The sequence below is a fragment of the Acartia tonsa genome, chromosome 12, assembly GCF_053477335.1.
Source record: "Acartia tonsa isolate MP-2025a chromosome 12, ASM5347733v1, whole genome shotgun sequence".
NCBI classification, from domain to species: Eukaryota; Metazoa; Arthropoda; class Copepoda; order Calanoida; family Acartiidae; genus Acartia; species Acartia tonsa.
The window spans coordinates 30,711,246-30,855,424 of record NC_137271.1 but is presented as its reverse complement, the minus strand read 5'-3'; the positions used below and the strand labels follow the sequence as shown (position 1 = coordinate 30,855,424).

At 34.5% G+C, this 144,179-nt stretch overlaps 4 protein-coding genes across 5 annotated transcripts; 2 read left to right on the top strand and 2 right to left on the bottom strand.

The window, feature by feature from the left end:
- Positions 1 to 46,827: 46,827 nt before the first annotated feature.
- Positions 46,828 to 50,937, bottom strand: LOC145333760 (uncharacterized). The gene is made up of 3 exons (XM_080178986.1): positions 50,763 to 50,937; positions 49,900 to 50,042; positions 46,828 to 49,530 (listed from the first exon to the last, which is right to left on the bottom strand). Exons 2-3 carry the CDS (start codon positions 49,966 to 49,968, stop codon positions 48,484 to 48,486), a joined length of 1,116 nt encoding a protein of 371 aa, XP_080035112.1. The 5' UTR covers positions 49,969 to 50,042; positions 50,763 to 50,937; the 3' UTR covers positions 46,828 to 48,483.
- Positions 50,938 to 73,367: 22,430 nt separating this feature from the next.
- LOC145334651 (uncharacterized) lies at positions 73,368 to 83,070 on the bottom strand. Of its 2 annotated transcripts, XR_013884898.1 has the most exons (10): positions 82,824 to 83,070; positions 82,152 to 82,295; positions 81,500 to 81,595; positions 80,527 to 80,618; positions 79,670 to 79,741; positions 78,889 to 78,948; positions 78,042 to 78,128; positions 76,237 to 76,293; positions 74,638 to 74,703; positions 73,368 to 73,732 (listed from the first exon to the last, which is right to left on the bottom strand). XR_013884898.1 is itself a non-coding variant. In XM_080180193.1 (6 exons), the coding sequence occupies exons 2-6, from the start codon at positions 82,200 to 82,202 to the stop codon at positions 78,903 to 78,905; spliced, it is 357 nt and encodes a 118-aa protein (XP_080036319.1). In that variant the 5' UTR covers positions 82,203 to 82,295; positions 82,824 to 83,070; the 3' UTR covers positions 76,736 to 78,902. The 2 variants fall into 2 exon arrangements, 1 of the variants encoding a protein (XP_080036319.1); XM_080180193.1 differs by lacking the exons at positions 73,368 to 73,732; positions 74,638 to 74,703; positions 76,237 to 76,293 and having other exon boundaries at positions 76,736 to 78,948.
- Positions 83,071 to 96,906: 13,836 nt separating this feature from the next.
- Positions 96,907 to 110,350, top strand: LOC145334147 (uncharacterized). The gene is made up of 18 exons (XM_080179450.1): positions 96,907 to 97,002; positions 97,536 to 97,594; positions 98,171 to 98,252; positions 98,637 to 98,754; positions 99,115 to 99,195; positions 99,521 to 99,609; positions 100,225 to 100,294; positions 101,604 to 101,653; positions 105,193 to 105,283; positions 105,827 to 105,895; positions 106,569 to 106,622; positions 107,206 to 107,249; positions 107,750 to 107,807; positions 108,152 to 108,243; positions 108,572 to 108,639; positions 108,904 to 108,955; positions 109,561 to 109,657; positions 110,142 to 110,350. The coding sequence occupies exons 1-18, from the start codon at positions 96,918 to 96,920 to the stop codon at positions 110,296 to 110,298; spliced, it is 1,416 nt and encodes a 471-aa protein (XP_080035576.1). The 5' UTR covers positions 96,907 to 96,917; the 3' UTR covers positions 110,299 to 110,350.
- Positions 110,351 to 111,541: 1,191 nt separating this feature from the next.
- On the top strand, positions 111,542 to 143,564 carry LOC145333850 (solute carrier family 22 member 4-like). Its single transcript, XM_080179108.1, has 25 exons — positions 111,542 to 111,615; positions 112,295 to 112,335; positions 112,974 to 113,010; positions 113,705 to 113,764; positions 114,286 to 114,317; positions 121,861 to 121,896; positions 122,026 to 122,108; positions 124,759 to 124,876; positions 126,095 to 126,184; positions 126,520 to 126,605; positions 126,943 to 127,021; positions 128,483 to 128,539; positions 129,955 to 130,007; positions 130,124 to 130,172; positions 130,363 to 130,473; positions 131,958 to 132,009; positions 132,287 to 132,338; positions 133,947 to 134,008; positions 135,951 to 136,037; positions 136,757 to 136,814; positions 136,884 to 136,946; positions 137,458 to 137,550; positions 139,305 to 139,392; positions 142,441 to 142,489; positions 143,257 to 143,564. Exons 1-24 carry the CDS (start codon positions 111,594 to 111,596, stop codon positions 142,468 to 142,470), a joined length of 1,539 nt encoding a protein of 512 aa, XP_080035234.1. The 5' UTR covers positions 111,542 to 111,593; the 3' UTR covers positions 142,471 to 142,489; positions 143,257 to 143,564.
- The last annotated feature ends 615 nt before the right edge of the window (positions 143,565 to 144,179 follow it).

Below are 144,179 nucleotides of genomic sequence, written 5' to 3'. Positions count from 1 at the left end.
TGTTTTTATATAATTTATTTCGAGTTAAACATGAAACATACTATGAATTTATGTATTTTTAAATGTTTATAATAGATAAATTACGAATTACGGAATATAAATCATGTACATTTGAAGTATGAGATATTATTTTTTTGTTTTAATAGAAACTCAAGAAAATCATTAAGAAAATCAGAATTTAGACCCATATTATTTAAAATTGATAAAGCAGATTTTACAACGAACAATGATTGAGAGAAACAGTTTAAAATGGTCCATCTTGATAAACATTCATGTTTACTAATTTTTAATGAGCTATCTTTGGCAATTAGAATTAGCAATGATAGTTGAAAAAATATTTCATTTTTAGCAAATATAGGGTACCAAACATTAAAAAGATAAAAATTTTCTTTGAGATAAATGAATTCAGGGGTGTCATTATTAAAATAATAGTCTAAATATAAAGCAAGTGCATGTATAAAGAATTTTGGGTAAAGGCAAAAAAATAATGAATGTTCTATACTACTTTCTACATTACATAGATTACATTTGGTAGAGTCACTATGACCAAAAAGACCTAGTTTTCGTTTTGATACAAGAGTGCGGCATATTTGTTCAAAAAAGAAACTTTTTATCATTTCAATTGGTGGCATGTTTAGGGTTTTGCCAGGGGGGAGCCTGAAGAGTCCCCGAAAATTTTTACACCATCCCTTATTTTGCCAATGGGGTGATTACATCCCACTACACTTCTCTTCTGTACTCCACTAATTTCAATTAAAGCTTAGTTGTTATTATAAGACATATTTTCTGAAACACCTTAACCCATTAGTGCCAAACCGGGCATTAAAACCTGGTTCCTAAAAATGGAAAAAAAAACGGTTTCCGGCTTCATAATTACATCATTCTCAGTATGAATCCCCCCTCTACTACCATGGCTTTCATTTCCCCCTGGAGCAGGCAGTTTAGCTTACTTCCGTTTGCTGGTATAGCTCAACAAAATTTGGAAATCATGAAAATTCAAAATACCCCTTCTAACTTTTTTGTTTTTAAAGTAAAGTCGCTGATTTTTTTCGTGAAATCTAATGTTTATTGACAAGTACATCTATTTGTGAATTCGTTTTATTCAAATTATTATTTTTTATATGATTTTTTTATTGTTTTTTTACGCCCTATTATGACCCGGTTCGGCTTGGCCATAAATACCCGACAGTTTTAAAACCCGGCTCGGTTTCGGTTTTTATTACCCGGTTTTAACTTTTCAACCAATAAAAATAACAGTTTACGTCATTAGTAAGGGTTTGAGCCACCCTAATAACCCTAGTAATCTCTATAGGTGTCACCCAATAGTTTTATGCTCGTTTTCTGATATGTAACACCCAAATTTTATATGTTCTTTTTTTGTAGTGTGTGTCTTTTAAAACTTCGAGCAACGGGTTTTTTTACCCGAAAACAGCGGCACCTATAGCCGAAACACTAAATTTGAAATAAATCGCTTCGTATATTACTTGTAGCTCTATAGATTACATGAGGTTGTGTAGTTTTCAATTACGGATCGTATCAAAGTTCTAAAAAGTGTTCATCTCACTTTGGGCGTTCAAAAATTACATTTTTCGATTTTTGGTCAAAAAAACGGGGTTTTTACTACAAAACCGGGTTTTAATGCCCAGGGAAACCACCCAAAACGGGTCATAATGCCTGGTTGGTATTTATGGCCAGGCTGAACCGGTTTTTTTTGCAACTTTCCTGTGCACGCCACTAGAGCAAAACAAAAAAATTGAAATTCCGTTTTTACCATTATAAAGCTTCCCTGAGATTTTCAGCTCGATCGGCCCATAAAAGTGGCGCTCGGCACTAATGGGTTAATACAAAAGAAAAGTTATGTTGTTTTTGTGTAACTTACTATGACTGAAGGACAAACATACTTCAGCTATAGATTACTTTCACTTCTAAACAAATGGAGATTTTTTTGGCAAAAAGTATATATTGATTAATCAAAGAGTAATTTGTCTAATACTTGCTACTCTAAATGTGATTTTAGCAGGAGTGCAAGAATAGGTAATTAACAGACAGAAAAAAATAATATTCTTTTCAATTTTTTCAAGATAAATCAAGTAATTTAACCTAACCTAACCTCGCATTTTTACGTTTTTAGTGGTAGATTGAAAAAAATTATTTTTGTCAAGTAGCATAAATTAACAATCAGCTTTCAAATTGTAAGCTAACAAAGACAGTAATTTCATTTTCTCTTGGTAATTCCTAAATCCATGAAAATTAGGTAAAAAAGGGTTAAGATAATTGGAAGGGGGGGGGGGTAGTAGAATTATAGGCCTTATTTAACAAATGACACAAGATATTATCATTTTGGACAAGGACATCTATATTACAAAACAACTTTTTTTATAGCTCTGTCACCTTGTTATTGCTGTGCTTCTTACGGATATCAATAACATTATTTTAAACAGGGCTTGCCAGCCGCGAATTTAATCTCTTACAATTTTAAAAATCAGGAAAGTCTTAACCTGACCCAAATATAGCAATCGCCCTTTTCAAAAAAAATTCAAAACATCGAAACGGGGCTTTGAGGCTTCGGCACGGCTAACGCAAGACTGCCAAGGCCTGGTTTTTAAGCCATAACCTTAAAATTTGATAATTTTCATTGTTTTATTGTCAAAATTCTGTTTTTCTCAATTTAAATCATTGTCTGTGTTTTAACCAACAAATTTATCATTACCTAATAATTACAGATACAAATTATTCTTTGGTTTCGTTACAATTGCAATTATAGAATTGTTATTTTAAATAAGATTTTAAAAAAAATGAAATCAATAATATCTATTTTTTCCTTGTATGTTTAGAAAACCATTGTATTAGTCGTGTAATGAAAGTTATCTATAATACAAAGTAGCTTGATGTCTGTCCGTCCGTCTGAAGCTTAAGATCTCGGTAACCACTGAACCGATCGGATTCTACTCATCAGGGAATATACCTGCCGTTCCTGTGGTGGTATTAGGCTATTTTCTTGAGGGGTGAGACACCCCCAACCCCCCCTTTTTTTGTAGAAGATTTCCTTGGTCCTTTTTATTTTTATTTTTTTTACGAATTTCACCTTAACTTTTTTTTATCACCTCTTTGGGTAAAAAGCCCCTAGAGGCTAGGGGCGAAGCCGCTAGTTTATTTGAAAACAGCTTAACAAGTTAGCCGATAAACATACAGACTCAAAATGTAGAACAACGATGAATAAGGATGACAACGTCCATTAAAGCTCGATAAATCTAACGAATGCAACATAATTTATGCTGCAAAGTTGCAAAAAATCTTAAATCGCTCAAAAACCCAATTCTAAAAATCAAGTTCATAGGATATAAACCTGTTTAAAATTACTCTCTGGAAATGATTATAGAGTTCCTATGGAAAAAAAAATTAAGTAGTAAAATAAGTGTAAAAAATATAACATTATTAAAACTATTGGCAAAAAGATTTAGTTTGGAACCAACCAGTCAAAATTCAATAAATGTACCCAAACTTTTTTAGCCGACAAACAAGATTGTGTACTGTGTAGTCATACACCTTTTGGTACCAGTGTAATTTACAGTCCAATGTCTCTTTCCTGTCTTAATGTGAATGGCACCTGTCCTTTCAAAATTTAACCTAGATAAAACATAAAAGCTCTGACAAAAGGATATTTTTAAAGACAAATCTTTAATATAATTAGGGTCCGTCCGTTTGTAATGAATAGCTTCTTTCGTTATGTATTCATGTTAGAATGGTTCCATTGATTTTAAACTTTGCGTGATGATTCTTATAACAATTAGGTATGTTGTCATCCTTGTTTCTTAATGGCCTCGTAGCTACTCATTAGTTTATTCTTGTAAGTATGTTATATCTTTTAAAAATATAGTTGTATGGCACAATCTTTTCAATCCTTTCATAGGGTTTACTAAGGAAGGGACAAACGACTGAGAATTGTACTGGTTCCCAAAGTTTCATCAAAAAGTTCCATCATTAGACTAAAACACTATAGGCAGAAAGGGTTAAATAACTGTATTTCCCTATCGCAACCGTCTTGTGCAACCTTTCTATTGGGTCATTAAAAATCAACCAATGGTATCGCTTAAATTACACAGCCAAGTAGCAGAAAATAATTTAGAAGCAGACGAAAGAGGTCTTTGAAAAATGAACGGAGATAGTTGTCTCCATAAACCTAGCTTTTCTATTTAAGAGTCGTCTATCCTTTCAAAGAGAGAAAATGACATTTTTACTCTTGCAACGTCACTTAAGCAAAAAGGTAACACATTTAGAATATTGAATCTTTTTACTTATACTTGACATATGTCCAAAATTGCCACTAAACGGATATTTAGCAAAAACGATGTACCATTAATACTGTAAAATTTGTCTTATTTAGAACGATATTATTACAGCCTACATTTCTCTTTATTTTCTACTAGCGGATACGCCTCTAGAGGCGATTTATCTTCGGAGGGTGTTATGGCCCTTCCCAAAAATGTTTATACACCTTCCAAGGACCTATGTGAAGCTACAATATAAAGGAGAACCACATCAGTTCAGCAGTTAGCGAGATTCTTTGCTACAGATTTACACGCAGACAGACATCCTGTTGCTTTTATACATCAAAGACGTTTAGCTATACATACATATACCAAGGCTTCCTAAAATTAACATCTTAATCGGTTCAGTGGTTTGTAGGATTAAAAAAGATGCGGAAGTGATGGAACAAAAGCAAAAAAGATTTAATATATTTGAAGGAATTGAAATTTTATCCTTGAATAGTTTAATTTCCTCCATATCATATGAGCAAAACACTTTTTAAAAGCGAAGCTTTTCTATAATAGAGTCGGTTCTTATGCCCATCCGTAACTGATAGCTCTTATCATTAAGTTAAAATTGTCCTATCGAATTCCATGATGACGGTAATTATGGATGTATAATTACTTGGATCTTACACCAGATCTTCATGTTCTTTAATAAAGTGAACTCTGTAGCGGGCTATAATAACTATCTCCCACAACCTCCTACTTTACCCCATCCTCTTTCCTACTACTGGATAAACGGCCCGAACAATAAATGCGGGGTAAATTGCAATTTTTTTCTGATGTTATATCACGTACAATTTACATCCATTGAGGTAAGGTACAATTTTGAATCATTATAAAAAAAGTCTATTTATAGCGTATTGGTTTTTAAAATTATCAACCTTTAAAACAGTACATTGCCACAATCTGTTACCGATATTCGGGTGGCTGCCGATCCATTAAAAAAGTTATAAAATTAAATTTGTTTTATACATTAACTTTTATTTCAAAAGACGTTAGATTTAAGACTTTTTACGGAAATATTATATTAAATTTCAATATCCGAACATATGCCAAATTTATATTTTATTATTATTTTTACACGATTTTGATTATTTTAAGTATTCCATTAAAATGAGGGAAAATTACCCTTTTTTGCAGTTAAGATAAATTTAATTTATAATCAAGGGACTTTAGGGGCACAGCTACTTAATAATTATGTTAAATAATAACATCTAGAATCTATAGCATCTATGCACAGGGATTTAAAAGGGATAAGACAATGGCTAATCAAGTTTATCCTCAATGATGAAACACAAAATTATCCCTTTTGTAGATTAAAATTAGTGGTTGAAACATTTGAACGCTCAACTTAATAAATAAACCTATCAAAATTCAGTAGAAGTCCCCAAAGTTGTTAAGCCAACGAATAAGAAAACGTTATGATAGAACTTTGGGGACTAGTGTAATAAACAGTCCATGGTTCCCCTCTCTGTCTTATCTGGGCATTCTAGTCCTATAATGTATAAGGTTGCTATATTTTCTAGACCAGATATAAATGTTTTTCATTAGAACAAACTACTTCATATTTCATAGGGTTATAGGAATTACTGATAAGATTTAACTCCACGGCTAGCCTTCTGAAATGGATGTTGTCATCCTTGTCCATTTCATAAAACAAAAAGATTAAAGAAAATGTTAAAATTTCAATATTAAAAAGGCTTTGTGTATTTATGAGCATTAATCAAACAGCAGAAAATAATTTGTAGGAAAATGATTATTATTTTAATCAAGATTTGCTTAAAGATAATAATTTTTAAAAGAAGAAACTGATTAAAAAGAATAATAGACAATAACTTTTCTTTAAAAATCAAAGTGTAGTTGTACACAGAATAAAAATTATTGGTTAAAAAGATTGTACACAATAAGTTTGAACAAACCTATTAATCAAGATTTAAAACTAATAACCCAAAGTTTTGATCCAACCAATTATTTTTTTATATAAAACTTTGAGTACCAGTAAAATTTATAATCCACAATGTCCAATCCCTCACTTAATATGCGCAATGAGAAGAATTATAAAATTAATCAAAAATAATATGAAAAGAAAAAGAGAAAGAAATTCGTATAAATGAGAATAACAAGGGTAAACAAATTTCAGTAAGCGAAGTTTTTAAAACAATTCGCTTAAGTTTGTTTTGGGAATGTTACCATCTTCTTACCAAGAACAATCACCACTAGAAAAATAATGCCATTCTCGTATTTTTTTTCATTTTTAACCTTTAAAGTGGTGGGTGATTTTCACTCTCCATAGACACCCCTTAACCCTTAACAGTCGGGCCCCTTGCCGCACCTTAAACGGTCCGGGGGGGGGGGGCGTTCAATGTGTGTATAAGGTCGTATTACAGACTATTTTCCACGAATATTGAGATAAAAATTAAAACCAGTTTTGTTAGACCGGGCCTTCGGTTTGGGTTATAAACTTATAAGTTTTTTATTTTAATATCCGCGGAAAGCTGTCAGTGTCTATAGTAAGATGTGATAAATAACTATTACAAAACTAGTAGCAGGATGTGTGTAAATAAATGTTATGGTATGGTAGGTGTATTCAAATCAGACTTAAACAACTAACAGACTGTCATAACTTGTAGAGAAATTCCGCTTCAAAAAATTAATTAATGTTCTAAAGAAATCTTATTTGAAAAAGGATTATAAATTTTGCAGTGTTTTAATACTTTTGAATAGAGCAAATATAAAAAAGTATGAATTTACGTTTAAAACTCAAACAAAATTTTGATAAATTAGTTTTCTAAATTAATATTTTAAATTGGTTTAAACTTTATGAAAGTTTAAAACACACTTTAAAGGAAAAGCAATGAAAAATTTAGATGGAAGAGAGCAAAAAGTAAAAAAAGGTTAAAATAGTTATTTCTCGCATTATAAGTCGAAGAGTCGAAGTCAAATTGTAAGTAAATTAGTTGAAAAACTGCTTGATACAGGATAATGTTTATGGGCATACTTACATACTTAGGACTTGATTATAGGGTTGCTTCGCTTATAACATTATACTTTGTTGTTCCAGGAATCAACATACCAATAATCAGATAATTCGGATGATTAGATCACATACAAATTTGTTGTTATAAAAGTAAAAAATCAACATGTTTAAAAATGTACGGACAATCTTGTAATGATTATAGAGTTGCTACGCTTTCTAAATCGTACCTAACTACTAAAGGAATCACCATGCAAAGTTTAAAGAAAGAAAAAGACAAGCATAAAATAAGACAAAAAAAGGGTGAAATTGATAGGCTAGAAATGAGGTAGGAAAACACACACGAGAACAAATTAGAGCATCGTAAAAAATATTTTACAAGGTTAAAATAATACGTAATTTTACATAAACCTATGTATATACTGTAGCTTATACTATACTGGGACATAATAGTTAAAATAATACATAATTTTATATAAACCTAGATGAACTGCAATTTAGTTATGACCAGAAAAAGTTATTTTCTCTAAAAATGCACACGAACCACCAGAAAAAATGTATGTCTCTATCTGTAACAGGAGCCAATCTAATTATTTAGAAATTGGGGCCCGATCTGTAAGGGTTAAACTAAAAACGTATAGAAAAAGAAAAAAGTTATACTTAAAATATCAATTATTAAATTTTTAGCTATATAATTATAAAAATCTACTGACTTTAATTCTCTGGAAAATTAGTTTTTTGTTGTTAGTCTCTTAAAATTAACAAGTCTCAAAATACCCAGAATTTACGGTACCCATTCTATTTTTGAACAGATTTGAACTAAATATTTGATTTATTTCGACACCAAGTACATATGTAAAAATCTGGAATAGTCGGATACTTAAATAAAATGAGAAAAAATGTAAAACTTGGAACTAGCTTTAAAAATACAATGATTCTCTTACATCATCATGCAATTTATTCATTATACTTTGTATTATAGTTTGCGTCGTTTCCATCTTGGTGGAAAAATTGCCTAAAGGTCTTTGTATACCTTCCCTAAAATTAAAAACTAAATCAGTTTATTATAGTTAGCGAGATCTTCATGGAGAGCAAAGAGAAAACATTATCGTGGTTTTATTTTGTTTATTAGTGTATAAAGGAAGATCTACCTAACCGCTGAACCGATATAGTTTTCCTTATAGGCTTCTTATAGGTCCTGGAAAGTTTTGTAACTAAGTTTGGGAAGAGTACCACAACCATCCCAAGACAAATCCCTCAAAGAAAAAATTACCACCTCTACTCCCCCCCCCCATAAAAAAATATATGTTGTCTATTCCTAAATCCCTGGATGGTAAAATATCTGCCTATAACGAGTGGAAAATTTAATGGGGTAAGATAGTTAGAATAACAATAGACTTAAGTTAGAAGATTTGTAAGTAACCAATAGTAGATTTTGGAATCAACAGAGAAAAAGGTTTTTATTTGCTTTATGCAAGCTTCATTATGTAATGAATAAAATTTAAAGTGTAATATAACAAAAGGAACTAATTCATGTTCAAAATATCTTTTACAGTAATATATTCCATTTTTTTCAGAAAAGCTCTACATTGATTTAATGGATATAAATTTTTATTATTAGTTCTTACACCAGAATTTTATGTTCTCTAATAAAGTGAAACTCGCAGCGGGCTAAATAACGATTCCCCCTTTACCCCATCCCCTTCCCTCTTCATGGATGAACGAACTGACCAATAAGGGAGAACCATATGAGCAACCTAAATTGCCGGCAATTTCCCCTCTATCATAATATCCACGTATATTGTACATCCATTATTGCTTCCAACCAGGGTATTTCTTCATCTAACTGTGACGTCAACTTTTTCAAGAGCCTCTCCTACACCCCTTAAAATAATTTTAGTGAAAATCTCCAACTCCCCTTATAATGTTGCAAGTTCAATATACAGTCCTACTTAGTTTTTTTTTCTGCAGATATTCACTCTAAAACTCTTAGGTCTTATATAGATACATAAGAGAAGCATAATTGGACATATATTTGAATTATATTCATCTTTTACACCTTTTTTCTATTTCACAGAATTCCAGTGCGTCTCGCATGCATATAAGTGTTAGCATCCCTTATTACTGCCTTCTTTTATGGATTACAAATCAAAACTATTCAGTGATCTATAAAAAAGCTACTTTGTACATAATTTAATTGGTAAACAAGGCCTTTCTTTACAGACAGGCAGACATAAATCCTTTAATCGGTTGTAAAAATAGACCTTAAAACTAGATTCAGGTTAGGATAGGTTGACTACAATTTTGGAGAGCCCTGGAGGTTATTGAGCTTCATAGGGGGGTTTGGTTGGGCTTCACTTAAAAAAAGAGCATACCAAATCTTTGAATAATTATATTTTTGTTAATTAGGAAAAATTTTACAATATTACATAAATGAACATAAAGAGTTCTATTGTATTAGGTTTAATTATAATTGCAACTCTTTATTCTATATTCAAATTAACATGCGACTTCGCCCAAACAATAAAGTAAAGGAATCGACCAGACCAAATTTTGTATTGGGTCTTTAAAATCAGCTAACGCCGTCGTAAATATAAACACAGCCGAGTCCCTACAAAGGAATAGAAAGTAATTTGCTAGCAGATGAGAGTGGTCTCCACCACTTTGGCCAGGATAATAAATAATCTACACATTTATTGCCAAAACCTCCTTGCAAAATCAAAAACTGAAAGCTGTCGATAGAATTTGAGCTTCTTTTATTAAATGCCATAAACTTTTATCTATATAATATTACAACAGTATGCATCTAGAAACTCTACTAGGGATAAAGGGGAAATTGGTACTTTTTGGGGTTTTAAACTTATGGCTTTTTATTTCATTCTTATTTTTTTTTGGTAACCAGCAGTGCAATAGTAATATAGAGAATGGGTAATTTTGTTTAACATAATTGCGGTTGTACATCAATTTTTAATCCAGTGCCTGATCCCTTAAGATCCCTAACTCTGAAGTGAGATATAAAGTTGCTTTAATATTTATTGACATATTTCTAGGTTCCCCTTTTCTATTATTTTGCAGGCAGGGAAGGGACATTTGGCTGTTTAATACTATAGTTCCCAAAGTCTTATGATAATGTTTCTCGTATTCATTCGAATCCGGTGGATAGGTTCTCATCCATACGAAAAAACTATGGTTAGCATCGTATTATATCCAGCTTTTTACAAATATAAAAATATACAATCATAAGATTAAAACCAGTTTTTTAGCCCGTGCCTTCGGTACCTCGGGGCTAAAAAAACTGGTTTTAATCTTATAATTGTACATTCTATATCCGCAGAAAGCTGTTTATTATACGATGCGAGAAATAACTATTCCTTTTTTGTTCGCGTAACAATCTTGGGGATTTATTATTAAATTTTGATTGGTTGAATCGTTTTGTTTAATGCCTTAATGTTTCAACCACTGTAATCTACAGAAGGAGTAATTTTGTGCATCGTCATTGGAGGTGTACATCAATTTAGATTATTGTCTTATCCCTTAGAATCCCTGATTATTCTGTCTCATAAACTAAAATTTAAGTTGTTATTTTTGAAGTAAAACAGAACATTTTAGGATTTGGTTTATAAGTCTGACTCTAAGGTGCTTGCAGGGATTTGACAATAGAAGGTAAATCAATCTTATCCCATTTTCTTATCAGATGAATATGATAATTATCTCATTTAAAAAGTTGTTAGCAAAAAATTGAAAATTTGCATATTTTAAATGGACGTACGGACTTTCTGGCAACGATTATAAAGTTGCTACGATTTCTAAATCATAACTGACTGTTATATAAATCATAATGCAAAGTTTCAAATCGATAGGACACTTCTAACATGTCTGAAGTAATAAAAAAGCTAACAGCTACAGACAGACGGACGGAAGGTTGGACGGGCATACTTACCCAATTGTAGGAAAGCTTCGCTTTGCACCTACATTTATACATATGTGGATCTAATGTAGAGTTGCTACGCTCACTATTTTAAATTTGACACTTTAATAAACCAATTTATTTAATTTCCTTAAACACAGGGATCTAACGGGATAAGACAATGGCCGATACATTGATGAAACATTCGGACACTCAACTTTATGAACCGACCAATTTAAATTTAGTAAAGTACCCAAAGTTGTTATTGCAACGAATAAGAAAACGTTATTATAAAACTTAGGGTACTAGTGTAATAAACAGCCGAATGTCTCCTTCCTCCCTGCTTTTATTTCTACCCACTAATTAAAACAAGAAATAAATAATTTGACCTTATGTTTGTATTTGAAATATGAGCATTATTGAAATGAGGAATCGAGTATTTTTTTACAAAGTTTTTCAAGAAAAGTATGACGCTTGTTATCAGGAAGGAAGGGGACATAGGACTCTAAATTATCCAGGTCCCCAATTTGAACTCTGTTCGTTGGCTTAGAGACGTTGGGGACTTTTATTACATATTGATGAAATATTCCAGCATAGCTACTTCTTAACTATTGTATGTCCATTCGTCCGTTAAACCCTAGCTGTTAACACCATGAATAAAACTACCTGCTTGCTTATAAGCATCAAACATCAAAATTTAATTCCTCTGATTTTAACATCCTTAATAATTTTTAAAAATACATTAGATAACCCCCCTCAAACATCTAAAACTTCTTATTTAACTCCCCTGAAGATAAAGAGCTTGGACGTCCCTGAAGCCTCAAAACATACTTATACTCCAAAAGATAATAGTGCAAATTTTTCTATAACTTCATTTAATGTAAATTGAAAACTCAGTGTGTTATTTTTAATTTGAATGAATTATCGGCGATAAATCAGCGGTCGAACGGTCATCAATCCGTATCATATATCAAAAGATGACGCCTTTGAATTGTTGCTACTCTATATGAGGAGGAGAGAGTCGAATTTAATAATTCAATTTCTTATTTTAGATTTTAAAAGAAAAAGTAAAAAAAAATTACGTTTGATGTTTGTTTTTCGTTGAACTCTCTTTCTAAATTTGAGAAATTTAAAAAAAATTTAATTTCTCTAGGGAGGGTGGTGGTACCCTCCCCCAAAATAGTTATAAACCTTCCCGGGACATATGAGAATCTACCCTGTTAAGGAGAACCCGATCGGTTCAGCGGTTAGCGAGATCCTTCGGTACAAACACACAGACACACAAACATCCTGTTACTTTATTATAAGGATTTATCTTTCTTTGTTAAAAGCGAAGCTTTTCTATAATTAGGGTAGGTCCGTCCGTACGTCCGTAACGGATAGCTATTTCCGTTAATTTAGGCACGTTAATATTGTCCTATCGACTTCAAATTTTGCATGGTGATCCCTGTAGTAGTTAGGTACAATTTAGAAAGCGTAGTAACTCTATAATCGATTCAAGAATGTCCGTACGTCCATTTTCAACATGTTGATTTTTTCCCTTTTTTAACAACTAATTTTTATCTAATTATTCGATTGATCTGATTTTTAGTATACTGATTTCTGGGACAACAAAGTACAATATTAAAATTGAAGCAACTCTATAATCAAGTCCTAAAAATGTAAGTATGTCCATAAACATTATCCCGCATCAAGCTATTTTTCAACAAATTTACTTACAATTTTGCTTCGACTGTTATACATTTATATTCTGATTATTCAGTTCTGACACCATACAAGTGTTAATGCCCTTTTGTCCTACCGTTTCAGAGCTTCGCTTTTATCGATGTTGTCATCCTTGCTTATCTTGCATTTCCCCTCCCTCCTTTTAGATACTTTATTTTTCAGAATGTCTCCGCCCCTTTCTTAAACCCATATGACCCTTTATCCTCCCCTCCCCCCTTCTTTTAGTATCCTATATCTTCTCTACAGATAGACCAGAGGTGGATAAATCCACCAAAATCACATTAAAAATCTACCAAAAATAAACAAAATCATAGAAGGGTTATGAACATAAGATTTTATTTAATTTTTGTAGATTTTTTTATGTTATTTTGGAGGATTATTCACAAAAACAATTTTGCCCAACTAAGCGATTAGTGGCAGGAATAAGGTATAACCAACAAGCAAAATAAATCTAAAATAATATTTGGGGGGCAAATGGAGAGGTCGTCAATTTTACGATGTGTTGCCCCCCAACGACAGCTGAAAAACACGTATAGGTTTCGTGATTTTCTTCCGAATTAATTTCGTTATTGGTATGAGCTGGATTAGTGGGGCAAATTTTTGTTAAGAATCCACCTCAGATCGTTCGTAAGTCCGACTAAACAGCAAATCCTTGATTATTGCATATTGCTATACTATTATTTTGTAGTACTATATAACGCGTATTTTTTTGTCATTTGCCATAAGGAATAGCTTTTCTACCTTTAAGGATACAAAGCCTCGAGACGCTAAGGCTGCATCCGCTAGTTATAGATAATGATATAGAGCTTGATTTTTGGCTACTCTACTTTTGAACGTAATTATAGACATATACTCAACAGTAACACCCACCCTCCAAAAATAATATATCTAGAAGAAAATCAAGAATCGAATTAAATGTTTGTTTATTTCTTCATTGTTTTCCCTGACCACGCCCACATGTCACCTGCGTTAAAAGTTCATAAAGTGTGTAGGGGGGGGGGGGGATTCAACGTAAAACAACAAAAGGTTTAATATCAGATAAACATTTTTATGTACCTCATAAAAACTAGAAAACAAAATCTGTTCATAAAAATTAAAAAATGGTTCTCCTTTCCAATGTAGTTTGTTATTTTGTTATTTGTCCTGGAAATACATTTTTTCATTTTGAAAATCTAAAATTTAAGGTTGGGGAGGGGGAGGGGGGGGGGTGGCAACCTTCTCTAAGTAACCCTCAAATGACTCAAGGGTCGTAGCCGCTAGTCAGACAAAAAGTATTAATATGAATTCTTTCATTTCCTTGTCTAGAAAAGTAATTTGACCTCTTTTAATTTATATTATTTTTCAAAGAATAAGACAGGCATAAACGGATTGTGATATAGAATACAATTTGAATATAGTGTTTTTAGTTACTCTATAAATCGTCTTCAAAATGTGTAGGGCAACTTGAATATCTCGGGTGCTATTTAAGAAAGACGGCAAATATTTTGTGTAACGATTTCTATCTATTTGTAAGTAATGAGCTTCCAGTCTACAATTTACTTTGTCCGTCAGTCTGTCGGTAACACAATGAATACAATTATATTTTTCAGACTTTTTGCTCACTAAGAGTAACAAAAAATATACTATTAAGATTAAAACTTTTCTTCAATTTACATATCCCTCTATTCAAAATAATAAAATATATACTTTAAAGAATATTTGGGAAATATATGAATTTCATAAGTTCGGAAATGAGGAATTAAGAAAAGTATTCTTTTGTCATATTCCGTCCGGAAAATAATAATAATAAAACAAGGACAATTATGCCCATAATTAGCGCACAAATATATTTACATATTTATTTCAGAGTGCTTTTCGGGGATAGTAAAATAATTAATTTATACCAGTTGTGTTGATCCCGAAGAGCCAACATAATTATTTAATTCGTTATTCGTATTACGATATAATATATGATTTTTTAGTATTGCTCAGAACCAGTTTAAGTTCAGCGGAATATAATCGGATGTGGAGCCTGACTTTAAGATATTTGGTCATCAAAAGAACGTTTAAACATCATTAACAAACCTTTTGAACAAATCATAGCTTGTTCTGTACAACCGTGTTAGAACGTATGTTAGTGATTAACGGATTAAAGCTACGTATGAACTTTATTCTGAGAGTAGCTGCCCCGAGGTGCCGGAGGCACCGGCTAAAAAAACTGGTTTTAATCTTATGATTGTACATTTCTATATTCGTAGAAAACTGGATATAATACGATGCTAGACATAGTTTTTTCGTATTCATGAGAACCGGTTCCTATCCACCGGATTCAAATGAATACGAGAAAGATTATTAAAGATATTCTTTGACTAGGATACGCCCTTGGGCCTTTATAGGCACTGTAAAATCAACGGGTGCTTGTATTTAGAAAGGCTTGATATCTTTCCAAAACTGTGTTATTCTAAAGACATTAAGAATAGTTCGACCATATACCTTATATTACCTGGACCAATATATCTAAATGCAAAGTCAGGACCTTTTGGCAAAGGCTATGAAACTTTAGAGAAGCTTTTTTGGTTCACCCTTCTAGCCAGGAATCTTAAGAAATAAGACAAAGGACAGTACACCCCAAATTTCTTTAAATAAAGCTACTCCTTTTGTAGCTTATAATTATTGGTGGTAAATTTGGACACTGCTAGTTTGTACATACCAATCATAATCTCATATACACCACCAAAAATATTAAGCCAACGATAGGAGAACGTGTTTATAGACCAGAGCTGGATCTTTAAATCATTTTAGTGGTGAGCCAGATCGGGGTGCGCCGAATTTCAGCCAATCACAGCGCGGCATTTCATAAAATACTGTGCTCTCATTGGTGGAAAGTTGACTCACCCCGATCTGGCTCAACACTAAAATGATTTAAAGATCCAGCTCAGTATATTTCACAGTCTAATGTCACCTCCCTCCCTGCTTCTAAAGCTCAAAGACAGGTGAAAATCCTGATATCCTTTTTCCAATTCATTAAGAAAATCCTCAAAAATTGATAAATTAGGTCATAATGAAATGTGGAAAGGCATGTACATAACTCAGGTTGACCTTCGCAGCCAGGACAAAGAATTCCTGTCTGACCTCTGCACAGTCTGTCTGACCCAGGAATTTAGCACGTCACTGTGTGTGGGGTATGTAGGGATTTGAAGGGATAAGACAATGTTCGATAAATTAATCTTCATCACCAATGATGATAGAAAAAATTATACCTTCTGTAGATTACAATTAATGGACTCTCAACTAAATTAACTATCCATTCAAAATTCAACAAACCAATGAATAAGAAAACGTTATCATAAAACATTGGGGACCAATGTACCCACCTCCTTGGGTATGATGAGGGACAAGATGAAGGATGGGGTGCTAATACAAAGTTTCTTAAATATTTTATTTATTTAGCAAGAAAAAAAATTAGTTATGAATTGAAATACAAAAAAGCCATTTCATCAAATACATATTTATCAAATTATATTCTTTTTAAGGGTTCATTTTAGTCTTTGGAATATTTAGTTAAAGTTTTGCTAATTTTACATTATTGTTGTTTTGATGGAACGTTTGTGAGAAATTTAAGCGTTGACCGGAACATATTTGGAGCCAGGGAATATTATATGTGATGCTTATATACAGCTGATGTCATTAAACATCAGGGGAAAGGTTGCAGGGTTAAGTTGCTGCGCCGCTAAGATCTGCATTTAAACCGGGATTGGGGGGGGGGGGGGGGGAGGCCCAAGGGGTGTTGATTGAGGCCTCATGACTATTCATGATTGTCCTATCGATTTCAAACATTAAACACTGATTCCTAGGTATATTTTTAAAGCGTGGCAACTCTATCATCGTTACCGAAAGTCCGTACGTTCATTAAAAATATGCTGATCTTCTACTTTATGATATGAACTTCTTGTATGATATAATCATCCTATTCATATTTGGAGCCAGGAAAATTATATGTGGCGCTGATATACAGCTGATGTCATTAAACATAAGGGGAAAGGTTGCAAGGTTAAGTTGCTGCGCCGCCAAGATCTGCATTTAAACCCAGGATGGGGGGGGGGGGGTGTTGAGTGAGGCCTCCTTTTCTTTTAAGTTTTATGTGTTATATTTTTCTGTTTCTGCAAAGGTCACTGAGGTTAAATACCTGTCGAGAAGGTCATTGCCGAAAAGATGGAATAGGCTAGCAGCTGATGTAAATTAAATCATATATTACAGGGATATATTAACTGTAGACAAGTAATTTACCTCTAATTTTTAATTTCAAAATTCCATAGTTCTTTATTCTTCATAATTGATTAACGTAAAATAAGGGGCTGTTATTGTTATCAATAATGAAAACGTCTATTTAAAAAATTGGTGTGCTAATTTTGATTTTTCCAATATAAAACACTTCACATCAATGGGACCTTAAAAGGCATGATTTTGCAATTATTATTATTTAATTTTCAAAATACTACACCTTACCTAAGAAAAATAATAAGAAAATTATGATGCTATAAACCTAACAATGATTAAAACTACCCAGTTGTAAAAAAGGTGGTATATTTTATTTTCAGTTTAGATTTACTAACCTCTGAAGCATTTTAGTCCTCCGTTGGAATAAATATTCTCAAGGCTAATAAGAAGCTTCACTGTTCAGCGCTTAGCCCGATTTTTCAGAAATAATACATTCTTTTTAAAAAATGAAAAATTAATGAAAATTTAAAATATGAAAAGGCATCTACCATTAACAAATCTAATTATTAAAGGCGTTGCTACAAAAGACCAACTCTACAAAAGACCAACACCTACAAAAGGCCAACTCTACAAAAGACCAACACTACAAAAGACCAACACTACAAAAGACCAACACTTACAAAAGACCAACACCTACAAAAGACCAACAAACTTAAATGTTTGTTTCGCACAAACACCCTTATCCCTTTAGATCCCTGCTTAAAAGTATAAGTTGACCGGACGTATTTGGTTACAGGAAGTGCGAAAACACAGCACGGAATTTTCCAGGAATCAAAGGGGATAAGACAATGGCCGATAATTTGATGTTCATCCTCAATGATTATATACACAATTATCCCTTCTGTAGATCAATACATTTAGTGGTATCCAACCAATAAAAATTTAATAAAAGTTCCCAATGTTGTTATGTTGAGACAACAAATAAGAAAACATTTATATAACACTTTGGGGAATGCGGTAATAAACAAACCCTCCACCCCTGGATTTTTGACATGATTTATTTCATTTATTTATTTTCATAATTACGTACGCCCCTAGACTTTAAGGTTTTTGCACATATTTATATTTTCAATATTTGTTTCTGAAGCGATGTCATATAAATTTGTTAGGTTTTTGTTTGTTTGTCCGTCAAGAACTCACTAACTACTGATTTTTTAGGAATAGGGAAGCCTTACATAAATCTTGGAGAGGTTTTAGGCTATTTTATTGTCAAACTTAAGTCTTGGGAGGAGTTTATTTAGGTTATTCCCCCCCACCACTTGTATGGATATAGAGTACCTAGATGCTAGTGATTCAGTTGATGTCCTATCATAAAAAGTAGTAAGGTTTTTTGTCCGAAGCTTAAGATATCCATTACCACTAAACTGATTGAGTTCTCAGTTTTAGGTAAGCTTCACATAGGCCCCATGATGGTTTTAGGCTATTTCATTTTCAGATTTTTGTCTTGGGATGGTTTTAAGCCCATTTCTGCCTCATTGAATATAGATCCCCTAGATGCTAAGAGCAAAGCCGCTAGTACTAATAAAAAAGTAGCTCTTCTAAGTTATTATTAAACAAGGATGACAACATCCATAAAAGCGAAGCTCTGAAACGATATGACAGACGAACATAAACTTTTGTTGAGTGTCAGAAGTGAATATAAAAATATGAAAATATAAGGTTTTATAAAATTATACGTAAATTTGTTGCAAAACTTCTTAAATACAAAAGTTTAAGGACATACTGACATTTTTAATACTTGATTATAGAGATGCTTCGCTTATAATATTGTACCTTATTGTAATAGGAATCAGTAATCAAAAAATCACATAAAAAATTGTTATTAAAAAAAGTAAAAAAATTAACATGTTTAAAATGGACATTCTGGTAACGATTATAGAGTTGCTACGCTTTCTAAATCGTACCTAACTACTACAGGAATCACCATGCAAAGTTTGAAATCGATAGGACAATTCTAAAATGCCTAAATTAACGAATAAAAGCTAACTATCTCGGACGTACGGACGGACAGACGGAGCGACCCCAAATTATAGAAAAGCTTCGCTTTTAAAAAATGAAAATTTAAATACTCCACATGCAATAGAAATGCAGTTTTATAACTTAAAAGTAAAAATTTCATCAAAATGGTATATTTTTTTTTATAAAAAACAAGAATGACAACATTCATAAAAGCAAGGCTCCTAAGCCAATCAACTAAAATTAAAATAATGGAGTAACAGATTGTTACATATTGATAACCTAGTACGGGAGGACAAGGACCTTTTCGACTTGATGTACTGTCAAGGTCCTGGTCCATCAATCCAGGAGAACTAAGGATGACTGTTACGCACCTTTCTATGGCCAAACACCCATGGATATTAGGTTAAGTAACATCCAACAGACAATCAACTCTCTGTGACGCACGACCTTTGTCTGAGAAGTCCCAACTGTGCATGGTAACGAGTTGCGCCTGCCAAGGCATTCCCCCTACTCTAACTATTTATGTCGCGCATCTGACATAGCAGCAGTAGGAACCATTTTTAATGTCTTATTTATGACGCGGTGTCGGTCCGAGATTCGAACCTATTACCTTCCCGACGACGAGCGGATGCGCTACGTGTTGAGCCACGGTCGCGGGTTAACAGATTGTTAAAGAAATAAATTTGATATAAAAAATTGGAAGTATATGTTTATTAATCATCTTAGTAGTCACCATTTTCAAAATCAAGCTAATTATATCTTACTCTAACAGTATCTGATTATTGATCAGCGATTCCCAGGGAGATTAGGTATCTCAAACTGCAAAAAAACGTCAGAGTTATCATTATGTATTCTGACTTTCATTAGCTTCTTGTTGCTGCGTTAGGAACACAGTAAAAGTGTCTGACTGATTATGACGTAACAAAAAAAATTTGCCAATGAGAGGCCACTATATATTTTACCATTGGTCAATAATTGCCTCTCATTGGCTAATTTTTTGTTACGTCATAATCAGTCAGACACTTTTACTGTGTTCCTGCGTTAGTTATGGACATAATTTTACTGAGAAGGGTTCTTAACATAAGATTTTATTCAATTTTCGTAGATTTTTTATATGATTTTCAGGGATTTTTTACAAAAACAATTTTGGTGATCTGGCTACCATAGCCTGTTCAGCGATTCTTTTTTTAAGAATCCACCTCTGGTTCATTAACCCTTAACGGTCGGGGGGGGGGGGGGGCGTTGAACGCCCCCCCATCCGGTTTTTTCTATCTCATTTTCTGTGTGTGAAAGATAAAGAGCCCAAACTGCGTGACTTTTTAAGTTTGGGTATGACACATAACTGAGAGTTGGAATTTTTTGAATATCTTCATCCTGGCGGGCACAGGATGCCAGCAAACCTGGCAGGGTCATCCAGGTAAAGAGCAAAAATATTTTTTTGACTTAAACAAAGTATTTTATCTTGCCAAAATACTAAAATATCCTCTAGTAGTACATCCTTATATGAAATACAGGTGTTCAAGTCAATTTCAGGTTCCAGGTATGATCCTGCAGGTCCTGATTCTCCAGGTCTCCAGAAATCTTTAAAAGGCTCCTGTGGCCTCAATTTTTGACTTAGAGACTTCAAATTTTAAACTTAAGCTTTTCTTACATGTCTACATAACGTATTAAAATTTAATAAAGATCCACTGACGTTTTCCCGCCGACCTCCGACTGCGGCGGCTGGCAGCCGCCAAGTATAGCTGCGGCCGCTGAAATTTATATTTTGACATTTCAAATATAAAATTTACATAAAGATAAACATTTTCTGCAAAAAAATTGTTCTTCTAGCTTCAAAAATAAGAAAATTACAGCCGTTTGAAATTTTTAAGTAAAAAAGGACCTAAAAACAAAGGTTGTTAAATAAACCCCCCCGACTGATTAACGTGCGGCAAGGGGCCCGACTGTTAAGGGTTAATGCAATCCCCAGTATAATTGCAGTTTAAAAAGATCAAACGAATATGAACTTGATGTTTTGAATATTTTTAACATTCTCATTAAAACATCAAAAACCTAATTAAATTCATTTCAATAATTTTAAGTGTGGCTTTTCTATAATTTGAATATATTTATAAAATTCCCACATGATATAGTTAAGCAGTTCATAATAGTTATTTCTAGAATTTGTCAAAGAAGGGAGGCGACAGTGGAATGGAAATGTTACCGAAGCCCAAAGGTTTAAAAACTTTGGGTACTTTTATTGAATTTGATTTTTTAACCAACAATTGTAATCTTCTGAAGGGGTAAACTTTTTTTATCATTATTTGAGACTGTATATTAATTTATCGTCCATTGTCTTATCCTTAAGATCCCTGCAAAAATTTGATATATTTATTAACCTGTGGTAATTTAATTTATTCATTTATTTTTACGAAAAGGAAAATTAAATGAGGTTTAATTTGATTGACAAAAATATTATGTTTTAAATTCTGATTAAGAGCAAAGTACCAAAAATAAAACGTATAAATAGGCTTAAAAATAAATCTTGTTATTTTTATGCGGGTAAACTTTAAGCAACTCTAAAGGTTTCTAAATAGAGTTACCATGCACGCATTTAGAGTAGCATTATACGTATTTTTTAGTAGCGAAGATTATCTAGAAGTGTCAAAATCAATTTTGATCCGTGTTTTTTTTTTAGATTGAATCAGTGACTACGTCTGAATATCTGAAGATTAATCAGTCGTAAGGCAATTTACTATTTTTAAATTATACAATGCGGTTTAATATTAGTCTATTTGTAAATACTCTCTTATATCTTTTATTATTTTTGTAGATTTTGTTTTGATGTTATTAACGGATTTCTTTTTATAACCAGCATAAAAACAACATAGTATGTATAATTAAAAACTCTAAATTTACGCAAATTCAAAAGAAAGCTTATGAGTTAATGATAGAAAAATAATCTATCTTAAAACTTAAGTAAGGTTTCTGTGGAATGTTTTAAGGTTATTTGCAGCTTCAATGTAACCCCTCATTTAGGGAACAGTCGCAAATGAGTTATAGGAGATAGAAAAAAGGATAGAGAAAGACAGAGAGAGAGAGAGAGAGAGAGAGAGAGAAAGAGAGACAGAGATAGATAGATATATAAAGAGAGAGAGAAAGAGAGAGAGAGAGAGAGAGAAATAAAGAGAAAATGGGAGACAGAGAGAGAGAGAGAGAGAGAGAGAGAGAGAAAGAGAGAGAGTAAGAGAGAGAGAGAGAGAGAGAGAGAGAGAGAGAGAGAGAGAGAGAGAATAAAGAGAAAGAGAGAGACAGAGAAGGAGAGAGACAGAGAGATACAGAGAGATACAGAGAAGGAGAGAGAGAGAGAGAGAGAGAGAGAGAGAGAGAGAGAGAGAGAAAGAGAGAGAGAGAGAGACAGAGAGAGAGAGACAGAGAGAGAGATAGACAGAGAGAGAGAGAGAGAGGAAAAAAGGATAGAGAAAGACAGAGAGAGAGAGACAGAGAGAGAGAGAGACAGAGAGAGAGAGAGAAAGAGAGAGAGAGAGAAAGAGAGAGAGAGAGAGACACACAGAGAGAGAGAGAGAGACAGAGAGAGAGAGAGACAGAGAGAGAGAGAGAGGAAAAAAGGATAGAGAAAGACAGAGAGAGAGAGAGAGAGAGAGAGAGAGAAAGAGAGAGAGAGAGAGAGAGAGAGAAAGAGAGAGAGAGAGAGAGAAAGAGACAGAGAGAGAGAGAGAAAGAGAGAATATAAAATAGAATGAAAAAATACAGAGGAAAGTAAGAAAGAAGGCGTTCAGTTTTTAGGCTATTTCATATAGGAAGATTTAAGACAGAGCCCACTTAGACTAGAGCCGAAGCAGTCAGTGTAATACATATCAAAATAATCAAATGTAAATATTTTAGTTGTGCTTTTCAGGCATCATTGTAAAGGCTTTGAGTGGTTTTAGTCTATTTTACGTCTTTTTTCTAAATGGCAAAAAAACATGCAATACAAGGAGCGCAACCGCTTTTATGATAAATAGGGACAAACGGCGATAAAAGGAATAAAAAAAGAAGCGAAAGAGATAAATCTTTCAAAAATATATTTCTTTAAAATAACCAACAAAATAGCCAACAACAATTGTTTTACCTTTTGCTTTTATAGCTACATTTCGTTATAAAGTCACAACTAACACCTCTGGATCACAGGGAAAAAAATATTTCGAAGTAGCATAATTGGTTTCGTCGTATTTCCACACTAGCTTTTCTCCTATTTCTAGCCCCTGCAGGGTGGGGCTCTAACATTGTGAGACCTATTTCCTAACCCTGCGGGGAAATTATTAGCTTTTACCTAAAATAACCTAGCAAATACATTGGAACCAGCTACTTCGTTTTCTTGATCATCACCTTTTTTATATAATTTGACGTTATGCCTAACTGATTGATTGATAGAGATGCTTCGCTACAAACATGTTCAACTGTAAGGTATGGACATACATACTTTGTTGGTTGGTTAACCCAAAGTTTTCCCCTATATAACACCTGACATAACAGTTTCATAGACAATATATAGATGGAGGAGCTATGTATTTTCAGGGAGGAAGGGGACATTAGGCTGTTTATTGCACTAGTCCCAAAAGTAGTATAATATCGTTTTCTTATTATAAACTTTTTAATCACTAATTTTAATCTACAGAAATGTTATTTTTGTGTATAATAATGGGGATGTATTGTACATCAATTTATTGGCCATTGTCTTATCTCTTTAGATCCCTGATTTCCTAATATGTTTAAAAGAAAATTTTAGATATTTGCCTTTCAATGTTAATAATTTATTAAATAGGATATCTTTAATTGAAGTTAAATTCAAAACATATTAACCTATCAAAACATCTGATTTACATTTATTTAACGTATTTCTTGTTAAATGACGGACAGACGTTTAGCAGTTCTTATTATAGAGTGGTTTTGCTACTACAAAAAAATTATTTATAATATTTTTTTTGAATCTATTAAATTTTTAGTCATAGGTAAAAGCCTAAATATGGATAATAGTGGTTAATGAGGCAACCATAGTCCGATCCTTAAATTTCTCTGAGTTATTTTTATAATGATTTTTAATAACCCTTGACATGTGTTGCTCAGAAGTTTAACATCTTGAATTTATTTAATAAAAGTTTTAAAATTCTGTACAACCATACACGAAAAACGAAAAAAATTTCAATTTTATAAAAATTTAAGTTTTTTCTAAGCGAACTTAAATTGGAAGAATTTTTAAGTATTGGTCTTTTAGTTAGTGTAATTCTGTTATTATTCGGTGCAAAAGAAAAATTGTTATTATTTAGAAAGATCATAAGAATGCTTTTAGTGGTAAAGTTGTTTTAAATCCCACCCACCCACAGTAATGACAAACAAAATAAACCCCTTTATGTAGTTTAAAATTATTGGCTGTAAAGTTTGAATATTGCAAGTTTAAACCAACCAATCAAGAAATAATAAAAGTGTCCAAAGTTTTAAAGCCTATGAATGATAGAGCTGAGGTGAATTCTTAAAAAACTTTTTCCTCACTAAAATCAGTGAGACTAGCTAAAAATTTAGAGGGGATAATTTTACCTCACTAAAATTTTAGTGGGGCAAACTGATTTTAGTGAGTCAAAATTTTTTTTAATAATTCACCTCTGGTTTCTAAAAGTTTGGTATTTATTTTACAGTCTAATCGTTAATTCATTTTATTTTTGTGTTTGCTCACTCTAACCTATAACTCTATTTTACATAATTAGGGAGGTGGTTATTGCCTTTAGAAGCAAGATCTGCTGTAATAATTATGAAATTTGCTAATAAACCTGTTTTCAATAGCTAAGCCACTTTATATGTATAAAAAAAATTGTCTGTTAGTTTCAGTGATTTACTGACTATAACTTTCAAAATTCGACATTATAATGCATAAGTATTGTTAGCTTGTTTTTGCTGCCTATTTATCCTTGTTTAATCTACCTCTATATTGTGCAATTTAAAAATTGCCATAATGATTTTACACTAATAGTAAAAAACATTTCTACAATTATTTTGATTAGGGTATTTCAATTTGATTATTAACCTTCTTTGATGATATTGTAATGTAATACTATAAACACAAAAATCCTTAGAACTCAACTTATAATAACTATGATAATAATAGACAGCAAATTTTCACTTCGCTTCAAGTCAAATTGCGTCAAAATCTGTAGTAGTGACAGAGCATTTAAAGATTGTTTTTTTTTCCCAATGCTTTATTTACCAAATCAGTCCAAATAACAGCATATTGATTTTAAAAAGAACAATAAACTGTAATGCAGGTAAAAAAATGAGATATTATATATGTATACAAGACCACGTAACAGTGTAAAGTTTTTTCCATCCACCTCTATTAGCTTTCAAACTTTAGCATTATTTATATATGTTAATAAGTAGTTTCTTAATATTCGCTGTCATGAATGTTGTCATCCTTGTTTTATCAACTTTTCAATGTAAGATAAATACTAAACTGTCTTTAATGAATGTCATTTCAAGGAATATATACACAAAAATTGCAGGCATCTATAAGGATAAGACAATGGCTGATGAATTGATGTACATCTCCAATGATGATTGCATATAATTACCCATTCAGTAGATTAAATTTGTGGTTGAAATGTTTCAACACTCAACCTAATAAATCAACCAATCATAATTCACTACAGTCTCCAAGTTGTTAAGCCAACGAATAAAAAAACGCTATTAAAAACTTTGGGGACTAGTGTAATAAATAGCCTATTGTTCTCTCTCTCTCTCTCTCTCTGAAGAAGTTTGACAGTATTGAGTTATGTCACATTGATATTACTGCGCTACTTATGTACAAAATTGCCCTAATGAAAAATAACAAACTACTTTTTCTTCAACCTTTTAACAAAAATCCTATATTATCCTTTCCTTATCAAACGGTCAAAATTCGCAATCGTTTGTCGGATTGACGGATTTATCTTGCAAAAAATTTGCCAAGATAAAATTTGCAATCAAACAGGCAGGGACAAGTCTTCTAAAAATTAAACTAGTCATGCAAACAAATATATTATTTGAGCTTAAAAACTCTTGATAACTTCATAAAATTTTGATTGGTTAGTTTCGTCTAATGTCTTATCCCTAGAGACCCCTGTTTTTATGCTTTAAAATTTGTAAACAAAGTTTTCAAGATAAATTTGTCTACTTGAGAATACTGCTTGTTTTGTTGCGAATTTATCACAGTAATATGTATTCAACTGTAATTTGTCTAAAAGCTACGCCTTTATAAAAAGTAATTGGCCTTGTTTACAAAATTGTTGGTTTAGATAAACACTTACTTGATGTGTAATTGGTATTTTATCAATATCATGACACTTGATAATACGTCATTTAGGGACAAGCATGGATGCCAACTTAGAGAACAACATTTGGGGACAAGCATGGATGCCAACTTAAAGAACAACATTTGAGGACAAGCATAGATGCCAACTTAGTGAACAACATTTGGGACAACCAGGGATGCCAACTTATTGAACAAAATTTGGGGACAAAAATGGATGCCAACTTAGGGAACAAAATTGGGGACAAAAATGGATGCCAACTTAGGGAACAGCATTTGGGGACAAGCATAGATACCAACCCAAGGATAAAAATTTGGGGACAAGCAAGCATAGATGCCAACTTAGGGATCAAAATTTGGGGACAAGCATGGATGTCAACTTATTGAACAAAATTGGGGACAAAAATGGATGCCAACTTAGGGAACAACATTTGGGGACAAAAATGGATGCCAACTTAGGGAAAATCATTTTGGGACAAATAGGGTTGCATACTTTGAAAACACAATTTGGAGACATTTGGGGGAGATTAAGAGATAAATATGAGCGTTAATTTTATTTCAGAGTTGGTGACCATGCATAAAAGGATTAGGCCATGATATTGTCTTAAATAAACAAATAAATTACAAGTACTTAGGTAATTGTTTTTTTAGAAGAGCCGCTACTCTATTCAATAGTCCTATTTCTTTCTTACATAGAGCAAAAGTTTTTTTTATGGATGGATAAACTTACGGACAGACGAACGGACAGGCGGATAGAAAGACGGACTGTTTGACCGACAGACTGAAGGAAACATAAATGAAACTATCTACAACTTCCCTGACAACTGTTAATAACACGGCCCAGTCGTTTTCAAAATCTTTCTAAAAACAGACACATGCAACCCATTAATTTCTTGCAAAGGATGATGGGTACTATATTACTCCAAAATGTATTTACTTCATATTAGTTAATTATCTTGTTTCCTACCCTTATCCCTTACAGCTCGGGCCCCAATTCCCACCTTAATAGATCGGGGGGGGGGCTCCAAGAGCCCCCCCCTCTATCTCGGCTCCTGTTACAGATAAAGACGTAAAATTTTTTTCTGGTGGTTCATGTGTATTTTTAGAGAAAATTACTTTTTCTAGTCATAGCGGCCAGGCCGCTCCTTAGCCGCTTTTTAGCGGCCAGCCGCTAAATTTTAAAACAGCTGTAGAGCGGCCAATTTTGCAGCTAGGATGACCAAATTTTAGGACGAACTTTTATTTTTCATAACAAAAAAATTACTTTTTCTGATCATCGCCGAAAAACGGCAAATAACGGAAACCGCCATTTTCGGCGGTCACGGCGGTAAAACGGCGGTTGGCGGCGCCAATTAATATTTTTATCTGTTTGTTGTTGCTCAAGGATTTACCAAAAAAAATTATAGGTCTCTAGCTGTAATAGAAGCCACGATATTCATGATATATGTCTGTAGTAAAAGCCGGACAAAAATCGGTCACAAAGTCGGTCAGGGAGCGGTCAAACGGTCATAACACCACTTTTCTCAGAAGGTCATTGATATCTAAGTATTCACCAAAAAAAATTTAGGTTTCTACCTTATACACAAAAGTCATAATGTAGAAATTAAGATTTACTTAGAATTTTTTTCTAAATTTGGTGCTACCCAACCGACTTTGACCGGACACTACGACCGACACAGACCAGATATCCTAATAAAATCAACTCTTGCCGACGTATAATTACTAAACTTAAAAAGTCATGAAGTCACAGCACTCCATCTTACCTACAAAAAAAATGAGATTGAAAAAACTAGAGGGGGGGGCTCTTGGAGCCCCCCCCCCGATCTGTAAGGGTTATGGATGTTGTCATCCTTGTTACAAGTAACTAAATACTCTACTTTATCAAATTAATAATAAAAGGTGTTAGTGAATTGTTTATTATTTCAAGTAGTATTTGTTTACTTGAAATAATTTTATAATAAAATAACAAATATATTATTAATGTGATATATTTTATCAGCTTATTGTTTACTCTAAAGCTAGGCTCTTTCTGTCTGTATGTAAAACCAGATTATCCTACCTAAATTTACAAGTATCTTGGTGTGATTAATTAAGAAGACGAAGAAAGTCCCTCAATGACGTCATAAAAATGAGACATGGGGAGAGGAGGAGTGGAAAAGAAAATTCCTAAAAATAACTCGTTTTTATGATGTAACATGCTGATTTTTTGAGGGACTTTCCTTGTCTTCTGAATTAAATATTAGTTTGAACAACCGATTCCAAGGGATCTGACATTTCGAGGTCCTATTCCTGCGTTGTACTATCCCTGTTTGGATCTTACAACGCTTAATTTACCTAAGTTTTAACCCCAGTAAACTCAGCTCATACCAATAACGAAATTAATTCGGAAGAAAATCACGAAACCTATACGTGTTTTCAGCTGTCGTTGGGGGGCAACACATCGTAAAATTGACGACCTCTCCATTTGCCCCCCAAATATTATTTTAGAATTATTTTGCTTGTTGGGTATACCTTATTCCTGCAGTAAACTAGTTAATTTAACCATTTGACAAACAGAGTTTAAATAGTAAATTAATGAAAATTAGCATATGATAAAATGTGAAGAAAAAACGTTATTCGATCCAAAATGGTGTTTGTTTGTTTTTGCTTCCCTTTTTGGATATAGTAGTCCTTGTTTATAAAGGTATTTTTAATATTCTGTATTTTAATGTTTTCAATTGAATTAATTCCAAAAAAAAGATCATAACTTCGGCTGCATGTTTGAAAGCTGTTAGTCTAAGCAATGACCCAAATTTAATTTTCTATTTATTTTGCTTGTTGGTTAAACCTTATTGCCGATAAAAACTGGTATACCGCATTTTAATTTGTACTGATAACAGCAAGAAAACAAAAATGGCGGTGTTTTTATGTCTCATTTTGACAAGACATTTCTAATTGGGAAGATAGGTGTCTATCCAATCCACTTTTACTTTCGAAAAAGTAAAACTTTTCTACAATAAAGCTTTTTTCGTTTATTTTCGGCAGATCATCTGATTAGAAGATGTTAGATTAAAAATATTATTATTTTTTTAAAATTCAGATCAGAATTTAGCATTTGAACTCCTAAAATGAAAATTAACCCTCCCCCCCCCCCCACCGTAAAACTTATGATTTTTAGACGTCCTTGTTTTTTTTATATCAATATCATACATAGCTAATGTGAGAATTGGGCTAAAATTGCCAGTGTACATGTACAAGCAGCTACTATAATATTTTCTGTGAATTTTCTTTGTATATGTTCATTTTTGTTTTTACTACTATTTGTTATTTGTTTGACAAAAGAGGTAGGGTAGAGTAATCGAACTTGTGATATATTAGAAGATAGAATGGACTCTCCAATTACGATGAATAAATATACTCCCATTGTAGATGAAAATTATTGGAGGGAAAAAAAGGCAATGTTGTCCAATAAAATCCTGATCCAATCGAGCCCACCCCCCCCCCCCAAAAAAAAAAAAATCACAAATAGTCCTTAAAGATTCGTTGTTCTCTTTCACTCTATTAATAACAATCTCTGCTGTTTTTTAGATCTTAATTGACACAAATAACACTAGCGGCTTCTTCCCTTCCATCTAGTGGCTCTTTAATGAAAGGGACTTAAAGGAGGTAGAAAAATAGCTTAAAACCGTCCAAAATAGCTTAAAACCAACAAAATACTCCAGTCTTAAAATATATCAGTCTAAACCACCACTGGACCTATGTAAAGCTTTTCTATGAAAGAGAACCCAATGGTTCAGTGGTTATTAAGATCTTAAACTTCAGACACACATAACAACAAAAGGTAAATAAAGCATTTTCCCTTTCATGAGCCATTTTACCCCCTTTTATCTAGATGTTGAAATGTTCGTACTTTTGGCCAGTTTGGTTGTGATGTATAGTTTTGTTTTATGGCTTGAAAAGCAAATAGTTGGCTTTTGCTAAATCAAAACTGCTAATAAAACATTTTTATAAAGAACTATATTCATCATGATCTTAAAATTCAATAAGGGATATCACATAAAAGAAAGGTTTACCTATGTGATTTATTTGCCAAAGTAAATTTAAGGGTTTTTTTCATTCACCTAATGTTTTTATGTATATACTTTTTTTCATTTTCTAAGCGCTGTTTTAACCCATTAGTGCCGAACCGGACATTAAAACCCGGTTCCGAAAAATGGAAAAAAAACCGGTTTCCGGCTCCATAATTGCATCATTCTCAGTATGAATCCCTCCTCTACTACCCTGGCTTTCATTTCCCCCTGGAGCAGGCAGTTTAGCTTACTTCCGTTTTATGGTATAGCTCAACAAAATTTGAAAATCATGAAATTCAAAATACCCCTTCTAACTTTTTTGTTTTTATAGTAAAGTCGCTGATTTTTTTCGTGAAATCTAATGTTTATTGACAAGTACATCTATATGTGAATTCGTTTTATTCAAATTATTATTTTTTATATGATTTTTTTATCGTTTTTTTACGCCCTATTATGACCCGGTTCGGCTTGGCCATACATACCCGAAAATTTTAAAACCCGGCTCGGTTTCGGTTTTTATTACCCGGTTTTAACTTTTCAACCAATAAAAATAACAATTAACGTCATTAGTAAGGGTTTGAGCCACCATAATAACCCTAGTAATCTCTATAGGTGTCACCCAATAGTTTTATGATCGTTTTCTGATATGTAACACCCAAATTTTATATGTTCTTTTTTTGTAGTGTGTGTCTTTTAAAACTTCGAGCAACGGGTTTTTTTACCCGAAAACGGCGGCACCTATAGCCGAAACACTAAATTTGAAATAAATCGCTTCGTATTATACTTGTAGCTCTTTAGATTACATGAGGTTGTGTAGTTTTCAATTACGGATCGTATCAAAGTTCTAAAAAGTGTTCATCTCACTTTTGACGTTCAAAAATTACATTTTTCGATTTTTGGTCAAAATAACCGGGTTTATACAGGTCAACCGGGTTTTAAAACTGGGGGAAAGCACCAAAAACGGGTGTTAATGCCTGGTTGGTATTTATGGCCAAGCCGAACCGGGTTTTTTTGCAACTTTCCTGTGCACGCCACTAGAGCAAAACAAAAAAATACGAATTCCGTTTTGACCATTATAAAGCTTCCCTGAAACTTACAGCTCGATCGGCCCATAAAAGTGGCGCTCGGCACTAATGGGTTAATAAAATTTCAGCCGCCAAAAAATCAACAGTAGGCAGCTGCAGCCGATCCATCTTTAACATCCATATTCTAACTTTTATCTTTACTAATGGCTTCGCCTCTAGTATACTTATTAAAAACATATTGATAGACACATAAATTGACAGAAACATACGGACAGATAGACATATAAACAAACAAACATCAATAATTACTTTTATCTAAGGATTATTATACAACATAAATAGGTGCTAAACTTTTATTGAACATATATTAAATGTAGCACCAAATTTAAACCATTTAAAAGCTTATATATCTACCTACATACATTTGATCAGTGGTCGGCAGCCGTGCATTAGACGCCTGTAAGCCTCAAGGAAAACATTTTTTTATCATTTTAAATGTCAGTTTGAAGTCTCAACATTTCTGAAATATGGCAATTCCTCTTTTCAAATAGTCTTTTAAAGCATTAAAGCATTTAGATTTAAGGCTTAATCGCGACTGATGCGCGGGTGCTGAGCCCTGTATTATATAACACATAGTCAAACACATGTGTTTAATAGGAACTATGAGCAAATGAACAAAGTCATCCAAGTTCAAGTTCATTAAAGCTGAGCAAAATTTAAAAATTTTCCCGCTTTTTCTTAGCACTGGTGTGCATACATTCTTGGTAAATTGATAAAAAAAGAATAATATAATATCTGTTAATTTGTGTAAAGGAATAGGGGAAATGTTTTTCTTATAATATTATATCTATAATACAAAGTAGATCGATGTCTTTCTGTCTGTCCGTTTGTTTGTACCGAAGGATGTCGATAACCACTGAACCGATCGGGCTCTCCTTTACAGGGTAGCTTCTCATAGGTCCAGGGAAGGTTTATAACTATTCTCTTGGGGGGTGGCAAACCCCCCCCCCATAAAAAATAAATGAAACCCCCCCCCCAAAAAAAAAGGGGCGAAGCTGCTAGTTAAGTAAATATTAGAAAATTTTCTTGTTTTGTGTGTATAAAGTAAAGACATCTTTTATTTTTACCAACAGTTTAAAGCCGAAATTTTGCCTTTTTAAGTTTTGGCTTTATCTTTCTATTATAAAATCGACTGATCATAATTATAATAGATAGACATAAAAATTTTACTTTACAAAATTCATTTTGAAGCTAGAATATAATTATGGCTAGTCTTTATGTCAGTACCTTCTAAAACGGTATATTTTTGCTACACTATTTAGTAACACTTCTTTCTTATTTAGTCTTTTAAAAGGATTCAAAATGCAAGGACATATATTTTTTTAACTCTTATTTTATACATCTTAATTGGAACTGATGATCTATTTTTATAGAGAAACATATGTATTCCATCAATAAAAAAAGTTAAAAATTAAACTGTGTTTATACATAAAGGGTGAGCAAAAAAAAATGCGTACCTTTTTAAAATTCAAATTGCGCGGCTTGTGTTAATAGTAGAAAAATACTACGCATACCGTTAGAACCGCTAAGAAGTCTATTTTTAGGAAATATAAAAACGATTCCTGTGCTACGCATAGTTAAGGAGCTACGTGTTAAAATGTCCCAACTGACTTAAAACTTGACTTGCGAGTAAATTTTGGGACATATTACCATCTGGCTCTTAGATTATTTGTAGCACAGGAACCGTTCTTATATTTCAAAAAAATACAGTTCATACCGGTTCTTACGGTATGCGTAACATTTTTCTACTATTACCACAAGCCGCGCAATTTGAAATTAAAAATTGTAGGCATCTCTTTTTGCAAAATATCTTCGCTAATTTTTAGTTATATTTTAAAATTTACTCGCAAGTCAAGTTTTACATCAGTTGGGACATTTTAACATGTAGCTCCTAAACTATGCGTAGCACAGGAATCGTTCTTATATTTCCAAAAAATAGACGTCTTAGCGGTTCTAACGGTATGCGTAACATTTTTCTACTATTAACACAAGCCGCACAATTTGAATTTTAAAAAGGTACGCATTTTTTTTTGCTCACCCTTTATAATAATATTTAGTATTTATGGACAAAATTGTTTGTGCTCTATTTATACAAAATAAGTCTATTATAGATAAGAGAGAGAGGAGACAATGTGCAGTTTATTACACTAGTCCCCAAAGTTTTATAATAACGTTTTCTTACTCGTTGGCTTAACAACTTTGGGGACCCTAGTAAATTTTGATTAGTTGGTTAATTAAGCTGAGTGTTCAAACGTTTTAACCACTAATTTGAACCTACAGAATTTTGTGTACATAATTGGGGATATACATCAGTTTATGGGTCATTGTCTTATTCCTTTAGATCTCTGATTATAGATGTTACAATTATTGTGTGAAGAAGAAGTGTGCTAGCTTACTTAAAGCCGTTCCCAAAGCTTTAAAATCACAACAGAAGATCATATTTGCCTCACTGCAGTTATGATGTTATTATCTTGAAACTTGTTTCATTAAGAATCAACCTAACTTTGAGTATTCGTGTTAACCATATGTTCTTAGCCTTTGGCGACTCACAAATCCTATATTTTTTAAAAGCGAAGCTTTTCTATAATTAGGGTAGGTTCGTAAGTCAGTCGTGTTGTCCTATCGATTTAAAACTTTGCATGGTGATTCCTTCAGTAGTTAGGTACGATTTAGAAAGCGTAGCAACTCTATAATCATAACAAGAGTGTCTGTACGTCCATTTTAAACATGTTGATTTTTTTAATCATAAATTAATGTGATTTAATCATCCGATTGATCTGATTTTTATTATGTTGATTCCTGGGACAACAAAGTTTAATGTTATAAGCAAAACAACTCTATAATCAAGTCCTAAAAATATCCTGAAAGCAGTTTTTCAGCAAATTTACTTACAATTTTGCTCCGATTCTTATACATTTATGTTCTGATTATTCAGTTCTGACACTATATAAGTGTTAATGTCCGTTTGTCCCACCATTTCAGTGCTTTGCTTTTATGGATGTTGTCATCATTGTTAACATTGGGTTTTAAGTAGGGAGGGAGGGGATATAGGACTGTAAATTATATGTGTGCCCAAAGTTTTTTAAATTTACTAGCTGCTTCGCCCCTAGCCTCTAGGGGCTTTGCTCCAAGAGATAATTAAAAAAAAAAAGTACGACTGGTGCTGCTCATAGTCTAATGTGTTCCCAAGAAATTTCTTTTCTTTTTTATTAGGAGGGGGTGTCCAACCCCCCCCCCCCCCAAATAGCTTTAAATCACCACAGGACCAATAGGTATATACCCTGAAGAGTAAAATCCAATCGGTTCAGTGGTTACATATATCTTAAGGGACAGACGGACGGACAGACGGACGGACGGACAGACAGACATTGTTCTACTTTGTATTATAGATATGAGTTAGTTTAAAAAACTTTGGTTACTATATTAAAGCTTTGATTAGTTGGTTCAAATAGTTATAACCAAAATTTTAAAACTAAGCTAACAGGCTTACAGTAGGGTTTTTTTCTCGCGCTGGAGTGCACGTTCCAAGGCGCAACACGTCTGATACGCATATTCTCCGTTCAACAAAAAGTGACCCCTTCCTAGAGTCTAAACATTGCGCTGATGCCGTGCTATCACCATCGTGGAAAAGAACAAAAATTTGTCATCGTTGCTACATTGGGATAAGGGTTCATGATCTCACGAGAATTTCACACAAGCATGACAAAGACCTCAAGGGTTATTCTTCCCCCTATTATTCTACTATGCAAAGGGTAATTTTGTTTATCTTTATTCGGGATGTACATCAATTTATCATTCATTGTCTCATCAATTGAGATCCCATATTTTCAGGGAGTATTATGAAGAGAAAATAAAGCGATTCCTCTGGAATTCAAATAAAAGAGATATTTATTTAAAAAGTATAACATTGCTATTCTAATCATGGAAAGTTAACTTTATTGAAATCTTATTGAAACAAAATAACAGCACCAACAATTAAAAAAAGTTATACTTTAAATATATAAATTATATTATGATATTTTTAAAGGTTATCAAAGATAGGTATTGTGAGTCTTTCAAGAAATATGAACCCTTAGCTGTGCCTACATCATCTAAAAACACTTACTACATATTTTAGGCGGGAGTAAAATAAAACATTTTTTCACTAAAAGGGGATTTTTAAAAGGTTGTATATACACCCTTTTTTTAGAAAAGGGATAAAATCAAAGATTTCATAAAGATATTTTATTCCAAAAATGGGTCAGTTTTAGGTCATTCGTTTTGAAAACTTTTTTCTACATTCGGCTTTTATCGGTTATCACGACATGTCAGAATTGTCCTATAGTTGTTAAACTTTTCATATTGGTTCTTGTAAAAAAAACTATCTAGAAATCTTAGCAAAGCTTTTTTGGGTATTGATTCTTGAAATGATTAGACACACGTTTTATAATCATGAGTTCTATTGTAAATATCATTTTGCTATTTATTTTCTAGCGGCGATTTCTCTTTGGGGGGTGGTACCCTCCCTCTAAATAGTTTTAAACCTTTCAATGACCTATGCGAAGCTAAATTGTAAAGGAGAAACATATTAGTTCAGGGGTTCGGGAGATCCTTTGGTACACACAGACGACACACACATATCTTGTAGCTTTACTATAAGAATAAAGTTGCTACGCTTAACTTATACTATTGAGCAGAGGTGGATTCTTTAAAAAAATTTGCCCCACTAATCGCTTAGTGGGGCTAAATTGTTTTCGTGAAAAATCCACTAAAATCACATTAAAAATCTACAAAAATTAAACAAAATCATAGAAGGGTTATTAACATATGCTTTTGTTTAATTTTTGTAAATTTTTAATGTGATTTTGGTGGATTTTTCACGAAAACAATTTTGCCCCACTAAGCGATTAGTGGGGCAAATTTTTTTTAAGAATCCACCTCAGGAAATTACAACGGTCAACATATCATATTTATGTAGTATCAAATCTAATAATCTATATTAATCAGGGCTAAAGGGATAGGGGAATGAGTAATATATCATAATCTTTCCCCTATAGTTAGTGTCAAATCCTGCCTTTGGTAGCTGGTTAAAAATGTTGGGGGTGGGGATGGAAGTGTTAGTAGATCAATATAAATTCCATTGTCCCTGCCCTCCCTGTAATTATCCTATTTTCACCTATAAAACCATATTAATAATAATACTATCAATAGTAAAACCGTTAGGTAAATCATAACATTAGGTTAACTTACAAGGAAGCAAAATATTTTTGAAGAATCCTATGTATGTAATTTTGTATTACTGACTGCTTTGCCTCTAGAATCTATGAAATACCAACCGACTCGGTTATTTTCGAAATATTTAGCTTTAGACAAAACCTTACTAAATTTTAATAGTGTATAAGTTAGATATTCATTGTATGCTATACAAGTTAACTCAACTGCTAATAGATTTGGGATTTCAAAAATCTCTTCATAGTAACTCTGTAGGTTTATGCTATTTTATTTTATCTTGTTGGTTTTAATAAACGTAAATATATATTTTGAATGAAACTAATTTTGTTTGTCAACTAACTACTATTGATAATAGGTACATATGGTGATATTTTGATCACATATAGAAAGCTATCTCTTGTTTATTAGTCATTTGTAAACATAAAAGTTGTAAGCAGGTTTCAAGCCATTTTACGAAGGGATAAACCTACATGTGAAATATAGCACCGACAAATAATTACCTATTTTTCTTTTCTTTCATAATCTAAAAACATAATAAAAATTCTCAATGTGAAAATAAAAAAATTAAGTTTTGAAAGCTGTCTCTTTGAAATTGACAGAAAAAAATAATAAAAAAGGATTAATTTGTGCTGACCGGAAAATAACAGGTTTGTTTTCCTTCATTACATCACAATAGATAGATGGATGGATAGGTTATCAGAGAGAGATGGGTGTCTCAACCATGACACTTTGGTTGAGCTTGACTTCCGAATTAGCGGGAAGTTCACGAGATCAGTTGGCGAACATACAAACCCCCAATACCAGGAACCATCAAGTTTCAACAGCAGGTTTGAATATAGATTTATTGATGAAATTATTTCAAAGACCTGAAATTACAATATCAATTAGTTCATAATTCCAGTTATTTATAACCACGTAATCTTATTTGCTTTTTAAAATCATTTTTCTCTACGGTAAAAATCTTTGGAAACTTTGGCTTTAAAGGAAAATTATTTGGTTTAATAAATCATTGTTAAATGCAACAATAAGGCACATAAAAATTACTAAAACATATATTAATAATAATTAAGTTTCATGCTTAGCTGGCTAAAGCCTTTTTTAAAACTACATATAATCGTCCTATACACCGTACTTCTTAATAAAAATAACAAATTCTACCTGAAGCTCTTATGGTTTCAAATCCCTGATATACTAGGGTCGTTCGCACACAATGAGACCAATGGTAGGCCCAATTTTGTTCTCCGCAATCTTCACACTCTCATATCTCATTCAAAAGTAAAGAACGTGTGCATCCAAAATAAACAAACACTCTATGCCGCGCCACATTATGAAAGGAAAGCCCTAAAAGACGACATTTGCGCTTTGATTTTGGTTTAATGATAAGGAATTTAATTTCGAACTTGATAAACACAAAGCTTCCTCGAAAAGAGGTTAAGACACACCCCCCGTTTGAAAGTCAAATTAACTTCCTTAACGAGATTCAAGGTTTTTTTCGCGCTGAGCACTAGCAACATTTCTCACTAAACTCAACTCACCATAATCACATGAGAATGGCCACATCCCGAAAACGTGACAATTTTGCTCCTAACTAAATGAAACCCCGTGAAATGCATACACAATATTATACTCCTCACTAGGACTCATAATACCTCACATTTTAGGATAGAAGGATGGGGATTGGTTTGTACCATACAACATTCCATGCACATGACAATCACAAGATCACATACACAATCCTAAAATAGATAATCCTATTAATCATGATGTTGTAAATATAACAACTATACTAAATAATAATCATTTCATAATCAATAGGCAATAAATCATTATTAATAAATCAATAAGTACCTACGAAATCAGGTTGAAATGTAAATGTAAACAAATAATGTAAAAATAAAACGAAATAAATCTTAGACAAGAAAATTAAGATTTATAGGTACTTAAAACTAAATTTGTTAAGCATCAAAAAGAGTAGTAAGAAAAAATTTTTCAAAATCCTTGGGCAGAAAGTTTTTCAAACCTAATGAATAAGAACTGTAATATCTTAATCAACAATAAAACTTTTTAATACTTAAAGAATAGCAAAATAATAATATCTTCTTTAGAATTTTCATCGGAATTATAAAAAAATACCAATTTTTTCTTTGTAAAAAAAAATGAGACTTTAAATATGAATTTTCAATCATTCCTTGATCTGAATAAAAATGTTTTACTTGATTGAAATTCATATATAATTTTTTTTCTTAGAATAAATATCGAATCACGCAACCTCGACACATTTATTCCTTTTTGTTAAACTTTTCAGGTAAGTTTTAAAATGAATTGTACTTTTGAAAAGAAATTAAACTCAATAAAATTAAATTTGAGCATATGAAATAGAAGAATATTATCGCATTTCATTTGATTCTTATTTTAGGCATAAAAATAGGCATATGAAAAATGTGGCTTTTTACTAAAAAAAATCTCAATTTCCATAAAATAAGAATCAATTATTAATCATAATTTTTAACAACTGCCTGACTGATACAGCATGTTCTTCTAGGGGAGATTTATCTGTCAGTCTGAACAAGACTCTTGCAGTCTTTCTTCCATCCTCAATTCTCGTCACTCGGCCCATCCTCAAACATCTCATCAGCGGATTGGTACTCGTAACCAGAACTATATCTCCGTCAGCTAGTGGCTCCGCCATCTCATCCTTCCACTTGGACATCCGTAATATCTTCGGTAGGATCTCCTGGCGGTAGGCAGTCCAAAACTGGGCAGATAAATCTTCCAACAACTTCAACCTGGAGGAAATTTGGTCCTCCGGTTTCATCGCCACATTGCACAACGGCTGGCGGTCAACATTTCCCAGCAGCTGGCCAGGGGTAATCAGCCGCCAATTCTCCACGTCGTTTGCAGCTTCAATCGTCAGTGGTCTGCTATTCATAATTTTGCTGACCTCCGCCAACAGCACCAGGAGCTCGTTGAAATTAACAGAACTATTCACCAACTTCTTGGACAGCAATCTCTTGGTTAATCCCACCATTTTCTCAGCCTGCCCAATATAATGGTGGGCTCGGGCCGGGATCTGAGACCAAGAAAACTCTACCTGGCTGCCCAACTTCTGCTCTAAAACCTTGCGAGCACCGGATAATTGTGTGCCCATGTCGCTTACTATGATCTTCGGCAGACAATGAACAGCTTCCAACTTGCGCAGGGACAACAGGATACTGCTGGTATCATACTTTTCCAAGGCATCTAACCACAACGCCCCTGAGAATCTGCAGACCACCACGAACACCCACACCTTCTTCGTTGCTGTCTGACTCCTCGTTTTGGCGGCAGCTCTCCTCGTAACCAGCGGACCCATCAGGTCGACTTGCACAGCTTCAAAAGGCCTGCTCGGGACCAACTTGTCAGGTAACACCTCCTTCATGGTAGCACGACATTCCTTAGCCCTCTCAACACTGCAGGGCCAACATTTCTTCACTTCCATGATGGCCAACCTCCTTGCCTTCACAATCCAGCACCAACGGCGGCTCTCAGCTAAAGTTCCACGGACACCAGAGTGAAGCTCAACATGCGCTTCTCTCATAAAAACAGCAGCTAACCAATTACCAGGCTCCAAAATTATTAAACCTGGCATGTCTTCAAATATCATTTTACGGCCGCCAGTAATGGCGTCAATGACTGGCTGTCCTCGACCAACCATTTTAAGAATCCTCATCTCCCTGGTCACATAATTTCCACCGGGACCAACGACAGGCCAGGTCAATGATACTTCATGCACTAATGGATTTAATGACGCATAATTGCCTTTAGCATCATTTATCCACTCATCCTCTTGGCTTCGTGACACAATGAAAAGTTCCGCCGCCGCCATAAAATTGTACAAAGACGGCTTGTACACAGAATCTGCGGCTGCTACATGACTACCAGCGGCTGTAGCCTTACCTTCTTGTCTGCTCTTTAGCTTCTTCAACCAGGTGTTCGCAACTTGCAGGACAGCTGCCATAATACGTTTGGCCTGTCCAAATGATCTCCTGTGCTTAAACCTAAAGACATCTTCAGCGGCTTCTCCGGCAACTTTCATTGAACATAACTTAACCATTTTGGTATTCAACTCCTCTGGGGGTAAAACCTGCTTGACTTCTTCGGCAGTTTTCACCGGCCACGCACTTTCATCCTGGCGCAACCATTCTGGGCCCAATCTGTACCTGGAACCTGGTCCCAAATCTGATACTTTGCAGGTGCTTCTGGTGCCCAAATCTGCAACGTTTTGCGTCCCCGGGACCCACCTCCAGTCATCCTTGTTGGTCGCAGATTGAATTTCTCCAATACGATGAGAATTAAATGTGTTCAACATAGCACTGTTGGAAACTATTTGTGATAAAACACACGATGAATCAGTAAAATACATCACTCTGATAATATCAAAGGGCAGGGCATCTCTGACGGACTTTGCCAACCTTGTGGACATTTGGCATCCCATCAACTCAAGGCGTGGAATTGACTCACACTTGACCGGCGCAACTCTTGACTTAGTGGCTAGCAGAAACGTTTCAAATCCTTGTCTAGTTGGCCACCTCAAATATGCATTAGATGCATAAGCCTCTGATGACCCATCCGAAAACATCATCAAGGATGGAAGGCCAGTTGGTTCATCCGGGACCACACAACGGTCAAACTCCAATTTAGCGACCTCAGCTCTGTCCTCCAGCGACTGCACAAGTTCATCCCGTAGACTTTTTGGAATGAAATCTTGCCAGCCCAAATTCAGCAAACATGTTTTCCGCAGGACAAGTTTAATTCTCAACAGAATAGGGCTGCAAAGCCCGATCGGGTCGAAGGTTTGGGCGGCGAACCTGTGGACCATCTTCTTTGTCAGATTCTCGTCCAAGGCGTCCTGGAGGTTGTACAAATCAGCATCCTCTTTCACCTTCCTTCCCTTGACTTTACCATCTTGGTTGACTCTTGTGGCGATGGACAACACATCGGTGGCTGGCTTCCATATCAGCCCGAGAACCTTGGTAGGCTGGCAATCATCTCCAGAATAAATGACTTGTTTGAAGGAAAAACTACCTTTGCCGATAATCCTGTCGGCCTCTTTCATCATCTCCTTGGCTTCTGGCTTCGATCCTGCTCCCGAAATAACGTCATCTATGAAACTGTGCTTCTCAAGCTTGACTGCAACTGGAATCTGAGGTAACTTGAACTCCTCATCAGGGTAGGTAGGTATTTGTGGCTCCTTCCATAATTCAGGTTTGGCAACAATTTCACTACCGTTTATTTGTCCCTCTCCATACATCTCCTTGACCTCTGCTTCACTCTTTCCGCCGAACAGGCGGGACGTCAACTTCAGGGCTGTAACTGCCAAATTTCCCGCAGCTAACTCGCCGAAATTTACAACTTTGGTCAGGTAAATTTCAAGTGGACCATCTGGCGTCGGGGAAAATAAAACTCTCTTCATCTGGCTGTCGAACTCTGTGGCCAGGATGGAGTTATAAAACTTGGAGATATCCGCGGTTATACCAACCTTGTAACCGCGGAAAAGCATCAAATGATAAAATATCTTCTGCATTGGCGGCGGGCCTCCCAGCATTATGTTATTAAAACTGGTACCCTTGAACGTCAGAGAACTATTTGCACACAATCGCATGGGTGTGGAACTTGAATCCTCCTTGAAAGCAACCACTATTGATGAACAAGACTTAGGTCCTTCATACTGCAATTCTTCAGGCGTGGCTTTTTGAAAAACGCCTCTTCTTATGGCGTCGTTGAATACCTCCACATACATTCCATAGGTACCTTCCTTGACCATCCTGGCACGATCCTTTTCAGCAATTTTGCGGGCTAAACTCTCATTGTAGGGTAAAGTGTGAGGATCCTCAATATAAGCATATTGACCTGTCCACTTGTTGGACTGCAAGTCTAGTGTTAAACCTGCCTCAATTATCCTCTGCCTCTCACGCTGGTCCCAGGTAGTGCCGTCGGCCATAGCCTTGCACTCTTGACAAGCAGTACATCCTGGACAAAGTGCCTGCGGCTGTACGCCAAACGATTCAGACGTCAGAAAGTCTGGCAAGGTGCCTCCACTGACACTGACAGCCTTATAAGCCGACTTTTGATCTCCAGCTCCACCATCAGCACTCGTACAGATAAAACCACTACCAAAAATGGTTCGCCACAACATAGACTGGCCCACTTTCTGGTAGGTTGAAGGAAACACGTCAGGATGTGTATTTCCAATGATGATATCTAAGCCTCCACTAATATATGTAAACCTTTCTGGCGGCATTTTAAATATCTCGGCGGCAGTTTCGGGGTGGACCGAGCGCATCTCGTTGGCCCCGCCGAGGGTAGGCATGACAGCTGCCTCAAACTCCCTCATATTGCCGTCCCTATCCTTCAGATAAAACACAACATTGCGGCAGGAAGACTCACTGCCATCAGCTACAGAAATAGTTGTATATCTGCCAGTAGATTTCAGCTTCAACTTGTTGGATAATTTCTCAGACACAAGTGGCAAATTTGCCCCGGAGTCAAACATTACCGTGGCGTGGCAGGTGCCGCCGCCAGGTGCTACAACAGGAACTAACTGAAGTAAGAAGGTACAGGGGCTGGGTGCAGAACTTGACTTGTAGACTGTATTCACACCAGCACTAGCCTCATGGAGTAACCTGGAATGGTATCTGTCGCAATTATTGGTACCACAAACACCAAGCTTATCAGATTTATTACACTTGTCAGCAGTATGGCCGTCGCACAAACAGAGTTCACATAACTTCTTCTGCTGGACAACTTTCTTTCGGTCAACCACATCCATCTTCTTAAACGTGAGGCAACGGAAAATCGGGTGCTTCTCCTTGCAGCTCTCCACAGGACATGCACTGTTCCACTTGGAAGCCTTGTCCTTCCCAGCCTTTCCATTCTTATTGTCGCTGCGGCCAGATACTTGCGCGGCGGCAGCTCTATCACGATTTCTCTTGCCGGCGCCACTGTCATAGGACATATCACCGGCCAACATGGCACCCCTGGTCCTCTCCAGCAGTTCAACAATCTTCGGGATGTTTGGTTGGTTCATGCTACCTAGCTCCATCATAATTTTGTCTCTCAAATTTTCAGGGCACTTGTCTTTAAAAATATGAATGAGAGTTAGGTGGTTGTAATCCTTAGCTGCAGAACCAACGATGGCTTCTACCTCCTGCATCATGCTCTTGAAGGTAGCAATTGCGCTAACCACGTCCACAGGTTTATCCACAGGTTTCATCTTGTTCAACTTAGTTAAAATCCTCATGAACCGGCGAGTGTTTGATAAAAACATCTGGTCAAGAAACGCCCATTGTTCATTGTGATCTCTAATCGCTGACACTTGCTTGCGTAGTTCCGGGTTGGTTATCACCTTCTCCATACACAACATCAGGCTTAACCTCTGGTCAGCAAATCCATAACCAGAACATAGATCTTTAAAGACCTGTTTAAAGTTTGGGTAATCCGTGTCAGTACCGTCGAACGATGGCAACAAACTGTTGTCCCAGCGCCCATACTGCGGGTTGGAACTCCGAATATCCACGGCAGACATACTTCTGGAGAGCATGGCAGGTGTCCCACTCTCATCCAGGTTAGATGAACGACGTTCCATCTCTCTAAGCCTTCGGTACATATCACGTACTTCTTGGCGCAACTCCACGGAAATTTTAAGCACTCCCATGTCCATCTTCACCTTCTCAATGACGTCGAGGTTCCTGGCGACAGTGCTTGACCTCGCGTCATCTGAATCATTGTCAAGCCAGTACAGAATTTTTGTACACTGCTCCAACGACGCATAAACTTTATCTGCAACAGTTTTCTGCTCACTAGCTTCATCCAAATCACGCTTAAACTCGCGCAGCTCACTATTCTCCACGGCAGGTTTTAGACTTTTTATTAGGTCAGATTGGTCCTTGACCTCACTAAAAATGTCACGAATTGATTTTACAGTCACATTTTCACATGAACTAAAACTTTGGCAGGCTTTTAGATTGTCATAAAACACTTTTAACTGTTCATCAAAAACTTCTAGCCTTTCACTGCCAATAGCGATAGCTCGCTCAATTTTCTGCTTTTTGGTTAGTGGCATATTGATTCACTAGGTACTTATTTCACAGAAAAATTGTCACAGTTTATTGCATCAATAATTCACTGGATGCTATTGATCTCTTGATGAATGCTAACGCTTATTCATCAGATACTTTGAAATTGTCTCAACCATGACACTTTGGTTGAGCTTGACTTCCGAATTAGCGGGAAGTTCACGAGATCAGTTGGCGAACATACAAACCCCCAATACCAGGAACCATCAAGTTTCAACAGCAGGTTTGAATATAGATTTATTGATGAAATTATTTCAAAGACCTGAAATTACAATATCAATTAGTTCATAATTCCAGTTATTTATAACCACGTAATCTTATTTGCTTTTTAAAATCATTTTTCTCTACGGTAAAAATCTTTGGAAACTTTGGCTTTAAAGGAAAATTATTTGGTTTAATAAATCATTGTTAAATGCAACAATAAGGCACATAAAAATTACTAAAACATATATTAATAATAATTAAGTTTCATGCTTAGCTGGCTAAAGCCTTTTTTAAAACTACATATAATCGTCCTATACACCGTACTTCTTAATAAAAATAACAAATTCTACCTGAAGCTCTTATGGTTTCAAATCCCTGATATACTAGGGTCGTTCGCACACAATGAGACCAATGGTAGGCCCAATTTTGTTCTCCGCAATCTTCACACTCTCATATCTCATTCAAAAGTAAAGAACGTGCGCATCCAAAATAAACAAACACTCTATGCCGCGCCACATTATGAAAGGAAAGCCCTAAAAGACGACATTTGCGCTTTGATTTTGGTTTAATGATAAGGAATTTAATTTCGAACTTGATAAACACAAAGCTTCCTCGAAAAGAGGTTAAGACAATGGGACTATATACTGTTAATTACACTAGTCCCCAAAGTTTTATAATAACGTTTCTTGTCTTGAGAACTTTAGTAAATTTTGATTGGATGGTTAATTAAGTCGAGTGCTCAAACGTTAAACTACTTATTTTAATCTACAGAAGGGGTAATTTTGTGTATCATCATTTGGGATGTACATTAATTTATCGACCATTGTCTTATCTCTTTAGATACCTAGGTTATATACTAGGGAGGGAGGGGACATTAGATTGTAATTATACTGACCCTTGGCAGGTATCTAAAGGGATAAGACTATTTCTGATAAATTGATTTCTCGTATTCATTCGAATCCGGTGGATAGGAACCGGTTCTCATCCATACGAAAAAACTATGTCTAGCATCGTATTATATCCAGTTTTCTACGAATATAGCTATATTGTATATTTCTATATATAGAAATGTACAATCATAAGATTATAATTGTACATTCTATATCCGCGGAAAGCCGTTTATAATACGATACGAGAAATAACTATTATATCCTCAATGATGATACACAAAATTATCACTTTTGCAGAAATCAATTAATATTTGTAACATTTGGACTTTCAACTTAATGAAACAACCAATGAAAATTCAATAAAGTCCCCAAAGTTGTGGAGCCACCAAATAAGAAAACGGTATTATAAAACTTTGAAGACTATTGTAATAAACAGCCCAATGCCCCCTCCCTCCCCGGATCCTTGCAGTTTATAAACAGAGTCCACTATTCGTTGGCTTTAGAGTTTTAAATAATTGTAAAAGAAGTGTCAAAATTTTTTCAAATGGAAATTTTAAATATGGGGGCTCATTAATTAGTAGTCCTATGTTAATACGCTAGACTACAAAGTTTTCATATTTGTTGGCTTGGCAACTTGGAATTTTAAATGGTTGGTTCACTAAGTCGAGTGTCCAAACGTTTCAACCACTAATTGTAATACGTAACTTTGTGTATCATAAAAGGAAAATTACATCAATTTATCGGCCATTGTCATATCTTTAGATCCCTGAATATTAAATTGTTTTTTTTGTAAAGTAGCGTCGCTAATAAAACAAAAATAATTTTATTGAGCAAGAATATTTATTTTTTTCTAAAAACATATTAAAAATGTACAAAATATAATATAATGCATAAGTTTTTTCATAATAACTTTATATTAAAATCACAGCTAGAGTAAATTATTTTACAATTTTCATAACAAAATGGTAAATAATAGTAAAATGTAAAAAGTGATATGTAAAAAAGATGAGCAATTTTTTGAGAACTTTTAAATGGCCTTTTTAAAAATACTTAAAAGCCATTTTAGTTTATTTGAAATAAGCAGTTTTATTTGAGATCAAGAAAAAAATAGATAAGAGTAAAAAGATATTGAACTTAAGAGATCAATTAATAAGCAATTAATAAGAATAATTTAAATAGAAAAAAATGCCACTATTTCTAAAACAAACTACCAAAAATACATAAAGTTTTAGTATTCCAAAAATTATCTAATTTTTCAAAAAGGTAAAAAGTTAAAGTGGAAGGTCATCAGGTTATAAATTTACCTTTACTACCAATGCTAAAACTATGAATTTAAGATACTTTTTAGTTTAAGGGAGAGGGGGATATTTGAATTTCCTTTCAGGACTTTAAACATTGGAAGTAATAACCAGTTTTCTTCTGGTGACTTTTCCCTGTACAATTGTATAAAAAAAATGAAACAAAAAGAGGGTTGGTGTTGTAATTGCCATGCTATGACACAAATTAGATTACATGGAACATAAAAATGGCCGTGGTAATTTTAGAGACAATAAAATAATTGTAGTTTAATGTTGTGTGGATCTATCTATCTTAATTTTAATGTTGTTTCTTTGCTTCTTTAGATCAAATATGTTCTGCTCTGCTGAGCTTTAAAGATTCATTCCTTTACCCCCTTGGCTTATACAAAACGAAAAAAATCCGCTTAAATAAAAAAAAACTTTAATAGTAGAACAATAGTAAGGTTTTTAAAATTTTAATTATAGAATAAAAATAGATTGATATATTTTTTGTACTTAAAACAAACTGTCAATTTTCTCATAATAATTTTGATTTTTACTTCTTTAGTACTATTTACTTTTTAAAAAGCAACGCTTATATATTAAAACCCTCTCAAGTCTTTAAAGTACAATAAAAATTGAACCCTTGTCCTTTGTAAAAAAGACCATTAACTTTTGTACAATAAAGATAAATAAATATTTATGTCATGCTTAAATCAATTACATCCTTATAATGTTGTTTTTTCGTGAATTATTACTTTTCATTGCAATTAAGCTGCCGTTAAACAATAAAAAAGCTCCGATCCTAATTAAATGCTTTCATTAAGCTCTAAAAATTACTAATGGTAACTTTGAAAGAGAATATAAAATGCCATAACTAAATGCCAAACTAAGTTTAAGTAACTAAAATCTATAAGCTGCTTAAAAGGGCTAATATTTAATTTTTACACAAAAAGTGTATGTATACAAATTTAAACATATTTAAAACACAGATAATTCAAATATCTGTATTTAAATTGACTTAACTAATTCACTGTATATTTGATTTCCATAAAATGGCTGAAAAAGTGTTTACTTCAATGGGTGTTTCTTTGAATGGCGGTAACTTTCTTATGCCACAGGAAAAATGGCGGCAAAACATTATATTTTAAAAATGGCCACTTATGTTCTTGTTTGAGAAAAATGGAGGTAAATTAGCAATTATTCTTGTTGCCATTCAGCAATGGCGTCTAAAATATCATCTTCCTCGCCGGAGGAATCCACCAGAAGTCCGCCATTTTGTTTTCCAAGATGGCTGCCGTCACTGCTGCCCATCGGCAGCAGGTGGTGGTAGTTTGAGGTATTTGTTTGATGGTGCGGCAATTGATGCACATTGACTGGAGATTGTTGGGGAGATAACAAGGATGGCAGGTGATGCGGGGAGGTAGTGGACAGGTAGGAATTAAGCTGATGATGTTGGGCTGACACTTGATGTTGGTTTAAATGGTGAGGATATAAATGCTGTTGTTGTAACAAAGATTGAGGATGATTTTGTTGATGACCTTTGACATCTAAAGTGTTGTCGATAGAATATAAACTTGTCAGCAGACGGTTTGCTGTTGAACAGTCAGGTTCAGAATAGGTGGAAGTGCTTTCATAACCAGATTCATATGAGCTAGGCGGCCGGTCAGGCTGTGCTGAGGGAAACCTGGAGGTTATAGCAGCTGGAGCCTTGTAAAAGGATCCTGTTGCCGCCATTTGCGGATTACTGGGATGATTGGGGTAGAATTGAGTAGTGTTTGGAGACACTGGAGTTAATGGAGGTGCATATAATGGAGCTGGGGATAACATTGGCATAGAATCTAGTGTTGTTGATGATACTAGGGAGGGATTTGATATTGGGGAATAATTGCTTGTTGGGGTTGTTGAATTAATAAGAGGATTTTTTGTATTCATATTATCATCAAGCAAGCTTGATTCCTTTTTGATAGCATCATTCAGTGCTTTAAAAGTAGTAGCATCATTGATTGATGACTTAAAATTGACATCATTTGAGTTAGAATTTTCATCATCGGTCATATCAGGATCCTCTCCAAGGACCATTTGCAGATTTCTAATGTACTCGACAGCATGGCTCAAAATATTAACCTTAGACATCTTCTTGACAGGCGCGGCACTGGGTATATGACTTTTCAGCATGTCAAATCCTTTGTTGACGCTCTTGACTCGGTTACGTTCTCGTGCATTTCTTCGGGATACTTTCAGGTCCTGCAAAAATATAAGAAATTATGATTTTAGACAGTCGAATTAGGAAAGTAAAGAATAACATATTTTGATGAAAAAGTAGATCAAATTTATATCTGAAAGAAGAATAACATCAATGTATTGAACTACAAATCTAAATCATATATTATCATGTTGATTATATCATTATTATAATCTTTATTATATAAGCATTATTACTAAGTTATTATGGGGAGTAAAAATTCAAAACTAAGAGTTTAATTTTAAAAGTTTTAGGCAGAAATCACTGAAGTTTACCTTTTGCATACAAGGCATAGTAAATTTAAAACAATTTATTATTAAACATTGAAAAAAGAAAAGAAAAGAAAAGAAACACTAAAAAATTAATTATACCTGAGGTGGGGGAATTGCATAGCCATGAACAGGGTGGATGGCGACCAGTTTGGTTCTTGGTTTCAACATTTTGGCGGTTAAAAGGTTCGAATCTCAGCTTTAATTCCAAACAACTAGCAAGGCTTCTCAGGATTTATTCATTCCTAAAAGTAAATACAAATATATGTTATTTCTATAATTTAAAAATCTTAGTTTACAAAGTATCAAGGTACATTAAAAATAATGAACCCTTTTCTGTGAAATAATGAAGGTTAAAGTATGTGAATATTACAAAAAGAAAGCCCATATGGATTCCATTGCAAAAACAGGAGGTTAATTCTAAAAAAATATCTTTAAAACTATAGTAGTTATATGTGTACCCAATATATTGAAAAAGGGCCACAGATAAAGAGAAAGCTTAGTTATTGTCGTGGCCAGGTTTAAGCCTATTTAATAGGGTAATGGTCATAAAAAAGTAGGTGAAAAATTAACATCAATATTTGAGAATAAAAATATTAGAACACTCCCCCATTTAGTGTTCCAAAACATGAAAAATTCCCTTTACATTATGTTGAAAAAAGATTTATGATAAGATTCAAATTTTATCAGTTTTAATCAGGGTAAGGCTTTTGGAAATTCAATATTTGATAAATTTAACCAAAAAAAGGCAAAGTATAATGTTATATAGAAAATTTAGATTTTTATAAAACTAGACATAAAAAGTATTCTGAAAATCGAGTTTCAAAACTATGGAATCTCAAAAATGGAATGTAATTGGGTTGTGAATTTAAAAAAATTTTTTTTTTAAATTTATTCCTCTTAATTACAGCCCCTAGAGACTAGGGCTAAGCCAGCCCCGGAAAAGAAACTATTTAATAATTTACCTTTTTATATCAAATCTTCTTTTTTGTTGCAAAATACAAAATTATTCAATTTAACTAAATGTAATTTCACTAAAATTTCTTGAATGTTCTAGTTTTTCATATCACAAATAATTTTTTGTTTATTAAAATTGGAATAATGGTATTCCTCTCTGCTTGAAAGCCAAATTACAACTGAGAAATTGAAGAACCAAGTAAAGTAATGTATTATAGAGAAGTATCTATCTATCTATACAGAACTTAGTTTCAGAAGTAAATAGATCTCTCCGTCTGCCCCCACTCCCCCAACATTTTCCCCCTCCGGTCACGGTTACGTGGTTCCCGCGCCCCGCAGGGATAAATATTATAATATTAAGAAACCTAACTTTATACAAGTTTAATTTGTAAAAATTCTTACTATAAAATGTTGAAATGATATTATTATGAAGTTTGTTAATGAAATATATTTACTTTTTATTTTTAAGTAAAATTAAGGGCTCAGAGTAAAAGCATAAAAGCATAGGGGTGTGTGTGTGTGTGGCTACCTGAATAAAAAATAAAAGAAGAGTAGAAAATGTAATTGGAGACATAGGGGGTTGGTGGGGGGAGGACTGGCAGGAAATGGGGAGGCGGGAAATACTTAAATTGGAAGAAAGGCTATTTCTAAATAATTTAAATTTTGGTACCAATTTTCAAAGATTTTATTAAATTCTACCTATATGATTTTGTTTTTATGGGGTTTATTTCAAAAAATCACAAATTATAATAAAATAATTAGTAGAAAAATCTAAAGCAACTATTGTTAGATGTTGTACTTGAGGGAGAAACTTCACAAAGACTGTAGACTGCATGGGGGCTATTCTAATAGAGAGATAGTTATGTATTTCAACACAAGCATACAGAAAAATTAATATTATTACACTTATCTGCATAATTTTATGGATTGTGTTGTGACCTAAATACATAAAATAAAGTATAAATTTAACTTTTAATTTATTTTCCTTAAAAATTTAGGCATCATTTGTACTGTAAGTATGATGAATAGAAAATTTGTTGAGTAAAATTGGCCTTACAAAGGCTTTGATTTATCCTTTCAACTTTCAGTAGTAGGGATCAAAGAATCAAACATTGATATTAGTTTGCCCATTATTTACATGATGCTTAAATTCATACATTTTATCTTATTATATACGAAATTTAGATATCATGGGTAAAACAAAATATGGTTTCTTAAAATTGAGGTTTATCCAGCTTATACCAATAACAAAATAAATTTTGGAATAAAATCATGAAACCTATACCTGTTTTTCAGCTATCGTTGGGGGGCATACATCGTAAAATTGACAGTCTCTCCATTTGCCCCTAAATATTATTTTAGATTTATTTCACTTGTTGGTTATACCTTATTCCTGGGATTATCAAATATATATCATTCTTAAGCATGAAGAGAAGGGAGGTGTCAACAACTTTGGGAAGGGCCTTTTTCACTGTTCTCTCCCTTGGTAAACACTGTGCACGTCCGTCAAAGTTATTACTGTTATTACCGAGGATAAATTTGTTTTCTGTTTCATATTTTAACCCAAATGTCTTGCAGATTGAAACAAAAAAAATTAAATCCTTTAATGTTTATAGGGGAGTGAAGGCTAACCGAAAAAAAATCTTTTGAGATAAGATTAAGATAAGATTTATTTTCCTCAAAGGTACAACATGTTTTATTAAATATATATCATATATTAAAGTTACTATGCTTTGATTGGTTTGTTTCTTCTGGTTTGTTATGTTTGGTACAAGTTTGGAAACAAATTACATAATAACTATTATTAAGTACCTAGCATGGAATTGGCCGAACTTCGTCTCCACCTAGTTGCCAAGCCAGTTCAAATATGATAAAGATAATATTTTACAAGAAAAAATTCCATGCAACATTGTACCAGATAGTTGGCATAACCCTTTAAGGGTTGTGGAGCCACTGGTGTACTTTGACGCTTGCCAAGCCGATACAATGTTATATGTGCAAATAATCTCAACAATAATAATGGTTGGTACAGTATCTTGCTGTGTATTTCAGACATCCTCCTACTATCAGTTGCAACTCCTCCAAGCATAAATTCGGAACAATTAAGGAACCAAAACCTTCGTGAGAAGTTGCTATTCCCGTTGTGATCCCTTATCAACTCTGTCCAGACTGGTTCCTTTATAACAAATTATTTTCATTATAGAGTGGAGTTTTGCCCGTGTCTAAGGACACCTCCACCCTAATAATTACAGGGCAACGGTGAATATCGCGACATTGCTGGTCCAAACCAATAATCCATAATAAGAATATTAAAATAAAATATTAAAGTAAAACGGTGATGGTGACAGAAAATATACTTAGATACTGTGTCTATAGATAAAAACAGTACCTGTAGCATATTTAGGTACCTAGGTGAACAAGGAGTAAAGAATGGTTTCGATTCCTACGGAATCTGAGTTTCATTTCTTGGGAAGGGATATAAAAATCCTCTTGTGTACAAAATAAAATAAAATATAGGTCGTATGCGATTCCTACGGAATCTGATTTTAGTATTTTGAGATGTAGGGAGTGTGTCCCTAAGTGTGTAAAGTTCGATTCCTCCGGAATCTGATTTTTGTGTTTTGAGAACTGGTCACAGCATAGCTGTGAATGGGGTACAAACATGAAGTGGGACGGGGGGGGGGGAGGGGGGGGATCGGGGGAAAGGGGAGCGGGGTTGGTGCCCAAAAAACGTTATATTAATCTCACCTTTTTTCTAAAAGAGAAGGGTGAAAGTAGGTCATGGTAAAAAATAAAACTGTGGCGCGCTGTCGCACGTTTAATTTTGGTTGTAGCTTAGCTTTTAGTGGAGTTTTAATCTTACTGCTGTTTAGGCACGAAAAAATGTTCGTAGAGGAAGAATATCAGCAAATGTGGCAGCCGCTGCGCGATCGATTGACAGTAACATATCAACGACTTCTCAATATAGTTAATGGCGACAATGTCAGTGAGGAAGTGCGTCGTGAGGTAGCCCGTCTACTATACCAGCAGGGTTATCTTGAAACCGAGTTGGCACTTACTCTGTACAATCCAAATAAAGACATGGAGTATCATGAAAATAAATTGGGTGCAATTGCTCAGCAGATTACTGCACAAGAAGGGGCATGTCTCCAGCTTTAGCTACAGAAAATGGCCATTACTGATTCAAGACTAATAATGGTCAAATTCTCCACAACTTCATATACAAGATATCCACAAAAATGCACACGTGAAAAATTGAAAAATGCACACGTGAAAAATGTACACGTGAAAAATTGAATATTATGAAGAGTAACGCTGCTAGTTTTGATTGACTATGGCTCTTAGAAAGAATTGTTTTGTGAAAAACAGCACAATTAAAAAGTTTAATGTACTAATTTTTTTAAAAACATATCATAATATTCATCAATTTTTATTTTATTAATAAATCCTAGATATCTTGCTATGAACTTTAATTGATGTTATTACAGAAAATGTGTAAAGTAATAGGATGTCTGTTAATATGTTGCTATGGGTCAAACTTATCAATATAGTATTGGCATCAAAATAGGAAATGGATAAATAATGAAAAAAAAGTGGTAAAATAAAATATAAAATAAGTAGGTGAGTGAAGACATAGTTAAGTATGGGGGAAAAGTTAAAGGATTGAAAAGGTAGAGGGAAGGGGGGGGGGTAAAACGAAAGGAGAAAAGGGACGTGGTGAGTGGTTTATTCGCGACCGTGCATCGTGGCTACTTATCAGACTGAGCGGCGCGTTTTGTTTGGTATAGGTAGATGGGGGGGGGGGTGAGGAAGAAAGGGGGGGAAGGGGTGGTTTCCTGGTATAGCTCGGTAAAAAAGCGGGAGGGAAACAATTGTTTATTAAGCATAGGGGAAAATAAGCGGGAAACGGAAGTGGGGAAAGTGTATTACTTATTAATAAATTTAATTAAAGATTACATAATATATGGTATTAAAACACAAAGGGGGTATAAATATGGGGGAGATTAGGTCAAGATTTAATTGTTTCCAAGATGTCAAATCAAGAAGAGGAAGGAGGACAAGGCCAAGGAGCTATACCAGGAGAAGCGCCGGAAATTCCGGTAGAAGCTGGAGGTGAGGAAGATGCTCCCCTCCATGCTCAAGTACAGGAACTCGTCGCCATGCTTGATACCAGCAAGGAAGCAGATGATCCTCTACCCGATGTCCAGCAGCTGTTGAACCTCGCGGCAGCGCCTGATCTACTCCCATATCCGGGGGTAGACAGGCGCTGTTTCGACCTCTGGTTTACGGTCAAGAGGAGGTTGATGGGCATCGTGTACGAGGGGGACATGTTGTTGTGGAGGAGGTCCCGCTACGGCGTCATCGACGAAGAAATCCTCTGGTGTATGTATGGAAACTACGGGTTAGTCGTGCGGTTAATTCAAGCATTGCCCACGTACGCCCGGTCCTTCCACGCCAACATGGACGCCATCGCCGCAATGGACCGCCTGGTCACAGCCCAGCAGGACATCCTTGAGGAGCTGCTCAACCAAGAACCCGTCCACGGTGTCTACGGCGGCTCCAGCGAGGAATATGACTCATAACTGCGCGGAGGCTATGCCCTCATGTACAAGAGCTTAACCAGTCTGCGATAGTCATTTTTAATAAATTTCGATATCAAAATTTGAATAAATAATAAACTTTCGGCTCAAAATTCAATAAAATTTTGTTATTTTTTGTTAGATAGAGGTTGCGTGATTCGTTAGCTGCTGGATAAAATAAATATAAAAGAAATAAAATATGTTTAAAAAAATATGGTTAAGAAAATAGGTAAAAAATCGATAAAAACCGATAAAGAACCGATAAATGACCGATAAAATGGATAAAAGCAAGTTATGCCAAGCTACTCTATACTTGGGTATGTGTGTCGGTTCCTACGGAACCTATACGTTATGATTTGAGGTTAAAAAATGCTGTTTTATTGAATATTATCAAAATAAGTTCAGTGCTTACAAAAAGTCGAGGGCAAAAATAGAATAACAAGTACGAATAGAAACAGACAAGCGAAAATCTTAGAATCTTAAAATCTTAAAATCTTAAAATCTTTTCCTGGATGGTTAAAAAAAAGAAAATCAATAAAAACAATGTTGATTACACTTTGGTATTGACCAATGTTGAGTGAAAAGAAAGAAAAATTTGCATTCTAGTTAAAACTCGATTTTGTTTAGGAAATAAGTAAAGCATTTCTTCTTAAAAATATTTTTATTATCAATCAACTTAATTTCAAGTGGGAGGCTGTTAAAGATAGTTGGAAAAGAGTTAAGAGGGGCGTGCAGGAGAAAATTTCTATTAGTGCCTGGTTCGTAAGCAAAGTTGTTCCTGTTCCTTGTGCCGTATGTATGTCTGTCTTGAACAAAGTTCCAAGTGTTTTCAAAGATTTTAGGGAAAATACCTAATTTATAGGTGTGCATGAATTTACAAACATTAAATTCAATTAAAAGATTGAATGGGAGTATGCCATTAGATTTAAAGAATTCAGCTGTGTGAGCTCTGCTTGGTAAATTTTCAATTATTCTAATGGCTTGTTTTTGTAGTTTAATAATTGGTGCTAACAAATACATAGGGCAAGCAGTGAACAGGAGACAACAGTATTCGATATTCGACTTAATGTAAGAGGTATAGAGTAGCCTTAAATGCTTTTTATCCAATAGGTGTCGCATTACTTTCATACTATAAATTATCTTAGAAACTTTACCATAGACTTTTTCAAGATGATAAGAAAACATCATTTTTTCGTCAATTTGAATTCCTAGGTGCTTGATACTACCCTCGTTGGTACCGCTGACAAGATCCAACTTAGTAATTTTTGATTCATCATTTTCATTGTGATTATTCATATCTACATAAACTTCGAAGTTGGTCTTAGCTGCGAGCTCAGCGGGGGTGAGTATCTCTCAGGGGGAGGAGAAGACCATGCATTTGGTCTTGCGGGGGTGTATGAGAAGTTTATTGGCGTTGTACCATTGGGTCAGTCTGGGGACGAGTTCCTTTGCAAGGTTTATTAATTGGATTATGTTTTGCTTTTCAAGAAAGCCCACTGCGTCATCAGCAAAGAGATTGATTAGTATCTCTTCACTGCATGAAACAAGGTCATTTATGAAAATTAAAAAAAGAATAGGTCCCAGGACTGACCCCTGGAGTACGCCAATAATAATGAATTCAACAGTAGAGGAGAAAAGACCCTTAAAAAATACACGCTGCTTCCTATTTGCATAATAACTACGGAACCATTCGAGTGCAACCCCCCTTATCCCTGAATTCTCAAGTTTACTAAAAAGGATATCTCTGTTTATCATGTCGAAGCACTTCCTTATGTCCAAAAATATGGCCATACAGGAAGCGCTTCGACTGAGTGCTTGAGTAATCATTGTGCTTAAATTTAGTACATTATGGAAGGTTGAGATCCCTTTCATGAAGCCAAACTGGCGATTGCTAAAAAAAGACTGATCCTCTAAAAACTTAACCAGCGTGTCACAGACATATTTTTCGATGGGTTTGGAAAAGTTATCAATGAGAGAAATGCCTCGATGATTATCTGCCTCGCTGAGTGAACCAGATTTGTGAAGGACAACTATTTTAGAAGTTTTCATTTTTTCAGGAAAAATGCCATTTTGAAGTGATAAATTATAAACATGTGTTAGGGGGGTGGCAATGGTATCAGCACAGCGAGACAAGACAAACATTGAGACATCATTGATGTCTGTGGAACGCTTAGGTTTAATGCTACGGATAATATTAATAACCTTAAAGGGGTACAATGGTTCAAAAAAGAGGGAATCCTGACATGGGGGGGGGGTAAATATTCAAAAAAGTTTTTGGGGGTGGTAGGAATTTCAGGCCTTAAGGAAGACCCAATTTGACTAAAATAACGATTGAATTCATTAGCTATTTCTTGGTCATTTTCAATTTTGTTTGGGCCTACTTGGAGGTATGTACACTCAGGGGAAGATTTATTAAAACCGATGACTTCTTTGAGAGTTTTCCAAAGTTTCTTCCCATCCCCGTTTGCATCCCTAATTTGTTTTCTATAATAATCAATCTTTGCTCTTCTTACTTGCCTATTATAATTATTCCGATAGACATTGTAAATACTTTCATTTTCTATTGTTTTGTCTTTTAAAAAGTTACTGTACAAAATGTCTCTATGCAATCTACAACGCAATAAATAATCTGACATGAAAGGCTGCTGGGGCTGGGTACGTTTGTTTTTCCGTTTTTTCCTAACTGGACATTTTTCATTGTAAAGTCTTAAGAAGGTTGAAATAAAATTATTATAAGCAGAGTTTACGTTGTCTTGACTTAAAACATGGTTCCAGTTAGTGTGGTAGAGTGCATAGTTTAAGGCATCAAAGTTTTCATCATTTAATTCTCTTTTTTCAAAAAAATCAGGAAGTTTAGGTTTGTTTACTTTGTCTATTCGGAATGAATTAATAATTGGCAGGTGGTCGGAGATTTTTGAAGTTAAGACAAAAGATGACATTAGGTTTTGAATAAAATTCCCCACCCCGAATAAATCAAGGAGGGTTGCTGTGGTTCTAGTAACTCTAGTGGCTCTGGTAACAGTATTTATGATACCGTTAAAAGAAAAAGATTCAATAATTCTCATGGAATTGCTATTTATGTTATTTATTTTGAAAAGGTCAAAATTGAAGTCTCCCACAATGAAGTAAGGTATGTTTAATGCTGCTATTTTATCAATTAAATCTAGGAATAGTTCAAAGAATTCTTCGATTTCAGCATTGCTTTGATTGGGCGGGCGGTAGCAGTTTAATAAACAAAACTTCATGCCATTGTAGGAGATCTTTAAGCAGATGGACTCAAGAATATTTTCTTTAAATGAAAATTTGTCAAAAAGTATGTCTACTTTATAATATCTGCTTACTAAGATACCCACCCCTCCCCCCCTATTATTTGTTCTCAGTTTAACATGCCAATTATAATTATTAATCCCATAGCAACTCATATTTACATCCTTATTTAGCCATAGTTCTTGGAAGCATAAAACATTTAAGTGGATATCATGTTGTCTGAAGAAGTCTACAGTGGAGACAATATCGTTATATTTAGAATGTAATGATTGACAGTTGATACTAAAAATATTGAGAAGGTTTTCGTTAAATGTTTTCAGTTTTTGTACAACTCCTTGTTCACTTGAAAAGACACAATTAATTCCGAATTCATTTTCGAAATCGTTAAAATAGTCACCGTAAATCGGATTCATAAGGTTTAGACCAACGTTATCGTTCAAGTTACCGTTATCCTGATTAATTTGTTCATTAGGGAGGTTTGTCATGGTAGAGTTGGTTCAGGAGCACCGCAGGAGGAATCGTTTTAACGTCAAGTATGGACATCTGAAACACAGAAGATATTAATAAACAAATAAAGATAGTTAATATACAAGACATTATCGTTGAAACGATAAAAACTACTATATTTACTATATTTATTCCGATCGCGTTTAGTTTTTGTGTGTGTTGGGGGTGGCAACACATTTAAAAGCTAGTTTAGTTCCCCCTACTCATTTTCATTCAAGTTCCATATATTTTATATGCTAAATCAACAAAGACAGAGATGTAGAGGTGACTGAGACAATAGCTTAAGTAAGAATATTAAGTTCATTCAATTAATATTTTAATCAATAATCGTTAATCGTTAATACACTGATTATTTAATATTCTGACAAAAAATTTTAAATTGGAGATATTTACTTAGTAATATATTGACGTACGGACAATGATAAATTGAATATTACATATATTATTATAGAATTCACGTCTTATCAATCAAAAGTGACTCCAAAATATTCAAAATATTCAAAGCAATAACTATGATGAAAGTCTTAAGACAATAGGTGAGCTAGGAAACAAAGAGTTTATGTTAGGTACCTTTTTTCGCCGTTCAAGATACTTAACTTCATGTTGAGATTACCGCTTTTGTTGCTGTACGCTTTGATTTGTTGGCGGTGTCTCTCACTTCCTTAGTTTCTCTGGATTTGGCCCTCGTGGCAACAGGATCAGCGGGAGCTGTGGCAACGGCAGATGCAGTAGATGCAGAAGATGCGGCATACACACGTACTACAGGCCATGATGAAATGAAGATGGCGGATCCGAGGGTGCTAGACGAGTGTGGGTCAGCTGACCAATGGTGAGACGCGTGAATATGTTAGCCAATGGGAGAGCGTATTTGTAAGAAGTACTTTGCGCCGGTAAACTGTTGCCAGACCGATTAAAATAAAAGTTTTTTTAGAGAGTATATTCACTATAAATTGTTCGGTAAAGCGATTAGGTTACACATACATATATTTAATATTAATTCATTTAGTGTTTATTTTCACTTTTTGTGTTAACAATTGACCGATACGTTAACACAAACACATTGCCAGGCCTAAATACGAGGTGCCCTCTGGCTACAGTGTCTTCCCTTTCCTCCAACTGCGGAGTGACCACGGGCAGTGGGGAGAGGGGAACTAGTTGAGAGAGAGGGGGAAGGTAGAACTGAGCTTAACACATGGGTAGGGCGGGGAGAGCTTGCAAAATGCGTGTTCTCAGCCCGACTCTCTGAACTAAACTAAACTAAACTAAAGACCTTACTTCATTTAATAAGATATTTTTGAAGGCAAATAATGAATTTGCTAATTTTATTGACATGAAATAATTAGGTAAACATAAAAATAATGGTACCAACATTCGAGTAAGTTGAAAAAGTAGCGTTTTAATGAGTTTTAAAAAATAACAGAACAAAAGGTGGCTAGAAATAGGGTAGGGGAAGGGGAGTTAAGAAAGAAAGCACAAATATAGGGAGGGTTGGTAATGAGGGTTAAGAGAGGGGGTGGTGGGGGTTAGACGTGCGCCAATGTCTATTATCGGACGCGAGCCATGCCACAAGCGAAGCCCCAAAGGGCCACAAGCCCCCAAAAGGCCGGTTCTTTACATGAGACAAAAATCTTCTTCAGACTGGTGTTTTTACGTCTTAGCTCAATAAAATGTTTTCTTTAAAATTATTAAAAAAATATTTTAATAAAAGTTTAGAAACAATTAAAGCTTTAAAAACGTTAAATAATTAATTTAAAACCACTGTATATATCCAATTTACAACATTCAAGTTTTATTTCAATTCAATAAACAAAACCTTCTGTTGGAAATGTATTACCTTCGATATATGTCCATTAAACCTCTCAAATGGCTAGAATGTTTTAAATATGTTCCATAGTGATTGTTGTCGTCTTACCTACTATTTTTTAAAAATCAAATTTTTTTACAGTTTTACAGAAAGGTAAAAACATACAGGAGCTAAAAAAATGGGGGAGAGTAAATAAGGGTTGCTAACAAACTAGTGCCAAACTAAACCACGCGGTGGGGGCGTGATTTAAATGTGTAGTATACTCCTTTTGTAAAACTTAATTTAGGGTTTCTTATATAATTGCAACGTAGTTATAAGACTTTGGGTAGCAATAAAATGAGACGTTGGGTACACCTCTAACTGAAACGATTTTTGATTAGTCAACGGATCTAAATTTGTATCGGACAGGATATAATTAAAAGCCTAAATCGGACAAGCAATAGCCGAAAACGATATTTTTATACTTAAAATTTAAAATATAGAGCTAAATGAGTGACTGCGTCTTTCTCTTTTTATCGACAGACGCACTTGGATATATTATTTTCATAATGAATGATATGTATTTCCGATTTTAACGTCAGCTCATGTTTAAATTTGGTGAGCTATATTATTAAGTAGCGTTGTTAAGATTGGATGGAAGAATTTTGTAATGAAAGCAAAAGTGGGGAAGGAGAATAAGGGATGGGGTAAACAAGTTATCAAAAAAACAAAATTTCTTGCCAGTGGAACAAATTCCACCTAAATAAGCCTAGATACATAAAGTGGGGTTTCATACTACTTAGGAATTACATTTCACAAATTCAAAGGACCCTTTTTCATGTAAAGAGTGAGGGGGGGGGGGGGGTATTTTGAAGGAAGAAAGAACGTAGGGGGGTTGGTTGTGGGTTATAAGACAACGAACTTTATATTTGTCCTATATTATTACATATAAGATATCCTATGGGAGAGAAGGAAAGTAGATAGAAAGATAGAGTAAATATATCAAGGATGACACCATTCAAAAAGCGTAGCTCTAGAATCAGAATAAGGACAAAAGAACAAAGCTCTTGTTGAGTGTCAGAACTTAATTAGCAGAACAATAATTTGTAACTTTAAACAAAATTGTACATATTTTTTTTTGCAAAATTGCGTCAATCCTAAAATATAAAGTAGTAAAGCTAGTTCGAATAGGTTGTACTCTTTAGGGAAGCTTAATAAAGGTCTTGCGGTGTTTCTATGCTAAGTAGATGGTGGGGGGGGGGGGTAATTTTTCATTTGTATTTAACTTTAGGCCAAATTAAGTTACATTGGCTTCTAAGTATACCCCTCAGAGTTAGGGCATCGCAGATATTGGTGAAGCAGGGTTAAGGCCCCCGCAGGGGTTAATCTTAGGAATAATTAAACATTCCCCTTATTTTTATATAAAATCTTTGAATTTCACTTTGAAAAAAAGGAAATATCCATTATTAGAATAAAAGTTTCTGTAATAATATCAATCTCCTACAATAGTCCAGTTACATTATATAAAATTGTCTAACTTTTTTTATGACCTACAATTTTCAAATTAATGTTTGATCGAAAATATCATCTTATATCTAAGGATCACATGTAAAAGGTTTCGCGATTTTACTTTCAATATTTTGTTTGTCGAGAGGTTTAGTGATATTTTGGATAAATGAAAACTTTGATCTTAAATGAAGTTAAGTATATTTAATTTTTAAAGTGCCTTGTCGAGCAAAGACCCATCCCCCTTCCCCCACCATTTTGAAATACATTGAAAATGAGGAGAAACTAGGGTTAATCATCATCTTTTTGTTCATTACTTTATGTCAGGATAGGTTAGGTTATATTAGGTTCTGGGTAGCTCCGAATGTTAAGGGAACCGTGTGTGGGTGCCCCGCAGGGTGAGAGCCCGCTACAAGGAGAAAAAGATAAAATTCACCCCACCTTTTTATATAAGAGGGGGGGGGGGTGGCTTTAGAGTTAAATAGTCACTCTAAGGGAAAGCACCAATAAACCTAAGTTGTGTTATTGCTGCGCTACTAATAAAAGAAGAGGGGTGAGGACGAGAATTAAAAACATTAAAATCTCATGTCTGCTATTGTTTAAATTGTCTCAAATCCGTTACATAATGTCAGATTAGCCCAGGGAGGGAGAGGACAATGGATATGGAAAAATAAACCTCGACACAATTTTATTAAATTTTGTCTTTGGTAGCTGTTAAATAGTTATACATAGAATTATTTAATTGATATGATAATTTATGAAGAATTATAACTCGTATTTAGTGATTTTATAATTTTAATGTGAAAATTAAAATTTTTTTGTTACTGTGATAAATCTGGTAAGGAGGGGACAGTAAATTATATTAGTACCCAAAGTTTTATAACCCCGTTATCTTATTTGTCGGCTTAACAACTTTGGGTATTTTTATTATATTTTGATTGTTTGGTTCCAAGCTAAAAGTGTCCAAGCTATTTAACCCATAATTTAAATTAGAGGAGAGTTAATTTTGTTTTATCATCATTGGGGATATGTACAAATTTATCGTTAATATTTAAGTAAATTTTTGTGGCGTTTTCAGTTTTTTACAGTCCCTTTCCCATAAATAGATTCGACACAATTGTTTTTTCCATTAGAAAAATATATCCCTCTTATTCCTGAGGCATATAATGACCAAAATTTAATTCTAAATCCTTCCTTTTACAGTTAGGGAGTTGAATCCATTTTTATAGAAGCAGAAACATAATCTATGATTATGGTTTGGACCCTCTAAAACTGTAATCTACCCTTCCACTTTCCCCTCTCTTGGTGAAGATATCTTCAACGCCGATACGATTTTTGAAATGTAAGATTCCACTTTCAATAGAGGCGAAACTGGAATCATACATTCATGTTTACATATCAGCGTATTCATAAACATTGATTTCCTTATTTATATCGACATAATGGTAATGTATCATTCTACTTTCAATAGAGACAAAACTGGAATGATACATTCAAGATAACATATCATATATTTAAATCAACATAGTAGAAATTGTACATATTAGTTAGTTTTTTTCTATTTTTTTTAGTTTGAAGTTTTTAAGAAAAAAAGGACCTAAAAATAAAGGTTGCTAACACTTAACAATCAGGCCCATTTCCAGACCTTAATAATCTAACGCTCCCCCCCCCCCCCACATATCATCTCAGCTCCTATTAGAGTTAGATGGAAAAAAAATTGTGCATGTTCCCTGTGAGACAAAGTCATTTTTCGCTTACTTCACCCTTTCATTTAACAACTTTCTTTGGTTAATTAAAATGTTAAATGAATGTAATTTCCTTATTTTTGAAGCTAGAACAATTTTTTCAGAAAATGTTTATCTTAAAGAAAATTTTATATTAGAAATCTCAAAACATAAATTTTCTTATTCGATTGCTTAACAACTTTGGGGACTTTTACTGAATTTTGATCTACTATCTATAATACAAAGTAGAACGATGTCTTTCTGTCTATCTGTCTGTCCATCCGGCTGTCCCTTAAGATCTCAGTAACAACTGAACCGATCAGATTCTACTCTTCAGGGTATATACCCATTGGTCCTGTTGTGGTTTTAAGCTATTTTCTTGAGAAGTGGGACAACCCCAACCCCCCAAAAAATGAAAATCCCCCCCCCCAAAAAAAAAAAAAATATTCTGGTGATGCTCATAAATTATGAGCGCAGCACCAGAGTTTTCTTTTTTTATTTTTTATTTTTAAAAATTACCTCATGGGGCAAAGCTGCTAGTACTTAATAACCTAACCATTCAAAATCCAAAAAAAGTCCCCAAAGTTGTTAAGCCAGCCAATAAGAAAACGTTATTGTAAAACTTTGGGGACTAGTGTAATAAACAGTCCATTGTCCACCTCTCTCTATGCTAGTTCCCAAAGTTTTACAATAATGTTTTCATTTTTGTTTGCTTAACTCTTTGGGGACTTTTACTGAATTTTAATTGGTTAGTTAATTTAGTATAGTGTCGAAACGTTTCAACCACTGATGGCAAATTATAGTAGAGGTATTTTTGGGAATGTACATCCATTTATCGGCTATTGTCTTAAACCCATCAGATCCCTGGTGGCGATAAACTTGAATCAAAGTACCTAGAGGTTTTGGACCAACTAGGAAGGTAATTTCAGTCCAATGTTCCCTACCTCCCTGGGTACAATAAAAGTTGTATACAGGGAGGGAAAAATGGACGAAAAATTAAATAAATTCTGTCTATAATAACATGAGAAAACAGAATGAGAAGGACAGTAGCACCCTGTAATCGATATCAGAAAGTCCTGAATGTCCATTTAAAACAATTGACGAAGCTTTTTATATACAATATAAATTGATAAGATACATACACAATGTTATTGCTTCTAAGCGACGTTTTCTACAAAAAGGGTTGGTAGAAGTCTATATGTATGTCTAAAAAAATCACTCTTATGGTTTGCAGGTTTCTATAACTATGTCTTAATAATAATGACTATAATAAGGGAGGGTTTAAATTACAGTAGTACCCAAAGTTTTATGAACATTTGTTGGATTTATAAATTTGTTTACTTTTATTTAATCTTAATTGGTTGATGAAAACTGGCATTGTCAAAACTAAACAGCCAAGATTAGTTGTTTATTGCATCTGTTTTTCCAGTTTTGTTAGTCCTGAAGGGGTGAAGGCCCAGTCGAACAAAACTGGTGTTCATATTACAACTTTTTACTTTACTTTTTGTAGAAAAATGTTTATAATACAATACAATACATGGTTTCAAGTATGGATTAGACGGGTCTGATCCAGCGGATATTAATTGGTTTCGTAGCCATACTGAAAAATCATAAAAAATCATGGACAGAATGATGGACAGGCAGAAAAGTGAATTGTAGAGTACCATCGCATTTTATTCTTTTTTAGTTAGTATTCGTATCCAGAGAGGGAGGAGACAACTGACTGCTTATTACAATAGTACACAAAGTTTCATTGGCTTTGGGGATTTTTACTGAATTTTGATTGGTTGATTAAATTGTGTTTATAAACGTTGGAACCACTAATTTTTATCTACAGAAGGGGTTATTTAGAGCGTCATCATTATGGATGTGCATTAATTTATCGGCCATTGTCTTATCTCTTTATATCCCTGATATGTTTTATAATTTTATTTGTTAGCTTTGCTTAAAGAGACTGTGAACGAGAAAATTTCTCATCAGATTATCAAACCTTAACATCATCTCATTAATATAATCTCAAATATAGGGCAAAACTGTCTCTCGTTCTTTAAAAAACGGCTTTTTCCGAAAATTTTTACTATGTCCAAGTTTGGGGAAAAAATTTCCGGAATATATAAATGTGCAGTTAATTGTCTTTTTTTCCTCCTATAGCTAAAACTAAACTTTTTGACATAGTTCTCTATTTTTCCTAACGGTTAAGCTGACTTTTAACAATATCCTTGCTGTAAACCAATGTATAGTTACTTAAAAATTGATAAAATAAGTAATATTTTTTATTGAAAACCAAATACAATAACAAAGCTAAAAACAGGTTATTTTATTAGTATCCAAGTAACTTTAGATGGCCCATCTCTCGCCCACCTTTAATTACAAATTTGTAAATAATAAAGGTGCAATATTTCTTTATAAACAGTCTGATAAAAGTGTAAACTAATTCTTCAAAGTGGGTTATTTATTGTCCAACACAATAAAAAATAATATCATTATTTTAAATAACCTATGAGATTCAACCCTTTGTAGACTTTGAGGTATTTTTTTGTCAATAATACAAATTTAAGATAGATCTTTATTACCTAATTAGTAATTACTACGTTATAAAATAACTAATTGGCAATTTTATATTACAAAATAAATTCCTTAACAGTATAACTAAATTGTTTCAACTATATATGACAAGTTAAATACCCTTACAAACATTTTAAGAAACAAAAACGTTCAGATTTTCCTTGTTTTTTCCTTTTTTCCTCCCAAAATACCATAAAATCAATGCATTATTTCTAGATATTTTTGTTAATAGGACGTTTTTGGTTGATCAATGTAGTGAAATGTGCTTTGAAAATGTTACGATTTGATAATCAGATGAGAAATTTTAACGTTCATACTCACTTTAAGTGAAAGCTTTTCATTACATTAAGTTTTAAGTCTTAAGTATGTGTCATAACATATAACATAGGCCAAAGTTAAACTTTATCTGAGAGTGATAGGACAATGGCAGATTGGTTATCACACCTTTTTACATAAAAATTAAATCGTTTTGCAAGGGTAATTAATATTCCATCGTCCTTTACCATTATCCCAAAGTTAATTAAATCTATAATAAGGCTTTTGAATCTAATTCATTAAGCTATTTAAAATATATTTAAATCTATTTTTACAGTTTTAAAGAATCCTGAGATAAGAATTACCTTTACATAAATTCAATCCACCTACAATGAAAGCCAAAATAGACCGGCAAAATTTCTGGATTCTATTTTGTACTTCAGTTTGAATTTTCATTGGTTTGAAATAAATGCACATTTAAAATAACCTTTGTTTATTTTTTGTTATTTATGAATCATTCCAGTAATACAGCAAAGGAATTTTTCAACCATATAATTTCTAAAAAGCTATCTTTGTCTTAAGAAATGCAAATTTTATCTCTTTCCTGTCAAAATTTTTACACATTTCTTCCAATAACTTAGCCAGATTGTTCTTCTGCAGTTATTCTATTGGCTGATTTAGAGTTGGTGTCTCTAAATTTTCACGATTCTTAATAAGTCAAGAATTCTATACCTTAATGTTGAACCCATTAGTGCCAAGCGCCACTTTTATGGGCCGATCGAGCTGAAAATCTCAGGGAAGCTTTATAATGGTCAAAACGGAATTCCAATTTTTTTTGTTTTGTTCTAGTGGCCTGCACAGGAAAGTTGCAAAAAAACCCGGTTCAACATGGCCATAAATGCCCAACGGGCATTTAGACCTGTTTTGGGCGGTTTCCCTCAGTATTAAAACCCGGTTTTGTAGTAAAAACCCGTTTTTTTTGACAAAAAAATGAAAAATGTAATTTTTGACTGCCCAAAGTGAGATAAACACTTTTTAGAACTTTGATACGATCCGTAATTGAAAACTACATAACCTCATGTAATCTATAGAGCAACAAGTAATATACGAAGCGATTTAAACCCCGAACAAACATATTATGCAAATCTAAATTTTCAAAATAGCAGCTTTATTATTCATTTAGGATGATTTCACAATAAATATGAAATGTAGATGCCTCTTTTGGTTACATAATTCCACTGTTATTTTTTAATTAATCAGCACCAATAAAGCACAAGATCTCAAAAACAGCATTTGGGGGAAATACTGGTGAACAAACATATTATGCAAATCCAAAACAAAGCAAAAAAAAACAGTTTTTTTTGCACATTTCTCCTCTTTTAAAGATTGATTATGATAAAATAATATTTTTTAAAGGGATTTATGCATTAATTATTATGAAATATAGTATAAGGTAGAAATTAATGATTTTTCTAAATAAGTAATGTTTGAAAAAAATAAATTCGATCGATCCCTATCACTTTAGAGGACAGCTGCTGACCCCCAGTCTTATGGATGAACCTAAATACATGTTAAAAATAAAAATTACCCTGAAAAGTATACAAAAATGTTTTTTTATGTGTTAAAAAAATTCCTTTTAAAATCTTGATTTTAAGGATGATGACCTTTCAGATGCTCCTGTTGGTGTTGATGGTGAGCCAAATGTTATCTAAGTACATGCCCATTACAACAACTTGTCTATTAACCTATGTACCATTTTTTGTAGTCATAGCGGCCTCCAATGGAGCCTTCCAACAAGAAATATAACCATCTTCTAAAAACTACAATATTCACCTTATGAATTGAAGTAAATAAAATTGCAATTCTTTTCTTTTTTAATAATGCTGGGCTGAAGGATGCTATAACTACAAAAATTGGATCATAGTTTAATATATAGGTTGTCATCATGGACATTCACTTTGATAACATCTGGCTCACCATCACCACCAATAGGGGCATCTTAAAGGTCATCATCCTCAAAATCAAGATTTTAAAATGAATTTTTTTAACACATAAAAAAACATTTTTGTATAATTTTCATGCATAAAATTCGTTTTTTGTAAAATTCTTTATCTAAAAGCGAAAATACATTTTAAGTTAATTAACCCATTAGTGTCGAGCGCCACTTTTATGGGCCGATCGAGCTGTAAGTTTCAGGGAAGCTTTATAATGGTCAAAACGGAATTCGTATTTTTTGTTTTGCTCTAGTGGCGTGCACAGGAAGGTTACAAAAAAACCCGGTTCGGCTTGGCCATAAATACCAACCAGGCATTAACACCCGTTTTTGGTGCTTTCCCCCAGTTTTAAAACCCGGTTGACCTGTATAAACCCGGTTATTTTGACCAAAAATCGAAAAATGTAATTTTTGAACGCCAAAAGTGAGATGAACACTTTTTAGAACTTTGATACGATCCGTAATTGAAAACTACACAACCTCATGTAATCTAAAGAGCTACAAGTATAATACGAAGCGATTTATTTCAAATTTCGTGTTTAGCTGGCGATTTCGGGTAAAAAAACCCTGTTTTGTTGTTGTTGTCAAAAAAGATCTATTAGTGAAACCGGGTAATAAAAATTTCAGACTCAAAATGGAAATGCCGAACCGGGCCTATATAGGGCGTAAAAAAACGATAAAAAAATCATATAAAAAATAATAATTTAAATAAAACGAATTCACAAATAGATGTACTTGTCAATAAACTTTAGATTTAACGAAAAAAATCAGCGACTTTACTATAAAAACAAAAAAGTTAGATGGGGTATTTTGAATTTTCATGATTTTCAAACTTTGTTGATCTATACCGGCAAACGGAAGTAAGCAAAACTACCTGCTCCAGGGGGAAATGAAAGCCAGGGTAGTAGAGGGGGGATTCATACGGAGAATGATGCAATTATGAAGCCGAAAACCATTTTTTTTTACATTTTCTGGCACCGGGTTTTAAAACCCGGTTCGGCACTAATGGGTTAATTTTGACCAATATGATAGGTGGATTTTAAACTACCTGCGCTCTAATTGGTTAAATGATGTACGACATCCAATCAGAGCGCAGATTTTTTAAATCCACCAATAACAGATGCCAAAATTAATTAACTTAATTTGTATTTCCGCTTTTAGATAAAGAATTATACAAAAAACGAAATTTATAAAAAATCCTTAAAATTTGATGCAGATTCCAAATCTACTCCCTACATTACAATTCCGGAAAACTTATATCTCTTATTAACCATATTCAAGTCAAATCACAACTGCTGCATTGATTTCACATTAAAGGAAGTCTGCAAGAAATACCACGCTTGAAAGACTGCCACAAGTAGACCCAATGCCCAAAATTTGAAGCCTTCAGCTTCTATAACAAAAAAAGTTTTAGGCGTTTTAAAATGACATTTATGTGCAATGAAAATTTTGAAAGAATCTCAATGCTAAAATTAGAAATTTTAAAATTAAACTACATGGCCTAGAAATAAAAAATTATAAGCTTACTTTTGTCATAAATTTAGGTTGCCAGTAACTAATTATATTTTTACAATAAAAATACCCATGTTTATAGTCACAATCATTAAAAAAATTAAGTTTAACTCGCGTTATACAAAGTGTACTGTACCCAATCAGAAGGCTGAATCAGCTAAGCAACCAAACACAGCTGAGCTTGTATTAGTTTACCCCTTTGTTTCCTCTTTGATTTTTGTTTACAAATGCAATTTAAATCGAAATTTTTTCATAGATTTTGACTATGAAATTTGGTGTTTTTATTTTAAAAATTTAATCAGTTACCAGCAATCTAAGTTTCTGACAAAGATAAAGTTATAATTTTGTGTCTAGGCGACGTAATTCAATATTGTTTTTTCTTTTCTGAGCATTGAAAATCTTTCAAAATTTTCATTGTACATAACATGCTATTTTGAAATGCCTATAACTTTTTTGTTATTGAAGCTGAAGACTTTAAATTTGGGCTATTGGGTCTACTTTTTTTTGAAAATTTTTCAGTAGGTGTTAAAGATTGACCTACACAAAAATTGGTAAGACCTAGAGCTAATCTGTAAAAACCTTTTTAACTAAGAATTGTGCCCTATTTTTCAAATCGGTTGAGAGCTTTAAAATAGAGTTAATATTTTTTTCAAAAATGACCAGAAAAAAATTAATGAAAGTTTTTGTTTATTAGGCTTATATACTAAATCATGCCATTTGTTGATTAATTACTTTCAAGCAATCAATCAAAATTTTTGCTATTATCTAAATCATGGTAATTTTACGAAAAAATACTCATAATCAATCAATAAAAATTATTGCTTATTTGGCTCATATACCAAACCATGCTGTTTTATGATAAAATACCTATAAGTAATCAATTTGATTGATTGTTTGATCAGCCATAGTTTTGTATGGTTTTGACCTGGAGTAGGCTGAGACACTTTTCCATAGAAATAGGGCTATCAAGCTCCATGTTCAAGCACATTTTGACTTGACTTGCTATCTCATGAGATCTACTCTTACCTTACCCTTGCTGAATATGGCAGATGTCCCAAATTAAGTCACAGTAATGAATGACGATCTCCAAAGAGGAGCTTGGGTTAAGAGTAGTACTGTAAGTAAGTGACTATTAGGTATCCAAACTTACTCAATAATCCCCTTCTTACACAACCAGGGGATGATGCACGATTAATGTTGTGAATGAGAAATTAGAGTCAACAACAGAGAATTAAACTTGAACTCTCACCACTGTAGCTCAGTGTGCTACCACTAAGCATGACACCCCTACTAAGTAATCAATGAAAATTATTTGACTTATCTATAATACAAAGTAGAACGATGTCTGTCCGTCTGTCTGTCTGTCTGAAGCTTAAGATCTCGGTAACCACTGAAACGATCGGATTCTACTCTTGAGGGTAAATACCTATTGGTCCTTTGGTGGTTTTAAGCTATTTTCTTGGGGAGTGGGACACTTGTAACCCCCAAAAAAAACAAAAAAATCCCCCCCTTATTTTGCTCTGCTACAGGCTGCTGCAGGCTGCCCTTTATTATTTTTTATTCCAGCATTTATTTTGAATGAAAGAATAGCAACATGGTAGTGCGAATGGGGCGCTTGTCCAGTATTATGGTATGGAGATCGCTCTTCTATGAGTACTACTTAAAAACCTACTTTTACTGCAATACACATAGACATTCTCATCGTCGGTTCGTCAGTTTAGAATGCTTTTCCCTTTACTCCCACAAGTATAATACGAATTTGGTTGAGCCCGTGGTAGCTCAATAAAGACCCACGCGAGGTATTATATTGCTTTAAACTAAGAATAAATGGCTGGTTATGGTGTTCGATCTATATCATATAAGTATATTAAGCGCTTAAGAAGGAAGATGGTTTTATAAAGTGTATTTACATTACAAGTGAATAAGTTAAGTATGAAAATATTTACAGGATAAGTGATAATAAACATAAGTAGTGTAGGACAGAAAATGCCCTAAGTCCAAAGCATTGAATTGTGCTAAGTGTTAGATCTCTAACATAAGACCCAAGCACAATTCATGCTAAGTACTGAGGGACCTAAATTTAAACTACAATGCATGCCAAACAACTAAGTCATTACCTTTAAGCCAGAAGAACTTGATGGTTTGAGAGTTAATGAATAACTGAGATATTTTAAGAAGTGCAAGTTATAACAACAACTATTAATAAGGATCTAAGCCCTTGTCTGTTTAATAAAGTGTTTGTATGTTAAACTTGTGATGTAAATGCAACTATGGTTGTAGGCATACATACTAGTACAAGATGGTTACATGGTTACTTTAACAATAAACATAATGTTTTAATAAGTGTGGTAATATACACCCAAGTTTATGTATCCTTATCCCTCTTCACATTCCTATACTTCTCTGGCTGAGTCAGACCTCCACTGGTAACCGCCACCATACTCCATCCTGCTGTGTTGAGGGCTAGTTGATTGTTGCAGGCCAAAGAGTGAATACGCTTCCTCCCGTCTGCACTCGGTTAGATACAAGCCTATAAGTCTAGGCTGGCGGTATCTATATTTCCCACGTGTTCAAGTACGTCGTTTCTTACCTAACTAAGAAACAGGACGTCCAAGCCTTTAATATATATATCATAATAAATATATCCTATAATAATAATCCCATTAATCTGCCTATTTCTAACCAGTTTTATATGTTTAATAAATGTGTATTTTTTAGAAATACTTTGTTAGATTATTGATTATTAAATTGTATCGGAGCTACTCTATACTCGTATTCGCAGTCTGTCTGTACATCCCCTCATACGTCATTTTGGCGCAGTCTTGTCTACCACTCATTTTTTGAGGGGGGAAGGTTTAGATAATTAGCGTACAGACAAAATTAAATTGTAAAGTAGCTTCGATTGCAAAGTGAAATTAATATTTTCCTGATAACTAAGTTTATTCACGGAAACGGTTTACAGTAACAATTTGTTACAGAATATTTATAATAATTATTTCGTGGCAAACTGCCAAATAAAGATAAAAAGGAACCCGCCTTTTATTTTCACACTAGTATTTAATTTCACACATTTTCATATTTTCTCCTTAAAACAGGAAGAAAGGGATATTCCCAAGTTCTTAAAAAGTTTCGTGGTAGACAAATCAGTGTTAACGAACACTACACTCCAGCACCATGACCGATAAGAAAAATGATGATAAACAAAAACCGCCGCCTCCGCCGGCTCCGGCCGTCTCTGGCACCTCGCAGCAGCAGCAGCAGCAGCAGCAGGCTGACCCGCTTTCCCCTGAAAAAATCAAAGATCTCATATCGGAAGCGTTAAATGATAAGTTAAACGAATATTCGGCACATTATAGAGATTTAATAAAACAAGAATCCGAGATTATGCAGCTCGAATTAGAAACAAAATGGGCAGGGTTTAAGGACACAGAATCACACCGCAGATTATTAGCCGATACCGACAGTTTAGATCTAAAACGCAGAGTATCAAAACTCCCAGCGGACGGAAATCTTGGCCCATTGTTTGCGGAAAAAACGCTAAACGAAAGTCTTAACATGACTCATTTTAACACCATAGGTGATGATTCAATTAATGCCACTTTTTATGACCGTATATCGGTCCAGCAAAAGATAAACGTGGTTGAATGGGTCGCCAAGGATAGGATGACAGCCCCAGGTTGTATGGCCTATTCAATTGTAGGCTTTATAGGTCCGGCGGATAATGACAATTGGATGAATGTAAGAGAAACTTCTCTAACTGAATATGAAAAAACCTTGCTAGAAAGGATTCCCTTTATCCCTGATAGGATTAAGTCGTTAGAACCCCTCCGTAAAACTACAAGGTCTGCACCCAATGTAGCAAATAGACCCTCTACAAGAAATACGCCAAACACAGGCGCAGCCGCAACGGCAACAACTAGCGCCGCCGACGATGACTTTATTAAAGAATGCTTTATTAAGGGACAAAAATGGGATTCCGATTTTGCAAGGGATGCCCCTAGGTGGGACGGTAGGGCTGACTTTGATAACTTCTTTTCTAACATGTGGAGGGTTGCAAAGACATATAGAATCTGTGACCCAATCCTTTTTAAGGATATTTTATACCAGCGAATTTATGACTCTAGAGGGGAACGATTAGGAGACTTAATTACGCCTGAAAGAAATCAGGCCTTATCTGCTTTAAGTTATTACCTGATGATTAGGAGGCTGGTCACTCCTTTCTCGGATCCAGAAGTAGCCTCTCAGTACTTCTACAACCTAAAACAGGAGACTAATCAACCCCTTGACACCTATTTTGAAAACAAACTTAGGGTGTTCAAACTCATGAATCCTGGTCTCATACCTAAAAAGAAGTGGAAAGAATTCTATCTTAACGTTAGCAAAAATCTGCTGTATACCAACCTTGCCATAGACATGGCTAATTATGTTGAGAGTATGCAATTTTTGGACGATTACAACGCTTACTTAACCCATTAGTGCCGAACCGGGTTTTAAAACCCGGTGCCAGAAAATGGAAAAAAACCGGTTTCCGGCTTCATAATTGCATCCTTCTCAGTATGAATCCCCCCTCTACTACCCTGGCTTTCATTTCCCCCTGGAGCAGGCAGTTTAGCTTACTTCCGTTTGCTGGTATACATCAACAAAGTTTGAAAATCATGACAATTCAAAATACCCCATCTAACTTTTTTGTTTTTATAGTAAAGTCGCTGATTTTTTTCGTGAAATCTAATGTTTATTGACAAGTACATCTATTTGTGAATTCGTTTTATTTAAATTATTACTTTTTATATGATTTTTTTATCGTTTTTTTACGCCCTATATAGGCCCGGTTCGGCATTTCCATTTTGAGTCTGAAATTTTTATTACCCGGTTTCACTAATAGATCTTTTTTGACAACAACAACAAAACAGGGTTTTTTTACCCGAAATCGCCGGCTAAACACGAAATTTGAAATAAATCGCTTCGTATTATACTTGTAGCTCTTTAGATTACATGAGGTTGTGTAGTTTTCAATTACGGATCGTATCAAAGTTCTAAAAAGTGTTCATCTCACTTTTGGCGTTCAAAAATTACATTTTTCGATTTTTGGTCAAAATAACCGGGTTTATACAGGTCAACCGGGTTTTAAAACTGGGGGAAAGCACCAAAAACGGGTGTTAATGCCTGGTTGGTATTTATGGCCAAGCCGAACCGGGTTTTTTTGCAACTTTCCTGTGCACGCCACTAGAGCAAAACAAAAAAATACGAATTCCGTTTTGACCATTATAAAGCTTCCCTGAAACTTACAGCTCGATCGGCCCATAAAAGTGGCGCTCGGCACTAATGGGTTAAATAAACTTATTAATCTCGGACAAAGATACGTTAACTGGGATGGGTCTGGCCATATTAGCAAGGAAAACCTTTCTGCTTGCTATTCTCAAGCCATGGAAATGTTCCTACCTAAAAATTCTGCGGAAACGAAAAAACAACCCATAATCAGTATTATCGAAGATAATATCCCCACTAACACGGCAATGTATAAGGAAAACTTAACCGAAGAACCTGACGAGGTTCCTTCTTGGGTAGACCATGAGGATGATCCTATTGCTTGGGATCAAATCGAGGGCGTTATAGGAGCCTTTAATGGGAGGAGTAAAAATATTAAATGCTGGCATTGTAATATCCCTGGCCATGTAGTGCAAAATTGCAACAAAAAGAAAGCTGGGGAGCCCCCAAATCCTGAGTCCCGCTTTGGTAAAACACGGAGTAAATTCACGCCCAGAAAAGCTCCAAGTAATAGTAATAAAATACCTGAGCAGTATGCGCGTAAAACTATCAACCAAATGGATCAGGAAGCCAGCGAAGAATCTGAAATAGATAAATATGTTCAAGCGATTGTTAAAAATCACGTCATCTAAATATAAAAATGGATTTATTCGATATTAATTGTCCCTATCCCAGAAAATAAAAATTTGCTGAATGAGTTTCATATTTTGATATGAAAGATAAACAAAATATCCCATGCCAAGCTAAGCTTGCAAATTCCTTAATATCAAATATCCCTTGCCAAGCAATGCTTTGGCGCGAAAAAATAAAACAAATTATTGTTATTAAGTCTGACTAAGCAACACAAAATAAACTCCTCCCCCTCCTTTCCCTATCCAAATGTAGCTGATACAGGAAATTGGGGGAAATAGGGAAGTAACCTGAGGAGCATTTCACATGCACTTAATATTTCCATTTTTTTTTAAAATCTAATAGTCTTTATCAAGAAGCTAATAAGTGAATACCTATTTTCTATTTAGTAGTATTTATTTTTAATATCGCACGACTTATCTAATATGTAAATATCGTATATTTTGAATGTATATATAGTAGAATCTAAAACATTCTAGTTTAATTTTTAACCGCTAGGGGAACTTAAGCGAATTATCTGTATATAAACAATGATTTTTGAGTTGAACCCTCAGTATCAATTTTATCTGAGAGTTGCTCACTCTTAGCCTCTGATTTTTGTAGCTGAAATATCTCAGCAATTATGTATATTAACTTATCCATATGGATACATATTATTGCATTTTGTACAGTGACAATAATAGAACTATATTTAATTTATTATGTATCCGAAAGATGTCGCCTAGAATGCTACCGCGGTCCGTATAAGTAAATGATAAGGTTAAGAAGGGGGGGGGTCTATGGAAAATCTGTATAAATACAAGCAAATTTTCAAATCTAATTCAGTTGTCCTTCAGTTCTTTGTTGTTATCATTTACTCATTTTTGAGCTGCAATCAAGCAGCATTTAAAAATTAAAATCTTTAATCACTTAAGATGTGATTAATAAAATCTTAAAACATTTTGATTAAATTATTTTCCGCTAGGATTACTAGCAGAATGAAATAAAAGTTAGTTCTATTAGCTTCCGCTAGGATTACCAGTGGAATAAAAATTCTATATAAAGTGAATGCACATTATTAATCGAGGCCAGTTACTACCAAAGCAGTTACTACAAACCACATCCTATTTTTTTAAGCTGATTTCAGCATTAATTATACTCTAGTAAATATATAAGCTTGTTCTACCCCATAGGTGGAAAAAATTAAGTATAAATACTAACAATATCAGAATAATAAACCAGTCATCATTGACCCTCTTTATTATATTAACCATATCTAATAATTTTTTGAGCTATAATTTAGCGCTAACCTTAAATTATTTGTATCGTGAATCAGATACTGACTAATGACACTATATTTTGTATAAATACAGATGTAAGTCAAAAAATAAGTCAGTCTGTTTTTAATGTCTTGTTAGTTGCAAGCTGAACACTTATTTTTAAGTTACTTTGTAGCCCTTCAATCCTTTAAAACTTTTTAGTTCAGTTATATTCCGATAGGTTTCTATCATATATCCAAGTATATAAATAAGGACCCGTATAAAAATTAAGTAGTTTCTTTAGAACTATTAACATTCTCATGCTTATTGAGACATTTCTGGAGCTGAAAAGCGCTTGATAAAAACTTAATGAAACCCAGAAAGCTATACAAAATTATTTTAACAATTAACCATATTGTTAAAACATTTTATTATTTAAAAAATTTCGACAGACAACTATACCTGGAACACAGGAAGTCTCTGTGTGAGGATTACCATCGCCTAACCGCTGAGGTGGGGATCTTGGAAAATATGCATCTTAGGCTTCGACTAAAAATATAATTTATTTTATAATGCCTATCTGTGCAAAACTAAAAGTTCTTAATCCCGTGGGGGGGGAATTCCTGCAAACCGCTTTAGTGGATACAGGAAATAACTTTAGGTCCCTTATTTCTAGAGAAATTTTAGATGATAATAAAATCACATTCACCCCCGCCAATCTTAGCGCTCTGTCTGTAGATTTAAAACCAGTAAATATCATAGGACATGTAAGTTTAAAATTCAGCTTTGATGGGTCAGATAAAATATTCGAAGAAACGTTTTACATCCCCGAAACGACGTCTAAAATTATAAATCTAGGATATGAATTTCTCAAAGTTAATCGAATTAATTTATTATTAGATAAGTTCTCCTTTGAGCTCCCCAATGGCGAGCAAATCCCCATAGAAAATTCAACAATTAATATAGTTGAAGAAAGTAAAAACATACCCCTAATTCCTACAAGTAATGTTCATATGGAACAAAACTCCCTTATCCCGGGAATAAATTGGAGTAACAAGGGGGGTACTGGGACATTAAAACAAAATAAAACATGCGTAAAATTAGCAAAGAAAACAACATTCTTGCCGGGGGGGAATACAACAATTATAACAATTCCTATTCATCAGAAAAATAGGAAGCTGTATATATCCCCAAATAATTCTAAAATGACAAGCCATAACGGCTTAATGCTTATGGAGGGTATTTATAATGTAAATGAGAAAGGAGAATGTTGGGTAAATTTTGTTAATTTAGCAGGAAAAAATATTACCTTATTGGATAACGTTAAAGTTGGATATTGCTTTGAATTCGAATCAGATCCCCCAAATTCCTGCAATAAAAGTATTAATCAAATAAATGAATTATCAGGAACTACACTTCTTAAAAGAATTAAATTCATTAAAGAAAAATTAGATTTAGAAAATAGTGATCTTATCAAAAACAACCCAGGGATGAAGGAAAAGGTAGTAAAATTATGCCTTGATCATTTTGATATATTTTCGGCTGATGATGCTGATATCGGTAACTGTGACCTCTTACAGTATAAAATAGACTTGATCCCCGGGGCTAAACCTATTAAGGCTAGAAACATTCAGTTAAACCCATTATACGAAGCCAAATTAAAAGAACAAATTGAAAATTGGCTAAGGGGGGGCGTCATTGAGGAGGGCTACAGCGAGTGGTCCTCCCCAATCTTTGCGGTAAAGAAAAAACCGACGGCTGGGGGGGAAGGCAAGCTTAGGTTCGTTATCGACTTTCGTGCGCTTAATAGTGTAACACGAAAAATTAATTGGCCCCTTCCCCTGATTTCTAGTAATTTAGAAAAATTAGGCACTGGTAATGTATTTACCACCCTCGATTTGACTAGCGCATTCCATGCGCTAGCCATTTCGAAGGAAAGTAAACACTTGACCGCGTTCACAGCCCTTAACAGGCAGTATCTTTTCAAGAAACTGCCGTTTGGACTGTGTAACGCGCCAAGTGTTTTCTGCCACTTGATGGATAAGGTCCTAACCCTTATCCCTGGCTTATATGAATTTATAATATCTTACCTTGATGATCTTATTATATTCTCAAAGAATGTTGATGAACATCTGAAACATCTCAGAAAACTCTTCGGAGTCCTAAAAATAGCAAAACTTAAGTTAAATCTAGCCAAATGTAAATTTTTCACATCCGAATGTACATATTTAGGTCATATAGTCAGTTCCCAAGGACTTAAAATGAACCCCGAATATTTAGAACAAATTAAAAATTGGAGCAGGCCCAGGACAGGCAAGGAACTCCAGCGTTTCCTGGGCTTCTCCAATTATTATAGGGCCTATTTCCCATCATATGCAAAAAATTCTTGCACCCTAGATGAACACAGAAATGATAAAATTATCGAATGGACTAATTCCCTATCAAAAGATTGGGAAAATTTCATAAATATGTTCTCAAATTCTATAAGTAAAGGCTACCCCCAGTGGGATAATCCTAACCCCTTTATAGTAGACGTAGATTTTTCTACGAGTTATTTCGCTGGAATTCTCAGCCAAAATCAGGGGGGGGTAGAAAGAATTATTGGAATATGTTCCAAAAAATGTAACGGGGCAGAGAAAAATTATCCAAGTTATAAAGGCGAATTAGCATGTCTAGTATTTGTTCTTAAAACCTTTCTTCATTATTTAAGATTCAGAAACTTTATTGTGCGTACAGATTCGATTTCCTTAGTTCATTACAAAAAATGGCAAAAAGGAACAATAAATGGTGTAACTGTAAGATGGATTTACTTCATCCAAAGTTTTGACTTTACAGTAATTCATCGAAAGGGTAGGGACCATTGTAATGCCGACAATTTATCTAGAGGGCAATTTTTATGCAAAGAACATAAGGAAACCGATTGTGAAAAATGTACTAGCTCATTTACCTTGGATCCTTATGAACAGGATTGCCCATACCAAGACCAGATCTTTGAGTTACATTCGGCTTCGGAAGTCGGTGTGAACAATGTTTGGCAATCTGAAACACAAAAAGATCAAGTATTATCTGAAATTCGTAGGTGGATATTCGAAAAAAAGATATTGTCGAGCTTTGAAAAAGCTGAACTAACCGGCCGGAAAGAGGTCCTTTTTAAGCTAATAGAACATTTATACGTTATGGAAGGACTTCTAATATTTAGACAACCTCTTAGCAATGGAACATTCATTGAAAGACCCGTCGTACCCATTGGATTATATAATAAAGTTTTCGAATTGGCACATAATAATAGTATAGGTCACAAGGGGGTTAACGAAACAACACGCAAGATAAATGAAAGATTCTTCCTTATAGGAATTAATAAATTTGTCGAATCACGCATTAAAAATTGTATTACCTGCCTAAGAAAAATAGGACAGGTACCTAAACACAAGCAACCTATCACCCATTCAGCCATTAGTCACGAGATTTTTGGCCAGGTGTCAGTAGACCTTATCGGTCCTTTAACCACTAACTATTTTCAAGGACAACATGTCCGCTACATATTTATACTGGTTGACCTATTCTCTAGGTATATTATCGCTCACCCCATCAAGGACGCCACCGTGGAAAGCACGGTGAAGGTCATCCTTGAACAGGTGGTACCCATCTACGGCTTATTTCGGTCATTGAGAAGTGACAGGGGAACAAATTTTACTGGGGAAGTTTTCAAAAAGGTTATGGATGAACTAGGTATCGAAACTAAACTTATTCCCCCAAGAAACCCTAATAGTAACCCATGTGAAAGGCATAATCAAAGCATTTATGCAGGTCTTAGATCCGATGACCGATTTGAAAGTAAAGACTGGGCAAGAAAATTAGCCTTGACCACTTTTGTAATTAACTCTAGTACGTCTAGAAGAACGGGGTATACGCCTTATTACCTCATGTTCGGCAGGCAACCAACTCTCAATCTCGATTTCTTTTCTCCAATCTTGCAGAAAAGACAGGACATTGACTGCAGGTCTTACTTGAACTACCTAAAAAATTTGGAAGAAATTATTGCACAGGTTTCCAAAAAATCTAAGATTTATTTAGAGTTTCAAAATAAATCTAGGAAGGCTTCATCTCCCCTTTTCGTTAACGACGTGGTCTTTGCATTTTTTAACCTAGTCAAAATAGGGGTCAGTAAAAAATTGCAATCTTTCTATGGGGGTCCTTTTATTGTAACAAAAAAATTCTCAGAGGCCCTTTTTGAGCTCAGTCCCTTTGGATCAAATCCAATAAAAACTAACCAAGTTGTTAGTAGAGATAAAATACGGAAAATAGATTCTAAAGTAGAATTATTCGGGGAAACACTTTCTTTTAACGTCTTTCCTATTGAGGAAATCGTCCCGTCTGAGGAAATAACCTTAGGAATAGATAATACCGGGCAAACCGAAATAAACGATAATAAAGGTATGGAAAATGACGATTTTACCTACCTAGATAACGATGGTGATGATTTTATAGATAAAAACCCTGAAACTAGTCAGGATTTACCCCAGGGGGAGGTGGATTGTGATGGGGGAGGGGATATAATGGAAAAAAACTCACCATTTGAGTCACAGCCCAAAGACCAAGAACCCCCTGGCGCAGATCGGTCATCCGGTCCTCAAATTCACGTCGAAAATAGTTTCTTGGAAGAAACCGTCCCGTCCGAGGCTTCTTTCTTCGCACAAAGACCCAAACAATCCAGCCCTGAAAAGGTTATTAACGTTAACAAACAAAGCATAGTACCTAAGTATATATTAGAAGAAGAAAGAAAAACTAGGTCACAAGGGGGGGATAACCGCATACATGTCCAAATCGGACTGCATAACCCAATTAAAAGGAAAAAATAAAATGTATATAAATGTATTATATAAAACCAAGGTGGCAAATGTATATAGCTTAATCTACGTATGTATAATAACGAAAATAAACAATATATGTTAAAACTAACTAATTAACATATTTCAGAGAAAAACGAGAAGCATAAAAATAAAATGCAGCATCATTTGGCAAAGGCACCAGGAGCTCGAGGTAAATTTATTTTGGGATTCTTGGGGCTTTTTATTATTTTGGCAAAATCAAATGCGTCCGAAATAATACAAATAGATGCGACTCAATGTGTAGCAAACGAAAATCCGCGTTTGAAAATCTCTGAATGCGCTGCGTTTCTTAATATTACTAAAATAGAACAAAAACAATTTCACCTGCTGCAAAAGGTTGAAAGAAAAATTATACCTGGAATTCGTTGCCACCTCCGAACCAGTACTCATTACTGGTATTGTGGCAGATATAGCCACATACACCTCGCTGCTCCAGCTCTTGTAGAGATACCGAACCTCGTAACTTATGAAGACTGTTACACCATGTCCAAAACTAAAATATTTAACTTTGAAGGAAAATCAGTCTCAGTGTATGAACACCAGATGTCATACACGCGTTTCCTGGTAAACGGGACACTTACTTACCCCAACAACATCCTTAACGGCATTTTTATCCCTGGGACATTTGAGGAAAAACAAATAGGGGTCCAGGCTGAGCCTGTTGAATTATTACAAACAAAAGCGGGCTGTTACCTGGGCAGTCACTGGGTGGGAAACAATTGTTTAGATCACAATCTGAGATTAGGCTACGATAGGATTATCTCAGATGATAAAACTGATAGCGCACAAAAATTCACTTCTCCTTGGCGAACGGTAGACATCTTTAATATTTCATTGTTTACATTTGAAGGAGAACAGGGTACCCAAAAATATCTAGTGATCGATCCCCAAATTACTCTAGCACTAGAACTTAAAGATAAAAAACATTTTGAAAGTCTAATTCCCGAATTATTTTATTACAAAACTAATATTGATAACTTAATGGTATGGTTCACAAATGCTATAAAACCATATTTCCCACTCTTAAACGCTAAGGAAAAAGATGATATGTTACCACTAGAGATTTTCTATTCCTACCAACAATATAACAAATTAATTGTCCCCGAAACTCGCTGTTTACAGAACCATTTTCTGTCTAAAAGCAGTATTCAGACTCATCGTAAAAAACTAGTTAGGGCGCTCGGTGAGCTGGATTTAGTAATACAGTGCGACAGTCTTAAAATCAATGTTTCTTTGGGAGAAAATCTACCCTGTTTTGTGGATCATTTTTCGGTTTCATTTAATAATAAGACTATGGGAATATCCCCATTTTCACGCAGATTGGTTAATACCACCCATTTAACCCCGACTAAATGTGCCGAAAATCCAATTTTCTTACATTTGTACCAAGGAAAATTCCTCGGTAATCAAGGGCAGGGTATGCAAATACTAAATGTAAATCAATATCTTATGGATAAACCGATTAGCTTATTTCTATATCATTCTTGGCAAAGCCTAGAAAAAACTAATTTCTCAGAAAGTGCCGAGGAATTATACCTCAGCCAACTTGCCGCAGACTCCAATAATTTTGAAGTAAAAATAACTGATTCCTGGTTTATTCAAACGTATCATAAGGTGGTTGATTTTCTATCCAGTACTTGGTATCATATAGTGCTTGTAGTAGCAGCCATCCTTACAGGAATAGGGTCGTTATTATGCGTCGCTTTTATTATCTACATATTAGCCTGCACCAAAATTCACGCGTACAAGGAAGGAGGTACGAGTGAAACGCACGAATTGCGGGATTTTGCAAATAATGGGGAAAACTAATCCCCTCAAAAACGGACGACCTGTATCAAGCATATATACCTATAAAATTGTCGTCTCTAAAGGTCGTCTTTGTAAAAATATTTCCTTATTCGGTATAAGGAATTAATGACCCTTAATTTTAAGTTTATTATTTTTGTTTTAGGATATCCCAGGCGGAATTTTTCAAGGGGTTTTCACCACTCCCATGGGGCCGGTCACTCTTCATACCGTCGAGAATATGAAGAGGCACCCTTTTACAATGAAGAGGACTATTACTATGACAGCAATCATGGCTATCCCCAGGGCGGCCCTGAGGAAGCCTACTATGAACCTGATGAAAACAGGTATCAGCCGCGTGTAAAACCGCCGCGCAACCCTGAAAACCTTAGTGACCTGCAATGTGTCTCAAAGTCAATCCACGTTTACCGCACCGCGAGAAAAGATGTTCCAAAGGAACTCCTAGACTTGCAAGAAAAATTGCGGCAGGCTAAAAACTTAGAAGCCAACGAATATTCCGATAAAGCCAGGCCTAGAACCAGGCCTCTAACGGAACAAAATAGGGGAGGGGAACCGCAAAAAAATCGGGTGGAATCACCGCCAAAACGTAGTGCCTCACCTGAATTGGAGGTAGTCGCTGTAAAATCTGCCCCAAAAGCGGTAGAAAAACGTCCGCCAACACCAACAGGCAGCGGCGGCCCAGTAGCCAAAAAGGCTAAGGTGGAAATTCAACCGCCTCCATTACCCCCTAAAAAGAAAGAGACATTAGCGGAAAATAAAAGTGAGCCTAAGGCTTTTTGGGTGACCGCTGAGGAATGGAAAAAAGTCCTATCCTCCACTGTAAAAGAAGCAATGGAGGAAGCTCTTCTCCCCTTCCAGAGAAGTCTGGAAACTAAAATTGCTAGCAATGCTTCATTTGTTGAGAAAGCATATATACAACATGGCAAGCGCCTTATTGAAATTTCCGCAGAATTACTGCGGAACCGCAGAACTTTACGCGACAAAATTCGCACCGTCTCTGAGGACTCGACCGTTGAGTTAAAATCAAGAATGACCACGGTTATTGAGGCCACTAGTCGACTGTTGGACCAAAACTCTGACAGGGTAATTAAATATATTAATACTCGTTGTAATGTAATGAATGTACCTGGGCAGAATGTGGCACCCATAGAGGCATCCCTTCCCGCTGGGGACGTACCCCGGCCAGATGATGATGGAGTTGAGCTGATCTCCCATTATGGCGGTTCTGAATGCTCTGATGAGTACAGGCCTACCGATAGAGAAGGCAATCCAGAGGTCCTGGATCCTGCAGAGGAAAACAGTGACACAGAGCTCGATAATCAAATCAATGAGCTCTTTCCATCTGGAATTGATCTGCCTGTTAATCCGCAGGCTGGCGCTGCCTCTGAAGATCCAGTAGCCACGGCTCCCTGTGAGGGCATGTTAGCCCTCCAGAATGCTGTCGCTCCAGAGCCTCCAGCAGCTCCAGAAAATCCTACTCCCGCTGAACCCAATCCTGTGGATATCGTAGAGAGGGCCATGGCCGCAATCGAAGAACCTGCGAGTACCACATCAACCCGCAGAAGCCGGCGTGCAGGTCAACTGTGAGGGAATATTTCATATTCCCTCAGAGGGGGCAAGTGTGGTAATATACACCCAAGTTTATGTATCCTTATCCCTCTTCACATTCCTATACTTCTCTGGCTGAGTCAGACCTCCACTGGTAACCGCCACCATACTCCATCCTGCTGTGTTGAGGGCTAGTTGATTGTTGCAGGCCAAAGAGTGAATACGCTTCCTCCCGTCTGCACTCGGTTAGATACAAGCCTATAAGTCTAGGCTGGCGGTATCTATATTTCCCACGTGTTCAAGTACGTCGTTTCTTACCTAACTAAGAAACAGGACGTCCAAGCCTTTAATATATATATCATAATAAATATATCCTATAATAATAATCCCATTAATCTGCCTATTTCTAACCAGTTTTATATGTTTAATAAATGTGTATTTTTTAGAAATACTTTGTTAGATTATTGATTATTAAATTGTATCGGAGCTACTCTATACTCGTATTCGCAGTCTGTCTGTACATCCCCTCATACGTCATAAGCATATAACAATATTGAATCACATACAGTTTACCATGATTAGGCTAGCATTACCCATATATGGTATTATATTGGTAAGAATAGACTAATAAATTCGTAAAAACATATAAAAAGTGCCTTAGGGCTAGCTAGAGTAATTGTATCTTGTGCCTGAGTTACGCGCGATAATTACCATGGCATGTCAATCAAATATTTAGATCCAAATTTTATATGGTGTAAAATTTGTAGTAAACATAGGTAAGTGGACTAGATGCGAAGCATTTCTGTGAAAGTCGTGTTCGTAAGTTCAAAGAATTTTAAAATTTGGGGATCACATCTCCAAACATTCTCTCACTAAAAACAATAAATATTAATTTTTTTATCACCTTTTGGGGCAAAGCCCCTAGAGGCTAGGGGCGAAGCCGCTAGTATATCTATAATACAAAGTAGAACGATGTCTGTCTGTTTGTTTGTGTGTTTGTCTTATTGTCTGTTTGTTTGTAGCGAAGGATCTTGCTAACCACTGAACCGATCGGGTTCTCCTTTACAGGGTAGCTTCTCATAGTTCCCGGGAAGGTTTATAACTTTTTTTCTTGGGGGGTGGGACACTAAAATTTTTTCTTTTTAAAACTAAAATTAAAATAATGGGGTTGAATACCCCCCCCAAAAAAAATTTTTTTTTTTTTTCTTTTATATTTTAAATCTAAAATATGAAAAATTGGTTTGATCAAACCTCTTGGGGCAAAGCCCCTAGAGGCTAGGGGCGAAGCCGCTAGTAAAATACAAAGTAGAACAATGTCGATCTGTCCGTCTATCTGTCCGTCTGAAGCTTAAGATCTCAGTAACCGCTGAACTGATTGGGCTCTACTTTTCAGGGATTATACCTACTGGTCCTCTGATGGTTTTAAGCTATTTTCTTGGGGGTTAGGACACCCCAACCCCCCCCCCCAAAATTAAAAACACCCCCCCCAAAAAAATAAAAATAAATTTTCTTTTTAAAACTAAAATTAAAATAATGGGGTCGACTACCCCCCCCCCCCCAAAAAAAAAAATAAAATTGTTCCCCCCCCCCCAAATTTTTTTTTTTTTTAATTTTTCTTTTAAATCTAAAATACTAAAAATTGGTTTGATTTAACCTCTTAGGACAAAGCCCCTAGAGACTAGGGGCGAAGCCGCTAGTATATATACAAAATCATACTATTTTTTGATAAATTACTTATAAGCAATCAATGAGAATTATTGTCTATTTGGCTTATATACCAAATCATCCCTTTTTATGTTAAATTTCTTTTAAGCAATCGATGAAAATTTTTGCTTATTTGGATTATATCAGCCAAATCTTCAATTTTCGTCATAAACTGCTTACAGGAAGGAAGGGATTAAGGGGGGGGGGGGGGGGAAGTTCTGACACGTTTGCGTAAACCTGGTGTATAGGCTTTATCTTCGGACTGAGAGGATAGGTTATTAGGGATAAAATCATTCTTATATGATGAATTTCCCCCAGATTTAAGATTTTTTGGATAGGCCTCCAGGTTCCGGAGCTCCAGGCCTCAAGGTGGTCTCCCTACAGGTAAAAATTAAAAAAAAAATTTTTTAAGAGTTAGAAGTCAGCTTATGAGACAAAATATGTATGTTTTTTCTTCAAATATGTGAATAACAATCAAAAAGAAGCATATTTTGTTTTATAAGTTAACCTTTAACTCTTCAAAAAAAATCTTATTTTTAAGTTTTATCTGTACAGAGACCACCTGGAGGCTTGAAGCTCCGGAACCTGGAGGCCTATCCAAAAAATCTTAAATCTGGGGAAAATTCATCATATAAGAATGATTTTATTCCTAATAACCTATCCTCTCAGTCCAAAGATAAAGCCTATACACCAGGTTTACGCAAATGTGTCAGAACTTCCCCCCCCCCTTATTACTCCTGCTTCTTTTTCTACACTTCAACTGATACAAGCAACTTTTACTATAAATGTCCATTTATTAATCCATCCACTTTTAACTCACAAATCAGACCAAATTGTTCAGTAATTGATCAGTAATTTACCACAAAAATGCACAATTAGATAAGTAATTAACCTTTTAGTGCTTACTTACACGGTGAGAGATTACTAGGGAAATATTAAGATGAAATAAATTGAACAAAAAATTACAAATATATACAATTAACTTAATTAATAAATGACTTTCTTAATATAATATTGATTACTCATTTGATACACTTTTAAAAGTATTTTTAAAAATAAACAAAACATCTTTTATAAAAGGCTCTTTGTATGTTTTGTTTAATTAATTAAGAATGTACAACAATGTTTAAATTATATATAAAATCTATGCTTTTTTTCACATTTGACAGAATTTTAAACTAGTATGGTACATTTCTATTATGTCGATGTTAAAAAAGTAATGGAAGATTACAGAAACATAGATATTAAAAATGTAAACCATGATTCCAGTTTCGCCTCTATTGAAAGTGGAATCTTACATTTCAAAAATCGTATTGGCGTTGAAGATATCTTCACCAAGAGAGGCAAAAGTGGAATCTTACATTTCAAAAATCGTATCAGCGTTGAAGATATCTTCACCAAGAGAGGGGAAAGTGGAAGGGTAGATTACAGTTTTAGAGGGTCCAAACCATAATCATAGATTATGTTTCTGCTTCTATAAAAATGGATTCAACTCCCTAACTGTTTTATTTGTTTGTATGTTATCCTATTTCACCAAGACTGAAAATTTATTTGGTAAAATTTATAATAACAAGGATGACAACATCCTTAAAGGCGAAACTCTTAAATAGTTGGTGTCAGGATTGAATACGCAGAATTATTAATGCATAAGATTAGCAAAATTGTAAGTATTTTTTTGGAAAACATCTGAGAAACAGGCTACTGTTTAAGGACAAACCTAAATTTTTAGGACTTGATTATGCTTCCCTTGTAACATTGTACCTTGTTGAAATAGGAATCAGTATACCAAAATTATACTAAATACGATAATTATAACACATAAAAACTGTTTTTCAAAAAAGGTTAAAAATCAACACGTTTTAAATAAATATTTTTTGGTATTGATTACAGAGTTACTACGCTTTCTATATCGTACATAACTGTTGATGATATAAATCATCTTGCAAAGTTAGAAATCGATAGAGCAATTTTATTATGTCTAAACGAACAAAGAGCCCTAATAATAGAAAAGCTTCGCTTTGAATAAGGGTAATAACATTCATAAAAATGAAGTTGAAATTTTCAGAAAATTTTAAAATTAAATTTTTTCTTAGCTCAGAGAGGTTTCTAAAATAACACTAAGCTTCTGATTTTAGAACAATAATATAATTCATTTTAGGAGGGGGAGGTTCTCATTTTGTCAAGGAAGGTTTAGCTTACCCTAACCTTTACCCTAGATAAAAAGCACCTTTAATTTTTGCTCATTTTTTAAACTTTGAGTACTAGCTCATAATGCCACTAAATTTGTTATGCTCCTTGTAGGGTTTTAAAAAAGCTTAATTGATTGATTGAATCCCTACTGCTATATTTATCTATTACACTCAGGCCATTCTTATTTGTTTTCTGTTCATTTAAAGGGCGCTGATAAAAACACTTAGATACAAAAACCAAAAATAAGACCATCAACATGTATGATTTTGTATTAATTACAGTTTTATGGTTTATACGGAAACATATCTATAAGTAATTATTTATCACTAAGTCTAATTTTATATTCATCAGCTTTCCTTTCTGTCTTTGCAATAGCTCTCTATTCAGAATGTCAAAATAGCTTGAGGAACAAAGGCTTCCCTGATAAGACAAGACTGATTTGAAAAAATCCAACTATTTATTACAAAACAAGGATGACAACATCCATAAAGCGAAGCTCTAAAATCAGAAGGAATGGCAAACGAACAATAACTCTTTTAGGGTGTCAGAACTTAATAAGCAGAACATTAATTTCTAAGTCTAACCAAATTGTACATAAATATAATGCAAAATTGCGTAAATATAGGAGAAAGTAAAAGGACATCATTTTATTTTTAGGATTTTATTTTAGAGATGCCTCGCTTATAATACTGTACTTTGTTATCCTAAGAATCATTATCCTAAAAATCAGATGAATAGGATAATCTTATCATATAAAAAAAGTTGTAAAAATGTTAAAAAATCTGTATGTTTTAACGGACATACAGACTTTCTGGTAACGATTATAGAGCTGATACGCTTTCTAATTCGTACCTAACTGTAATAGGAATCATTATGCAAAATCGATAGGATAATTCTAACGTGTCTATTCTAATGATTATATCATACAAAAATGTTGTCAAAAAAGTTAAAATCAGCATATTTTTTAATCAAACATAAAAAGTAATTTAAAATTTGCCCTTGTCATTTTCTTTCCCTAAACCCCTGATACATACCGCTAAAACCGTACTCTCTCTAAAGAACTTGATTATTATTACTATTTTCACCTGTGTGCGCACTAATATAATAAAAAAACGTTGTATTTAAAAATGAAAGATACCTCTAATTTTAACTTCACGTTATCTGTTTCATTGGTTAACAAACTTTATATATATATATGTTGAAATGAATTTCATTCCATATAGTTATCTTAGTGGATTTTCCCCTAGATTTTTATAATATAATTTTTTGGGGGGGTTGGGAGGGTGGTAGGGATGGGCTTCCTTTACTAACCAACAAAATTTTTTATACTTCCCATTATAATTTTATAATTATATATAAGTTGTCCTGCTAAAAAAGATATAGAGCACTCAGTGCAATACTTGCAAGATATAATCATAATTGCAAATAAATATAGAGAGTCTAGATGTTCAATCTTTTAATAGGACCAATGGGATACTTAAAAATCTACCTTTATTACATATTTTGTTAGATTTATCAGGATAGAGCTTTGCTCAGGAAGATTTTTTTATTACTCATTTTATCGAACAATATGTGACTATATGTATATTAGGGCGGGTTCATATCGGAATTAGACAAAGAGGGGATGTGCAACAGATCAAACTTACTTAAATAAAATTTCGGACTGAAAAAGAATTTTAAAAAATTCAGTTTTAGAACTAGACCACTTAAAAATGTATTTCAAAAATAAAAAAAATATGCAAAGACGACATTCACGTGCTCTTCACTTATTATCTCAGTTACTATTAGTGCTAGAGGGCTAATATTTTTTGTGCATTTCCCCTGTTTTATTATGAATTTCCAACTATAAGTCAGTCAAAGTCATATTTCGCTTCCTTACCCTTTATTTACCAACCTTTTACCAACGACCAGACATTCAATTGTATAGCTATTTGTAAAAGGGTGTCAATTTTTTGTATTAGAACTATGGCTTCATGGTGCTCCCAGAAAAGGCCTTGAGGAGTAGAATCAGGATCTTTTGTCCGTTTCAAAATATCTCGTTCCTAGCCTTAGAAATTACTAAAAAACCACCATTTTGTCCAATTTGTAGAGGTTTTTTGAGATTTTCTCAGGCTAGGAACGAGATTTTTTGAAACGGTAAAAAGTTCCTGATTCTACTCCTCAATGCCTTTCCTAGGAGCACCATGAAGCCATAGTTCTGATTCAATAAATTTTTGACACCCTTTTACAAATAGCTATACAATTGAATGTCTGGTCTCCAGCGGTTATAAGACTTAGGATAAATTTTAAATCATCCAGAGGTGTGTTATACTCATACAAATCATTTGCAGATCCCCGCTTTGGTCTCAGAAAACAAATGTCCAAAATCGACCCACCCTAGTGTATTTAGATAAAAATCTAGAATATCATTTTTAAGTTGGAAAAAATAATGTGTTGATTTGATATTTAGGGTAATAGATCCTCATCATTATACCTCATCAATCATACATATTTCATTATCTTAGGACCTGTTTAAATACGCAGCAGAGTGTGTTTCAAATAGCTTACTTTTCCTCACTTTGTATTATTTGATAACATTTTAGGCAGCAAAGACGTTTAAGCTTTTTTTTTGAGGGTTAGGGAAAAAAGTGAGTGAGGAGACAATTAAAAGAATATTTTTTTCCTTCTTTCATAATTTTTTCATCATTGCTTTCTATGCTTATGTTTACTTTTCAGTAGATTTCCTTCTAAACTTAGCAAGAGACCTATAACTCGTGGTCTGTACAGTTTTTTTTACTAGGGGTGGGTGCGAAGCACCTCTGAAAGTTTGATACCCCATATAAATCAAAATTTTTAGCAGGGTCGTCCAAGCTTTTTTTTTGGGGGGGGGGGGGGTAAATTTTTTTTAAAGGTGAGGTAATTCGTTTTTTTTAGGGGGGAGGGTAAAATTTGCTTGGGGGGGGGGGTAATTACCCCCCCTAAAATCTTTTGGCAGGGGTAAATTTTGTTTACTCCCCCCCAAAATTTACCCCCAATAAAAAATAGATAAGATATTTTTGGACTATAAGAAACATGTATTTTAGAAATACTGTGCACTTTGTGAACAAGGGTGTAGACATCTATAAAAGCAAATCTCAACAAACAAACGGCCATTAGCTATTGTGTCCCACTCTACAATTTAAAAAAAGAAGTAAAATTAAAAAAAAAAAACTAATAAAAAAGTTTCTAAAAGATTGTTTTTAGATTAACAGATATTTTTAAATGCTATGAATTAACTTTTTAAATGCTAAATAATTGGATTAGTAATAAATTTACAAAAAGGTATAAAAAAGTAAAACTAGTTCAAATAAACGAACGACCTTTGTAAAAACTTTTATAAGGTTGCTACGTAGAAACACATTGTTAATACATCTATTTCTAAAATCAAAGCTTTTCTATAATTAGTGTCAGTCCGTCCGTATGACCGTAATGGTGAGATGTTTTCATTAATTTAGGAATGTTAAAAATTTCTATTTGAAACTATGCATGATGATTACTATGACAGTTAGGTACAATTTAGAAAGCGTAGCAACTCTATGATCGTTACCAGAAAGTCAGTACGTCCATTTAAAATATGCTGTTTTTTTTATCATTTTAACACATTTTTTTGCATGATATGATTTTACTATTCATCTGATTTTTGGAAAAATGATTCTTAGTCCAACTAGGTAAAGTATTATAAGAGAGAAAACTTTACAATTGAATCTTAAAAATGAAAGTATATACTATTACTGTATCCTATATTTACGCAATTTTGCGATAATTTATGTACAATTTTATTTAGACTTAGAAATCAATGTTCTGATAATTAATCTTTAAGTATGGTTCCTAGGATCATCAGGTATAATATTTTTAACGTCTTTAGATATGACGCGGTGTCGGACCGAGATTCAAACCTATCACCTTCCCGACGACGAGCGGATGCGCTACGTGTTGAGCCACAATCGCGTGTCAATAATAATATGTCTATAACAAAAACTACTGAAGTAATTTTTAAATAGATTTATAAGGAATAATATTCTAATTTATAAATAGTTTTGAATATAAAATACGGTGCTTGCTTACATGTGAAGACCGGAGCACCGAAAACCCCCCCCCCCGCTTAGTTTTGACAAAAATCAAAAATAAGGGGGGGGTAGTTTTTAACCCCCCCCCCCCCTTAATTTTGAAGAAAATCAAAAATAAGGGGGGGGTAGTTTTTTCACTGTACAACACGCCAGAAAGTTGAGTGAGGTAAATCAAGAAAATCCAGTATACCAGAGGGGAAACCTTATTACAGGGATATTCATGTTTTGGGGCATAATTTCCTTATTTATTGACTTTGGCCAGTAAAAGGTTTTAATTTTGCGCAAAATTAAAACCTTTTACTGGCCAAAGTCAATAAATAAGGAAATTATGCCCCAAAACATGAATATCCCTGTAATAAGGTTTCCCCTCTGGTATACTGGATTTTCTTGATTTACCTCACTCAACTTTCTGGCGTGTGTACAGTGAAAAAACTACCCCCCCCCTTATTTTTTATTTTCTTCAAAATTAAGGGGGGGGTTAAGTCTTTGCCTTGCTGAGCTTTTTTCCTCCTTGCCGTTTTCCAGACATTAAAAAACTACCCCCCCCTTATTTTTGATTTTTGTCAAAACTAAGCGGGGGGGGGGGGGTTTTCGGTGCTCCAGTCTACCACATGTAAGCAATTACCTAAAATACGGTATTACTATATTTAATGTTCGTTCCGTCTGATTTGAGAGTTTCGCTCATTTGTATCTTGTCATCCTTATCAAAACTATACTCGTTATAGGACGCGTAAAGTCACAATGATATGTGCGAAGCAACTCTGTAATCAAGTTTTTGTTTAATCGAAGCTTTTAGGGTTCGTCCGCACGTCCGTCAGTAACAGTTAGCTCTTGTCGCTAAATTAGATATGTTATAACTTTGCATGATGATTCCTATAACTGTTAGGAACAATTTTGAAAGCGTGGTACCTCTATAATCGTTACCAAAATCGTTTACAATTTTTTATGTCATATTATTATTCTATTCATCTGATTTTTGGAGTACTAATTCTTAGGATAATATAGTAAAATGTTATAAGCTAAGCTTCTTTATAATAAAATACTAAAAAATGTAAGTATGTCCTTAAACAGTATCCTGTATTTGAGCAGGTTTGCAACAAAATTACTTAAAATTTTGTTCAAATATTTATATTTTGCTTCTTCAGGAATCAGTTATGGCACTCTACTAGTCTTAATGTTCGTTTTACCATTTCAGTGCAAAGCTTTAATGGATGTTTTCATCCTTGTTAAATAATAGTTAAGTTGTACGTCTAACAATATTGCAGTGATAATCTATTTCTTTAAAATTACATTTACATAAAGTTTATGGCTATTATGGATGTTGTCATACTTGTTTGAGTATGTTTTATTATCTATGAAAATATTCTAGAACATCTTACTCATTTCAGTCATTGTTCAACGTTTCAAGTTAAAACATAAACCATGTTTATACATAATGTAAAACTATTTATATTTATAGAATGTACAGTACATTGTGCATACTGGTCATTACTAAGGTTTTGGCCAATATTCAGGGGATGTAGGACGTCACCAATGAAATAAATAACCTTCCATTTTTAAAATTTGCAATCAAATAAACAGGGGAGGGAGATAACCCACCACCCAGTTGGGACATAACCATAAAAGATAACACTTTTCTTTGAAACAAAAAAATAAATGTGGGGGGATACCTTAAGGAGCTTTATCTCCTGAGGCTAGGAGCGAAGCAACTATAATATAATATCTATAACATAAAGTTTAGCTAGCTGTCGATTATTGTTATTAATCATTATCAACGAAGAGTATCAAAGATTTTAATTTTACTAAAGAAGGTGTATTAACTTTTTTGCTTTTTATTTAAGATAGCTAGCCGGTGCTTTTAGTAAGTAGTAGATGTAAAATTTTTCATAGAATTCAGATATGTAATCGTTTTTTTTGTAGACCTCTTATCTTTTAAGTAATTTAAGTTTTTTTTTTAAATATTTAAGTCGGTTTTAAGGTACTAAAACGCAACAAAATAAAAAAAGAAAATGGCCAGTATGAACAAAAATAGTAAGATCTTTAATTTGACACCTTACTTTTAAAATTCTGTTGAGTAATTATTGAAAAAATCTATTTTCTTAACCTCTGTTTAATAAAAACTTTAAACCTAAATATTTTCTCAAACAGACATTAAAAATATGGGTTCATACATACCTTTAGAATCAGAAAAATATTACAAATCTATTCTAAGCAAAATTGAAAAAGTTTTATAAAAATATAATAAAAAAATAAGTTTATTTTAAGAATCATAATTTTCGGCTTTAAAGGGCTGACTTGAACAAAACCTAAACAAATGTACATACACTGTAACAGATATTTTTTAAACACAAGAAACAATAATGCATTTTTAACTGCCTTGTTTTGAAGTTTATAAACAGACTGAAGCATACTTGTTCATAATTTTTCATTCTTTACATGTTATGTAAGTATTACTATTTTTATTGTAGTACCTATTGTATATATTGTTTGAACATTATCCTTTTTTTGTCAATTCTATTGGTTAAGTTTTGAGGTGAAGCTTCTTGATTCGTCAATTTTAGAGATTTTTAAATGGCTAGTTTAATAGTTACAATTAAGTGTTGCCTGTAAAAATATAATATTTTAGGTCATTTTCATTTTTTTAAGTTTTTACTTTTTTCAATTTTGCTTAGAATGGATTCGTAATATTTTTCTGATTCTAAAGGTATATATGAACCCATGTTTTTATGTCTGTTTGAGAAAATATTAAGGTTTAAAGTTTTTATTAAACCGCGGTTAAAAAAATAGATTTTTTCAATAATTACTCAACAGAATTTTACAAGTAAGGTGTCAAATTAAAGATCTTACTATTTTTGTTCAAGTTACAGCTCTCCATCTTACCTAAAAAAAAATGAGATTGAAAAAAGCTCTGTGAGCCCCCCCCCCCCCCCCAATCTGTAATGGTTAAAAAATAAGAGGTCTACAAAAAAAACCGATTGCATATCTGAATTCTATAAAAATTTTTACATCTACTACTTACTAAAAGCACCGGCTAGCTATCTTAAATAAAAAGCAAAAAAGTTAATACACCTTCTTTTACTTTTATCTACCTATTCAAATAATATTAAAAGTAGAATATGAAAATGTTAAAACTATCAATACCACCAAAGCTAAGAGGAGTTATGTGCGTTTTTGCAGGTTTTATCATTCAAATGGTCGTAGGTAAGAAAAAGCTCCGAAAAGAATTTTTTATTATAGCCCGCGACTGTAGGCCAAAGACTGCGTCATAACTATAGATGTTAAAAATAGTTCCTAATACTAATATGTCAGGTGCGTGACATTTATAGTTAGAGTAGGGAGAATGCGCAACTCATTAACATGTACAGTTAGGACTTTTAGCCAAATATCGCTTAACCAAATGGTTGGTTGTCTAAAAGGACGTTTAACCGTATAATAATGCAAATTTCAATGATTTGGTTCAGAGACGCACCAAAATAATATATCATTTCGTGGTCTTGCCCATAGGTTATCCCCAGGTTTTTCTTTGGTTATGAACTAAAATTCGCCCCTCCCGCTTATTTAAATAAAACATAGCTCCCTACAACTTGATGCCTAAGCCTTCCAGAGCTCCCACAAGACCTAATAATTACTTAAAACCATTATAGAAATAAAAAGTAATCCTTGTAAAATGGTCTGGGAATGGATGAAAACTTCTCAAAAATACATAAGATGTTTTATTAAATTTTGTTCTTTAGGAAGCTATTACAGCTTATTCGGTAACTTTCTACCTTATTTGGTATCCTACAAGAAACAGGTATCTATAAGTTACCAATTATTGGACTGTTGGGCACTCTAACACCCCTAAAAAGAAAATAGGTTAATATCTCCAATAGCTTCCTATTTATGTACAATGTTTTACACAATATAGGGATAAAATGGCCAATTTACATTTTGCCGCAATATCTTCCAAAAAGGAAAGGTCCTGATCGTTATTTTACATATATCGGAATCATAATCTGAAGCAATCTCAAAAAGCCTGTTTAAAAAAAACTGCTTTCAATCTTTCAAAAACTGAGTTCAATGACCACTCTTTTATAGCAAACAAGCGGCTTCGCCTCTAGGATTTAAATGTGTACATTATAAGAGAGGAGGAAAGGGAGAAAGAGGATCCATAAACTTTAACTTTGTTTGAAATATATAAAGTAATTCAAATGTTAAGGAGTGATTTTTATATACTATAGAATGTATGATGCCATATTAAAATTATGCTTTATAATTTTTTACACTCTAAAATCAAAGATGCTTCATCAAATTTTTTTTAAAAATCCATTTTGCTTAAACATCTATAATGATTTTACTGCATAATACTTTACTTTTCATCTTTTTCTAGTTTGATGATTCTGTAAGTTATGGAGAGGCTGCAATATTGCTGCCAGCTGGCGGTTTAACAACGGGGATATTCTCTTTGATCTGTAAGTTTTTAGTAGCGATTCTACTTCATAATTCACTTTGTCTGTCCGTCAGTCCGTAACGCCAAATTGAAAATGTGACATTTTCGGCTGTTATTGTATATACACAGCCCAAATTTTTTCTTGAAGAATCCTATGACACGTTCGCACCCAGTCTATACAATGTGTTTTCGTCTTTCTGTCGTTCGTGCTATTTTTGAAGGTTTTGTATCTGTATTTTACCTCAGACTGTTTTAGGTTAGGATATATATACATTATACAAGGTACAGGGCCCTTTGAATCAGAATAATTATTTTTCAAAAAAAAATGAGGCGTGTGGGGGATGGGGGCTTGTTGATCTCTATGAGAGAAATCACTGAAATTTTAATATTGTTATGTATATTTTAGCTGGCAGCATTATAATACCTCTGGTTGGGCCAAAGACCTGTCTTATTCTGGGATGTTTCATCTACACATTGTCTCCAATACTAGGCTACTTAGCCCTGGATTCTTCCATAGCTTTTTGGTAAGTATAAACTTATTAAAACAATATTTAATTTGATAGACTAAAGACCAATTTTTTTAAAGTTTTTAGTATATTTTGATGGTCTGTTAGAAACTCGAATATGAAACTTTTCGTTTTTGACTAATTATTCTAATTGTAAATGTAATTTATTTAGAATCGTCCCATTAATTCAAAACTCTTATTCACTTTTGATTTTGCTGAAACTCTCGATTTGTTGTCTATAATTAGCATATTGAGAGGTATTTTTATTTTTGAAAACTAGAACTTATAAGCTTTCTAACTTTGTCATTAAAATTTACACGACAAATATTTCTTTAGTATGGACACCATGTTTTTAAATTGTTAAATAATTCTTTTTAGCTATGGAGTGGTACCAATAGCAGCAGGAAATATTGTGGCTATACCAACAATCATATTTGCATGTTCTTGGTTTCCAAATAGGTTGGTACTTTTATTTTGAAACTTAGTCAGCTTTGCAAGGCTCGCCACCTGTAATTTGTGCCGTTTAAGTTGCAATTAAGGCATGTGCGACGTCAATAAAAGGAGGGATTAGAGGAGAAGTGGGAATGGAAACACCTAAAAGAGATAGATTTAGACTTATTTTTATGACGTCACAAATGACACATTCCAGCGCTTCACATCTTTGACTAGCATAGAAACTTCTATAACTAATAGAAGCCAAAAAATCTTAAATAGCAACCTAGACATTCAGACTTTAAACATTGACATGAAGCGTTTTATAAACATTATTATTTTTGCTTTTTAGTCGGGGTAAAGTGGTTGGCTGTGTAATGGCTGGTATGGGTTTCAGTTCCACTGTCTTCATACCTCTACAGACATATCTAATAAATCCAGGTTATCTTCCTTATATAAAAGTAACAGTATGTCTGTTTGATTGTGATGAGCTTAAAATCACTAACCTATGGGCAGATATGGTTCCCAATTTCAGTAAAGTTTCCTATAGGTGAGAGAAGGTTTATAACTATTTTAAAAGTGGATAACTCAACTCTCCCAAAAGAAATCGCCCATGGAAAAAATACTTTTCCCCCCCCAAAAAATAATTTTAATTTTTCTTTTAAAACTGAAATAAGAAGCTTATACGTCCCTGTTAATAGGCTACTTTTCTCTACGAATATTAAAATCCATCAGCCGCGCTCCCAGCATCTAGCAGTTAGAGGTGACATTTAAATAGCCAAAAACTAGGCCTGATGCCTATGTACAAACTCACATAGCCTTGAAGAACTCAAGCGGTTCCGTAGTTAGCGATATCTTAACAGATACAAAAATCTGACCACTTTATATAATAAGAATTAATATTGAATGGATGGTAGACTATACCTGGATATTAAGACAGGGGGAAAATTGTCGTCGATTAAGCTTCCAAACATAGAACTGCTGCGTATTTTAATTTATGAGAGAACGTGAAAATCTGGTGTAAGATCCAAGTAATAATATATCCATTATTTTTAGATAATATTCCACCAGTACGTGTAAATGAAACAGGATTCACCTATTTTGCCTCTTCTCAAGTATTAGACAGGTGATGTAATTGTTTTTTTTTTAGAAATTTCCTCGTTATGTCGTATTTAGTGCCTATAAAAATAAGACGTCATACTATAAAAATGATCAATGATAGGCCAATACACAGGCTAAATCACCAATGACAGGCCAGTTTACATTTTGATTGACCAATGGTAGGCCAGTATAATGGAATTTTTTTATGGAATATAAAAAGCTTCTGTGAGAACCCTTGAAAAACAAAAGTGACAGCATCAATAAGATATACAAAACTACCTGAAAACAGGATGCATAATATGGACATTTTAGACTTAATTATAGAGATGCTTTGGAAATGAAATTTTGTCTAATCGTCTTAAGAAAAAATAAATAAATCAAGAGAACTGGTTATTATATCATTTAATTTACCAATGACAAACGGATTAGTAATACTAGTTGAAATACTACCCTTTTTAAATTTTAACTGTTGTGAGACTCATCCTTCTGTGTGTGAAATCGATAGGACAATTCTAAGATACATAAATTTACATCCTGAGCTAAATTTTATCTCCCCTCTAAAAATATTTCGCAGCCGCCATATTGACGTAAAAATGGACCCCTAATCAATATTTTAAAATTATCTGATCTTATCTTTAATTAGTGTTGATTATGCTTTGATGAATAATTGTACAGGTTTTATTAAAAACAACAACTTGAGCTTAAATGTTAAAGTACATCCTCAAAAAATAAAATTTGTAATTAACAAAACGTACAGTTAGATAAGAATATTTGAATGTATTCGATAAATAATTATTTGAATGATGCACCAGTTATTTATGTACTCTAATAAAGTGATACTCACAGCTGGCTAAAATAACGATAACTTTCATTGGCCCCATTTTACCTCATACCCTCCTCTCCTACTGTATGAACAAACTGACCAATAAATGAGGTCAATATTAGCATATTAAGGATTGAACAAATTCACATTTTCAAACAGTTTCATTGAGATGTGCTTATTGGTTAAGGTGCTAGATCGATTCTTAGATTTTTTAATTTTTCGTGATTTTCTTGATTCTTATTTAAACAGACGGCTGAAACTTTCAGAGTTTTAATAAGTTTACATTCTACATATTTATGATTTGATTTATCAAGTTTAATGTTTATTTTATATGACACTTCTCTATAGTTCTTTTTTTTCCGAATGCCCATTCATAATTTTTGAGCTTCCTTGTTTCTAGATCGCTCATAAACTAAGATATAAGATTCTGAAGATAAAAAACCTGAATATACATATACAATATACATACTAGATAATAATGTTTTAAATGGCCTAATTTAGTAAATTTCAGGGTTCCAACTTCTCTTCTTTGGCTAGCCTTGGTTTATGGAATACTTCTTGGTAATATATACAAAAATATACACCTCCACTCTCTCAAACAGTATAAGAAGGGTGTCAAACCCCCCTTAAACTTAAAAAATTAGTAGAGCTGCTCCTCTATTTTTACCCCCTCAAGGCTCGATGGTTCTGTAAATTAAACAATCCCATTCTAGGAAGGAATCGAGGAAAAAATTGTTCAATTTACAACCATGTTAGAATACTTGTATGTATAAGATTTATTCATGGAAACACTTTTTAAAAAATACTTGTACTCTTTGTAAGCATCAACAAGGGCCACTTTCTCAAGCATAAATGAGCAATAGTTTGGAGATATTGAGAAAAAGAGAGAATAGAGAGAGAGATAAAGATGGAGAGAGAGAAAGAGAGAGAGAGTCAGAGATAACAAGAGAGAGATAATGTTAGATATATCTATAATACAAAGTAGAACGATGTCTGTCTGTCCGTCTGTCCGTCTGACCGTCTGTCCGTCCGTCTGTCTGTCTGTCCCTTAAGATCTCGGTAACCACTGAACCGATCGGATTCTACTCTTCAAGGTATCTACCTATTGGTCCTGTGGTGGTTTTAAGCTATTTTCTCGGGGGGTGGGACACCCCCAACCCCCCCAAAAACCAAAAAATCCCCCCCCATTTTTTTTTTTTTTTTTTTTTTTTTTTTTTTGAAGGAGTTTCCATGGTCCTTTATGGTCCCTCGCAATAATTTAATATAAAGTGTGTTACTTTTTTTATGTTTTATTATTATTTGGCCATAATTTGGTCAAAAATGCTCACAAATCAGACCTTTTTCGACCTAAGATACTCAAATGGTTCCTTTACAAGCCCAATCAATCAGTTTCAAGATATCTTTATATTTCAAGGAAAATTGATGAAAATACTAAAAAACGGCAAATTTGGGTGTTACCTTTTTTATGCACAGATACCATAAAATCAACAGAAAAAATACTTATTTTTACTTTTCTGTCATTTTTAAAGTTTGATTCTGTTAAATTGGCTATTCTTGAAGGGATTTATGCATGTATTATACTGAAACATAATATTGGGCAGAAATTAATGTATTTCAAAGAAAGAAAATTTTGAAAATAAGAAATTCGACCTCTATCACTTCAGAGGACAGCTGCAAACCTCCAGTTGACAGGATATAGTTAAATACTTGTTAGCAATAATAATTAGCCCAAAAAGTAAAACAAAAAGTTTTTTAATATGGGAAAAAAATGATAATCTAAATCTTAATTTAGGGGATGAGGATCTTAAAGACGTTCTTACTGGTGGTGATGATGACCCAGATGGTATCCAAATACATGAGCATTATGACAACTTATCTATTAAACTATGGTCCAATTTTTGTATTTGTAGCATTCTCCAATCAAGAGAAATCCCAAAACATACAATCATGGTTTTTAAATTCTCCAATTCATAAGGTAAATATAGTAGTTTTTAAAAGATGGTTATATTTCTTGTTACATTTTTTAATTGGAGGCTGCTACAAATACAAAAATTGGACCATAGTTTAATAGATAAGTTGTCATAACGCTCATGTAATTGGAGACCATCTGGGTCATCATCACCACCAGTAAGAACGTCCTTCAGATCATCATCCCCAAAATTAAGATTTAGATTATCATTTTTTTGCCATATTAAAAAACTTTTTGTTTTACTTTTTGGGCAAATTATTATTGCTAACAAGTATTTAACTATATCCTGTCAACTGGAGGTTTGCAGCTGTCCTCTGAAGTGATAGAGGTCGAATTTCTTATTTTCAAAATTTTCTTTCTTTGAAATACATTAATTTCTGCTCAATATTATGTTTCAGTATATTTTAATGCATAAATCCCTTCAAGAATAGCCAATTTAACAGAATCAAACTTTAAAAATGACAGAAAAGTAAAAATAAGTATTTTTTCTGTTGATTTTATGGTATCTGTGCATAAAAAAGGTAACACCTAAATTTGCTGTTTTTTAGTATTTTCATCAATTTTCCTTGAAATATAAAGATATCTTAAAACTGATTGATTGGGCTTGTAAAGGAACCATTTGAGTATCTTTGGTCGAAAAAGGTCTGATTTGTGAGCATTTTTTACCAAGTTGTGGCCAAATAATAATAAAACATAAAAAAAGGTAACACACTTTAAATAAATATAAACAGTTATAACAAGTTATAAAGAGTTATAAAATGTTATAAAGAGTTATAAAAAGTTATAAAATACAGAAAATATCTAAAACCTTTAGGGAAAAAGCCCCTAGAGGCTAGGGGCGAAGCCGCTAGTATATATATAAAGAGAGAGAGAGAGAGACAGATGGAAAAAAAGAAGAGATACAGAGGTAGAGTGTGAGAGAGAGATATAACAGAATAGCAAGATAGCTAAAGATAATTTCTTTACAGAAAGACAGAAGAAAAGACACAAAGACAGTCACAGAGATTAAGAGAAAAAGAGAGAAAGAAGGAGAGAGAGAGAGAGAGAGAGAGAGAGAGAGAGAGAGAGAGAGAGAGAGAGATAACAGAATAGCAAGATAGCAAAAGATAATTTCATTACAGAAAGACAGATGAAAAGACACAAAGAGAAAGAAAGAAAGAGAGAGAAAGAATGAGATAGAGAGGGAGGAAAGAAAGAGAGAGAGAAATAAATTAAGAGGGAGATAGAAAAAGAGAGCGAGATAGCAGAATAGCAATATAGCAAAAAAAGAGAACTATATTACAAAAGAACAGAAAGACATCACACAGTCATTAGTAGAGGAACTGTGCTATTGAATAAATACTCATGATATTGTAAACCTGATTATTACATAAATTTGATTACTCACATAAAAATACCAAATTGGTCAGGTCGCAAATAATAAACCTAAGGATAGAAACAGGTGAAAAATCCTAATTTAGTAATAATAAACCAAAAATATAATTGTGGGTCTTATAAATCTTTTTTTTTTATCTTGATAAATTGTTTTAAACATGGTTGCCCCTTTAATATAAAGTAGTAAGTTTTTTTTGTATTTAGCGAAGGATCTCATTAACCACTGAACTGGTATGGTTTTCCCTTTAAATATTTTGAGAGGGTACATCCACCCTCCCATGAGAAATCACCAAAAATATCCCTCTCGCCAAAAATAACCTCATTTTTCAATTTTAAACTAAAATTAAAAGGTTTTCCCCCACCTCCGATTCCTCAAGTGTCTCTAGAGGCATCTAGGGTTGTAGATGCTGTGAGTATTGGTGCAAAAAATATGACGTAACAAAAAAAATGGCCAATGAGAGTCCACTATAAATTTTACCATTGGTCAATAACGGCCTCTCATTGGCTAATTTTTTTTGTTATTTCATATTTTTTGCACCAATACTCACAGCATCAGGGTTGTATCAATAGTTTAAGGGTTACAAGATTCATGCAGCATTTAAAATCTCCGTAGGGGCTAGAAACATCTTTTTAAAATTAAACCTTTAGGTAACCTGTAAGTGAAAATGTGCCTATGACTAATTAAAAATACAACTTGTCAATAAATGACTAACCTGCCTTTTAAAACTAATTTTCTTTTTTTTTCTGAAAACATTAGTTTTAAGTCTATTGGTGTGTACTGAAAAGAAAGAAAAAATCGACGAAAAAAATCAACAAAAAGATAAAAGTTCAAAATTTGAAGAAATAAGGTATTGTTGGTCGTTTTCATTATTTTTATTTGTCCTTCAAGATCTCGTTATCTACTGAACTGATGGAGTTCTTTATTTTGAAACCTTCTGGATGGTTCTCTGGATAGTTTTAGGCTTTTTTTATTTTCAAATCTAAGCCAAAATAGTTTTAAACCTTCCCAGGACCTATGTAAAGGAGAACCATAGCGGTTCTACGGTTAGCAAGATCCTTCGGTTTAAACAAACACACACATACAAACATCCTATTACTTTATTATAAGGATACACCCTGACACTTTTGGGCCGAATTCAATAAAATATTGTAGGCTAGCCTTATACCTAGTATATATGGCCAAGAAAACCCTAAATAATAGCTAGCCTAGATAATTTTAATAGATAAGGCCCCACGTCTCTGAAAAAAAAGCAAAAGACGACGGGAACGTCCTTATTTTTTAATGGCTTTTGAAAATTGACATTAATGAAGATATCTAACAACCTAATGTTTTTATTATAAATATAAATAATTTAACATTTATTAATCTAATTCAAATAATTAAAATTTAGAGAGGCTTTTGTGTATCTAAAAGAGAATGGATTTAAAACAAGAGAAGTGTACATACTATTCCTATTCAGGTAAGCATAATCAGGGTCTTAACCCTACGGGGCATATACCAGTGGTGCCCTAACCCTGCGGGGCTACACTCTACACAATATAACCTAACCTAACCTAAAGTAAAACACGAAGCAAAAAAACTATTCTCCCTTAAATTTTATTTAATTCAAAATAAAGGGGGGGGGGGCTAATTTTTCTCTGCTCGACTAGGTAGTTTAATTGAAACTACCGATAATTATTATTTAGCATACCTACTTTATAAAAGTCAGTTTTACTGACGCTCTGTCATATTTACGAGTTTAGGACAAGTATCTATCTTTCTCAGAAATGGAGGGGACAGTGGACTGTTAATTACACTGTTAATTACACTTTTATTATAATCATAATCGACAGAAAGGATTGTTTTGTTTATCATAAATGAGGTTGTACATAAATTTATTGTTAATTCTCTTATCCAAATATGTATATAATTTTTCTACATTAGGTATTTATCAGGGCTCGGCAGCCGAGCGTCAGACTCACTGAAATCGTAATGTTATAACTTTAAAATTCCATTGGATCTAAACCTGTTCCTGAACAGACAATTAATCTTTTCGAGAACTCTTTCATAGTCACACTAGCAGTTTTAAATTTGAAGCTGATGCGGTGCTGTCGCATGGCTGCCGAACCCCGATATTTATCATTTTTTTTGAGGATAATGATGATTACAGCAGGCGCATCTATTCTCACTCAATGGAAATCCTTTAGGAATGAAATCTACTGGATCTATACAGTTCAATCCTGTAACTAGGAACAATCAGGGAGGGAGGGAACATTGTGCTGTTTATAACATTTGTCCCCAAAGTTTTATCATATGGTTTTCTTATTCGTCGGCTTAACTTTGGGGACTTTTATGGAATTTTCATTGGTTGGGTCATTAAATTGAGTGTCCAAACGTTTCAATCATTTATTGTAATTTGCATTACAGAATGGGTAATTTTGTGTATCATCTCTAAGGACGTACATTTATATAGGACGTCTTATCCCTTTATATCCCTGAGGAGCAATGCACCCAAAAATTGAAATAAAGTTTTAGGAACCTCGAAACTTTATTCAAATCCTCTCAAAATATCTATATCAACGGAAAAAATAACGTTGCCATGAGTTTTTCGAAATCTAGGGGTAACTTTTAAACAATTCATAGGACATAATTACATTTTTTGGAGGAGAAAGGTAAAAATAAATCATTTATTTGTTACTGACCCCTTCATGACAATGTTCTTTTTGAAGTAACTGTGTGCATAAAGAGATAGAGTTAGGAATTTTTTATCCAAAGATCTTTTATGGATAGTTTATTGTTGAGTTCTGATGACAGATTACTATCCATAATAGGAGGTAAGTAGACCAATTAATTATTGCTCTTTATTTGTCGTGAAATGAGGGATAAATAAGCGAGACTAAATTAAATTAAAATAAATTTTTCTCTAATTAATTGTACCTATTTATCAAAATGCATGGTTATTTTCCTCATGGTATGAACTATCACTTAAAACGTAAGCATAATTTTTAATGACTATATGTTTCTAATATAAACTTCATTTATTGGTCAGTTCATCCATTCAGTAGGAGGAGAGGGGATAGGGTAAATTGGGTAGGTGTTGGGTATTATTTTTTTATCCTGCTGCGAGTATTACTTTATTAGGTTACTTGAAAATCTGGTGCAACACCCAAGTAATAAAAAATTTATTGTTATTTCACTTTATGTAACCTATGACTTAAACAAATCGTTTACAATAGACTTAATCGAATTAAATTAATGATAGATACTTAATTTCAATAATATTCAGTCTTTTTTTTCTAACCAACACTCTGGAAATGGTCACTTCTTTATGTAGGTGTTGGAGGCTTATTTAACACTCTTGGTAGATTTTTGTTTGGCGCATTACTGGACAGGTAATAATTTAACAGCCTGTGAAACAAGTTTGTAGTAATAGAAACTAGAAATAGTTATTCACTAGCTATCATTGATTTAAAATTAAAAAGAAAACAAGATTGTAGAAAATAAATCTAATCTCCTAATAGGAAGTGATTAGACTAAGATAACAGCCGATTTTAAGATATTTTTGGAAATTTTACCATTATTTCAGCCATTTTTTCAGATTTTCTTTAAGAAAGTTTTGATAGCCAAAACATAATACTGTTAATCATTATAATGAAACCGTTTAAGATATCTTTAAAGTAAAACAGACAATAAGACTTCCATATACTTAGTACTTTTTACTTTTTCATTATTTTAGATTTACTTTCAAGCAAGTTATGAGCGTACAAACCTTGATCCTAGCCATAGATTTTGCTTGCATTTATTGGGTTGGTTTTGCTTCATTTGAAGGTTTGTATTTTTTAACAAATAAACTAATTAATAAGTTTTTCTGTTCCAATTCTGATTCAGACATTTATATTTTTTGGGGGAAATCTTTCAAATAACAGTTATCAAACCATAAATTAATAATAAAGTAATAGAGTTATAGCAGTCGTAACTAACAACTGAATTAATTCGTAAAAGGTTTCGTGATTTTACTAGCAAAAAATGTAGTAAAGACGACCTTTTTTAATTTGCCCCCCAAATATTTTAGATTTCTTTTGCGTGGTAGAAATATTTTATTCATGGAGATATAAATGCATAGGTTAAAAAGATAAATAATATTTTTTTGTTTTAGGGTTTTGTGTATTGATATTGTTGTCTTATCTTTTGAGTTTTTCATTCTTCTCTGCTGTACCTGCTCAGGTTAATAAGTGCATAGTATATAAGAGGATGTCTGTCTATCTAATTGTATTCAGGATAAAAAGATAGATAGTTGAAATTTAAGTGAAGATTCCTTTGACACATGCATATCTAATCTATACATACACATTTTCTTAATATTTTTGCATATTCTCTCCTTTTTTCATTGTTATGAAAACTGAACATCTGTTATATGACTCACGTAGTCTGTTTGTCTGTTCCAATACTTTTTGTGCTTCGCTGTTTATGGATGTTGTTATTCTTTAGGTTATGAAACTGTTCCCTGGAAAACATAGTGGTGTAATTATTGGTGCTGTAGGTACAATTTTTAGTAGCGAAGCTACTTTAGAATTCGAAATGTCTGTCTGTAAGACACGAAGTGGGAGAAACGTGATTTTCTTGGCTCCTATTCAAGATACACGGCACTTTTGGTCAACATTCCCATCATTATAAGGCATAATTATGAATTAACTATAAAACATTCAAGGCAGCTTTTATATTTTTCTCAAATTTCTCCCTCATTTTGGTGTTCTTTGTCTGATTCAATTTTTTTGTTGTTGAAAATATCAAAATTAAATGGATATTATAATTTTTGTTGTCTCTCTATTTTATCCCTTATATCTATTTATCTACTTTTCGTTCTTATTTGCATATTTTCATATTTTCTACCCAACATTTATTGTGTAACATTACTTATTAATTTAAATTATTCATAATCTTTTCAATCTAATAGACAATCATCAGTATATCCCTTTCGTGACTAGCCTCTTAAGGGGCTTTTCCACGTATTTTTACACTAGCGTTTCTTTTATTTCCAGCTCCTGCGGGGGGGGGGGATGAAACGCCACTTAAGAGGCTAGTAACGAAAGGGACTATATCCAAAATTGTATATCTTTCATTGATATATCCTGGTTTCTATTTTAGGTTTCGGTGACAGTTTTGGATTTGCAGCAATATTTATCATCAATAAAACTATATTTACGGGAAATATTCAACATCCCTTTGTCATATTTTTTATTGTGTAAGTATTTAAATGCTTTATAAGCTGTGCTATAATTTACTTTGTCTGTCCATCTGTCCGTTAAGGCTGCTTTGCAAGATAGAAGGCTTATTTTGTGATCCCTAGACCTATACAAATAACATCTAGTATATAATTTACTTGTTCCATTAGTCTGCCAGTCATATTTCTAAAATGTATAAAGTATAACTTTTAAAACTAAAGAGAAGGTTTCGTGATTTCTGCAAATATTTTCTTGATCTAAGACCACTGTATATATGCTCTTTAGTTTACTTTGTCCGTATTTACATTGATTATTTTTTGTGCATCGCTAGTTGTTGTTGTTATACCTTTATTATTATTACTTAAATTCAAGAGTAGATCTTTTTCACAATAAAGAGACTTCAGGAATGACAAAAAATAATAAAATGTAGAATAGACTATTCATCTGAATTTGAACATTTTATAATTAAACATCTGAAGAAAAATTTAATTCTACTACTTTCAGGTTGTCCATCTTTACATTCGCAGCATTCCTCCTCACTTGGTTTGTTAGAGAATCAAGAATAGTGACCAATAATAATAATAATAAGATAATAGAGGAAGAAAATATAGAAAAATATTATCAAAATCCTGGCTTTGATATGGAGAAAACATTACAGTAAAATCTTTATATTTCATAATTGTAATTTTTTTATAAATATAAATTAAAGGAAATTTTATTCTTGTCTACTACTCTACTCTGCAAATTAACCAAGATACCAGAGAGATAGAGAGATAGAGGACAATGGGCTGTTTATTACACTAGTCTCCGACCTTTTATAGTAACGTTTTCTTGGCTTAACAACGTTGGGTACTTTTACTAAATTTGATTGGGTGGTTTATTAAGTTCAGTGTTCAAACGTTTTAACCTTTAATATTAATCTACAGAAGGGTAATTTAGTGTTTCATCATTCGGAATGTACATTAATTTATTGGCCATTGTCTTATCCATTTAGATCCCTGCCAAGGTTTTTTTTATTTTGATGCTGTGAGTATTGGTGCAAAAAATATGACGTAACAAAAAAAATAGCCAATGAGAGGCCGTTGTTGACCAATGGTAAAATTTTTAGTGGCCTCTCATTGGCTATTTCTTTTTGTTACTTGCTGCAAGTATCCCTTATAACCCTAGTTTGATTGCGTCACGGAAGAACTTTTATCTTATCTATTCTGTTTTTTTCATATTTCAATGTTGTACAACTTTATTATCTTTTTTTTGAAGATATTAAGCTACTTCATTAGACAATAATCTTATATAATATTATGGGGTATACCTCCAGTTAATTGAAGCTTTTTATAGGGCATATAAAAGTGACGCTATGTTGGACTACCATTGCATTGGTTAATAAAATGTATACTGACCTGCCATTGGTAATTTAGTCTGTGTATTGGCCTATCATTAGTCATTTGTATTGTATGACGTAATTTTATCATAGGCACTGTAAGCAACTTACAGTTAATTAGTCTCTCTTGAAATTGGAATATGGAATTTTACTTTTATTAGATGGTAAAAAATAGTAATTTTAGTAATAACCTCTCAAAAATTGTTGGACGGATTGATCTAAGATTTTCAGGGGATCTGAAGAAATTATTTTATTAATCTGGATCGGATCCATTGAAATAAAAACCCAATGATAAAAAGTTATCCCTTCTGTTGATTAAAATCATTGAACAAAAAGATTGGACACGTCTGGTTTAAAACCAACCGATTGAAATTCAATAAAAGAACCCAAGGTTTTTAAGCCAACGAATAAGATAACGTGGTTATAAAACTTTGGGTACCAGTATAATTTAGGCTCTTTGAGATAAACCTTGTGTCCAACGAACTAGCTAAAGTATTAAAGTAACATTGAAAAAAATACTTACTAAAATTAATTCAGTAGCCTTATAATCAGTTACATGATAATAAGTAAGTGAAAACATGGAAGAGAAAACTACTTCAGGTATGAAAAATAATGAAAAAAGTCTTTGTTCGGGATCTTAATAAACATACATTCACTGATCAATATATAGAGCCAATAGCTGCACTCCGACTGGTGTAGACATAAAAACATCTTTATGACCTAGCTATAAGAAACTTGGATCATGCAAAGTAAACGAAGAAGCGGGTTTCGTCGTATTTTCACAGTAGCCTTTGATATATTATTTTAGGTAAAGTAAGATTATGATTGCCCTACAGGATTAGAAAGTTGGCCCTGCAGGGTTAGAAACCCCCACAAGGGCTTGAAATAGTAGAAAAGCTCTTGTAAAATTACGATGAATCCCACTACTTCGTTTTCTTTCTATGATCCATAAACATTACTGTAAAGGAAACCATATCTAAACAGGGCTTAAAGAGATCCTTTGGAACAGGACGATACTTATTAGATATCTTTAACCTTTGATATTCACATTCTTTATGGATATTCAGAGATGGGATAGAATTAGTGTGTGTTTGTCTGTATCCAAATATCTTGCTAACTGCTGAACCGATATGTCTCTACTTTACAGTGAAGCTTCATATTGGTCTTGGAAAGTTTTTGTATTCATTTTAATGATCATTCAAACTACCCTAAAAAATATGACAATAAAAATACTATAAAAAAAACACGAAACCTCTATTCACATAAGTTTTCTTTTCAGGGTATAAACGGGTTATGAGCTACGACGACATTTTAGATGAGGTCAAACATCTTAATCAGCAAAGTTGCTCTATAAAGATTGTTTTTGGTTGTTTTGTTCAATTAAAAAAAAACAGAGTAGAGTTCGAAAGAAAGATAGAGAAAGAGAGAAAAAAAGGGATAGAGAAAGTGAGAAAAAAAGGGATAGAGAAAGAGAGAAAAAAAGGGATAGAGAAAGTGAGAAAAAAAGGGATAGAGAAAGAGAGAAAAAAAGGGATAGAGAAAGAGAGAAAAAAAAGATAGAGAAAGAGAGAAAAAAAGGGATAGAGAAAAAGAGATAGAGATATAGAAATATAGATAGATACCTATAGAAATAGATAGAAAGAGTGGTAGTTAGAAATATAAAAAGAAATAGAGAGAGAAAGATGGACATTGATAGAGAAAGATAGTTAGATAGAAATATACAGATATAGAGAGAGGAAGAAAGATAGAGATAGATAGGTAAAGAGAGATAGTTGGCATAAAGATTTCTAGATAGTTAGAGAGTAAAGGGATAGAAATAGGAAGAAAGATAGATAAAGAGAGACAGAGGGAGAAGCTATTTAAAGCGAGAGAGATAATTAGAGGGAATGGGATAAAGAAGAGAGAGAAAAAGAGAATTTTAATTTGAAACACATAGAATTATAACTCTTTTTACCTAGATTGGTGAATGGGGCAAGTTTCAAGCTATTTCAATAGGTATTATTAGACATATCAATAAGTAGCGCAGCAAAAACAGTGTAGCAACAATTTTTTACAAAATGGCCATTAAATTATCAAAGAAATTAAAAATTTCATATAAAAAATGTAGACTAATTGGTGCTTTAAGGTTAGGTTGAGCTATGATAAACTGATAATTTGTGATATTGTGATTGTGATATTGTTTTCCTATTAGTAACCCTATGGGGAGCCCTATACAGTTATACCTGTCGAGCATATATTGTGGTATCCTAATCTTTTTAAGCTACCTAGTTCTCAATATAACCTAATCTAACCTAACTTAAGTAATACAAAACAAAAATAGATATAATTTAAAATTAGCAAGGATGAAAACATAAATAAAAGCGAAACTTTGAATCAAAAAGAAGGACAAACGAACATAAACACTTGAAGAGCTTATACAGGATACTGTTTAAAGAAATAATTACAATTTTAGGACTTGATTATAGAGATGCTTTGCTTAAAACATTGTACTTTGTTGTCCTTGGAATCAGTATTCGAAAAATTTGATGATGATTTATACATTACATATGATTATGACGCAAAGTTTGAAAACAATAGGATAATTAACGAAAAGAGCTAACCTTTGGGGACGTACGGACAGACGGACGGACGGACGGACGGACCGACCATAATTATATAGATACACTCTTACCTGAAACTATTATTTAAGGAATACTATGGATTACAGCCTTGACCCCAGGAATACATATTCTAATGCATGTTCTAACAGGTAGTAATATAAAGTAGACTTGCTCCATTAGACGCAAAATGGCCGTAAGAAATTTAGGTTTGATTGTGCTTGAATATCTACAAATTTCCCAAGAATAGTAGGGTATCCATGCATATTTCCCTAGAGTAGTTGAATATCCACACTTTACCCCTATTGGATATACAAGAGTATTTGAATATTCAACTACTCTGGAGCTGAATTTCAATAATAAACCTAATCAATAAGAATCTTGGAACCTTGTCAAAATATTCAAATTCTCTTGCATATAAAAAATTACATCGTGTTTTCAAATTGTATAGGTCAAACCTTTTTTATTTGTGATGACAATAGAAGTTTGAGTATAGATGTATACTTTAGACACTTTCCTGTACCAAGTGTTAGACACCCTTTTTGTCTGTTAACAAATTGCTTTTTGTTCTTTTGTAGTGACTCGGCTGTTTTTATATTTTGGGACTGTAAGTTATAAATTATGCTTTATTTTATTTTATTGACATTTAACCATTCTTCTTTGTTTCCATTAGGTTTCCAACCTACCAATGGATTCAGATGTAAGGTAGAAACGATTAGTTGCATAGCTACTCCATACGTTAGTATGTTTTTGCCTGTATATAAAACGTAATCAATTGTATTTTTTTTATATAATATATATTGCTTTTTGGGAACAATAAAAACTTTTAGGGGGGTAGGCTTGAATTTTTCTCATAAGAGTATTTTTTGAGACGAGTTAGATTGTGGTATCCGCCGAGGATAAATGGCAGACACCGGAGTTCAATTAGATTACGGCAGTGTAACAGACGTGGACACCTTACTATAGAGAAGCTACGCTTCTCTAGCATTCACTAGATAATGATCAACATCTATTTCAGTTGTCACTTTATTGAAGGTTTAAAAGATACTGAAGTTATATACAACAAACAATAATTACATGGATAGGAATAAATAATCATAACATAAAAGCAGCATAATACATATACAATGGTCAGTTTGGGCAATAATGATCCCCCATCCCTGAAAAGGGTGGGGGAGAATTAAGAATACAGTTAGCCATAATAAACATGACAGATTCAATCATTAATTTTAAGCATAGGGAGGGGGTCACTAGACCCCTTCCCCAGGACTCGGGGGAGGGCCATTGACCCTCCACCGAACCCTAGATCAGGGGTGCCATAGGCATGGCTCACGGTTGCCGAATACCACAACTCTCCCCTCGGAAGGCTGGGAGATGATTTCCCTACCAGACTTCCGACAGTGGTTGAGGCCTTCGGTCCGCTCCTTAGGGCTAAGATATATATACAAACGATAATGATTCAATGGAATCCTAGTGGTGAGTGTCTTCTTAGGGTTGATGGGCTCCCAATGTGGGGTAGAAGGCAGAGGCTGGCTTAGGTTGGACACGTTGGTCAGCGCCGGCAGGTATCAGGTTTGCTGGTGGCACAGTTGTTGCTGGAACGGTCAGCAGTGGGGCCTGCTGGTTGTTGTTGGCAGCGGCTGGGGCGCTGGCGGCCAGGTTAATCGTCTGAGCAGCGGCCTGTCCTCCTGAGGGGCCGCGGGGTCGGCCAGAGGGCGGTCCTGGCCTACCTGGGCGGTCATGCCCGCTGTCAGTTGATTTCATAGACACCATTTCCTCGGCTGCTTCCCTGCCGATGGGAATGGCATCCCAGTCCACTGAAAAGTCCCGGGACTTGGCATGGTTGAGCCTGGCTCTAGCCAGCGCTTTCCTATACAAAGCTGGATGGTACAGGAACACTTGTGATATCGCATTCAGGGCTGCCCGGACTCCTCCTTGTGCTGCTGCCAGGGAAATGATGGTTAGGTCCCCCAGCAGTTTGAGGATCAACAACAGCAAACACAGTATGGCTGCGCCATCTCCCCACTCGTGGATGGCTTGTCTAAATCCAGCCCAGACATCCAGGGCTGCCTCTCCTTCCTCCGCCAGTCGGTCAATGTTGTAGGACACTATCCCATGGTCTCCTGTGGCCAAACAGCTGCCTTGCTGAACGCAGGAGCCATAGGATAGGCCGGTCAGCATGGCACTCTTGTATGCTGTGAACGCCAGCAGTTGTTGCCAGTCGTTCAACTCAGCCTGCGAATACAAGCCACCTGAACTGAAGTCATCTAAGGGTTCTGTCAACAATTGCTTAGGCGTATCCAGCGGGGGTGGCCTTTTCTTGGGAGCGGGGGTTAACTCTATCCAGCCTTCCTCCGCGTGCACAGTCAGGGGGTAGGTGGAGGAGCAGGGAATCTTGGTGGCGTGTTCACTATATACCCGTGTCACAGCGTCTACAAAACCTGTGGGCTCCACTGGCACTTTGTCCCAACACTCCTTGTGTTCGCGGACAACGTATTTATGACGTTGGCAGGTCAGCTGCAGCAGGATGTCTCCCCTCAGTACCGAGAACGTGCTCCCCTGGACACGCACCGGGTGGGCCGGTTCTAGTTGCTGGAGCTTCCAGCAGTTGGCCGCTACTTCTTCTGCTGCGGTGCTTTTCATGCGCGTTTCCAGGGTAAATCCAATATAACCTGCATGTATTTGTGCTTGAAGGGGAACGTCAACATCCCTGGCCGACACTCTGGGCAGCGCAGCCGCGGCTGGGTCAGCTGCCACGAACAACGCTGGATGGTTTGTGGCATGGGCCTCGAAGTCGCAGTTCACAATCGAGGTGGGGTTGGTCATGTTGATGAAAAACTGGGCCTGATGGTCAACCAGATACGCATCCATCACCAGGCTGGGCTGGAGGCTGCAGATCAGCCTCAAGGGGCAATCTCTTCCCAGGTGGTCCCACACGTAGGTTGCTTCCCCAGTGATGCAGGACAGCTCAGAATGGGGACACTCTAGGGTCAGGTGGTCAGACTGGGACTCCACCCGTCCATCCTCCACCACATAGGTCTCCTCCTTGACCAGCAGCCGTCGCTCCTGGAGCACTAATTCGTTGCGGTATAGCTGGCCCTCGAAGTGGACGTCCTCCCCTTCACAACCCACCCCCTCGGGGCTGTTGACGAGGGCGCCCACCATATCGATGGTGAAGAACAGTGGATGGTTCAGCTGGAACGTCAGTGGCTGGGTCTTGCCTGGCAACGTGTAGACTCGGTTCCTGGCCAGGTCTCGGCACGCTTCTGGGTCTATCTTGGTTGGCCTCATGAGGGTGGGGACCGAGGTCACCTTGAGGTGACCCCATACTCCACACCTGAATGTCCACTGGGACACGGTGAGCTGACAACTGTACCCGGTGGTTTCCCTCACCTTAACTTGCTGCAGGACGTGTACTTCATGGCCCAGGGGCACCTCCTGGTGTAGGGGCTCCGTGTTACACATCTTTTCTTTATTGTAGGATGTGACATGGGTGGGGTTGGCACAGTCCCATCCCACCAGGACGTAGCTGGTTGTAGGCCACACGGCTGCCAGCAGGAGGCCCCACAGGACCATCCACCAATGGGAGAGGCTTCCAGGCAACCATCTTCCTCGTACACGCGGCTGGGGATCTTCAGCTCTGGTCACGGCTGCTTCTTGGGACTGGACACGGCTGGGCTGCTCCTGGCTAGACACAAGTTTCCATTGAGCGTTATCTGTATGCGGCCGAGGCACCCCGATACCCTCCCCAATGACAGACTGGCAAGCGACTGGCACTTGCCTGGGTGTCGGCTCCCCTAGCCCCAAGTGCTCCCTTCCCTTGTCCAAAGCATGCCCAGTGGCATGGGGCTGAAGTGCATGTGGCACAGGCTCGCCCTTACTCACTTCCCTCCCCTGCCCTAGGAACTCGGGTGCATGTGGCACAGGCAAGTCCTTATTTTCCCAAATTTCAATCTCCCCAGCCTCTGGTGCAGGGGGCACAGGCAAGGCTGGGTTTTTACAATATCTTGGATACAACACATTTAACAAATTCAACTTATCCTGGTGTTGAGCAGCTGGGTTCTCCTGGCTGGCAGGGGGCTCTGGATGGCATGTAGCTGGGCTCTCCCTGCAGGCTGGGACCGCTGGCTCGTTCCAGGACTCAGGTCTCTCGGTGGCGGCGACGGTTGTCGCCCCAGACATCAGGTTGGAGGCTGGCTCGTTCCAGGATCCAGGTATCTCGGTGGCGGCGACGGTTGTCGCCCCAGGCACCAGGTGGGAGGCGCTGGATAGCACCCCCCCATCATCCCAGGTGGCGACGCCGGGTGGCGTCCCATACATCGATGCAGAGGCGCTGGCTAGCACCTCCTGCCTCTCTCGTTCAGCGGCTGCCAGGGCCTCCCCATACACCGTCTCAGGGACGCTGGGCAGCGCCCCTCCACTCTTGCTGGGTAGGCTCAGTCGGGCAGGTTCCATCATGTTGAGGCTAAAAGGCTGGGGCCTCAGTACCTCTGGCTCGGCTATGTTGTTGGATTGGATCAGCTCTGGCCCCAGATGGTTAAGACTGAAGCCTAGGCCAACCCGGTTGGGTTCAGCCGCGCCGCCCAGTACGTTGATCCTAGCTGGGACAGTCCCAAACTGCGGCATCCCATCGGCTCGGTCCGCAGCTCTGGGGGCGGCTGCTTGCTGTTGTGGTGCTGGGGGCGCGCTCCCTTCCATGTGGGCCACTCTGCTGGGCTTCCCTGGAGGGGCACCCTTATCGGCGGTGCGCCTGCGGCTGGCTACCTGGGCCCAGTCAGCTCTACATTCGGCCGCCGTGTGACCGTCATAGTGGCAACGCTCACACTTGGCAGAACGGTCACGGCGTGGCTGGGTGCGTCTCTCCTCTAGGCTAACTTCCACAGGCGTTGGGCAGTCTCGAGCTCGGTGGCCTCTCCCCTGGCAGCGGAAGCAGCGACCTGGGACCTTGTCATCTGGAGCGACCTTCCCCATCTGGTGGAGACCCGGAGCCAATCTCCATTGGCTCCGACTCGTCATATTGGGGCAACTGGATGCAAGCAGATCCAGTCAGCCCTTCGGTCGAGTCCACTAAGCACACACCTTCCTTCAGTTGCTTAGTAACCATGGTGACGGTAAACATGGCCTTACGAGTGTACTCAGGTACACTCGTAATTTCATGGGTCATCATGAGGCGTTTTACATTGGCGTTACGAATTCCACGATTTAATTCGTCCACCAACAACTCAAGATCCTCATGGTTGTAGGCGTCCCTATACAAGGCGCACTTAGTTGATATGTACGCTTGTATAGGTTCTGTCGAGTGTTGCTTGTAATCCCTAAACGCTTGTTTAAGCGTTTGGGATTCAAAAGCAGGGCGAAATAACAATTCACACTCGGCCTTGACCTGTTCGTAGGTCAAGGCTTGGCCTGCCTCGCCAAACAGATGGGACGCCATTTCCGCCGCTTGCCCTACCAGTGACAGTAAGAGGGCGTTGCGGCGGTTGAGGGAATCATGAGGTGGCACGCGGTAAGCCGCCCATGACATCTCGAGTCTGCGGATATGTGCTGACCAGGATTGCTTGGGCGGCCCTCTATACTCCGGCAGATTGCTCAGCATCAGCTTGCGGTACTCGGCTGGGGCCGGCTGAGGGTCATCCTGGAGCCATCCTGGGGCTTGGTCACCTCCTGGGGCTTGCTGCTGGTCCATTGGGTCAACGGTTCAACGGCGGGCACAAAGTTATACAGTACTAAAATGAATGGTTTGTCACTTGAGGCTTTCTAGCCTAACAGCCAACACTGTTTGTATCACTAGGTTGGTAGTTTAGTTGCAAAGATATAACTTAGCTGTACTTATCACTAGTTAGGTGCTGAGGTTGTAGGGTAGGCTGGTAGGGGTAGATAGATGTTGAGGGTCTGAACTGCTGTCAGGAACTGATTGTGTTTTCCTTTATCACACTAGAGATAGAAGGAGAGAAGCTTGTAATTCTTTATTTGCTAAAAATACCCCTGTTAAATGCTATGGAGTAGCTCCGCTCCGGTGTGTGTGTGTGTGTGTGTGTGCGTGTGTGTGCGTGAAATCTCCTGTCCTTGCAACGCGCGTCCGCACCGTCAAATCCGCGCACACGGGGAAAACGCGCTCTCACCCCTCAACTCGCTCTCTTATTGGTCCGCTTCGTCCGTTGGATTTATGATATTTTCCGCACTCTGTTGCGCTACCCGTGAATGGCGCTCTGTGTGTCCGATCGCTAGCCCCACACTACAGACGGACTTAGTCCAGTGTGGGTAGGAAGGGGGAAGCGCGTGAGGGGACGGGGGTAACTCCGTCCGTTTCCCCTGTGAGGGAGGGAGGTAACTGGGTGCTGGTGTAATAGTGCCTTTTCTTCTTAATCCTAGGCTTATCTATTATATCACCCTGATTGTATTTGCCTTCAATGGAGAGGGGCTCCTCCCTTTCCCTTGGAATAAGGGGTGTATTGTTGTTGTGCTGTGGGCTTGAGATGTTTTGATTGTATATCAGGGTCTTTATTATATTACATCTAGCTTCTATTTTTGTCCTTATCACAATTGCATAACAGATTTGTTTACCAACTCTGTTCTATTTTTAGCTGTTATCACAATACACAATAAATCCAAGCCTGTTCTATTCTTAGATTTATCACAACACAACAATTTGTTTGCCAAGCTTTGCTCATAAATCTATTGTTTAGCCATCACACCAGGGTGGTAATCCCTGCAATGTAACATAATATCTGTTTTTCTAGATGGGTGGCTGCGTTGTAGCCTCTCAGGATACTTGGAATTGACGTAGTTTTTCTCTGTTCTGGTGCACTACACTCGTATGTTAGCTCGCAGCTTGCAGCTATGTGGCATGTTTCAGCCTATCGGCGGCAGGGAATGTCCCGTCCTGCTAGCGCCGCTGATCCAAATCCGGCTGATGGCGGCAGGGAATGTCCCGTCCTGCTAGCGCCACTGGTTCGGATCCTGCTATTTCTTGCAGTAAAGTTGGCCTATTTCCAGCCGTTTACACTTATTTGGCTTGTTTCAGCCGGTCCGCAGGCCTGTTTCAGCCCTTTGAGCGCTCAATTCTCCGTTAGATATCAGCGCTGCTCGCGGTTATTCGTCAAATTTCGCTGTCTCGCTTCCACAACTGCCGGATGCAGAGTTAAACTTTGCTGTCCAGGGTGGGTAATTCAGGTTGCTTGCGTCAGTTTTGCCAGATTCACTGCTGGGAGTACCTTAGCCTCAGATGCGCGTCTGCTCTACACTTGTGGTTCGCCGTAATCTCACACAGCTGTCACCAAAGTTGTGGTATCCGCCGAGGATAAATGGCAGACACCGGAGTTCAATTAGATTACGGCAGTGTAACAGACGTGGACACCTTACTATAGAGAAGCTACGCTTCTCTAGCATTCACTAGATAATGATCAACATCTATTTCAGTTGTCACTTTATTGAAGGTTTAAAAGATACTGAAGTTATATACAACAAACAATAATTACATGGATAGGAATAAATAATCATAACATAAAAGCAGCATAATACATATACAATGGTCAGTTTGGGCAATAATGATCCCCCATCCCTGAAAAGGGTGGGGGAGAATTAAGAATACAGTTAGCCATAATAAACATGACAGATTCAATCATTAATTTTAAGCATAGGGAGGGGGTCACTAGACCCCTTCCCCAGGACTCGGGGGAGGGCCATTGACCCTCCACCGAACCCTAGATCAGGGATGCCATAGGCATGGCTCACGGTTGCCGAATACCACAAGATCCCCTAATCAAAAATAGAAACTAAATTAATGAAGATAAGTCAGTCAAGCAGTTATCATTATCTTTCGAAACAAACTGTTGTAGCTGCGCTCCTGTAAACTTAATTAACCTTGTTTCCTAGACAGACAAATAACAAATAAAGCTTTGATAATGTGGAACATTAGTTTACTTCTGATAATATTTGACATTTGTTTATTAGCACCATAAATGTAAGCCTTAGACTTAATAGACGTCGAAGGATGGATTAATCCTTTGAAAAGAAGTTCCTTCTTTATTACATTCGTTCACTCTTACCCCACCCCGGGCCCTCCCCCTCTCTAACATCTTAAAGAAAGGTACATATTTATGACCTACAGTTTTCAACTACAAAATTTCGGATTGTCCAAATCACAATCCAAATACGTTTAAATTACTTTAAAATTTAATGTCATAATCAAATTGAATATAAGAATTTGAGAAAACAAAAATGATATTTTGAGTTATTCAATTCTTAGGTAGAAAATTGTGATAATGGTGATTGGACATATCAGGTACATTAAACACCATCAACGTTGTTTCTATAAATTTTATTTTGAAATTATAAAAATAAAAGAGGGCTTTTTTTGCTCGATTTAGCCCTTTCAGGGAAAACGTCAGTTTTTATTTCTTTTTTATTACAGGACAACGCAGATTTGGCTGATTTTGAAGACAATTGTAGATACATTATTCCAATTATTAATCAAACTTATAACTTCTGTACAAGGTAAAAAAAGTTAACGTAGCTAATTTTGAGTTGTAATAATATATTTCTTTTTCTCTTTTTCTCATAAGTAACAAAGCTACTTTATAATTCACTATGTCTGTATGTCCGTCAGTCAATCCGTAACAATAAGGAGAAATGTAATTTTCTCGGCTAAAATGAAAGATATACAACTAAAAGATTCCAATTATATATGCGCATCTTATCTGTATATTGTTTTGTCCGTCTGTCCGTCGGTCATGTTTTAAATAGAACAGTTTTTTTCATGAGGTTTCGTGTTTTTCTTGTTTTTTTTGCATATACTCTCTTTTTGTTATGAGAACTAAATATCTACTCTATAACTCACGTTGTCTGAGCGTGTATTCCATGATTTCTTGTATTTCGCAACTTATGGTTGTTGTTATCCTTGTTTTATTTTATCTTATTGTATAACTTGGCTATATTTGCAAACAGGTTTGCCATTATTGGACTTTATTGTCCTTGTTCATTTAATAAAGTACTAGCGCCTACACCACTAGAGGTCTCTAGGGGCACTTGAAGGTTTAAAAAGAAAAAGTAAAATAACTTTTTTTTTGGGGGGGGGGGAGGGGAAGGGCATTTTTTTCTTGGAAGAGTGGTGGTTTCCTCCCCCAAACCATCCCGAGACCTATGAGAAGCAACACTGTTAAGGAGAACCATAAAGATTCAGTGGTTGGCGAGATCTTATGGTACAGACTGACAGAGAAACTTTTACTTTACTATAAGGATAATATTGGTGTGGCAATTCTTATTCTAATCTATTAAGAATCATTGATGTACAGTAGGATCTTATCTGACCAAAGTAATAAAAACTTTGCCAACCATTGTGTGTTCTTAATAAATAAGATGCAGTTGAGGAATAATTATTGCATCTTCACAAGGATAACAACATCCAAAGCACAAAGAAATCACGACTGGAATTTAAATATGGACAAATTAAGAGAAGAAATGCATATTTCGAAAAAAATCACGAAACCTTTCACGTATGATTTTATATGTTTTAATATACATATCCTATTATATAAAGTAGTAAGCTTTTTTTATATGTAGCGAAGGATGGGTTTACTTTACATTGAAGCTTCTGATAGGTCCAGGGAAAGTTGATGATTATTTTAGCGAAGGGTTAAACCACCCTGCCAAGAGGAATCGTGTCTAGAAAAATCGTTTAGTTAAAACCTAAAATTAAAAGTACCCCTAGATGCCTCTAGGAGCGTCGTTGCTAGTTATACGTATAACGAAACAAAAATAAACATTAACGGAATTGCATCAAAGAAAAGATTCCCATAATAAAAAGTTTACCTGACCAATAAGTACAGTACACTAAAGAATGTTTGGATGCCTAGCATCTCTACAAATAATAGTATCATTCTTAAATTACGTAAATTTATGTCGTAATGTCTTCAGCTGTTTGGGCCGAGATTTAAACCGATCACTTACCCAACTTCGAGTGAATACACTGTTTTGCACATCACAAAACAGAGTTACCAAATTATAATTTATAAAAATTCTCTTTATTTATCTAGTCCGGAGCCGGAGCCGTTTTTTAACGAAAATTACGGTTCCGGCTCCGGCTCCAGCAAAATATGGCGGCTCCCGGCTCTGGCTCCGCAACACTGCCGGGCACAAAGACTAAAACAGACACTTAAATATCCTCCCCAAATAAACAGCTTTTAACTGTTTGTCAATTTATTGTTCTTTATCTATCAATTAAGATTCCCCTTTCAATGGGTAGCAGTTTTCTTGTTTTCCATAGATCGCAATAACCATTGAGTGCATTTTTTTCTAAAAGTTTGTCAGGGAGGGTGGTAATTTAAATAATCCACACCCCTTTATTCCCCACAATAGTTGTAAGCTTTTAGATACAAAATTTAACATATGAGAATTGGGAGACGATAATTTTATCGTCCGTTATCCTATCCCTGTAACTCTGCATGTTTGTACAAAATCAATTCTCTTTGTATTAAACTTTTGCTTATGTTCCTAAAGTAAGATATTTGTTTTATATTATCTTCGTTTTTGCTTATTTTTACCCAGAAATGCATTCATACTAATTGCAATTCCTATGTTTTGTCTTTGTCTTTCAAAATTATTTATAAAAATCTGTTTGAAAGACTGTCCTTACTTAAATTCCTAACGAATATCTATATAAAAAAAGTAAGAGGATGACTATATGTTTGTCTGTCTGGCTGTATGAACAAGAGGATCTCGCTGACCACTGAACCGATATGCTTCACATTTATAGTATAGCTTCTCCTCTTGAAAAAATCAAAACCTCCAAACAAAATTTTATTTTACTTTTTCTTTTCATTAAATTCCTTTTAGTGCCCCTAGAGGTCTTCAGAGGCGTAGCCGCTATTTCTCTATATTACGTTTTTTTCAAAATCCTATAAAAACCTGACATATAGTCATTCAATTCAAAAGATAAATGTAACTAGCAGTAGATAATGATTTATTAACGTCTTGGTTGAGTTGTAGTCTTATCTCTTTGTGATAGCAAAGCTACTCTTTAATTCTTTGTCTTTCTCTGTCTGTCAGTTATGCTACAAAGATTGAAAAAAAAGTTGAGAAATTGTCCATGCATGATTTTTTGATACTTTGCTGCTTATGGATGTTGTCATTCTTCTAATGTATTTAGGAACCCCGAAGGTAAAACAGAGGTCTGCTCAACTAACTCAGAATATGCTTACAATAGTTTTGAATTTGATGAAACCTTTACCACAAAATTTGATCTGGTTTGTGACAATGAATTTAAGGTAAATAATTTTCAAGTGGCATTTCTGATCATTATCTATCTATCTATCTAGTTCTCTTTAGTTGGAAGTATATGAATGATAGTTCTACAACTGGTTATATCTCTAATTATCTATCTATCTATCTAGTTCTCCCTAGTTGGAAGTATCTATATGGTAGGCCTCATGATTGGTAGTTCTACAACTGGTTATATATCTAATTATCTATCTATCTATCTAGTTCTCCCTAGTTGGAAGTATCTATATGGTAGGCCTCATGATTGATAGTTCTACAACTGGTTATATATCTAATTATCTATCTATCTATCTAGTTCTCCCTAGTTGGAAGTATCTATATGGTAGGCCTCATGATTGGTAGTTCTACAACTGGTTATATATCTAATTATCTATCTATCTATCTAGTTCTCCCTAGTTGGAAGTATCTATATGGTAGGCCTCATGATTGATAGCTCTACAACTGGCTATATATCTAATTATCTATCTATCTATCTAGTTCTCCCTAGTTGGAAGTATGTATATGGTAGCCCTTATGAATGGTAGTTCTACAACTGGCTATAAATCTAATTATCTATCTATCTATCTAGTTTTCCCTAGTTGGAAGTATCTATATGGTAGGCCTTATGATTAGTAGTTCTACAACTGGTTATATTTCTAATTATCTATCTATCTATCTAGTTCTTCCTAGTTGGAAGTATCTATATGGTAGGCCTTATGATTGTTAGTTCTACAACTGGTTATATCTCTAATTATCTATCTATCTATCTAGTTCTCCCTAGTTGGAAGTATCTATATGGTAGGCCTTATAATTGGTATTTTTACAACTGGTTATATCTCTAATTATCTATCTATCTATCTAGTTCTCCCTAGTTGGAAGTATCTATATGGTAGGCCTTATGATTGGTATTTTTACAACTGGTTATATCTCTAATTTTCTATCTATCTATCTAGTTCTCCCTAGTTGGAAGTATCTATATGGTAGCCCTTATGATTGGTAGTTCTACAACTGGTTATATTTCTAATTATCTATCTATCTATCTAGTTCTCCCTAGTTGGAAGTATCTATATGGTAGGCCTTATGATTGTTAGTTCTACAACTGGTTATATATCTAATTATCTATCTATCTATCTAGTTCTCCCTAGTTAGAAGTATCTATATGGTAGGCCTCATGATTGGTAGTTCTACAACTGGTTATATTTCTAATTATCTATCTATCTATCTAGTTCTCCCTAGTTGGAAGTATCTATATGGTTGGCCTCATGATTGGTAGTTCTACAACTGGTTATATTTCTGATCATTATGGAAGAAGATTGGTGAGAATTTCAAAAGTTGAAGAAAAAATTTGTATTTCTAATCAAAATGCTCTTACTCATGAACCAAAGTGTCCCCTTGGTTCATTTAGATTTTATACTGAGCAAAATTTGGCAAAATATTTCAGAAATAATTGAGTATAGATGTATAATTCAGACAACTACCTTGTAGAGACTTGACTGTGTTAATATTTATTTCCGACGCTAATGGCTGATTTCAAAGACTTCTTGGTCAAAATATTGTTTAGCACATGCCTCATCTTTTGCTTTAATGTTCAAATTGTCACCACCACCCCTCCACCATTAGACAAAGTTCTTTGCACGCCTATATATTTCAGGCTTTACTATTTTGTATAACAGTTTCAACAGTGAGTTCATTTGTTGGGGCGTTTATGCCGGAATATTGGTCCTATTTGACTTTAAGGTAGGTGGATTTAAATTAGGTTTTGAGTATAATATATAATATTAATATTTGGCTTTCTTGCATGCTATTTCAGTTGTTACCATTTTGAGTTTTCAATCAAAAGGATGATTCTTTCATTAATAGATATAAAATCAAAATGTTAAATATTAAATTCTGCAAAGATTCTAAAGTTACTATTCTTTTTAGATAAAATTCTATGTGATTGGGCTTAAAACTTGCTACAAGATAATTTAATAAACAAAACAAAAAATACTTTTATTGATGTGATCAGCTTTAAAACGAAGTTCAATGAGAATTAATAGTCAGAGAACAATTTTATTATTGAAAATATTTTCAGGTTTCTAACTGCTTGTGGAGCTGTTGGTCTTTTTAATGAATCCTTTACACTTACTGTTGAATTAGTAGGTTCAAAACAGGTTAATTCTATCCTTTTGTATGTATAAAGTAGTAGGTTTTTTTGTCTGAAGTTTAAGATTTCAAATCAATAACTACTGAACTGATTAAGTACTCTTTGTAAGGAAAGCTTCAATATGAGTCCTGGTGGTTTTAGGAAAATTTATTTTTAGATTTAAGCCTTGGAATGGTCATCCCTTCTTTCTTATCCCTTATAATGCAGAGCCTTTTTATGCTAGGGGAGCAGCCGCTTACTCACCTTGATTTTTTTCAAAATACAAAATAATTGAGGGGGAATCTTCCTTTAACCAAATCAGTAATATTTGACATAATATAATTTGACATAAATTCATTTCACATAAAACATTTGACATAAAATCACTTCACATAAAGGTACATTTGACATAAAAACATTTGCCATAAAGGTACACTTGACATAAAAACGTTTCACATAAAGGTACATATGACATAAAGGTACATTTGACATAAAGGTACGTATGACATAAAGATACACTTGACATAAAGATACATTTGACATAAAGGTACACTTGGGATAAAATGTTTCACATAAAGATACTTTTCAAAGTGTACCCGAGGTTGTCATTTTTTTTCCCCGAGCATGGCAACCGGTGAACAGAATCTCAGTTCTGCACCACAAGCCTCGCACGACTGAAGTTCCCATGTCTATACAGTCATATTTATATGAAAATATTTTTAGAAGATTTTTAAATTTTTTTTTGAAGATTTTCCCCAAGGTAATTTTGCTTTCTTTTAATAATAAATAAAAATTTCTAAAATCTTCCAGAAAAAATTGAAAATCTTCAAAAAAAAATTTAAAAATCTTCTAAAAATATTTTCATATAAATATGACTGAATAGACATGGGAACTTCAGTAGTGCGAGGCTTGTGGTGCAGAACTGAGATTCTGTTCACCGGTTGCCATGCAATGTACCTTTATGTCAAATGTACCTTTATGTCAAGTGTACCTTTATTTCAAGTGTAACTTTTTTGTGAAATGTACCTTTATGTCAAGTATACCTTTATGCCAAATGTACCTTTATGTCAAATGAGTTTATGTGAAACGTTTTTATGTCAAATGTACCTTTATGTCAAATGAGTTTATGTCAAATGATACTTTATGTGAAATATTTTATGTGAAATGAATTTATGTGAAGTGATTTTATGTCAAATATTACTGATCCCCTTTAACCTGGGGGGTTGATTAATACTTCATCATATTGAAATACTTCAAAGGTCACAAGGTTTATAAACTGTGCATACCAATGACAATCTAACAAATTTTGGATAACATTATAATAGTTTGATTTTAACAAAGCGTTTGACTTTAAATTTGTTGAATAATTGAAAAGTAAATATGATATTGTTTTCATATATGTAAAAAAACAGATATTGAGATATTTTCAAAAAGTTTTTTATTATCTAACTTAATGATTCTTGTTTTCTAAAATTGTTTGTAAGGTTAGCTGTCCACAGTCTTTCCATGGATAACAGTCAAGTCTCTACATGGCAATTCTATCCAGGTAGAAACTACGTATAAAGTCAATACAATACAAATGACCAATGAAAGGCCAGTATACATTGTAATTGACCAATGGTAAATTGTATACTGGCCTATCATTGATTATTTGTATGGTATGATGTCATTTCTTATTGGACACTCTACGCTGTTTCATCCGTGTATGATTCAGCACAGTGTAATGCTAATGGATAAATTATTACTTGGATCTTTCACTATATTTTCAGATTCTTTAATAAAGCAAAACTTGCACCGGCCTAAAAATTTTCCACCCCTTTTAAACCATCCCTTCCCTTTCTACTGGATGCACGAACTGGATACTAAACAAGTTTCATGTTAACAAGCTAAATTGATAAAAAATATTCTCTGTTATATATAATTTCCACATATATTCTACATCTATTGTAATGCTATTTGATACTCCAACATTAAGGACATGAATAGCATTCCATATATATTTTTTGATTAAAAATACTATGAAAATTTAAAGTTTATATAATGTTAAACTTTTACCAGCACTAATAAAAAACTATATTGACATCTTAAATAAAGAAAGTTTTCATAAAAACAACAACTAGTTTAAATTTTAGAGACTCCTTCTTTCCCTGATTAAAGGAGAGAGATATTCATTAAAAATATTGAGTATTGATAAATGTTTATAATTATCCACTGCGTAAAACTATTCATTACAGCTATGTATCAAGTTTACATAGAATAGTAAGAAATAGAATAGTTGAAATGTATTTGGTAAATTTTTGCTTAAGAATTATTAAAATGTTACGTTTTTTTCTATTTTATAATCGATAATCACTATAAAAAAGTTAGAGCATGTCTGACTGTCTATCTGTATATCAGTATGTAGATTAAGACCTTGCTACATAGTTTTCCTTATAGGTTCAGAGTAGTTCAAATATTTTGGTGGAGGGTACCATTACCCTCCAAAGATAAATGGCCCCTAAAAACTACCACACTCAAAAAAATTTTTTTTTCACTTTTTCTTTATAAAAATAACATAAAAAGTGGAGTATCTACTCCCAAACTCCCCCACCCCCCTTCTTCAACTTTAAATTTACCTAGAGGCCTCCAAGATAAATATTACCTTAACATTCTTCTATTGTGATGATTTCCTAAGGACTTTAAAGGCAATAAATTTAGAAGATTCTATATTCAAAATCTAATTTTCTTAAAAGCATACGCGATTCAGGAAACATAAATTATTTTTGTTTTTATTTTCTAACATAATTTAACCTTCCTTATTTAATAGCCGATTTAAAAAAAAAAACATATTTAGCCATCACACAAAATTTCAACAAAAAGTGTAAATAATTGCCATACTTTTTGGTCGATATTCGTAAATTTGTGTGCTTTTATTTTAATTGTTATCAATAAGATTGTTATAACCTCTTTATTTTGTTTTAGATTCCTTATGCCATTGGAGGAGCAATTTTGGGAGTAGCGGCTCTTTTTATAAAGTAACTATTATTTTAAACATGTTTAAAAAAGTAAATATTCTTATCAGAGCTGCCTTAAAAATGAGTGCTTTCCGAGTCTCGATAATTATTCAACTCTACTTAAAAATTTGTTTTAGAAACTATGTAACTTTACAATGGGTTTTATCTGCTTGTATGGCTATTCAGGTTAGATTTTAATTACTTCTTAGAATATGGGTACTTAATAGCCTCGGTTAGGAAACCGAAGGAATATAGGTTCACAAAGTTAGACATAGAAAAAACAACTCCTTATTTTAATTTATTTCAAAAATAAGGGGGGGGGGTTTATCAAGGCTAAATCTGCCCCTTGTAAGCTATAACCAAATTTTGCTTATAGTTCCCTCTGTGGTTCTTTATCCCTGAATCCCCTCGCTGGTTAATATCCAAAGGGAAAGAGGAACAGGCAAAACAGCTGATTTCCAAGATGGCCGCCATGAATAAAAAACAGGTAAAAATATCAAAATTTTTCAAGTAATTCTATGTTTTTTTATGGTTTATTTTGAGTTATAGCAACAGATCTATAGTATAATTTTAAATACAGATAACTACCTGCCCCACTTTTCCAAGAACCCTTTCAGTCTGCTAGCAAATTGTTTTCTGCCAATTGGCTGTGTTAATATTCCCGACGACACTGTTGGTTAGTTTTCAAAGACCCAATTTAGAGTTGGCTTAAGGTCCATGGGGTGGTTATTTAATCCCTTCCCCCTCTAGTGTTTTATTCTAATGCTATAACAGCACAGAAAATTATATTAAAGTTTATGTATGAAAGACAGAAGAACATAAAAGACAGACGGTCACACAATTTTTTTGAATGTAAAATATTTGAACTTCCTATTACTTTCATGGGTAGCTATTATATTAATCAATTCTACAAAAAAAATCACAAAACCTTTCCCTTTTCCTGTATTACTTTACATTGATGGCAAGGTGATAAAATATTTATTTACAATGTCAAACTATTTCTATAATTTTATGACATTTTGTGTCCAAAACTTTTGGAGTTCATAACATTTTATTTTTCACTGGTTTAATGTATTCTATTTAGAAATTAACGTATTGGATATTTTTTAGCTGCCATCTTCACTTTAAATATCCCCTAGATACCAAAGATGCACCTGTTAGTAAATTTAATAACCGATTACTTTTTATGGCGTAGGCTGCCGCTTGGTGCATACAAGCCAAATCTTTTTACTTGCTTCTGATGAATATCAAATAAAAGAATAGTAAACAATGAAAGAGAAAAAAATTGAATAGATTTCAGATCTCTCCTTATCCTATACTAATCTCATTTTGGACATTTCTTTTGTTGGGGAAAAAAATCAAGGACAAGCAAGTTCTTTGACAGAAGCTTAAAATATTGTTCTTTAAATCCTGTTACAATCTAAAAAAATAGACAAATGAATGAAAAATACGAAGTCATTTTAAAGCCTTGTATTAAATATAAAAAAATATATGTATTTTGTTAATTCTATGATAGGTATTCATAAAAGTAGAATCAAGTTAATGAAATCAAATTCATGGAATATTGATTTCAATATTCAAGGGATATGATGGGGGAATTAAACCAAATAACACCACCCCCCTCCCCCCCCCCTCAAAAAAAAAATAAATCTATAACAACTTAACCGATTGGATTCTCCATTTTGAGGAAATTTAAAGCCCTAGACTAGTGTACGCAACTTTTTAGCCTCCTTCTTAACTCTTTGAAGACAGAGTTTCTAGATGTTTGTCGTTTGAAATATACTAAATTATACTATAACAAAACAAAACAATACCTAAACCTGAACAGCTTCTGAAGTCCAAATTTTTTTACTTATTCAAATATCAATGGGAATATTAAAAAGGTCCGTAACTGTTTTCTCTCCGCAAAAGTTTGCGATTACAATTGTTTGCTGCGCTACCTAGGATATGATTTTCTTGTTTTTTTTTCAGATTTGTCTGGACAATGTAGAACTACTGGGAAATGCTTCGTCTGAAGATTCAGGAACACTATCAAACATTCTAAAAAGAGATCTTACTGGACAAACATACAAAAACTTTAAATTTTTCATGCAATGATACATTTTCATGGAGAAAGAGGAAATTGAACTTTAAACTCACTACGACTAAAAGTTCTTTCTTTGTTGACTTAAAAACTTTTGGTACTTTTAGCAAATCATGATTGGTTGGTTAAAACTTGAAGTGTCCAGCCTTTTCAACCAATTATTTTACTCTACAACTGAGGATTTAAACAATAAAAGAATGTTTGATCCTTTCTAAAGAAGACAAAAAGAAGGAGCAAAAACAACAATTGGGATTCGCAGATCTTTTCAAGTAAATCATAATAGCATTGCTACTCTATAAGTTGTATTTGTCGATCAGTATGTCTGTCTTTTGGTTTCATTTAATATGTTTTGCATTGGACAGAGCGATATATCCCTCTAACATGACAATGATTTGATTACACGACTTTAGTGTGTAAGTTCTAATTTGTGCGTATGTTAATGAAATGCGTCCACAGATTATGACGTCATACAATAGAATAGCCAATGAGAGGCCAGTATACACTGTAATTGACCAATGGTATAATTTTTGCTGGCCTTTCATTGGTTATTTTATCGTATGACGTCATAATCTGTGGAGGGACTTTAATCATCTTCAAATGCGTCTATTTTTAAGCAAATACTTTACCACCTACTTTTACTTTTGAAGTCACAAGCTTGATCTGACAGCAGTAGGTACCATTCTAAACGTTTCAGGCATGATACATTGTAGTTAGACACTTCCCCGGTAGCATTGAAAATAATTTTATTATTTTGCTAAATTTATTTGAAGTTGAAACTGACATTTTATTTAATTATCTTCAGTTTTTTTTGCTAGTTCAGTAGAAAAAAAGTTTATGGTTTATACAAAAATGTGAAAAAAATTTAGGAAAATATAATCAATGCTTTGAAAACTGTTTTACCTCTCTCATTTAAAAAAGGATAAAGATATTAATAATTCAAATCAGTGCTTTTCTCAGATATATCGTATGATAAGAGATTAAATAAATGGGGTAGGTTCAGTAAAAGTTACCCGTTGGGGTAGTGCAACCCAAAAGGCTAAAAGAAATTTCTTTAAAAAAAGAAATAAGGAAAGGGGGTAGGGCATGATTTAGTGGTGTAATAATAGTAAAAGCACCAAAACATTGTTTGGCAATATTTTTATGTTTCTCAATTTTTATGCTGTTTTAAAGAAATAGAAAGAAAAAAGTTTTATTAAGTTTCTTAATCTAAAACAGATGTTTGTCTTTTGTGTCCCTTTCTCTTTAATCTGTGCAAATTTTGTATTTTATTAAATTATTTTGAGTCCTGGTTTATTTTTCTTTCAGCAGCTTAGCTGCTTTATATACCTCATTGTCTGTTAGTCTCCCCTTGGCATTCATTAACTGATTTTGACCGTCAAACTCGAAGATGATTAAAGTCCCTCCACAGATTATGACGTCATACGATAAAATAACCAATGAGAGGCCAGCATAAATTTAACCATTGCAATTGGTCAATTACAGTGTATACTGGCCTTTTATTGGCTATTCTTTCGTATGACGTCATAATCTGTGGAGGGACTTTAATCATCTTCGTCAAACTCATCACTGAATAATACAAATTATTGATAGCTTTTTAATCCAACTAAAAATATTAAATCTTTATAAAAAAAAAGTAACAGGATATCTATAGACTTCATGTCTATCTGTGTATACCAAATGTCTCTGACCGTTTTACTGATTTAGTTCTCCTTTGCAGTGAAGCTTCTCATAGGCACTAGAAAGGTTCATGTTTTTTTGGGGGGGGGAGAGAGGGTGCATCCCCCTTTCCAAGAAAATTAACCCCTGGATATTTTTTAAAACTATTAAGTCATGTGCAAAGTTGACATCAAGTGCCCTTAATACTTTGACAATTATAGGACCAAATCCATAAGGATCTACACAATTGTGATGTTGCTGAACTGGCCAATTATTTCACTAGGTACCTCATTCATACAATAAACAATGAAGAATAAGTGGTGCATTAACCCTTAACGGTCCGGATGGGGGGGCGTTGAAAGGGAAGGGGGGAAGAAAAAAAGAGATGGGAGAAAAGGGGGTTTTCCCTATCTCTTTTGAAGAGATTTTCTTCCCCCCTTCCCTTTTTCAGTAAAGAAAAATATGACGTCACTGGAATCGTGTTCCGTAAAAATTATACAAAATCGGGAAAGATTGGGTTGTGTCACTCAAACTCTAATAGGAGCTGAGAAAATAGAGGAGGGGGCGTTTAAAGCCCACCCCCCCTGACCGTAAAAGGTGCGGCAAGGGGCCCGACTGTTAAGGCTTAACACAGAGTACCATGCTGAGCACCATTACCATCTACCCCACTTCTGATAAATAAGGGTTCTTTATTTGGTTTTTCAATACTTTAGGTTAGGTTATATTGGATACTGCATGGTTATGTAGGATTAACGCCCTCGCAGGGGTTTGGCACAAGTTAAAAAATATTCTCCAATCCCCTCTTAACCCTTACAGATCGGGGGGGGGGGGGGGGGGGTCATATTGACCCCCCCCCTCTATTTTTTCAATGTCATTTTTTTTGTAGGTAAGACAGAGAGTTGTGACTTCATGGCTTTTTAAGTTTAGTAATTATACGTCGGCAAGAGTTGATTTTATTAGGATATCTGGTCTGTGTCGGTCGTGGTGTCCGGTCAAAGTCGGTTGGGTAGCACCAAAATTAAAAAAAAATTCTAAATAAATCTTAATTTCTACATTATGACTTTGTATATAAGGTAGAAACCTAAATTTTTTTTGGTGAATACTGAGATATCAATGACCTTATGAGAAAAGTGGTGTTATGACCGTTTGACCGCACCCTGACCGACTTTATGACCGATTTTTGTCCGGCTTTTACTTCAGACATATATCATGAATATCGTGGCTTCAATTACAGCTGGAGACCTATAATTTTTTTTGGTAAATCCTTGAGCAATAATAAACAGATAAAAATAATAATTGGCGCCGCCAACCGCCGTTTTACCGCCGTAACCGCCGAAAATGGCGGTTTCCGTTATTTGCCGTTTTTCGGCGATGATCAGAAAAAGTAATTTTTTTGTTATGAAAAATAAAAGTTCGTCCTAAAATTTGGTCATCCTAGCTGCAAAATTGGCCGCTCTACAGCTGTTTTAAAATTTAGCGGCTGGCCGCTAAAAAGCGGCTAAGGAGCGGCCTGACCGCTATGACTAGAAAAAGTAATTTTCTCTAAAAATACACATGAACCACCAGAAAAAAATTTTACGTCTTTATCTGTAACAGAAGCCGAGATAGAGGGGGGGGGTCAATATGACCCCCCCCCCCCCCCCGATCTATTAAGGTGGGAATAGGGGCCCGATCTGTAAGGGTTAATCAATGCATGAAAAAAATAAGTGAGGGGGGTATTAGTACTCAACAGAAACTTTGAATGAAAGAACCAAAAATGTTGACAGACAGAGAAAGAGGGACAGTAGACAGTTATACAGTGAGTATAGATGAAATTGTATAACAATTTACTTCCTATGTTAAGTAATTCGTGAAATCTCAGTAAATTTTTTATTTATTTTTGACATTTTGAAATATTTTGACCTTTTCTACAAAAAATAATTAGTTAAATATCTTGACCTTTTCTTACCTAACTTTAATTTATGAAACACATTTCAAGATACAAATACAAATACAAAATGGAAATATAAAATAGTTTTCTGTTTTGTTGGCCCTGAGAAGCCTAAGGCTCAGAAAAATAATTCAATGATTTATATTTATTTGTGCATAGTGCAAAATTATAATTGATTTTTAGTAAGGTTTAGAATCGGTTTTAATACAGCGGAGATTAAAAGGATTTGAATCAATGCTGGAAATAAAACGTTGTCCAAATCGTGAGAAATGTATTATGAATGTGGAAACTAAAGGATATTTTGGTCTTGGGATGTCAATGGCTCAGTTAGGAGATGATAAGCTGGTCAGCTTTATACTTGGAGCTCTGGTGGAAATTCCAGGTATATAGATAGATAAATAGATAGACAGTTAACATGTATAGTGTATACAGCTAGGAGATGATAAGCTGGTCAGCTTTATACTCGGAGCTCTTGTGGAAATTCCAGGTGAATAAATAGATAGACAGGTGACATGTATACAGCTAGGAGATGATAAGCTGGTCAGCTTTATACTTGGAGCTCTGGTGGAAATTCCAGGTGAATAGATAGATAGACAGGTGATATGTATACAGCTAGGAGATGATAAGCTGGTTAGCTTTGTACTCGGAGCTCTGGTGGAAATTCCAGGTGAATAGATAGATAGACAGGTGATATGTATACAGCTAGGAGATGATAAGCTGGTTAGCTTTGTACTCGGAGCTCTGGTGGAAATTCTAGGTGAATAGATAGATAGACAGGTGACATGTATACAGCTAGTAGATGATAAGCTGGTCAGCTTTATACTTGGAGCTTTGGTGGAAATTACAGGTGAATAGATAGATAGACAGGTGACATGTATACAGCAAGGAGATGATTAGCTGGTTAGCTTTGTACTCGGAGCTCTGATGGAAATACCAGGTACATAGAATATATAGATAGCAGGTCTGTAAATTATACTGAACCCTAAAGATGGTCTACAATTTGTTGGCTAATAAACGTTTTACTTCCAGGTTAATTTTGTACGACGTACTTGTATAGTAACCAAACTTTTCCACCAATTATTTGTAATTATTTTTTTCTAGGTTATTTGATTTGTATGCTTGTGACTGATGTCTGGGGCAGAAAACCATTCTTTATCAGGTAAATATTTTTGGTGGCTTTAATTTATAGGAACGCTTGATGTTGATTTTTATTTTCTATATTATGTAGTTCCTTGATGTTTACTGGTATTAGCTGTATTACTGCTGGCTTTCTAGAAGAAGGGGTGCTCAGGTAACCAATGATATGTCAATAGCCAGTTAATTAATAACTTTTATGCCCTCCCCCCTCTCTTATTTTTCAGTAGTTATATACATATTTTTTTTCAATTTAGTGCTTCGCTATTTGTAAATTTGTAAATGTATTAATACTTTGTTAGCAGCGAATCTACTCTATATGTGAAGTGTATGTATGCCTCTATCCTTCTGTCTTTTGGTAATACTAGAGTTTTCTCATTTTCATTACTAAAACTTCAACATACCCGCGACTGTGGCGTAACACGTAGCGCATCCCCTCGTTTTTGGGAAGGTGAAAACTTTAAAAATGGTCCCTACTGCTTCTATGTGAGGTGCGCGACATAAATATTTAGAGTAGGAAGAATTCCTTGGCCCAAAACAGGCACAACTAATTACCATATACATTTAGGACTTGTCAGACAAAGGTAGTGCAATACATAGGTTGGTTGTCTAATGGAGGTTTTGCCGCATATTCATTCACTTCATTAAGCAATTATCCTTATTTTTAGAACAACTTTAGCTTTGATTGGGAAACTGTTTGCAGCTGGTAATTTCTCTGTTGTCTACATGTATACAGCTGAAATGTATCCTACAATTATAAGGTACAAATGTACGTCCTCCTGTACGTACATCTGTTATTTTCTAGTTATCCACATTTATACACAAGGCAAATAAATAATCTGAAGAATACTGCTGAAGAAATGCGCGAAAATAAGACACATTTAATAGTTTACATATTTTGTGCACTACATGAACAGGACAAAAAAACATTGCAGATTATTAATGGCTAATGTTGCACCAGTTCTAATAATGTTTAAATCTACACTGTTCGGCCATAACCAGTATATAAATTTGCAGAGAAAAATACTTTGTGTAATGCTATTTATTCTTTCCTATTTTTATTTGTTCTGTGTTTGCATGCCTACTTAAAATGTAATAATCATGTTTTGAATTTAGTACATCAGAACTAAATTCTGTTAGTCTTTGTACTTGATTATTTCAGTAACGGTAACCTTTGTCTGCTAGCATAGAGAAAATAATAAAAGAGAGAAATCGAGGTATTTGAAGGACTAAAATAGGCAGTGGGCCTAGAGGCCTATATTGAGCAATTGCCGCGCTGAATTTTTAATGTTATTCCACCACTTTTCAAAATGGGAATATCTTAAAATTAAATATAATTTCAAGACAATTTAGTTGCTGTTTGAAGCATAAATCTAATTTTTAAGGGATGATATAGAAATATTTTGAATTATCATCCATTCTGATGAAACCTAACGAAAGAATATAAAATTATCATTATTAATTTTTCATGACTTTGCTACTGACTTTAATCATAACACTCATTATCAGCTTATAAGATTTATATTGCAGTCTATGTAACTTATATTTTTTAATAAATAAACGTTTTTACAAATTTAATATGAACATTTGATTGTAAATTATAAAAATCAGTTTTTCAGTGCCATCTAGCTTTGGATATAGAACTAGAATATCATAGCGTTCATCAATTTTTATTTTGCCTGTATTTTTCTTGTTTTGGATTTTTGTCACTAAAGGGCCAAAGCCTGAGGGGTAAATAACATCACTTGAAAATGTTAAAAATATTGTAAAAACGAGTATTGTCTGAGAAAGAACATAGATAGCATTACAGATTATTCACTTATTTAGATTATTCAGTTATGAAATTTTTTATTTAATATTTAGCCTTAGTTTTAATGTATGTCTTTGAAGTAGACAACTAGCGAACCTGGTGGCTGAGAGCTAAACTATTAATTTTTTATTAGTAAACATTTAAAAGTTTTATCATGTTAATTAGATTTAAATATTACATTTAGGCTAATTTGAAAAAAAATAAATTTTTGATCATAAAAGGTGAACCCTCCTATTTTTAAACTAGGCGAAACATACTTTTCTGCTGCACTAAGACCGTCCGCGGCTGTTTGTTTTTTAAGATTCTAAATCAAATTGTATATTAAATATTTTCTTTAATTTTTTTTAAAACATAATAAATTACAGAAAAATGATAATAATTAATTAGATAAAATTTTTTTTATTTTTTTTACATATATAGAATAGGTTATGATTAAGATGCAAAAAGCCGCGGACGGTTTAGATAAATAGCAGACAAATTATTTTAGTAGGGGGGAAGTAATATTTTACAATGAAATTGGGGTGAGTATTCATCCTCTTATCCTTTTTCCTTATGTCTGCTAGAAATCTACATTTAAGCGACATTCTACATTGGCACAAAAGTCTAAAACTTTGCCATAGAAAGTATGGAAATATAAAGAGGTCTTTTATTTATCACAATTTTTCAAAATGCTTTGCTGCAAATTAAATAACCTTTCTTGTTTAGAAATACTGCAGTTGGAACCTTTTCGTTTGCCGCCCGTATCGGAGGTATCATAGCCCCATTTTTGGCCATATATCTACCCAAATTTCAGGTAACTTAATTTAATAAAATGTAGGTATTTGTTGTGAGTTAACAAATTAAGTCTCGCATCGTATTATAAACATATTTCCGAGGATATAGAATGTACAATTATAAGATTAAAACCAGTTTTTTTAGCCACAAGGTGCCGAAGGCATGGGCTAAAAAAATGGTTTTAATCTTACTATTGTACATTTTTATATTCGTAGAAAGCTGGATATGATACGATGCTAACCAAAGTTTTTTCGTATTTATGAGAACCGGTTTTTATCCACCGGATTCGAATGAATACGAGAAAATCATTTACTAAGGACTTCACTCATACTATTTAGGGTCTTTATATTAGAGTAAAACACTAGAGGGGGAAGGGGTTAAATAACTGTATGTCCTCTTCCCAAGGACCTGTCGACTTTTAAATGGAAAATCCACCATTAGCGTCTGGAATATTAACACAGCCAAGTGGCTACATAGGAGCAGAAAGCAATTTACTAGCCGACGAAAAAGAGCCTTAACAGGGAGATCCAGATAGTTGTCTGGTTATACATTTATACTATAAATTTATTGGCTCTATAGTCAATTATTTTAGTTCAAGTTATCTATTCTAATTCCTAAAGAACATATAAAGATGAAGTACCATTTTCTATATTTCTTTTTACATAAAACATAAAATGATTTATGTTAAAATTGTGTGAAAAATATAAGATGAAAATATATTTTCATACCCATTAATTTCTTTACATCTGATAAATATGTCTATGCTATTTAAATGGATGTAGAATATACATGGATATTATGACAGGGGAAAATTATTATTGCTATTACCCCTGTCATTTGCTGATCAGTTCCTTTATCCAGTTGGAGGGTAGGGGTTGGAGTAAAGGGGTGGAATAGGGTGGTTGTTATTTTAGCAAGTTTCACTTTATTAGACTATATGATAATCTTTTGAAAGTAATAATAAATCCATTGCTATTTAATTAAAAGCAAAGCTTTACTAAAATAAATCTATAAAAAAAAGCTAATATAGAGGGCATGATGGTCATAATTTTCAACAGTTTCCTTCAAAGAGCTAAGAATAGCAGAGGAACCCCTCACCCCTATATTGGACTTAATTAAAAATATGGATGGTGGGGTAAAATTTCGTTTGTGTGTTTTTTACATTAAGCAAGGTTAAGTTAGGTTTTATAGGTTACTAGGTATCACTGCACCGCCATGATGTTTTTTGTTAAAGTTAGGTACGAGGAAGCATAGCAACTCTATAGTTGTGATCAGAAAGTTCGTAGTTTCTTTTAAAATATGTTGATTTTAACTTTATGACAATTACATTTATATAGTATTATTATCCTATTCGACAGTATACCAGTGTTAATGTTCGTTTGTCCTACCGTCTGATTTTAGACCTTAGCTTATATGATTGTAGTCATCTTTGTTTTGAGTATCATTACTAATATTAATTATTTGCTTTTATGCATTTATGAATATGAAATAGATAATGTTTTATTGATTTGCTTTCAATGGGCTGCGCTTTTTTTTATAAAGTTTTTATACTCATTACACATATATGCAGAGGCGTGTATGAGGGGGGCGTATCCACACCCCTGGCAAAATCAAGGAGGGAGGGGGGAGGATACACTCTCCCTGGTGTCCATCCCCCTAGCCTCACTTCTCTAATCACCCGTGTCTGTCTGTAACAGCTGTAAAGTTGGTATTTATATAGCACGGCTATTCTAATGTCTGTTTGTCACCCTGTTCATTCCACCGTACAACTAAAAACTAGTAAAATATAATTATACTAGCGGCTTCGCCCATAGCCTCTAGGGGCTTTGCCCCCAAGAGGTTTGATCAAACCAATTTTTCGTATTTTAGATTTAAAAGAAAAATTTCTTTGGGGGTGGGGGAATTTTTTTTTTGGGGGGGGGGGGAGTAGTTGACTCCACTTTTTAATTTTAGTTTTAAAAAGATTTTTTTTTTGTGTGGGGAGGAAATATTTTTCATTTTTTTTGGGGGGGGGGGTTAGGGGTGTCCCACAGCCCAAAAAAATATTTATAAACCTTCCCGGGACCTATGAGAAGCTACCCTGTAAAGGAGAACCCGATCAGTTCAGCGGTTAGCGAGATCCATTGCTACAACAAAGAACAACAACCAGACAAACAAACAGACAGACAGACAGACATCGTTCTACTTTGTATTATAGAAGATAATCAAGAGGTTTCGCTTTAAAATGACTTTTCGGCGTTTAACTTAAACATTATATTTGTAGAAACAAGTTCTAATCAACTATCATGTTTTCCAGCATGGATTCGAAACCGAATTTTTTCCGCTGGATTATAACCGGTCATTAGCCACACTGAAAACTTATGTATCATGTAGTAATTTAGGAAATTTTTCAGGAACAACAAAATAAAAAACATAAAATCAATACCATGTTTGTTGGCCTATGACCCACAGGGCCATGAAAACTGGAGTTAATCTTAAATTTTTTAATTTTACTATCTACGGAAAGATGTCTAGATTACTATGCAATAAATAGCTGTTACAGATTATTGTTCTATGTTATGCTTTTTGCATTTTTTTCTGTAATATTATTCATTGAATTTACGGGATAAGATAATGACGATAAAATGATGTACATCCCCAATGATCAAAAACAATATTTGTCATAAATAGTTTGAAACTAACCAACCACAATTCAATTAAAGTACCTAGAATTCTTAAACTAACAAATATGATAACTTATAAATCTTTGAGTACCAACTAGTGTTATTTACAGTCCAATGTCCCCTCCCTCCCTGAATGTAAATCAAATATTTTCTCGTATTCATTCGAATCCGGTGGATAGGAACCGGTTCTCATCTACACGAAAAAACTATGTCTAGCATCGTATTATATCCAGCTTTCTTCGAATATAAAAATGTACAATTATAAGATTAAAACCAGATTTTTAGCCTGTGCTTTCGGCACCTCGGGGCTAAAAAACTAGTTTTAATCTTATAATTGTACATTCTATATCCGCAGAAAGCCGCTTATAATACGATGCGAGAAATAACTATTCTTTTTATCTTAGGCTCCCAGAGACAATGGAGGAGGTTTTTGATTTAAAACAAAATCAAAAGGTATAAAATCGCACCTCCTCTATAAAAAGTGTTTGTCTGTATGTACGTCCGTCCCTTTGACGTAAAATCTTCGTTATTCTTTTTTATTATAGCTTAGATGTATGAGAATATAATCATGGGAATCGGTTGTGGGATAGCTGCGCCATTAACTTGAAAACATTTCTGAAATAGCTATGAAAAAGTTTCCTACGTGAACAAAAACACGCATATAACAATAAATAAACAATAAACATATCTATTATTAATGCTCTTTTCCCTCAAAATGCCTTGTTGAGCATAACCCCCCCCCCGCCCCCCCCCCCCCCTCCAACACACACATACACAAGTAATTTTTTGGTCAGGTTAAGTTAAATTTAGGTTAAATTGGGTACTGGGTAGCAGGAGTTATACATAGAAAAAAAACTACTTTTAACTTATTTCAAAAATATGGAGATGAGGTGTTTCAGTGCTCGAAAGGCTCCTTGAGAGAAAGCACACAAATTGACTTGTATTTTTAAAAGGCTTCGCTACTATTTGACAATCAGAGTAAAACACTAGAGAGGGAAGGGGTTAATTAACTTTATGGTCCCATCCCAAGGACCTTGTGCCGACTCTCAATTGGGTCTTTGAAAATCAACCAATATTGTCGGGATTATTAACGCAGCCAAGTAGCAGAAAATAATTTGCTAGCAGACTAAAATGGTCCTTGAAAAAAGGGGGGCGGATTGTTGGCTGTTAATACATCTATACTATAGATCTGTTATATGACATGATTGTCCTTGTTTTAGTCTTTATGGTCTTGTGTTACAACCAAGAGAAAAGGAGATGAACAATTGAAAAATGAAGATTAATCCAAATTAATTTGCAACCATGAATTTTATATTAAAATTCTTTTAATAATAAATTAATTTATGATATAATTTTTTTTTTGCATCAATTGCCATAATGCTCCATAATTTAGTTTGTCTGTCCGTCCGTAACGCTATTGGTTAAATGTAATTTTCTCACAGACATACATCCCATTACTTTCTTAGCATAAAATCTTCTTCAACTGTCGTTTGGATTCATCAATTACTGAATTTATCTATTAATTTTTACTGTACAATTGTTAATGTTGTTTATATTTATAAACTATCTTCATTGCTGTTTTTTTTATAATAGTTAGGTGGATTTACGGACATTCTGGTAATAATTATAGAGTTGCTACTCTTTCTAAATTGTTACAGGAATCATATGTTTCAAATTGATACGATAACATACCTAAATTAACGATAATTGCTATTCGTTACATACAGACGGGCTTATTCTAATTAAAGAGCTTAGACTTTCATAAATTGAATCACGGTCTAACAATTAAAATAAAGAAATAGAGGGTTCATGAGAGGGTTGGCTGCTCAGTGCTCAGGGAAGGGACCGTGTTCCGATTTTGTATTGGGTCTTTGATTTCAGCTAATAGCGTCAGAAACACAGATGAGTCCCTACAAAAGAACAGAAAACAAATTTGATATTTTCCTAGCAGACGAAAGAGTCTTTGCCAATTGGGGCATGTAGTTGTCTTGATTATACATGTCTATAATACAAAGTAGAACGATATCTGTCCGTCTGTCTGTTCATATGTCCATCTGTCCCTTAAGATCTCGGTAACCACTGAACCGATCGGATTCTACTCATCAGGAAATATACCTAATGGTCCTATGGTGGTTTTAGGCTA

Coding starts and splice junctions, on each gene's coding strand:
- LOC145333760 (XM_080178986.1), bottom strand. CDS start 49,968: ATGTTGAAACCAAGAACCAAACTGGTCGCCATCCACCCTGTTCATGGC. Junction 49,531..49,899: donor ATGCAATTCCCCCACCTCAG/GTATAATTAATT, acceptor ATATTTTTGCAG/GACCTGAAAGTATCCCGAAG.
- LOC145334651 (XM_080180193.1), bottom strand. CDS start 82,202: ATGACCGATCTGCGCCAGGGGGTTCTTGGTCTTTGGGCTGTGACTCAA. Junction 80,619..81,499: donor GGTTGCCTGCCGAACATGAG/GTAATAAGGCGT, acceptor TTTGTGTTTCAG/ATTGCCAAACATTGTTCACA. Junction 78,949..79,669: donor AATATAATAAGATCATCAAG/GTAAGATATTAT, acceptor CTTTTATTGCAG/GAATTTGGGGGATCTGATTC.
- LOC145334147 (XM_080179450.1), top strand. CDS start 96,918: ATGAAAATGTTAAAACTATCAATACCACCAAAGCTAAGAGGAGTTATG. Junction 99,610..100,224: donor GACATATCTAATAAATCCAG/GTTATCTTCCTT, acceptor CATTATTTTTAG/ATAATATTCCACCAGTACGT. Junction 107,808..108,151: donor TTTGGCGCATTACTGGACAG/GTAATAATTTAA, acceptor TCATTATTTTAG/ATTTACTTTCAAGCAAGTTA.
- LOC145333850 (XM_080179108.1), top strand. CDS start 111,594: ATGGAAGAGAAAACTACTTCAG. Junction 114,318..121,860: donor CCAATGGATTCAGATGTAAG/GTAGAAACGATT, acceptor TTCAATTCTTAG/GTAGAAAATTGTGATAATGG. Junction 134,009..135,950: donor CTGGCCAATTATTTCACTAG/GTACCTCATTCA, acceptor TGGAAACTAAAG/GATATTTTGGTCTTGGGATG.